Source organism: Oenanthe melanoleuca, chromosome 4 (genome assembly GCF_029582105.1).
Source record: "Oenanthe melanoleuca isolate GR-GAL-2019-014 chromosome 4, OMel1.0, whole genome shotgun sequence".
NCBI lineage: Eukaryota > Metazoa > Chordata > Aves > Passeriformes > Muscicapidae > Oenanthe > Oenanthe melanoleuca.
In genome coordinates, this window is record NC_079337.1 from 3,336,819 (window position 1) to 3,458,714 (window position 121,896).

General features: G+C 40.7%; 3 protein-coding genes and 1 non-coding gene across 7 annotated transcripts; 3 read left to right on the forward strand and 1 right to left on the reverse strand.

The window, feature by feature from the left end:
• Positions 1 to 6,721: 6,721 nt before the first annotated feature.
• LOC130252422 (bifunctional heparan sulfate N-deacetylase/N-sulfotransferase 3) lies at positions 6,722 to 57,257 on the forward strand. Its single transcript, XM_056489953.1, has 14 exons — positions 6,722 to 6,865; positions 13,214 to 14,340; positions 30,035 to 30,122; positions 30,698 to 30,852; positions 32,455 to 32,640; positions 35,098 to 35,226; positions 44,226 to 44,408; positions 45,869 to 45,965; positions 46,796 to 46,919; positions 50,120 to 50,294; positions 50,660 to 50,830; positions 51,871 to 51,980; positions 52,421 to 52,523; positions 53,711 to 57,257. Exons 2-14 carry the CDS (start codon positions 13,360 to 13,362, stop codon positions 53,828 to 53,830), a joined length of 2,622 nt encoding a protein of 873 aa, XP_056345928.1. The 5' UTR covers positions 6,722 to 6,865; positions 13,214 to 13,359; the 3' UTR covers positions 53,831 to 57,257.
• Positions 57,258 to 59,031: 1,774 nt separating this feature from the next.
• METTL14 (methyltransferase 14, N6-adenosine-methyltransferase subunit) lies at positions 59,032 to 120,400 on the forward strand. Of its 4 annotated transcripts, XM_056489955.1 has the most exons (15): positions 59,039 to 59,167; positions 59,571 to 59,627; positions 84,870 to 85,018; positions 88,853 to 88,931; positions 103,336 to 103,735; positions 103,838 to 103,926; positions 104,674 to 104,761; positions 108,944 to 109,024; positions 109,387 to 109,474; positions 111,859 to 111,949; positions 113,430 to 113,571; positions 114,826 to 114,918; positions 115,622 to 115,738; positions 117,941 to 118,151; positions 118,978 to 120,400. In XM_056489955.1, exons 5-15 carry the CDS (start codon positions 103,670 to 103,672, stop codon positions 119,289 to 119,291), a joined length of 1,380 nt encoding a protein of 459 aa, XP_056345930.1. In that variant the 5' UTR covers positions 59,039 to 59,167; positions 59,571 to 59,627; positions 84,870 to 85,018; positions 88,853 to 88,931; positions 103,336 to 103,669; the 3' UTR covers positions 119,292 to 120,400. The 4 variants fall into 4 exon arrangements, with proteins under 4 accessions (XP_056345932.1, XP_056345931.1, XP_056345930.1 ...); XM_056489957.1 differs by lacking the exon at positions 84,870 to 85,018 and having other exon boundaries at positions 59,032 to 59,167; XM_056489956.1 differs by lacking the exons at positions 84,870 to 85,018; positions 88,853 to 88,931 and having other exon boundaries at positions 59,032 to 59,167.
• LOC130252927 (small nucleolar RNA SNORA24) lies at positions 59,299 to 59,429 on the forward strand. The gene has a single exon (XR_008840476.1). It is a non-coding gene; the product is annotated as a small nucleolar RNA SNORA24 (small nucleolar RNA).
• On the reverse strand, positions 62,082 to 95,024 carry PRSS12 (serine protease 12). The gene is made up of 13 exons (XM_056489954.1): positions 94,646 to 95,024; positions 86,826 to 86,964; positions 84,866 to 85,044; positions 83,186 to 83,336; positions 80,335 to 80,513; positions 79,987 to 80,128; positions 78,927 to 79,132; positions 75,851 to 75,992; positions 72,118 to 72,323; positions 71,376 to 71,454; positions 69,355 to 69,477; positions 66,289 to 66,569; positions 62,082 to 64,662 (listed from the first exon to the last, which is right to left on the reverse strand). The coding sequence occupies exons 1-13, from the start codon at positions 94,959 to 94,961 to the stop codon at positions 64,355 to 64,357; spliced, it is 2,451 nt and encodes an 816-aa protein (XP_056345929.1). The 5' UTR covers positions 94,962 to 95,024; the 3' UTR covers positions 62,082 to 64,354.
• Positions 120,401 to 121,896: the final 1,496 nt, after the last annotated feature.

Here is a 121,896-nt window from a genome sequence, read left to right on the forward strand (position 1 = left end):
GGAAAGAGGGAGAGGATTCAGTCTTTTGCTTAAATAACATTATCAGCACATGGCAGAAGTTGGGAAATGACACCTGTCCTAGAACACGAGAGCAGAGTCATTTGGAAGTGATAGGCTGGAGCTGTACCTTGCAGCTATGGCAGTCTGTAGCAAGGGAACCTCCCTCAGTACTGGGCCAGGGCCACTCTGCTGTGTGTGGCATCACCAAGTGGAAAATGGCAATAGCACACTAAAATACATTTGCACGAGGCATGAGATTGAGCACCAGAATCTACAAAGATGGATTTTTCAGGAGAATGTGTCCCTGTCCAGCACAGTAATTCATCTTCATCTAATACGATATAGAGCGCAGTCAAGCGTGCATAAATCATTCCTGTTTGTTCTGTTTGTACTGGACGTGGATGGGATTAGAGTGCTTTGGACACTGTTTATGTCAAAGAGGAGAAATGTTGTAGTGTTGAGATAAAGGAGAATGTTCCTTTGCTACAGGCAAAACATGCACCTCCTTCAGTCTGCAGTCTGCTTCAAACAGCAAATAGTGTTTGGAAGAGCAAACTACTAATTCTAGAAAAGATTAACTAACAGTGTTCAGTACGAATATAGAAGTTCTGATAGTGCCCCTCGGTGAAAAACACCAGCCTCAAAAGTGGACTGAGGGAGGAGTTCCTCAGCAGAAATCCCAGCTCCTTAGTTCTTTGCTGGCTGTGGTGCTCACTCATGGTGAACTCAGGCCTTGTGAACTCAGAGTGGCTCAGCCTTCCCAGAGCCTCCTGTGTCCAGGCCTCTGATCTGTGTGTACAGTGCAGTGGCACCTGAGTTGTTTGCAGAATGGAGATAGTTACAAATCCTGGCGGAAGGCACAGTGAGTTGTTACAGCATCACAGTCGTGGTGCAGTGCCAGAGGTATCGGCTGTGCTCCCCCTGCTGCACTGAAGGATGGCAGGAGCATCCCTTCCTGTTCACACTTCCATTTCATCACAGATGCCTGTGACACCTCAGAAGCAGGTGCAGGTAGTGGGCAGGGGGCTGCATCCAGATTTCCTGAGTCCCCTGAGTTGTTCAGCTGCCTCTGTGCCCTGTCCTGTGGAGTTCGTGGCCCAGGAGCAGGCACGATGTGCAAGGGCTGTGGCACACAATGGGTAAATGAAATTAAGTGGTAAGGCTGACATGCCAAAGCAGCATTTTCTAGGCACAGCTCCTAGGAAACTTCACAGGGAATTACATACAAAATTTGTGGCATTATAAAGCATTATAATTCACTGCTATTATATGACCACCAGCTGCTAGATTAAACCTACTACAATTTCTGCTCTAGAACAACCAAGCTGAAAGGTAGAATTAAACTCCTTGTGATGGGAGTCACCTTTTTCATATATTTGCACAATATCTAGTGCAGCAGGGCACTAATAACAACAGGAAGTTTTAGCTTTTAATTTTAATTTTCAGTCTTTCTAGGTTAGCATTTGCCTTTAAGGTGACTTAACATAGTGTATGTAATTACAGTCTCTGGATCTTTGAAAAGAACTGTTTCTCTTGAGTTTTCTGAGTGGAATAAAATACACTTATTAGCCTGTAACCTTTTTTAAATCCCTCTCCCATATGGTGTTCATGTGGCATCACATATAACAATATAGGATAATACCCTGGATAATATGGGCCATCATGAATATTGATGAGCAGGGTAATTAAGATCTCTGTGCATGGTGCATGATTACATATGGGCAACCTATTGACGTAATTTCTTATGATTAAATCAAAATAATATATGACAAACACAAGAGTTCTACCTGCTTATCTGATATTTCAATCCATTTCATGTTTGGGGAGAACTTAAATATTAATAAGCAGAAAGATCTGGTATTCAAATTAATTCTAGCAGGAAAGAAAACAATTTCACCCTTTTTTTTTTTTACCTGTTGACTTGTGAGACAGATGACAAGCTGATATGTTTCCCTGGAGGCTAACATCTTATGTTCCAGAATACAGGCTTTCATTAAAAAATGATGACTTGTGAGGAGATGTTCATATTCATGTGAACAGAGTGCAGGTGCTCATCTTCTCTGGTGCCTACAGACAGCCTGAAACAATCAGTGTGACAAACAAACCACCACAGCTGAAACTGCTGATAGCAACTTCAACATCAGTGCTGAGGATTTATTCCTGTTCTTGTTGGTTTGATCTCCCAGCACTATAGAAACCCTGGGGTCACTGATCAATAGATGCTCTTAAGCCATCAAGGCCAGTCCAGCACTGTGATGAACAATGTCTGATGGTCACTCAAGCTCCGTCTCAGAGTTAACCACGCTTTTTGCCCTCCCTGCTCACAGAACAGGTCTGCTTCACTCTGGTAATTTAAGAACTTCTAATTTCCATCCTAACTTTCTGCACCAGTTTTACCAATCATTATTACATGAAATATCTCCTTTTTTTTAATACTTGTGAGCTACCACTGCATACTGATGTCTCCCCCTCGAGTGCTGCAGCTATATCACCTCTCAACCTTCTCGACTGTTGTGGGTTGGGTGTGTGAATTCACCTGGTCATGGGAACAGCTCTTCTCCCACACCTTTTCCACTTGGAATCACTTTCCTCAAACTTTAACCAGCCTTCCAAGTGAGGGTGTACCTCAGCCACATGAAATAGCATCAACACTTCCATATATCCACTTCTTCTCTTCCTCTCTGAGCACTGCTTGCAGTATTTTTCAGACACATCACTTTGGCAGCTGACAGACACTCCCTTACTTGGAGTGGTCCCCACGTCCTTCCTCAGCTCAGTGATTCCCAGCTGATGGGCTCTGTTTGGAGCAGACAATCATGTCATTGATCCTGCAGCCTTACCTTGCATGCTGAGTAACCTGCCACTGCTGTGCAAACTCCTCCGGGTATTGCTCTTTGTTTGCTGCCACAGGGAAGCGGGGCTGTGCTTTGGGTGCTGTGTGTCCAGGAGCACAGAAGGCAGGAGGAAGGTTTTATCTAGAATAAAGAGAAGGGTGCGAGGAAGTTGAAGGCAGTGCTAAAGCATGCGGCTTTTCTCCAAAAAATAATCAGCTAAATTACCCATTTTCTCCAGAGTTACTTCTGCTAAGGGAAAGGAAAGATGAAACTGATGGTTTTTCCAGCTGGCTGTGAATGACATTCTGCTTTGGGGAAGTGTTTGGATTATTGCTCAGCTGAAGGGCTGGGTATAGCAGTTTAATGTTTTCCCTCTTTGCAAATTACAAGACTGTTTTGGAACTTTTCTTTTGTTATTGGCGTGGAAAGTGAATTGATTTTAGGGTAATAATACAAATTCTTCTTAGCCCTATTTTATTATATATTCTAAAATTAATCTTTAACAGAAGTTTTAATTATGCATTAATTTCTTTAAAAGGCCAAAGATGCTTCAGATTGCTGATCGTGCTTATAGAGACTTGGCTTCTTTTTAATTTTCTTCCATCCCCATTATCCCTTTCCTGTAACCAATTTCAATATTGCTAAGGAGCTTTCACTCAAATTGACATACATTCAAAACAACTCACTAAAATTAATACATTCTGAACCAATGCTGCATTTGTGTGTGTGTGTGTATTTATTAACTTGGAACCTCTGAACCTGATCTAATGGGGAAGGAAGAGCCTTTTCTCTCTTTTCATAAGAAAATTTCCTGCTAAATTGCAACAGAAAATGCTCAGTCCTGCTCATTAGTGGATCTGTCTTACATTTCACGTGGCGTGACTTAAGCAGTAAAGGGTGGGTTTGCAGCTTACAATGGACACACCTAATGAATTCCTGAGCTTCTCAAATTCCAGAGCTGCCTATTTGATCACTGTACAATGACAATAGTCTCGACAGCCTGATTAACATGGAACAAAACATATTTATAGCAATAGTTTATTCTAAGCCTGGAGGTAAAACTGCTTTTCTGCTGTCAAGCAGTCAGCACCCAGAGCCTGTAATTAGCAACTTCTTTCCACTGGTTTAAAGATGTTACTGCAATGTATGCAGATAGTGAGATTTTTAGGCTAAGGTATTGAAAATTAAATAGAAAATTCTGAAAAAGTGTGGCTGGCTTCCTTTATTGTTTGCTACAGAATAGTCACTACACACTTCACAAGAGAAGGGTATTGTAATAACAATATTGGAAAAATGTAGTTCGTTTATAAACTTAAACATTATTGGGGTTTTTTTTCTTCTCTGAGATAGCCTCTGATTACATTTTTGACCACAAGCATTTCCTAAATTTTAGGCCACATTTTTCTCCTCATTATATACATTAAACTTGTAAAGAAAACTTTTCCTAGTTTAACAAGTTTCTGATTAATCCAAAGAGCATTATAAATCTACAGTAAGTTTGCCTTTTGACTAGCAGCATTTGTAATAGCTTTAAAAAAGTAATCATGAAATGACTAATAGCAGGCAATTGCCTTGATGCTCCTATCTCAATTGAATGGCTTCCTGCAAGAAAATGCCAACAAAAATAAAACATAAAAATGAGTGTTTGGTTAAAAGACGTCTCTAAACTTTGAAATGGCAGGAGTGGATAAAGTATTTATTTATTAATGGAAGTGTTGCTATTACAAGTAACACTGCAAACAATGGCCTTTTTGATGTGCAGTATAATCAGTCTGTCCATTTATGAGCAGTTTGTGCTGGGACTTGTAGTAATGATCACCATACAAAAATAACCAAAAATTGCACAGGTTTCAGCAGGACCAAGAGCTCATTTGCAGATGTAGAACCATGCAATGGTTAGAACTGTTTCTTGCAGTAATTGCCTGAAAGTGGTCAGACTCTGAGACAAGGTGGGATTCAGTTCATTTGAGGAAGAGAGATTGCTGGTGATGCAGAAGGACAGTACAGGTCAAAGTCTTGAGTTGGAAGAAGAACGTGAATGGGAGAGGGAGCATTCATGTGTAGAGGCCAGCAGTAAGAAAGGCAGAAAGTTGAGTCCTTAGTTCATGGTGGGGACTAGCAGTTGTCTAGGTGTGTCTCTGTTTTGCCTGCAGTTCAGTAGGTTTTCCACCTCCCTGATTTCTTGTCTGGATTTACTACTCATTTGCCTATTTTTCCGTGAAGTGCTGTGTGCCAGGCAGAAATCTTGGCCAGAAGCGCAGTCAGCGGTGTCTTCAGATGTACTGCTCAAAGAATGGCTAAGACATCACTCCCAGTTCACGCTGCACTGACAGCTCAAGAGCAAAAAACCTGAAAAGTAGCACCAAGAAAGATGAAAGCTGTTAATATTCCTGCCAGGAGTGCTGGGTGCTGCAGCTGCTGACGTGCAGTGCTGCAGCCCTCAGCTGTGAGTGTCTAGCACATCTCTGGAGCAGCCAAGAGCTTCCGAGGACGAGCGCTCTCCGACACGTTCCTGTCCAGGTTGGCAGCGAGAGCCTGGAAACAGCTGCTCAGAGGGAAGGGAGGAGGCAATCCGTGAGTTTGAACTCACAGCTGAGAATTGCAGTCACTTGTGGCTGACTTCCCCTGGTGTAGGGAAAATCCATCATGATAGGGAGTACCCAAAACAGGAATGTATCGGGATATTCATCCACTGCAGAAGCTTAATCTGGGAGAAAATCCCTTTCCGTAGAATACTGAGAGGGCAACAGAATTTCAGATGGACTCTATTCCTCACACATAGTAAGCCCTTGTGACAAGTTCTCTTTTCTACTCTTTAAGTCGAGCTCATGGACCTTCCACTGTTTTGTAGCTTAAAAGACAGTAAAATTTGGGGTATTTAGTGTGTCATGAGAATAAAAGGGAGAAAAAGAGGAGAAAGTAAATACCAGTGTTCCTGAATTAAGAGCTGTAAATTCTCCTGATGTGTGCAAAAGCAACATTCGGGTGATTGTAGCTTTTCTCCCTTAAGTGTTTGCATTAAGTTTGTCACAAAAAGGAAGGTTTGGACAGACAGGCATCGGTGATGGAGTTAATCCATGTATTGAACTGTCAGCCATTAGGTAAGCTAACAATCATTGGGCAATTGTGAGGTAAATTAGCTAGATCAAGAGGGCACTTGTAAAATTTATTAATTTTATTTCCCATTTGTGAAAGCTAATGCAGTTCAGACAGGGAATCGTAACTCCCTCACCTGCAGTAATGGAGCAGCTCCATCTCCAGAGCGAGGGATGCAGGGTATCGGTGAAACACACACTGGGACTAAATGTGTTTAACACAGGGTTAGAAAATCCAATAAAGAAAAGCAGCGAGGCTGCAAACACATTAACTGGCATTCTCTCAAGATGTTAACCCTACGTTGTCCTGACAAAATGCAGGTGACCTCACGGAATTTCTACCCTTGTGCGCTGCTGCCTTTAGACCGGCTCGGAGCTCGGCCATCCCTGGAGCTGCACCCACAGCGAGGGATTTGGCGGGAGGCTGTGAGTTAAACTTCCCTCAGCGCGTCTGCAGCACGGGCTGCCTCAGTCGGTTTCGGAGGAGCGGAAAAAAAATATTAAATCATACTTTATTTAAGAGGGGGATTGAGAATGCCACAAGTGAGGGAGCGCGGCCCTCGTGTGGGAGGGGGCGCCGCAGGTGCCGTGAGGGGCGGGCGCGCGGGCCGCTGAGGGCGGGAGCGGCCTGAGGGCGCGGGGCCGGGGCCGCCCCCGGCCCGCCGAGCCTCGGAGGAGGGCGGGCGGTGTGGGAGGCGGCGCGGCGGAGCCCCCGCCCGCCCCTCGCCGGCGAGCGCGGCTCCTCCTCCGGGAGGGCGCGGCGAGGCTGCCGGGCGGTGCTGCACCCCCGGCGGCAGCCCCGCCGCACCTCCGCGCCCGGGGCGGCTCCGCGCCCGGCGGGTGCCGGCGGCTCTCCCGGAGGAGCCGCTGCGGAGGGCGGGACGGCAGCGGGATCCGAGGCGCCGGCGGGGACATGTCGGCGGAGCGCGCCCGCAGGTAACGAGCGGGGCGGGCGGGGCCCGGCGCGGCGGGGCCGCACAACTCGGCGCTGCCGCCCCGCGCCCCCGGCAAAGTTGTGCCCGAGCCGCCCGCGGGTCCCGCTGCGCTGGGGCACCGCCCGGGCGGCGGCGCGGCGGGACGGGGCGGCCGCCCCGCACTGAGCATCCCGCTGCGGGATGCGTCTGCGGGGCTGTTCCCCGCTGTTTCTTGGGCTTTGGGTTTGTTTTCCTTGTTTCCCGGCGCACTCAGCATCTGCCTGGCGCGGTCCCCGCACCAGCCCTTCAGTGCCTGGGCTTTTCCCTTTCGCTCTGCTCGCGGAGCTGTTCGGCGCGACGCTGTTGCCCTCTAGTGTTTGCGGGGATTGGTTGTGGCTCTGTCGGGGAGCAAAACAGTCAGCCTAGTGCGGTAATTATTCAAACTTCAGGTGGTTATTGCTGCTTGGATTCCCCGAATCCCTTCAGGAACTGATGTGTGTTGCTGCTCGGTTCAGCTGTCGTGTGCAACCCTCGGGAAGTGGCAGAAAACTTTTCTATTATTCAATTCGCTGCCTAATGTGCTGAATAATTGCTTCAGGTTTCGGTGTGGTGGGGTTTTCTTTTCCTAATAAAATGGTAAGTGGAAGAAACAGGGTTTCTCTCACTGTCAGCGTCCCCAGTCGTATCTCGGAATGAATGATGCTGAACTCTGCCTTAGTAACTCTCTACACTTGGCAATTGTGGGGAAAGGAGAGGGGAAGTAATGGCATGGGCATGGACCAGACAGTGTGCTCGACATTTATCTCAGAGACCTTGAGCAAATCATTTACTCTTTAGATAGTGCTGTCTCTGCAATTGCTGAGAAATAACAGGGTTTATCTCAGAAAAACTGTGTGACATCAAGAGCTTAAAGATCTTTCTGTAGAAAGTATTGTGTGAAGGTAGAGAGTAATTTGAAGACTAAAGCAACTTCTGTGTTCTGTTGAAGTCTTTAAAGCCTTCTTTTAAGCTATTTTTAAATATTGTATATTTTATCTTTATAAATATTTTTTTCTTGACAAACTTTAATGCATAAATCCCTATCCTGTAAGGGTTTCTAGTACTGCATTAGGCAGTGCAGCATGCAGCTAAGGATATCACAGATAGAGTAGAAACTGGGGTCTGCTTACCTCAAGGACTTAAAAGAATTTCTGTCCACAAGAATTGATAGGCTGCCTAAACTGTTCTCTTTTTTTTTTTAACAGCCATGAAAGAATGTAAGCTCTTTAATAATCACACATTCCAGGGTTTGCTATGTGTTACTAAAGGAACCCAAAGATTCCCTTGGCAGCTTATGTCTCATATCACCATTTTTACAAGTTGAAAATTACTTTTTAATATGCAGTTTTAAGGTCTCGTTCTCAGCCTGGATTTACTCATTTGAGCTGTTGCTGCTTAATTTTTGTGAGTAAAATAATGTAAGTAGAGTTGCTCAGTGTTTGGAGGCTACTTTGGTATTTTTGTAACTGATCTAAAAATCTGAGCCCTGCTGTTCACTCCAGGTTTGGTTGTGTTCAGCTGTACTTTGCTGCTTCCTACCATGTCATTTTTATATCCAAAGATTTCCCTTTTTAGAATGACTTCAAAATGACTTCAGAATGCTTCCTTTGAAGTCATGTTTCATAGTGACTGGCCAGAGCAGACCTTTGTGTTTGAAGCAGTTAAGCAGCATTCTGATCAGTGGAGATTTAAATGTCTATGTTAATATGCTAAACAATATGCTCTGTTTTTCTGCTCTTCATTTAAAACTCATCTTTCATGTAATATAACACAGCATGTCACCAGCACTGTGGTGCTGTCCAGGTTGGTAAAGAACAGAATGAGAATATAGTGATGAGGACTGTTAAAAGAAAGTTATTAAAAATATGTCCCCAGACAAACGTAATATACCTGAATAATAGTGATGACTACTCAGTCCAGAACTAGCTCTGTTTTAGTAATTTTTGATGAAAACAATTTTTGTTACCCTTTAAGAATGTTTTTTGCCTATAAGTATGACCTATTGTTTCTAATCAAGGATCACTGTAAACAGTTGCCCTAGCACAGGCCTGAGGTAAGACTAAACCTGAGTTTTCTGACTCAGCTTTGATAAATTTGATTTGAGAACAATTTCTCTCTTATTTATAGATGTTTTAGTTGAGCCCATTGCTTTAATCTTGATACTAACACAGCAGAAGAAAGTTTCTTGTCATTTTTAAAATTGTGTTGATACTTATGGTTCAACTGTAATAGACATTTTTTAATGTTTTTTAAAATTCTGTGCCGTTTTATGTGTTTAGTTTCTTATTTGGCCTTTTGTTTTTACTGGATTGAGAACCCCTGTGAAGGGTTTAGTAGACTGCATTTCCAGCCAGTGCTGTCTCCTGGAAGAGTTTCCATGAGGGTTATCAGGGTGAAATGATTTACAGAAGCCTAGAATTTGGTCGTTTATGCTTATCAATGAAACAGCAAACTAAAGAAAGCTGCAAGTGGTAGGAGCTCGCTTATGGTGTGCCTCAGGTCTTTGGGGCTCCTCACGCTCTTGGTTCTGTCATACTGCTACTTTGTTAGTAAATTTAAAAAAAAAAAACAAAACTGAAACAGAACAAGCAGAACAAATGATAAACCCTGCAAACCAATCCAAATTGAAGATTTCTATTCAAATGCATCTATTTGATGCTGGTTGCCTGCAGATGCCTGTAATTGTGACTGCCCAGCAGTGCCGTTCAGAATGGTAAATCTTCTGCTTAGTAAGGTGGTATTTCTTTCCTGTACCAGCAAGATTCTCACATGAACTAGTTCTGGGCTGCAGAAACCAGTTCTGCAGGAGATGACAAGAACATTGAGCTTTGCTTCTGTGTTCATAACAAAATGCAAAACTTGCTTCCATGACTCAGCTTTCTCTCAGCAACATTTTCTCCATAGTGAGTCTGTAAGTTAAAAACCAAATTCTGAATATTCAAAGATGCTAATTTTCACCTTAAGGGAGCATTTTGATACCTCCTACTTTGAGCAGCAGAAGTAAAAGGTTCTGGTCTGAATTTCAACACAGTGGCATGAAAATGTAAAGTAGGAGATCAAAGGCAGATTGTAGGAGATCAAATGCAGGTTCTTCTAAAGCAATAAAGTTCTAGATTAAAAAAAAAACAAACAAGCAAATTTTATTGCTTCAAACCATGGAAAGATGCCATACAAATTATTTTATTGGTAAAATTTATGGCAACATCAGCTTTACAGAACTTGGGATTCCATGTAATACCTGACACCTGTTTTCAAGTGCTTTGAGGCACAGGTGGGACCATATTCCTCTGTCACTGAACTCCACATGCCTGTAGAAATCAAAAAGAGCTGAAACTGCTTATTTTATCTGTAGGTCTTTTTCCTGTTTTTTCCACTGAAACAATACTTAGAAGCTTGAACTCTTGTGAAGACTTTCTAGACTCCTTAGTTTTTTTCCTTTTAGCCTTTTTCTTATACCTGGGTATTTTTATTGATTTTGAAGCTATTATGACTTCTTGTTTCTTTGGTAAAGTATTGTATTATGTTGTCATGAAAGTAAAACTCCTCAAGTACTGCCCTCTTCTGAAATGCCACTTCTCACAGCTTACTCACTGTAGGTACGTTGAGAATTGCACTTTTTGTCTGGTTTTGCTGTAGGAAGGGATAGCAAGCAAGGACCATCTTCCCTGAAGCCACATCTAGAGATGAGATAAAGTCACTGTCACAATCTCCTCAGGTCCCACAGTGTGTGGTGCATCCCAAGGATGTCACTGTCAAGGGGGAGCATTGTGAGTTGCTTTAGCATGCTGCTGTAATACAGCACTAGAATATCCAGCAAGTCCTATTGCTCAGGGGAAAATGCTGCTGCCCCTTCCCTGTACCTTGTGAAGGCTTTGAGACTGTTGATATTGTAAAATGCATGTACTCTTTGAATTTTTTAGTTTCTTCTTTCTGTATTCTTTTGAACTCCTGCCATGCAAACCAATCCTTAAGCAAGTGAAAATTACATAAGCCTCAAGCTGATACAAGAGAGCATGCATTTAAAACTTGTGCCTTGCACTGTTCCATCCCCCTTCCTGACTGTGTTCATCCAGGAGTGTGCCAAGTCTGGCTGTGTCCTGCTTCCTCAGAGAATTCCTCATTCTTCTCGGTGGAACCTCGCATCTGGCTTGGCAGTTCCAGCCGCTCCTCCTTACAGCTGTACTCTGCAGCCCCAGGGGGTACCTGCAATTAGGAGCTGAGGATACAATGACAGGGCTTTTCTTGAGGAAAACTGGGCTGGCTCCAGATTTTTCTCTCTATGAAATGGTATTAGGAACTGTGTCCTTGCTGCATATGTTTCTTGGGTTGCAAGCCTTGTGTAATACCCAGTTGAAAGAGCTCTGTCTCTTCAGCCCTTCCTTGCTATGATCTTAGGTCAGTGTCAGTTCTTATTTTTTCAGTATCTGGACCAGCCAGGTATGTCATTATCAAAGAGAGGTAGGTGTGCATACAGCTTTTCTACAGAACGCAGTCAGTGTTAATTTTAGGCACAAAATTATGTGTTTCTTGGCATGCAGGCAGCTGAATTGGAAATGCAAAATGAAGAGAGCCCTTCGTGTGTGTAATGAAAAATTGTGTGTCTGGAAACCTCTCTGTGATGTTAACTCAGTCAGGTGGAACTTCTTTGTCACCTGACTTGTTACCACATTAAATATCACTGTTATGCCATCCAGACTGATACTCTTGAAGCTAGTGTGGCAAAGATTGGACGTTTCAATGCTTAAGAATGCTGAGTTCTTCTTAAGGTACTTTCATGATGTTTTTTGGTCTCTATGCATTCTTCAGGTTTTTTTCAGATAGCAGGTGGGTAGCTGGGGTTGTGTTACTTTAGTCTAGCACTGATTATTGAGCCTGGGTGAAAGGCTTAAAAAAAATCCCAAACTTTTGAGCAGGACTTTGTGCAGCTGCAGGTAATGTTCAAGGCTGGGTTTGAGTTATCCCAGAAGAGAAGGGGGTTGATGAAGAGGTATCTGAGAACAGAAGGTGAGGAGAGTGAAATCTATCCAGACAGCAGGAATGTTGCTATGAATCCTGAGTACAAATGAGACCGCTCACACACGCTTGCTCTTCGTGCTGAATTTTTCAGTTTTGATGCATAGAATGCCTTGGAGTTTCTTTTTCCCCTCATCTGAGTTTCTCTTTAATTTTTACTTTATGCTTATCATGGTACTAGGAAGCTCTGTCTTCAGGATTTAATCAAATTTGTGGGTATTTCATAGGTACTGTTAAGTACATCATATTTTTTAGCTTTTTTGAAAATCTGGAGGGAAAGACCAATTTGCTTACAGTGTAGTATTTAAAAAAAAACCAACCAGGAATGGAAGGATTAAGCTCTCAGTTGGGAAATAACCATGTTAATGCCACACCTTATCCTAATCCCATTTCCAAATGGACCTGGGTGCAAACTACACTGAAGTTAAAGTGGCGTGGTCTAGATCTTCACACACTTAATATTTCAATATCTGCTTTGAGCCTTTGTTTATGACTTATGATCATTATTTTATGCTTGTCACACCATCCACTTGTTTTACTAGGCAGTTCTGACAGCAGTTGTACTGCTGGCTTGAAAAATTAATCTTTCCTTAAGTACAAGATAGAGCATAAGTATATCCTTAGGTTATCTGCCTGTTAGGTTTAACTTCTGATTTATTGCTTTCTCTTCTCAAATTTAAGAGCTTGATTATTCTATGGGTTTTTTTTTAATGCAGAGAAATGAAAAGTGCTTCTAACAGTTTGCAAAACTCCACAGTCCAGAAAAATGCTATGTTTTCCTCTAATGCTGCAGGAAGGAGGTTTTGCTTTAAAAATATTTCTATAATAGATACAACATAGAGTGTATCAGTATATGTTTGTACAACAGTTAAGAAGTGCATGTTTTTGATTCTTTAAAAAACCAATACAAGATAGAATTTGTTTAATCATGTTCCCTCAGCTTTGTAGGGGAAGAAGGAAGAAGGTTAGAAGTTTTCTTCAATATTTTGGTTTTTAGCAGTTGTCTGCTTGGAGTTAGCTTTTATCTTTAGGTAACAAGAATTTCTAAACCACAACACATTCTTTGCTTTTATGTCTTGCTTTTCAGTGCCCCTGCCTACTTTATTTGATCCTCTGAGTTGAGGAACCTGTGAGATTTAGAGACCTTCAAATGCACATGGCAAGTAGTGTGAGCAGGAAAAAATATGTTACTGCAAAATTTTGAGCTGTTGTTCTCCAGACCTCTGTCTGGCAGTGATTTCTTTGCTCCCCATTAGTTTAAGTGGATGTTACTTCACAAGCTGATGCCTCAATTAAATCTGATTTTCTTTTTTTCTAGACTATACCTTCGGTAAAGCTCTGTGGAAGATAGATGTGTGTGCTGCAATGGTGACATAAATATTTCAGAGGACTGGAACAAATTGTTGAGAATCTGTATTTGATTTTCATGCTGCTGTTGAGAGCTATCTAAGGCAAGTAAACACCATGAGTTTTATCCTGAAACTTCACAGACATTTTCAAAGAACAGTGATTTTGCTGGCCACTTTTTGTATGGTGAGCATAGTTATTTCTGCATACTACTTGTATAATGGCTACAAACAGGAAAATGAACTTCCTGAAACCTCTTCAGAAGTGGAATGTGGTGATCCTCAACTGTTGCCATACAAGCTGATGGAGATGAAGACCACGAAGCCTGTTGATTCCCTGAGGACAGACCTTGTAGTGCTGGTGTTTGTGGAAAGCCAGTACTCAGCGTTAGGCCAAGACATAATAACCATTCTGGAATCTAGCAGGTTTCAGTTTCACATTGAGATTGCATCTGGGAAAGGTGACCTCCCAGTGCTTATAGACAAAAACAAAGGCAAATATGCTCTCATAGTGTATGAAAATATTCTAAAGTACGTGAATATGGACTCTTGGAACAGAGGCCTTCTAGATAAGTACTGTGTAGAATATGGTGTAGGTGTGATCGGATTTCTCAAAGGCAATGAGAACAGCTTGCAGAGCTTTCAGTTGAAGGGTTTTCCTTTCCATGTCCACAGCAATCTGGGTATTAAGGACTGTTGCATTAACCCTCATTCCCCACTCCTCCATGTGACTAAACCTTCTAAGCTTGAGAAAGGGCCCTTGCTTGGAAATGACTGGGCTGTTTTCCAGATTAATCACACAGCTTATCAACCAGTGATACTTGCAAAAGTAAAGACACCAGAGAACCTTTCTCCAGCTGCTGCTATAAGTGCTCTCTATGCCACGGTAATTCATGACTTGGGGCTCCACGATGGGATTCAACGAGTCCTTTTCGGCAATAACTTGAATTTTTGGCTGCACAAGCTGATTTTCATAGATGCCATCTCTTTCCTCTCTGGAAAGAAGCTCACACTGTCCTTGGATAGGTACATTCTGGTTGACATAGATGATATCTTCGTTGGCAAGGACGGGACAAGGATGAACACCAACGATGTACAGGTAAAGTATGTGCACAAACTCAGCAAAGTGATTTTTTTAATCTGAAAGTGAATAGTTGTTCCTAGTTGAAACTTCAGGGCTCCACCCAGGAGCTGTTCATATTTAATCCACAAGTTGAGAGTCTTACAAGCAGGAGGTAAATGTGGTGAGGAACAGTAAATGTCAGCATAAACCTTGAAGAGTGGCTTGGGTTATTGGCTATTTGAAATAGGTTTGGATATCAGGAGTTGCTTGCAGCATTTCACTGCTCTCCTCTCTATTTTATGGCACTTGCTTGCAAGGAAGTTTCTGTTAATATTGGTCTTAAAAGCTCATTTTGTCACTAAATGACTTGACAATTTTCATTTTAATGTTTAGAGTGTACATTCCTGAAAGTCCTTTTCCACTCTGTGCTGTTCAAGTGAGGGGATAGTTGTTGGTCTGTAGCACTAACGTCCTAACGTTATTTCTTCCTGTAAGTATTTCTTCTGTGCTTTTTGGGAGGAGTGTTGTCCCAAACCAGGTAGTAGGAGGTCACCTTTCTCAACTTGGTCTAGAAGCTAATAATCTTTAACATACTGATTGTTGCCCTGTTTGTGCTAAAAATAAGGGAGAATGTTTTAAGAAACTTTATTAGTGGAATGAGGAGCTGCAGGAAGGAAAGACAAGGACAGCACTGCATGCTGTGGGTTATTTTTGTTTCATTTTTAACCTAGTTTTTTATTTTTTTCAATGTTAATATATGAGTATGCATGGAGAGTCTCCTAAATGCAAACTCAGATGGCAGGAAAAAAGTCAGGTCTGACCAACATCACTGGCAGAAGTTGTGTTGTTCTGCAGAAGCAGCACTGTGAGTAACTAAGTGGGTGAAATAAAGCCTGAATAAATCCATCACTGAGTTGTGCAATATCAGTCAGACAGCATGTTTTGTATTGTTTCTCTTTGCAAGTGACACCTTAGCATTGTCATGTTAAAATAAGGTAGGATGTTTAATTGCCAGAGTTACATACCAGAAACAGGAGACTGTTAAGACAAATTTGAGTACAGCAGACACAGAAGGATAAACCATATTGTTTGGGGAAAATAATTTGCAGTATGTCAGAAAGCAGTCTTCCCAAAATAAAATTGTCATATTAAATAGAAGTAATATCAAAGTGGAAATAACTTTTAAGTAGGATAATTTCATTCACACAGAACTGTGTTCTGAAACAATGGAATCTGAAAAAAGTGCTCCCTTCTGATTCTTCATCTACTTACAGTTAAAATGTTGTATTAAACGTGTTGTTAGGGCTGTCAGATGCAATGCATCTTCATTACTATTAATATCAAAGGAGTTATCCTCTGTGGCACAATGACATGGAAGGAATGAAGCAAAATCAATTTGCAGTAGTTGGAAATATGTTATTGTAAAGTGTATTTACAGATAAATGACATCTCATTATACAGGAGTTTTACTGAGTTCTGCTGCAGTGACTGTGACAAAGAATTGGGGCTGCAAGTGTGAAAAGAAGTTCTAAGTGTAAACTTTGTATAATTTCAGTACTCAAGATTAGTTCATTTCCACTAAGCTTACATTTTAACTGCTGGCAATATAGAATTGGGGAGGATGCTCTCTTGTGATTTGATTTTGTTTGACATATCTCCTTGTTAATATTTTCTGGATATACTTACAGTTGCTAGGGCTGTGAGCTGGAGGAGAGTAACGGGAATGTTTTTACAGTATTCTATTAATTCAAACCCATCTGAAACTTCAGGAATCTCCCAAGAGCCAGAAGACCTCTAGGGTTGGTTCTGACTGTCCTGTGGATAGGACAGAGTTCAGAAACTGGAAGGTTAATGCAGAATCAGTAGCAAAAATCAGGTGATCATCTGCTCCAAACCCCCTGCTCAAGCTGGGCCATGGCCAGGTGCCTTTTGTCTGTCTCCAAGGAGAGAGATCCTGCATGCATATAAGATCATGGTTTCAAAGGAATTTCTTCTTCAGATATCCAGATTAGATTTGCAAAGTGGCCAGCATAGTTAATATTTGTGGGGTTAACCCATAAAGGCTTAACTTCCCTCTCCTTTAAAGTATTTAAAATGGAGTTAAGCACTTAGAAAAATTGCTGTTATAAGATTTAGTGGTAATTCTTTATCAGTGTTACATATTGACCTCAGAAGAAGTCAAATTAAAAGCAGGCTCTCTAAAATGAGTGTGTTCTACACCTCTAAAGAAGAGGCAAAGTGATGGTACTTCAGCTTGAGTACCTATAGTGTCAGGAACATGAGTGTAAAGAACCCTTCTGAAAATCTTCTACGTAGTTTATACTGTTGTAAATGCTTTGTTTTGTTAAACAGCAGATTAAGTTTATTCTGGTTTTACCACAGATTCTTCAGTTAAAAAAAATATCCCAACGACTTGAAAAAGTGGTTCAGAGTTTTAGAGTAAGTACCTGTTAGAGATTTGCCTGTCTCTGTGTAACATCTGGGCTGATAGAACATAGTTCTTCGATGTAAGATTCTGAGTAGGTGTCAGTGTGCATTAACAATAACCATCTATCCTCATATTTATGTACTTCATCTTCCTCTGATATAATAGAAATAATGAAAGAGAATGTTTCCGTGGTCTAATTGCCTCCCACTTCAAAAATAAGCTTGGTAATAATAAACTCAGCATTCATTTTTTAGTAAGTTTTTTTTCTCTCCTGTTGTCTGTCAGGCAGGAGGCACCATTAGGCTGTGACAATGTTATATTTTATTTTCCTTGTTTCTTTTAGGAAGACTTAAGTGCCTGTGCAGTGCAAATAATTCATTTAAATGGACATACAGAGAATAATCTATCTAGATATCCAGAGAATAAGTTTATCTTAATAGACCATGATTGTCCTGGCTGACAGTCTACATATTTCATATCTTTTTTCGTCACAGTTACTCTTTGTGAAATTTTTATTACTATAAAGCACTGAGATTTTTCAAGGGAGAAGCAGATGATGAAAGAGGGGAATTTAAATGTGAGGTTTTTTCCTGATGACAGTTTGTTCCATGTTGGTGGTCTAGGCCTTTTCCTTCATTTCCCCAATATATGCACTTTCTGGAGTTCCTTGAGAGTTAATCACATTCTTCAAATTTAAAAAAAAAAAAAAAAAAATCCTAATAATTAGCTGTCTTAGCTCCTCTTGACTGTCTGGTCCTTTGTGTGCTTTTCACAATAGACTGAATTGAAGTCAGGATGGGGAATCTCTTCAGGTAAGCCTAACCTTTTTTTATACTTGTAGTTATTCTTGATAATTGCCAAGGAAGAATCTTCGTATTAACCATATCCATTATTGCAGGAGGGTGATAGATCCTTATGTGTCATTCTGGTTTTGGAGTTCTTGGGCAGTGCATCTGTTCATGTGTATGTGTATTGCAGTGGGCAGTACAAGATTCAGGCTGCAGTCTTCCAGCATTCATCACTGAAGAGTTGGAGAAAAGAGCTGTGCCAAACGTTGTCCTGGTAATGGAGAGGGTTCAGCCAAAAGGAATCAATTCATAGCCCTTCAGTCTCCATACACAGTCTCTCTCCTTGCCTGGATGTTGAGGTTTGTAAGGTAGACACCTCTAATGGAGCTATTCCTCTAACTTCCCACAGTAGACATAAACATAGAAAATCAGCTCAGCTTCAGGCAGGCTCTGGTTAAGTGAATTGCACCTTAAAAGTGTGTGACTCTTGCTCATAAATTGTTTCCAAAGTGACTAAGATCAAATATAAACATCTGTATTTGGTCAGATCAGTCCTCTTCCATTTTCCATAGCCAGTGCTGACAACTTCTTTGTTACTTTCTTACTAACATTGGTGGCCTACCCTTTTGTTTAATATAGTTCTGTTTAATAGCAGGTTTCCCCACTAAGAGCTAATTGTTTATTCCCTGTATTAAATTGATCAACATTAGTCAGCACTGCTTAAATTATTGCAGTTGTTTAAAACCCATTAAGTGTCTTTCCACCCTGTGCAGCATACATGGAAGGAAACCAGGACTTCCCAAGGCAAAGTGGACCATTTAGCTATAAATTTTGAAAATCCAGTCATGTGGCTGTTCAGTTTTTCTTGAAATGACCTAAATATTTGCCTCAGAGACTCTTCCATATATATTGTGTTAAGGCAGAAGGGCTAAAAGGTGCAGAAAACCTGAGCTGTCAAGACAAAGGATGGTCCCTGTCACAGGAGGAAGTCTGTCTATAAGTTAGTTGCTTCTTTATCCATATGATCAAGTAGAAGGTTATCAGAAAAGAAATGACAGATGTGTCATCAAACATGTTGCCTGCAGAACCACTGAACCATAAATCTTTCCTTTGGGGAGGTTCAAAAAATTATTTTAATCATATCTTTAAGTTCCATAAAGAAATCAGTGATTACAGACTTGTTCTGCTAAATCGTTTTGCATTCCCAGTCTGTTAGCTGTAATGCCTGTATACCATTGTGAAATGTGTCTGAAATGTCATACATTCTTTCCTAATTTGACCTGAAGCTCCTAAGGTATTTCATACTGGCTTGTTGGAAATAGCAGGTAAAAAGTGCATTCAGTTCTTCAGGAGTGTCAAGGAGAAAGAAAATCTCTGACTGGGCTGTCTCTGTAGCTGTCTGATGCCCTAGCAAGCCTGGTTTACTTGAGAATTTTGTGTCAGCTGTAGTAGTGTGGAATATTGCACGCTGTGAGACAGTAGAGAATTAGAACTAGATTTCAGAGCTAAAATACAACTTGTTTTTTAAGTTCTAAAAATTGTCTTGCATATTTTATGGGCTGCTACCAGCATATAGTACACTCTAGCAGTCAGTCACTGTAATATCTAACTTCTAAAAGCAGTTTGGTTTATTTGCCAGCCTCTGAACTTTAATCTAGTGAGATGGATACAACTGCTGCTCAGTAGAGCCCAGTTAAATAAAATCATACTGATGTTTGAAATGGAAAGCAGGATAAAAATCCTCTCCCAGAGTAAGGGGACTGCAGAGGGGCCACAGGGATGCAGAGGAGCTGGCTCTGACACTTCAGGGGCTGCCAGAGCAATGCTGGGAATTCCTCATGGGCCTCTTCTTCCTGTTCTGTCCCAGTGTGAGCTGGACACAACCAAATCCATGGAACAAGCTTGGTGCTGAGTTTAATCTTGCAGCTTATCCATGGTGGATAATGATAAAAAACCGTGCACGCAGTTTTGGTATTGCGGCCTTCATTCCTGTAAATTCCATCATTTACGTTAGTTCTGTTTTTGCTGAAATTCTTGTTTGTGTTGTCAGGTATTTTGTATTTGGTTTTCTTTGAAAAATGGATTTTGGGATCTTTTTTCCCTCTGTTTAGTTTTGCAATACTTGAATAACTGAATCTGATAGGTCTGCCTGAAACATTTTTAGGTTTCCATGTACAGTGTTGGAGCATTAAAATTAAAAACCAAGCGAAAAAAATCTAAGTCTTGGGACAATGATATGTGAAGCATTGCACCATCTCCTACTATTACAGATTCAGTGGCAGGTAGCTAAGAGAAGAAAAATGCATTTCCGTTGCAGTTTTTTATTGTCAGACTGCAGAAACTGCTTCTTGGCGTGGTAGAATCCCATGAGATCTTTGAGGGCAATGAGGCTGATTTGCTCCAAGCTCTTGTACCCCTGCACCTGATCTGACTGTTGGTTATACACTCCTTGGTTGTCTTCAGGATAGAAGCAAAGTAAGGAAATGACACCTTCTGTGGATCTGCTGGTGCTTTCCCAAGTAAGATGATGGGCACTGTGCATCTTTCCAGAAAATCAGAGCATTTTTTTTTCCATTTCTAAATTCCCCATGTTTCTCTGTGGCAGTGAATACTTTGCCATCCTTAGGCTTAATGTGCTAATGGTGTCTTCCTGTTCTCAATAGAGTTTTCTGATTCAAGAGTTCTTTTAAATGAAACTTTAGAAATGACGCTCATCTGAGATCAGGTGGTCTAGCCTGCATTGAGATCATTTTTGGTTCACAGCCACATGGTTAGCAAGCTCTGTCTGGATAAAAGTGTACACTTCAGGAATGTTTGTGAGTATTTTCATGGGTATGATAAAAAATGTATGTGATTCTGCACACTTTGAGTGTTGTCAGCATAACCTAAACTCTGTAGTGTTTGGGTAAATCCATCTGGCCATGGAAACAGAAGCTGCCATCCTGTCAGTACCTCTCTTTCCTTGGGTTGTGAGTTCTCTTGGTCAGAGGCTGTTTTAGTTCAGCAAGCACCACAGTAATGCAAACAACAATAATAATGCAATACAGCTTTCCCCAGAGCTGCACAGATTCATCAGCAGCACACAAGTCGCTGCTGCAGGATTTATTCTGGGCTTTTTCAATGGCAAGTTAGCCATCCACTTCCTGCTGCTAACAGAACTGAATAAAACCTTCACAGCCAACAAATAAAAACCAAACTGCAGACAGATATAGGAATCAAAGCCATTAACTGTAAAATATGATGCCTAAAGTGAGCCTTCCTCCATCCTGCTCTTCAGTCACATCAAGGAGGCACAGTCTGGTGAGAAGAGAAATGAGAGTGGAAGTGGCACTCCTAATTCATTCCTTTCTTTTACACTGCAGCTGCATGGGAAGTGGCCTTCCTTCTCCTGTTCAGCCTGGAATGTCAGTGCAATGACATGACTGATTCTTGGTGACCATACTTGCAAAACCAAGTCAAGGAAAAGCAGTTGGTTACCAGTTTAGGTGTAGCCTCTCATGGAATAACAATTCCATATCTATTTATGAGTCCAGTTTCTTTTTCTGTGCACAGACCATAAAAACCTTACAACCAATTTTTAGAAGTAGTTACTCTTTAGGAGATTCCTTCTTTTACTTTGCAGTCCTGGAGATGAGTTAGTGTTGCTCCTTAAAATGTAGCTTCATATCTGCGATAAGTAATAAATTAAATTTAAAACCACTTTATATTGCAGAAATTATACTGCAATGCATTTGAAAATAGAAACAGTGGAGAGGACAAATAAAAAAGTCTATGACTCTGCAGAGGAATGCTTTCCACGTTCATTCCAGCTCAGGTCAGTAAATCCAGACAACAAAGGCTCTCCAGAGGAGACAGGTTTGTTTTGGGAGCACTGGTTGCATTTTTGTGGACCTAATAAGCCACAGCTCTTCCTCAAGTTCCCATTTACTTGCCTTTTAGTGTTAGCAATCCTGGGAATAAGTCAAGTGTCTCTTCTCCATTTTAAAGTGGGCTTGGACTAAAGATACCTCAGAGCAGTCTTTGATAGAATGCTAATGGCACTCAAAAGGAGGTTGAAAATCAATTTTGCATTTCTATGAAAAAAGTTACTTTATGCTGCAAGATGTTCCTCCTATCACTTGTCTTTTCCCCTGCCATTGTTAAAAGCAATAGCAATGGTGAAAATGGTGATCTTGAGAATATCCTAAGACAAATTGAATACTGAAATGTATCTCAGTTTGTAATGTAAACTGGTTTTAAATTCAGACAAACTATGAAAAACATTTTACATCAGTGAAGTACTTCATCTTACTGACTGAGGAGACTTCTAGATTGTGCTCAGTTCTGTACAGCTTGGTTAGAAATATTTGTAGAGTACTTAGAGACACCAGAATAGTCAGGAAACGTCTGAGCAAAAAAGGAAAAAATCAAGGCTAAAGAAATTCAGTAAGTAAGGATGACCAAAGCAGAAAGCAATAGGCTGCAGATGTCTGCAGGGTATAAACAGTAAGGATGGATAAAATACTTAATGTAAGGCACAGAGATATTTTAGTGTAGGCTGAATAGCCAACAAAAGCAGCAGAATAGAGGCCAATATCCAAAAGGAAGTAGAAGGATTATGTAAGTCTTTAAAAATTAGATTTGGCAAAAAAATATGAAGTATGCTATTGGAAGGAATATAACATTGGCAGGGGATTTGTGTTAAGGTATGTTTTCAGTCTTGTAAAGTAAGTCAAATGCAGAGCTCAGCTGGATTCCTTTGTGTTGGTTTGAGGCTGCAAGTGTAGACTTTGCCAGCTGGGATATTTATCTAGGCACACCTAGCTTTTGTAGTCTTGTCTTTTAGAAACACAAGCACTCATGGAAACAGTTAGGGTGTATATTAACACTTCTAGCAAAATCATCCTCCCCTTTTTTCTCTGAAGTCTTGGGATTTTCTGCATTATGTCCTTTAGACTTGATACCGTGTGGGAGCTAATGAAATGGTCAAAGTTCTTACTAATTTGAAATAAGTTTTTATGTTATTTCTATGTTGGCTACATATAATCATGAAATTATGGCTTGAGGAAAGAAGTTTAGTTGTTATTTTCTGGAAACTTTCTCTTGAGGTTTTTTTTTTTCTGTCATTTCTATGATGCCAATGCTGATGCTGCTGGGGAATTTCATTCAACAACTTTAGAACTACTCATAAAGAGAAGGAGAAACCATAAATTGTGACCCTTAGCTGGTGAGCAAGCTGAAGACTGAATTCCCAGCTGTATCTTACCTAGAGCTTTCAGACAGAGTGAGAAAATGAAATTTTTTTGTTAAAGATTGTTTGTTTTTCTGTCAGTAAAGCTGAAACGTGGAAAAAGAGCTTATGGTTTTCCTCGGCTTACCTGAAACATAGGTACAGAGGTAGATAGCTATTTTTATTCAGATAGAGTATTAGAAGCATAGAGGAATATTTTTGGCTCCATTAGGAAAAAAAGAACATCTAAAAAGTGTTTGTAAATGAACTGTGATATTGATACATTGCCCAGCCCATGGAATAATCTTTATTTAATATGCCAGTGATGGGGTAATTTTGTTGTGCTTTGTTAAGCAGGGAGAGCAAACAGTTTATTTTGTTTTTTATCTAGAATACAGGGCTTAAGTCTTCTGCATACTAGAGAACAAGACTGCAAATGAATGAACTCGGCATTAACACAAATGCTGTGATTTAGTCTCACCTGGGGAGAAAAAGTATCAGCTGAGAAGTGAATCAACCCCAAGGTGTTTCTCTTTGCTTGGTGTCAGCATTTTAGACACAGCTTGTAGTCTCCAGTAGTTCTTCAAAGGTACTTAAATAGCAGCTTGTTATACTTTGGTCTGTGGGGTTGAGTTTTGCTGTAATCATGTAACAGATTTATATTTTATCATGGCCACTGTTGCTCTGTGGGAAAACAGTGTTGAAATTTAAATGCTTGAATTCTGTGTGCATTTGAAAAAGAGATTAATTTCACTCACTTTTGAACCCTGATCATTTAGATAATGATACAAACCAGCCTTTGAAAACTTGTTTATTTAAAATTGTGCTGAGCAGGAAGCACAGCCTGTAGCTTTTTGGGGATGAGTGGGTCTCAGTTTGTCCAGGCTCAGGCTTTGAAGTCCAGAGAATATTGGCACTGAAGATAAAAGTAAGGCTGAGGTTTTTCCAGAAGGCCATATTCACACTCTCTTGGATTTGATATATGTAACACTGACACCACATTTTTACTTTCATTACCTAAAGAAATGGAAATGTTTTTTATTATTTTGCAGTCTGCCCTATCAGTCCAGGAATTAAATTGAAGGAGAGTAGATTTATGTTGGACATAAAGGAGGAGAGTTTTTTACAGTGAGGCACTGGCACAGGCTGTCCAGAAAAGCTGTAGTGACCCAACCCCTTAAACTGTTTCAAAGCCAGGTTGGATGGGGCTTGGAGCAGCCTGGTCTAGTGGAAGGTGTCCCTATCTTTGACAAGGGGTTGGAATGAGGTCACTGCTCCTTCCTTGCCTGGACAGGAGTGTGGGGCAGGGCGGGAAAGGGAAGGAGCTGCTTTGGAAGCCTGGCATGGAGAGCACTCCTAGGCAGCAGCACAAAAGGAGCTGCAGGCTGTTGCACCTTGGGAGTAGCAGTTCGGGAATCAAATTTGTGCTAAAGTAGGTTTTACAGAGCATCACCTTTGTACACGAGGTATGGTGTAAAGGTGCCCCTGAAATGGCACTTGTGAGGCATCAGTGCTTTGGGCAGTGACGTGGCCATGGACAGACTGCTCAGAGCAGAGCTGCTGTGGCTGCCTGCACACCATCTGAGCCCCTGAGCTCTCTGCTGCTCAGAGATAAGGCCTTGACCTTCTTCCAGGGTTGAGCCTCCTTTTCCAGCCAGGGTGAGAGGGCCCAGTCAGGGATTGGGATGTGCTGCAGCTGGAGCTCCTTGGACACCCCCCTTGTCCTGCAGCCAGCTCTGTCTGCTAGGCCTGCTGCCTGCAGCAGGAGCTGCAGCTGGAGCTGGCCTGTGAGGAGGCATTAAATAAGGAGCAAATGTGCTGTTGATAATGAATGTGGAGCTGGGAGCTCAGATCACAACCTCTGTCCTTTCTGAGCTGGGTGACTGTAAAACACGCGTCTGTTAGACAGAGCAGCCGTGGCACTGTTTTATCTGTGACAGAGCACTGTGCACCCTTGCAGACAGGATGTGAAGCTGTACAAGTGTGGGCTGACTAATGAGGGGTGCAGAGGTGTAATGCATAACATTTCCTGGGAGCCAGACAAGTGTCAACACAAATCAATGAGCAACCCTTAGGATTTATCTGCCACTGGTGGGATGCAATGGAGACGAGCCAGACTAAGCAGGCAGAGCAGAGTGGCCCAGAAGTGACCTGGAACAGCGTCTGAGGGATGGCCTGTCCTGCTCAGGGCTGAGGCAGCTGTGGGGCTCTGTGTGACTGCAGCTTGGCTACCAAAGGGCTTCCACTGGGGCTAAAAAACGTCACATTCCCTCTCTACTGGCCATGACCAGATCACATAAACTTAAAAACACCAGGAGATTGTGAGTACATTTTAAAGCCGCTTGGGTTTTACTCTGAGTTCTGTTACCCCCTGAGAACTCACCTCTTAATATGTGGTCTTAGATAAGTAAGTCAAGTATTAGGTAAAAATTCAGCCAGCAGGGTTTCTTTCAAATCCTATCTGACCAAAATCCAGGGGAAAATAGGTAGCAATAGTGTGTTTTATTAGTTCTGTTTCAACTGACCTGGGATTTTTTTGACCTTTAATTAAAAGAAATGCAGGATTTTACTTCTGCTAACTGCAAAATAACGAGATCATTTAGCTGTTTAATAACAGTAACCTCTTTCATCTAAGTACAGTTTGATTAAGAGCTAATAAAGCAGAAGTTCAGACAGAACGCTGAAAACAGCATTCTAATTACTTTGCTTTATTAAATGCTATTGGCACCAAGTATTTATAACCTTCAAGTTACCTTGGCGTAATTAGCTGAGCTCTCATTAGCTGGTACCTCAGCCTCCTTTCCAAGAAGTGAGAAGTCAGTGTAGGAAGTTAGAAATATTTCTGAAGTCTCTTGGTTGTACAAATGATTTACCTAGATGAAAGAGCCTAATTACTTGAAAATACATAATTGCACTATCATCAAGATCATTATTGTATGTGATAAAAAAACAGCTCTAAAAGAAGACCCAGTAACATTTAAAGCAGTGTGTCCTGATGAAAAAACTTTTGATTGAAATCATTTGAGCAACATTTTCCAAAGTGGCCCTTTATATTTTAAGGATCCTTCACTGGACACAAGTTTGGACACCTAAGATGAAGTTGTGGCTCCTGAATTTTTTTCTTCTGTTAGACTGAAAAACATAGGGGCCACATAACTGGACTCCACCTTGATACTTTATTGACACTTAGAGGGAAAACTGGACTACATGTTCTATGCCAGCAAAATACTTTGCAGAAGAAGCTGAAGGTTGTCTTTGTTTTTTCTCTTGCCCTGTCTGTAATGTCAGCTCTGCTAAGAGAGTGCACAAAGACAAGCTAAGCTCTCTTGTCCTTTTGTCTGAAGGACAGGTAAAATGTTTTTCCAAGTACATCCCTATACCCGAAGCAGTTATTCTTTCTCCTGCATAGATTAAATGTTTATAGTAATGGGTGTCATATTGCTAATCTTGGAAATCCAGAAAGAGTGGTCATTGCATTTTAATGATGTTCCAAAATACATAATTCATCATGAAGGAATCATTTTTCCTCAGAAGCAAATTCCCAACACCCCAGGTTTTGCAGGAGGGGGAGGTTGGGGGAGGCAAGTGGTGTGTGAGTACCTGAACAGCAGCTTCTGCTGCAGCACTCCCAGAGCAGGAAAAGGCAAAGTGATGTCCCAAAAAGTGCAGAGTAGAATGGCATCACATCAGCTCCAGTTCATTAAACCTCTCTACACCAAAAACTCTACTCAGAAAACGGCTTTAGTTCTATTTCTTCCCTCTCTTACAGGGTTACAGAAGAAATACAGTGTGGAAAAATTAAAGCTACTTTTGGATAAGAGCTCCCATAGAGGGACTTGCTCTGCTTCACTAAGGTGCTTTCACATTACACTTTCTACTAATTTGTCCTTCCTTTTCAGGAGGTCTTTGCCTGTATTAGAAGAGCCAACAGGACATTAGAAATTTTACTCAAAAGCAAAATAATTCCTTATTTAATAGCTCCTTTGATAGTATTGTCAGACAGTAAAACAGTTAAGCAAGCAAGCACTGAGAGATGAGATCTGCTTCCCAAAAAAATGAGGAGAAAGGCTTTCTGGAAAATGATGAAGCTGCCCTTGCATTTGTTGCTGACATGAAAGCGTGTTCTAATGTGAAGTGTAAGATGTGAATGCTGCAGCACTGTGAGGCTCTGTCTGTCTGCTTGCCAATTTAGTTGAAATGTACGTGATTACAAGTAGAATTACCAGCATATTTCTCTTCTCAAGTGCCTGAGTTCTGTAGCAGCTTTTCAACAGGAAAATAGTCATAAATATGTTGGTGTGACTGCACAAAGAAGGCGTCATTCCTCTTTGGTGAACCAGAGTTCAATAAGGCAATCTTGATTTATTCCTTTGATCAGTCAAGGCATTTGAGCCTGAGTATTTGTGTTGATGTTGAAGAAATTACAGCTGTCTGTTTGCTGAAGACAGGCTGACACTTGTAGCTTCTCTGTGGCAGACTCAAAAGTGAAATCACATTGAGATATTTGAGGGCAGGAGGCAGGATGCCTTCCTGGCTATGGAAGTGGGAAGCAGGTTTGAAGATAGGAGTTTTATCCTTGGCTTTTCAACTGATATACTTGAACAAAAACTTGACAGCCGTGTCATCTGTCCAGGCCTGTTTGAGACAACTTTTGTCTATCCCTTGACTTGTAACAGGGCCTTGTTCTGAGATTTTTGTTTTCACTATTAGTGAAGAAAGGAGTCTTTCATCATGTATTGAACACTTACATTTGATTTCTGGCGCTAGCAATTTCCTAAACCTAGTCTGTGAGCTTAGGAGAAAAGTTCAAGAGAAAGTTCTCCATTGGAGCTGCGTACATGAGTGGGATTATGCAGCCAGCGATTTATTTTCTTTATATTACCAGCAGAAATATAACACGTGCTATATAATTATTTATAAGCATATGAAGACTTGACTAGACGGTTTTAAAATAAAATCTTAAGTACTGGTGTATTTATGTAACATCTCATACAGATACCCAGAGGGGCTGTTCATAAACAATCATAAAATACCCAGAAAATACCAGCAGTTTACCTTCAGCTTATAAAACAGCATGTAGAAATAAAATTTCAGGCTTTTAGTCCCCCTACTTTTCTCTCTTTCTGTCTTTCTGATGGAAACTCACAGTAATAGGCCCTGCCATCTGCTACTATATATTTTTCATGAGTTTTAACATTTTGTTTTTAGAACCTGAAAGATGAGTAAAATGTCAAGTCGCCCAGAAAATAATCATAGGCACGACAACTCAAATGTTAGCTCAGCTTGTCTGTACCCAGAGTGGTTCACAGCAGGTCTGTGGCATCCCTCTTCACAGGCAGAGCAGGTACACCCTTGGAATTAGCTGATACATTCCCAACACCAGGTGAGAAGGTGGGAACCACACTGGCAAAATTAATTCCCAGGGAAGAAGTGAACTCTGTGCTGCATTGTTACAGAAATATCTTGGGCCTCTTGCCACCTTTCTCCTTCTTTTTAAAAGTTTATTTGCCATTCTGGTTTTCCATTCTGCTGAGAGCAGACTGGAGGTGACAAGCTGGGCAGGTGTTAGAAAGGTACAGGATAAAACCTTCAGCTCAAAAAATGCTCACAGCTCTTAATGTGGGCGGAAAGAAGTGAGCAGCCCTTGGTGCCACCTCGCTGCCAGGCTGTGCTCAGGATCCCTTCCCCTCAGTTGTGTGTGCCCCTAGCACTTAGGAAGAGAATAGCTGCATTGCTCATGCAGAGAGAAAATAATTTCATTGAATGGGTTCTGAGCAGCTCAAAGTTGGTTTTCATATAAATCCTGTGCAGATTTGCTGCCTTTCATTAGAATAAGAAGCCTCCTCAGAGATCTCTGCACTCTCAGCCTGTGCAAAAGCCCTCGTTACAGCATTGCAAGATTTTTCACTTAATATTCTGCTTCATAAGTCTGGAGCTTGTTTTCAATTATCTCCATTCTGTGCTTCATTTTGCACATTCCTGTAGAGTGTCTCTTGTTCACAGGACAGTTTTCAGGCTTTGCAGTGAAAGATGATGATCTTTACCAGGTGATCCCTGGGAAAGAGCTGGAGAAGAGCTTGTGTGCTCTAATAAGGTGGATATTGCCTCAATGTGTAAAATGGGTCATATTTTAAAGAACTGTAAGTTGAGTGTATTATGCCTAATACCTAAACTAGACTGGACTTCCTAGTATTTTGTTGTTTGGCATATAATTGTAGGCAAATCACTTAGATAATGAAAATTACTGGCTCATATTTTTCAAGGCACTAAGTTGTCTTTGCATTTCAGGAGTAGGGCACCTGCTGGACCTTTCAACCTTTGAAAATCTCCAGTCATTTTAATCTTTTTTGTGCAGTGAAATACATTCCCCATTCATAGCACAGTTACTCTTCTCTGACAACAGTGATGTTTTCAACCACTTTATTAAAATCGTTGTGCTATACTGTATGTTGACTTGGAAATCTTTTTGATGACCTTTTGTCATTTGTTTTGTTTTTGTTTTGCAAAGTTTGGAAAGCTGGGTTTCTGTGTTACACCTGCAAGATTGAATGAGAGAGCAGCAGGGTATAAGAGTCTGAGAGAGAACTCCTGAATGTAATATGTAAATCTGAGGAGTAACAAATCAAGAAGAGCATATTGAAACCAAAGACTGAAGCTGCATCTGATGAATAATGCTTCCCCCTTCTTCCTACATGCTATTTTTTTGTTTGTACTACTTTAGTGCAAGTACACAGATGCTGGCAGTCAGTGTGCTCACTGTCTGAGAAATGAGTCAGAATTTGGGGGAATCTGCAATCCAGTTCTTTGATGTGGAATAGGGTTGACTTAGCTTCTTGCTGTCTCTAGATTTTTCCTTTTGCGTTGCCCATGATTTTGAACTATGACTGAAATGCTGTGGATGTCCTTGAGCCGGTGCAGAGAAATGTAACCCTTGAGAATGGAGCAGTGCTGGGGGCACAAGAGATCTGAAATTCATTCCTGGCTGTGGCCCAGCTTTACTGAGTGACCAGTGGAAGGTCTTTGTGTGTGCCTTTGTTTCCTAGCTCATGATTCAGGGAGTAACCCAGCATTTAATAGCTGGTCATCTTCATGAGGAAAATGATGGAGTTTTCATGCGGTCTTTAATCTTTATGTGCTAATAAAAATACCTGTACTGCTCTGTCTTACATAAAGGGCTGTTTTTAAATAGAAAAACCAATTGAAAAGGCACATAACTGTAAAAATATTTATATTGGTATATTAAATTTCTGTGCCACGTTGTGTTTTCTACAGGTATGTTTATATTCTGATTTGTTTCTTTTTCAGGCCCTGCTTGATACTCAGAATCTTTTGAGAGCCCAGATTACAAATTTTACTTTCAACCTGGGATTTTCAGGAAAATTCTATCACACAGGTAAGAATGAAACACTGAAATTACTTCGATTTTGATGGTATTCTCTGTAGTGTGAAGACAAGTAGGGAATGATAGAGTGTAAGGGGCTTAGTATGCCATGTTCCTGCATTGGTTGCTGGTGTGGAACAGATTAAATGCCTCCCCCGCTTTTTATTAAAATTTAGTTCCTTTCAGTCTGCTTTTGAGTGGTAAATTCCACCAGTCACATAAAATTTTGTATTGATTTCACTGAGGGATTTGATGAGCTACCACAATTCATCCTTGTGACTGTTTCATCTCTACTGTAGAAATATAGCAATATATATTATCCTGTAAAATAATTTTGTTTTAAACCCACTGTAGAAATAGGAGAGATAAGAGAGAGATTGTTAAATAGGATGTGGGCTGGCAAAGTGGTCCTGACTGTCCCATTTTGTCACCAGTGCCTCAACAGGAAATATTTTAACTGGTTTAACAGTTTATTATGTTATTATCATGCTTAGTGTTTCCAACATTTGTAAAAACATAATAGAAGCAAAAACTTTACTTCAGAAATACTTGGGGTCTTTTGGTTTTTGTTTTCATTTTCTCTGCAGGGACTGAGGAGGAAGATGAGGGTGATGACCTGCTGCTGAGATCTGTGGATGATTTCTGGTGGTTTCCCCACATGTGGAGCCACATGCAGCCACACCTCTTCCACAACGAGTCCTCACTGGTGGAGCAGATGATCCTCAACAAAAAATTTGCTTTAGTGAGTTACATTTTTGATTTTTTAAATTAGTTTAGGTACTCAGAAACAATTACTCTGTTTAGATTAGGGAAAAAAAAATCAAGTTTCTGAAAGAATAAATACTCCATTGAAGGGTATCAAATGTGAAACCACTGGATGTTAGGGTTAGGTAAGAGTGCCACATTTTCCAAGATGAAAATACCCAATAACATCTTATATATTCCCTTTGGATCAACTTTATGTAAACTTGTTTTGAAAAGCATTGCCTTTACTAATTATTTATTCACAGCAAAGCTCTGAATCAAAATGTTTTAGTGAGAATATAAGAAAAAATCAAGGAGGATATTGCAGAAACAGATCATAGTTAATTTCATACAATAAAGCAAAATAAAATTGCTATACATAAATCACATTATTTGTCTGAAGAGGGGGGCTGCTGTTAAGACCTAATTGTATCAAATGATCTCAGCAGACATAACTTGTTTGCTGAACTTCATCTGCTCTTCCAGAAGCCTAATTTTACTTTTTCCTTTTCAAAATCCACTGGTTGCTCTTCAGCTGGCAGGTGAAACAAGAATTTCACCATTCTTTAAACATAGAGAACTCAAGGTTCTCCTCTGTGGTTGAACCAGGGGTGTCTGTTACACACAATAAATGGTTTCACTAACATCACACACCTGTTTTTTTAGAGGTTTTCATGTTCCATAGTTACTAGTTTATTCAAAGGATCCAATGCTTTGCACACACAGTATGATCAGGAAATATGGTGAAGATGACCATGTCAATTCAAGCCATATTAAAAATTCAAAGGCAGTGCAAAGGCAGTCTTCCTGAATCATGGCAAAATGATCTCTTATGGACTGTGCATTCCACTGATCAGACTGTCAAGAAATACTTGCTGTATACTGTTCCATTGACTGCTAACCTGAAGGAAAATGCATTGGATGTGAGGAGAATGTAATGGCAGCAAGGTGAGTATGTGCACACGAGAAACACCAGGAGTCTTCAAAAATAGCAAATGTGCTACAGAAGGGTTCACTCTACAACGTCTGCCTGTAGACTCTACAAGTGGTTATCTTTTTTCCATTTTTAACATGACACTAAAATAGGTAAGCTGGTTTTTGAAAACGGATTTGTGTTTTGAATTGGCTGGAGGGAAAATGCAGTGACTCTTGAAATTCAGCTCCTCGTCCAAGTAATTGTGAAGGGATATGTAGTGGAAATTGTGATTTGGACTTGAAGCTGCCAAATGCTACGTGTTGTGTTGAGGATGTGCCAGTGATTTTCTCTCTGAAATTGGAGTTTGTGAGCAAATTCCTTGCAAGAACTTGAAAGAGTGCAGCTTTCTGTTTAATGTAAATTGAAGAAACCAATGTAAAATGCATTTTATCCTTCTTCCCTGCCTCCTCATAAAAATATTTTCTAAAACGGCTTTGTCTTAAAATCCTGTGTTTCATCTTCACCATGCTGCCCTCCATCTCCTTCCAGATCAGCATATTTTGATATTACTGTTATTTGCATTTCAGACCTTTCTTGGTCTTTCACAAACAAAGCATTTGCGAATTGCTAAAGCATCAAGTTTCTTAACTTTTTGAGTGCAGCCATTGTTCTGTCATGTTTTAGGAACATGGTATTCCAACTGACTTGGGCTATGCAGTGGCTCCACACCACTCAGGAGTCTATCCAGTACATGTTCAACTTTATGATGCCTGGAAAAAGGTCTGGAACATCAGAGTTACCAGCACAGAAGAATACCCACATCTGAAACCTGCAAGGTATAGACGAGGCTTCATCCACAAAAATATCATGGTGAGTTGTATTGCTGATGTTCATTTCGTACTCTGCCATTTCATGAACAGTTTCCTTTTAAGTGAAAAAACAGAGTATCCTGAAAGTTCACATTGTGAGAAGCACATAATTCTGTGCATAAGTAGCAGGATGTATTTGACAGTGTCTTGTTAATTAAAGTCAGTCTGATGCTGGTGATGTTTCTGCTGATGAAGGTGGCATCCAGGCACCCTGCTGACAGCAGTTAACAGGCTGTTAACTGTGCTAGTCCTGTGGGTAATGCTGGTTCAGAGAGTCCAAGGAAAAGTCAATTTTGCATCATTTGACACAATATGCTGGGTTAGATTTCTATCTGGTTTTCAATTTGCGTGGTTCCATTAATTGCAGAAGAGTACTGCCAGGTTATGCCTCCTCAGAATCTGAATCTGGGTGGGTACATGTTTTGTTGAACTGTGCACGGTTGCCCTTGTTTGGCTTCCTGCCATACACAAATTCAGGCTTGGCTTTGCAGCCTGGTTTAACCCAGAGCTGTCAGCCTGGGTGCTGGCAGAACCTCAGGAGCTGCAGGGAAGGAGGACACCCCCCACACCACCTCCAGGCTACCAAAGAGCTCAAATCCCACTGTTTTCCTGAATTACATAGCTCCCAGCATTGTCACTGCCAGCCACATTTGCCAAAGGAAGGGCTCACACACAGCTGACATGGGAGGCGTTGTGCTGTTGCCATCTGGGCACTGGGGTGGAGGCTATTTTGGGTTCACATCTTGTCAGTATTATCTCAGAAGTGTTTCACAACAGCTCTCCAAAATACTTGGTGGCATGTTCCCAAGTAACTTTCTTTTGGAGCCTGTGGGAGAGCTGTCAGTGGGGGCCCTGTGTTGTACCTCTGGCTGCAGCAAGCACTTTTGGGAGCTTGAGAGCCTTGGCACAACACTGCCACTTAGAACAGAATTCTGGTATTGTTCTCAGGTTGCCATGGAGACCACTTTGCTAAGCTAAGTAGTAATATTTTGAAGTTTTGATCTATTTTTGGGTGAAACAAATGAAAATGATCTTCAGAAATTTAGGAACAAAACTGGCCCCAGTATAGGGTTGAGCTGCAGTTTGTTCTCCTCAAAGCAATCACTGCATGTGAAATAATGCGTTTGTGGATGTGCTCAGGGAGCACAAAGCATTTGGGGAAGACAGATTGACTCAGAATCTCCAAAAATCCCTTCCATAAATATTTGTAAAAACACGTCATTTGAAGACACATGATGAGATTTAGCACAAGGACACTGCAGCCAAAAATCTATTTCCAAAACCAGTCATATAAAACCACCTGTTGAGGGAGTCTCAAGCTTTCAGTTCTCCAGGGCAAATGCATCAATATCTGCAGACTAATAGTAATGAATGCACTCAGTAAGAGCATTGTTGTGTAAGATTTGTCAGAGAACCTCCCATCCAGTACAGCTTCATTCCCTCCCTCTGTGAAAAATTGTTCTCATATTTCCTCAATGAAATCCTAAGGTTTTTAAAAAACTTAGGCAAGTTTATGGCAGATGTACAAATTCCATACGTTTTTTGACAAGACAGAATTTACAATCCATGATCACAGTATTCTCTACCTCACAAAAAATTGAGAAATTAAACTGCAAGAAATAGAGAGTATCTACAAAACCACAGCCTGTGTCAAATAAGGGATTTGTATGCTTTAAAAGGTAATCTGTCATAGCAATCCCAGTTAAGCATTGCACATGGATATCCATACTCAACTGTTGATTGTTTCATAAGGAATAGACATGATTTAAATACTCTCCAGTAAATTATTTTCTAAATTCAGGAGAAAATATTTTTAGTTTCTGATAAAAAAAAATAACTGCAGTTCTTCATATTCTAAATATTTATTCTTGGATTGTTTTTAAAAATAATTTTGCTTGTACTATGTATTTCACTTGGTTTTAAAAAATACAACGCAGTTGAATGAAAAGTAAATCTTTCTTATAAGATGAGCATTATTTGCAAAATTCCCCACGTGTCAGAGTAGAATTATTGTGGGTGATACCTAAGCCAAAAAAAACCCAATTTTCCTTTCCAGTTTAAATTTACAACAAAGCCATAATTCAGATAAAAGTGGAACTGATTGATATGATATAGACTGATAATATTTTAGATTATCTTTGCCATTTTAAAACTTTAGACTTCAAATACGTGGGTTTAGGATGAAGTGTTATGGACAGAAGGAGTTTGAGGAGGCTCTGGAATTGTAATTTGGTGATAGACATTAGTCTCCAGTTTCAAACAGAATGTGATAAATTTTTGGATTTTATGATTTTAGTGATAATAATTCATCTAGATCAGTATTGATTTCCAGCAAAGCTGACAGGCCAAATATACCCAGCAATTATCTGTTATATGTTACTTCTCTGGCTTTTATAATCCCATTTAAAGTATAAACTCTTGAATTTTTAATGTTTGGGGTTTTTTTTCATAAATTCAGGTGCTTCCTAGGCAAACTTGTGGCTTATTCACCCACACCATTTTCTATAAAGAGTATCCTGGAGGTCCAAAGGAATTAGACAAAAGTATTCAAGGAGGAGAGTTGTTCTTCACAGTGGTTCTCAATCCAGTAAGTACAGCAGAATTTTGAAATGTTTTTTTTTAAATTAATTGAAGGAAAAGTTACTGAATGTTCCAGCTGGGTCTCCCAAGTGGTAATTGTTACTGACACTGAGTTCTTTTCTTCAATTATTTAAATTAAGAGCTAATATTATATATGCTCTTAGTTGTACAAAGCAGTCTCCACCTTTTTTTGACCACTTTTTTTTTGTTAGTAATGCAGCAGTGCCAGCTTGTCTTGTTCTTTACTTTTTGCATGAAATCAGACCCCTGAGATTTAAGTTTTTGAAGAATTTGAGTGTGAAGAACTGCTGTGAGTATCTCAGGTGAAGTTCATTTCCCTGCTGTGCCAAAGTTATCATGCAAAGTGTTGGGAGCATGTATTCAGGTGAGAAGGCTGCAAGCAGGGAATGCTTGGGCTCCAGTCAGTTTTGAGAAACTTCAGTTGTTCTCTTGTAGCAGCTTCAAAGAAGAGATCCAAGTAAAGAAACCATAGAGTTCAAAGAAAAGATCTAAGTAAATGAACTTCATCTGCTTAACCTTTCATTTATCTTTAATGGAATATAAACAAGAAGTGAGGTGGTGAAACCACAGAGCACTGACAGAAGAGAGCAGTGTAGTACTTCAAAATGGCATGGGGTTAGGTCAGCTGCCTTAAAACTGACCTTTTAGACAAGCTTTAGATGAGGTTTTCATTTGGGTCCAAATCAAGCATATAAATAAAATTCTGCTGTTTTATAGAAATGTAGTTACTGGGAACACTAAAGAGAACAAAACATGTTTCCACTCAAATCTTTTGGAGTAACAGCCTAAATATTTTGCACTCTTTTTTAATCTTCTGCAATGTAATGCAGTCCAAAGGAAAACTCTTTCTGAAAGCTACTTAAGCAATTTATATGCAGGTGTATTTTTCAAGCCTCAGATTCTTTCAGGCTATAGTTTTGGCTCTGTGAGACCAGTTACTGTGCTTTGTTCCCCTTTTTCATGTTCACGTAGCAGAATTAGGAAATAAAAACTTTTCCTTCCTTAGCACACATGTGGTTTCCCTTCTAGAGGGTGGCAGTGGCTGCAGTCCTGGCTTTGATATGTGTATCATTCCAGGCACAGCATAGAATCGGTCACAGGATGGTTTAGCGTGGAAGGGACCTTCTAAACCATCTGCTTCCAATCCCACATTAATAGAGCTGAGACCTGGAAAATTGATTGGGTGGGGAGGGTTTTGGCACCATAGCAGTCCTTTGGCAATATGTGGATTTTGACTAGAAGTTACTAGGTGAGCAAATTGGAGGAAGGCACAGAACAATATTTTGAGTCAGAACAAAATCACATTCCACATTGAAATACAGCCACAATATCCAAAAGCTGTTTTACAATGTAGGGAAACAGCAAAATTTAATATGAGTGCTTGAGGCATAAGCCTTTTAAGTTAAAAGAATTGAGAGAATGGAGGGGAAGACAAGCAGTGAAACATCCATGATTTTTGATTCTCATCATGGAAGTTTGATCATGTCTGCCTGGCATCCTGACATGTGAGTACAGTAATGTCCTTTTATACATTACAGTTAGGTCTTTGATTCATGCATTGCTGTGTAGACTGTGTGATCACCTACTTCTGAAAATTATGGTATCCAATACAATACAGGCTAAAAGAACAGAAATTAAATGCAGTGTTTTCTAAATAAAACTGTAAATGAACAGAAGGCCAAAATTTGCCCAAGACTAAGGAGTGCCTTTGAAAAGATGATGCTTCTGGTTTCTAAATGTCTGCCTGTGAACAGTTCCTAAAATTCTAAGCATTAGTCTGATACATACTCAATTTAAATATTAAGGTTTGTATCTTTGTGGGGTTTATGTCTTGCATGTATTTATGTCATACTTGGCAAGCTCAGAGTTGGGCAAAAATTTAGACATTAAAATGAAGACTAAGTAGCTTTAGGAGTCTGTCTAATGATGGAGTGGCACTTTGGATTTCATAAGCTTTCTTGTGTTTTCATTTAAATTGCTGGTATTTCTTTATGTGAAACACCCAGCTGTTGAGAGGATAAAAAAATTCCATTATGAGGCGTTTTCAAAATGTTGTTTTTCACTGATACAAAACCAAGAAGAGAAAACACTACCCATGAATCATTACAATGTCAGCTAAACAATGTTCTCAATAATGAATACATAAATAGTTAGTTTCCCAAACCTGGAAAATGTGAGTGTAGATTAAATGTTAATCTTTACAAATTTCTTCATTATGTTTAATTTGGAAATGTGAGTTACCAGGCTGAGACTTCAGGAACTCAGTACCCTACTCTGAAGTAAGTGCCCCTAAGAGTGAAGCCCCAAATTCCTCAGTGGTTTGGCTGTGCAGTGGTATAAGAGAGGCTCTGCCTCCTTGCAGTGTGCTCGATCAACCACCATGTGCAGTACAAACCACACAAAACCCCAGGACCATGTGTGCAGCTGTGGATTTTTGTCATGAGAACCAGCACGAGGGCCCTGTTCCCAGAGCACTGTACAAGCAGATGTTGTGCAGGTCTGGAAAGCCCAGGAAATCCTGCTCTGCAGGTGCTGTGTGTGTAACTGGGAGCCAGCAGCTGCTCGTTGGAGTAGCAAATCTCACGGCTGGCAGGTTGTGTTCCTGGGGTTTGCATTGGTGCCTCTGCACTGGTGGCTGGGAAGTGGTCCTGACCACTGTTCCTGTAAGGCATCCCAAATTCTCAAGTGCCACCAAGCTGAAAAAGAGCCCAAGCACTAAGAGAACACTGTTACCCACTCTTCAAGTAATATTTTATGTGTCTGTCCCCTGTTAAAGATCTTGCTGACTGCAGCGGCCCTTGGGCAAGATCGTGCTGTATCAGGATCTTGCACAAAAGGTTTCACAAGAAAAGAGAAAGCAAGCTTCAGCAGCCTGTGTTATTGGTATGCTGGCATTATTTCTCTCACATTATCAGTTACAGGGGAGTTGAGGGACTTGCACTGATTTACTATGGAAATCTGGGGCAAGGCCACAAGGAAAATGTGCACTGTAGAAGTGTGTACTGATGAGTCTCTTATCCTGTCAGACACATCTCTGGTTTGTCTCACATTGTTACTGGCTTTCATACCACTGTACTGATTTCAAAGCATTTTAGCAAGTGTTTTTCCTGATAAATTTGTTAGAATCTTTAGTGATTTCAGATTAATCTCTCTGCAATATCCAGTGAAATTCTTGGATTAGTTAAACAAATTCCTGTTCAATATTTCTAAGAACCAAATTGTGCCAGTTGCCTGAATCTGTCCTTTGAAGGAAGTGAGCCATTAGTTTTTGAGCAGTGTATGATGAAGAGGTCCGTATAGGCACTGCCATCAGTTGTATCATTGCTTCTCAGATCCTTCGATCTGTAGAAGATCCAGATCTGGAGCTTTTCTAGCCTATGAGATCAATGTTTAAGGGTAACCAACAGTTCATGAAAATGTTCTATGCTTTTCTGCCCCCGAGAAAAACAAACAGAATGCAGTAATTGCATTATGTGCACTTATATGCACTTCCTTGCAAAATACTGTGTGTCTGCAGATGGAAAGAAAAGGGAAAATGCCCTGTGGAGAGGAATTGGGTGAGAGCCTTCAGATGGTTGACAGCCCAACAATGAAACTAATGTGTAGCCAGCTGTGTGCTCTTGACATGGTTACAGCAGTGCTGATGAAGAGGAAAGGCTGTTAATGCTTTAGGCACTTTGATTGATCTTAAAATAATTGTAATCTTTGTGTGCGTTCAGTTCTAAGTATTATTTTCTTCTAATTTTTACCTCTCCCCAGTTGCAGTGAGCAGAGCTGTTATTAAGCTAATTGACTTGCAGCTAGGGAGAAATTATCTCCTTTAGCACTGAAAATGAGAGGATTTGTACGAGCATCAGCAAAACCTGCTGTATCTTAATGTGACCCTGTACTGGCACTACAGAAGAAAATCAAAGACATTCTGATCCAGACCTTCCCTTTCTGTCCACCTTGCTTGGCACAACCTCATACTTTACTGAGTGTGAGAAGCAGGAAAGATGGTTCAGTTTGACAGGTTTGCCCCACTTCATGGGTTAGGAAGGCACCAGTTTCTCTGTCCATCTCTTCCCTGTCCTCTCATGCCCGTAACTCCAGCAGTAGTTGCCATCAGTTGGGGCAGAGGGAGAAATCACTTTGGCTGAGTGTTTTGGCTGACTGCAGAACACAAGTATTCTTTGCCTTTCTATCTGCTCTTCAAAACCCACCCTTAAAAGCCAGACAGTCTGGTATTTTGTGGGTGGAATAGGAAAAAAAAAAAAACTAAAAAATTGCTAAGTGAACAGGCAGTGTGGAGAGGCTGTGGAACAGACAGGAATGACTGTCTTTTTAGAGTTGATTCCTTGTAGCAGTGGGCAGGACATGCATTGAAACTATGGCAATCAGAAATCTTTACTCTTGTATGATCCTTAAGATTCTTGAATGAAAAGCTTTGCGCTAGTGGTTTAGAGTGAAGCAAGTCATTTGAATAGTACTGGCACTACTGAGTCACAATGGGAAGCAGCAGAAGATAAACTTGGGGTTCCTGACTGTCAGATCAACAATTCAGAACTACATCAGATACACAAATTTGTTTGAGCTCATAACCCTTGCCTGGCTCCATCGTATTTATGGTGGAGACACCACTGTGTAAATGGAATTCTACTCTGGCAATCTGAGTGGACAGGTCCGTGGCAGCTGTGAAAGCAGCAGGGCGACCTCAGGGCTGAAAAGGGAGTTGCAAGCTGGAATCTCTGTGGTGGAATTGAACACAGCTTTTCTGCAAGCATCCAGGTCTGAAAGGACTGTCTTTCAGCTACTAAAAACATATATTCAATATAGACTCTGCTCTGATTTGCTATTCCATCACTTTGGTAGTGTAATGGAGCAAAACCTGCTGTTACTGAGTCTCTGAAAACCTGAAACAAAACTGTTTGGAGTAACTTGGAAACAATAGCAGAACTGCAAACAGAGTGTGCACAATGCCAAATTAATTGGAATATAGGTGTTCTGAGACTTGGAGGTACTCTCATGGCCTGTAAACATGTGCTCAGTAGCTGAAATTCCAGCTGTATTCCAAACTGGTAATGCATCTGCTGCTAGTGCCTAGCCTAGACCACAGAATTAATTGTCAGTCATAATTTAACTTCATTTTGAAGGGCTGTGCTTAACTTCATTGAGTTGGGAAGCCTCAATGCTGCCTTGTGATGTTGCACAGATGGGAGGGTGACACAGTGCCTGTGACTAAAGTACATTGATGACTGGTTTATTAGGAGGAATTTATTCAAGTTGGAATTTACTAATATATACATATATATATATATATATATTTAATATATATAATATATAAATATATTTTTTATATATATATGTATAGTAAAAAAACAAGTGCCCCAGTATGTAATAAGTGTTTATTACCTGTTTTTTTGGTTTTTTTCTTATACCAGCTCTTGTAGTTCTAGATTTGAAATGCCAGAATAATTAAACCCTTTGAGATCATCAGTCATCCTGCAAGTCTCAGACTTCCCTCCACTTCCCTTGCTGCCATAGTTAATGTCTGAAAAGAGTCTTCTCTTTGCTCTGGGATCTGATCCTAGAGCTTAAAAGAGACCCCTTGACTCCAGGGGAAGAAGCCAGGAGCCCTAGGAAGGCTTAGTCCCTCTTGGGAATGGTGTTCTCATTCCTTTGGGAGACAGGCACTTCTGTTTTGTCAGGAAACAGCAGCTATTACCAAGACTCCAGAAGCTGTGTTTGTGTCCTTGTTGTATAATTTCAATAGGTGCAGCATCCTAAAAATCTTGATTTTGTAGTGATCAGTATTTTTTTAGATACCCAGCCAGTTAACATCCATCACTGGAAGTTGCATTGTTTCACTCTGTGCAAGTTGTTTGTCAAGCATCTCTCTGTTCTTAATACATAAATTAGATCAAGCTGGTTCATCTTTTCCTGATACATGATTTAATAGCAGCAGCTCCTTCTCAGACTCAACTCTGTTTTTTTTTTTGACCTAGAAGTTATTGCCTCTAATTGGGAAATGTTGTAGTAAGGAAATAAGCAGCATAGAATGAGCAGTCAAAAAAATAAAAGCTCTTTCTCTTGAGTGCTTGTTCTCATTTCCCTACATTTCTGCAGTACCAGTCAGAACCCCAAATAAAGCCAGGACTGGGGAAGGAGAGCAGATGTAACTTAGACCTCTGTCCCTTCACTCTGGGGAAGGAGAAAATGCTGAGGAGAAGCTGGAAGGAGAAGGCAGAGCACAGGAGAGAGCACCTTTGCAGCTGTGATCTGAAAATGTGTGAGAGCAGGAAAGGAGCTTCTGCCCAGAGGCCAGATTTAGTCCCAAACCATCATTTTAAAAATTGCCTGCATTCCATTTCAGTTCCCTCAGTATCCTTCAGTGAAGGATATTAAATTCCATGGAGAGTGTGCATTGAAGTGCAACCAAGATGATAGTTTGTTTATGAGGAACAGCTAAAAAAGGGTGATGCTTCTGCACTGAAATAAAGAAAATGCTGAGATGCCTGAAAGAAATTATTTGAGAAGAGTACTGGAAATAATAAAGTCAAATAAGCTCTTTTTATCTGAAAGGGAGGTTAAAATGCTTGTTAGAGTAAATATAACTTCATTCATAACTGCTTCCCTGTTGAAGGAGGAATAAAGAAATATATGAAGCTGTGTTTGTATTTTACAGCATTTCCCAGAGGTGGAAGATTATTGAACAAATAGTGGTATTTACAGAGTCTAGCCTTGGGACATGGCCACAAAGGATTTCTTTCAGAGCTGCTTGATCAGTGGTTCCAAGAGAGTAAATCTTTAGAAGCATAGCATGTTATTAGTTGCGGAGAAAGAATAATGATTCTTGTTAATTAGAACTTGTTTGAATGACTCAGGACGTGGTATCATAGAGCAAATCAAAGCATCATAAACCCAGTATGGAAGGGAAAAAATAATCATTATGTTTTGTCCTGGTGTGAAACCAGGCACCACCTGCAGATGGAAGGGGATTGATGTGTGTTCCCATCCTTCTGCACAGGGAAGTGGGAGTGATCCACCATCCCTTTCAGCCAATCTGTGATATTTATGATGCCATCTAGAAGAGTTTTTTTCTAGAATGTAAAGTCATATATCAGGTCATGTAGCTGCTTGGCTAAATATGGATTTCTTTACAAGACTCAGCCATTTAAGTTTTCAAACAGCATTTGATCATCTTTGTGTTGTAAATAATTAACCATAAAGTATTTGACTTGAAAAATACAACTAAAATGGGAGCTTAGGTCTCTGGTAATTTTTCCCCTTCACTGACACAGTTTTATATGCTGGAAATTATTTATGATGATATGTCCAGTCAATTTCTCAGCCTGTACTGACATTCTTAAAATTACAGGGATATTCTCTTCAGAGAAATAATAATTGTATTTTCCCTGAAGTAGCAATCTTTTCAACATCTCTTGCTTTTTCTTTCATGGCAGTGCAGTAGCTGTTGGCAAGGAGGTGAATTGACATTAAAAATGCCAGAGGTCAGTCCATATGTAAGAAAGAAAGGGGCTGTCAGGAAAGCAAGTTAACCTTTTTAATGGAAACCTGGGTGGTTGTGACTTTAGTGAGAACAACACAGTCCTGTGGCTGCTCTGTTCCTGCTTTGAGAACTGAAATAAAAAAGGAAACTTGAAAAGGTTATACATTTGGTGCCTAAAGGGAAGGGGTTTTCAATCTCCATCCTACCCACAAAGAAAGATCATCTCCTTGTGATTTAGCAGTGTTCATCTTCTGATTTTACTGCAAAAAGCAGCTTTTCATTGATTTCTTTTTCTTTCTTTAGGCTGAGGACTAGAATTCCTTTACAAGAGATTTAACTTCAGCTCCTAAACTAATTTCAGAATTATGACCGTGATAAGCTATTCTTTTTTTAAAGTGGCTTACTTCAGGTCTCACTTTAAATAGAAGTTTCTCATTCATGGCATTAGCAGATTTATTTATAAAAGAGTCATGTTTCTAATTTTTAAATGGAAATTAGTCTGGAGAATTTATCTTGGAAGTTCTACTTTAAAAAGAACTTCAAGAAGGAAATCACTGGTGGAGAGGTGAGAGTTTGCAGATTTCAGTGTAAGAGCAGACTGTGGCATCAGTGTGGAAAGGGATTACTGTAGAAAACACAGGGTTCTGTCTGCAGCCCTTCCTTAGACCTTGAGAGCCCATGCTTGCAGTCTGTGTATTCCTGCACTGCTCATCAGCTCCGTTAGGTCTATCCCAAAATGCCCTTCCTGTGGGAAATCTTCACACGAGCATTGCTTCCACTGGGAGTGCAGAAGTGCAGTTGGAGCAAGGGCTGGAGCAGGAGGGTGGATCTGGGTATCACGTTCATAGTGAAATACTGGGAGAGTAAAATACCAGCAGCCTTAAAACTTTTGGTGTTTCTTGTTTGGGTTTTTTGTTTTTGTTGCATATTCCATGCACAGTTATTTGAAAGTACTCACGTTTCAGATTGGTTCTGTTTGTATTGTGTGTCAGGCCAGTGCTTGCAGAATACCTTTGTAGAGGAGATGAGCTACTTTATAAAACTGCAGCCACAAGATTAAAGTCACAGCAGTAGAGTTCAGCTGCTTCCCTAGTCTGTGGCTTCTTTACTCTTCCACGAAAACAGAAATTATGTTTTTAACTTTGCGTTTGTATTCCTCTTAAAGTCAAGCAGTGGGCATTGTTTTTGCTGTATCCTATGAAGTAAATGCACATAAAGGTGCTGTCAGTGTCACCCAGCCCCAGGATAGCATTGCACATCCTGCAGCTCACGGAGCTCATGGGACCTGTTGCAGGGTTTTCCTCATTGGCTGCATTGAGTTGAGCAGGAGGACGTAATTCGGTGAGGGGCCAGGGCAGTGAGGGCTGTGTGAATGTGATCCAAGGCTTGCTGCTCTGACTGGGAGCTAAATGCAGATGAGATTCACTTACCTGGGGCTGCACTGCCATCTAGTGATGCAAGGACTCGAGGTGTGCTCTTTGTTTTGTCTCCCACAGATCAGCATCTTCATGACTCACTTGTCTAACTACGGGAACGACCGCCTGGGCTTGTACACCTTTGTCAATCTGGCCAACTTCGTTCATACCTGGACAAACCTGAAACTGCAGACCCTTCCTCCACTCCAGCTGGCTCACAAGTATTTTGAGCTATTCCCTGAGCAGAAGGACCCTCTCTGGCAGGTGAAGGCTGAGCAAGAGATCAGAAAAAAATGGTCTTGATGGTTTTGTTTTAAATTCTTTGTTTCAGTTTTTTATACAGAAAAGCAGTTATTTTTTTAAGTTGGTTCCATAAAACAGCCAACTGAAGCTTCAGGATGTGATTGTGTTCCCTGTTGCTTGTAAAAGGCTGTGGAATAAAATTATCTTTAATTTGTTTTATTTGTGACTTTACTTGCCTTTAAAAATGTGGGGAAAGGCAGGCAAGTGCATGTTGTGTTATTTCTCTTCTCCTTTTGGAACAAGCTGGAATAAAGCATTTGACAGGCAGATTTATATGTGTCTTCTAGCAGTTAAAGAAACAAGTTTTTCTGCAAGTGTGTAAGGAGAAGAGGGCATCCAGAAAGAGAAAAGAGCAGTAAGACCATGGATACTCTAATTTGCCAAGAGGAGGTAGATGAGATAGGTCAGAGGTTATTCACTGTAGGCTGGGAGCTGCCCAAGGAAGAAGTTTGCCAAGAAGCTGTGATAATATTAACCCAAATAAAATCTTATTAAGGTGGCTTGGTAGAAATACTCTAAGGAGCAAACTTTACTAAATCAAACATAAAAATGTATTTAAGCTTGCTTACTAAAATGTTTTCCAGCCTTGGATATTGAATTGCCAACTTAAGGTCTGAGATTGCAAATTTTTACTTAAATATGCATCTTGGAATTCATGCTGGTATTGAATAAAACATTGAACTAGAGGGGAAAATGTCAAGGATTTTGCATGATACTAAAAGAGAATCATTTGAAAAATGGAAATTAGCCTGTGGCCAAATTACTTGAAAAATTATAATTACTTAGAAAAGACATTTTTAAGTTACAATGACTAAGACATACTGAATGTGGTGTATTTTGTCCATAATTGATGTGATTTTGAATACAGCCTCAGAGGGGTACATGGAGATAATTCTCTTCATCTCAGTGCAATATTGCCAAACAATAGTGTCAAAAATTGTTTTTGAGTAGCATTTCCAGAACAAATTTAAACTTATTCAGTTGTGAAGCAGCAAAGGTTAAAGATGAATCTTAGGTACTGGTTTGAACTGGAAAATCAGAATATGTATTTCTGAATAGAAAGCTTTAAATCATAATTAACTTACTCCCTTAGTTTTAAAATGCAGCAGATATGGTGTGGTAGCTGTTACCACAATAGGGCAACTATATATGTGTAGGATATTTCTTCAACATTCTTCTCCTTAAAAAATACTCCTGACACTTAGAAGAATCAAGTTTTGACTTGGTTACACTGGAAATGCCATTCTGAATCACTGGAATAATTCTGGAATGCATTGGTTTTCAGTCATAAGGGAAAATAATACTTCTGGTAAGAGTATTTGTACATGGGTGAAAAAGAGGTAGTTTATATATAAAGGTAATTTAAGAACCTTTTCAAATGTGATTGCCAAGGAAATTCTGAGTTTTCTTCTCTGTTTTAGAACCCCTGTGATGACAAACGGCACAGAGATATCTGGTCTAAGGAAAAAACCTGTGATCGATTACCAAAATTCCTGGTTGTAGGACCCCAGAAAACTGGTGAGATTTTCTTTTATTCCAACAACATTTAATCACTATTGACTCAGCTGCTATGTAGAGATCTTGATCATCCAACAGCATTTTTTTATTTTCAGATACCATGCAAATGTAGCTTAATAATGTAAGTTACAGCAGCAGTCAGTACACATTGAAAATGCATGGTTCAGGTGTGTGACAGCTTTTTTGAGGATTTGTGTCAAAATGAGTAAACTTTGATAAAGAGGTGAACAAGACAGACAAGCTCTTGTCAAAATGGGAAAAGGAAAGGACAGGACAGAGACATCTTTCAAATGGGTTGGATTCTGAACTGCAAGTTCTTCTTTTGCATGTCTTGTTGATAGAATCTTGTTATTTCTTGGCATTTTTTTCAAGTCAAGAAATTCCTAATGGACAGTTTTAATTGCAAGATTGCAGTAGTTTATAAATTGACTCAATGGTTATTTTTCTTCTCTGTAATCAGAAAATTGCATGTAAGCTTCCTTTCATCTTCACCAAACCCCAGCAGCTACTGAGTGCAAGATTTTAAAATTATTTTTGTGACAGTCTCATATCTGTAAATCATTATTTTTTTAAACAGCTATTTTAAATAGGAAAAGCAGGTTTCAACACTGGCACACCAGTGTCTGTATTAACTATTTACAATTCTTTAAATGTCCTAATTCTAAAAGCTCAGAAAGCACAGGATCTTAGGTGACATAAATCAACATCCCCTCAGTGAAATGAAATGGAATAAAACTGACATAGTCCCATCTGCAACTATGATCCTCTCAAAAATATGTGTGTGTATGTGTATTTTTGTTTTAAATCTTGGACTTTTATCCTGTTTGCAGGTACTACAGCCTTGTATTTGTTCCTGATCATGCATCCTTCCATCATTAGTAACTCCCCCAGCCCAAAAACCTTTGAGGAGGTACAGTTCTTTAATAGAAATAACTACCACAGGGGGATTGATTGGTAAGATGGGTTATTAGTATAAATATAAAAGTTTATATATTGTGAACAATAGAAACATGACATTACTGTTGGTAATGGTAACTCTGCATGTATAAAGTGAGATAAGGAATAACCTTCAGTGTCCTTCAGAAATGATAAATAAATGCAAGTGAATAATCTTACTACAGAATGTCTTAAATGCAGTAACTTTTGGAGGCTTTCTTGTAAATATCCAGATATGACTATGTGCTGTACAGTAACAAAATATGTATTTCTCATTACATATGCCTTTGCAAGTGGGACAGTAATGGTTGTTAGTTGGAATATATGGACACAAAAGTTATGTTCCTGCTGGAAATTTTATTTCTTAAGAGAAAAAGATACTTACTAGGAAGAGGCATTTCTTCCTTTAAATAGGATATAGCAGTAGCAATAATGTAAATAATAAAAAGTGGGGGCAGGGAAAGCCTCCCAAAATGTTCTTTAAAGATCAGGTAATTAGGAGAATTGTCTGTGTGGGTCAGTAAGTGGTGCTGAGACAGCCTGTGTCCCTGCTGTTCACTGTGGCTCCTTCCAGGCACAGCTGCACCTGAAGGTCACTCCTGATTCCTCTGCTTTCCCAAAGTGCTGCATGTAAAGCACTGCAGCAGAAAGCTGGTGACATGCTCTAATGGCTGGGGAGCACCAGGGAAGGATTATTGATTTCTTGTCTTGTTTCTTTATTTTGCCCCCAGTTTAAGGAAGAATACTTTTATTGCCTTTGACTTTGTATTCATCCATAAAATTAACAGGGTGAGTGCTGTTCTGTGGTCTCAGTGCAGACACATCAGATCCAATTTGTTGGTACGCCACTCGTTTCCAGGAGTTGTAATTGCTGCAGCACTTTCTCACTGGAAGGGTGGTGAGTCAGCCACTTGTGCCAGTGGAGAGGTGCTGGCTGAGTGGCTGGCAGTGGGAAATTGCTGCTGAGGCCTTGCAGTCAGTGGGCAGGACATGCAGGCCAGGCACAGCAGCAGCTCCTCTGATGGAGAAGCCCAAGTTCTTCCACAAAATCAATGTTCCCATGTTGTGGGAAGCTACTGTGCTGCTTCTCTCCTTCCTCCTGCCTCATCCACTTCCCTAAGCTACAGATTGGCTGCCACACATGTCAGGTTATCCTTCATCTTAACGTGGCACCAGGGCACACAGCTCACAGTGGGCAGCCTGTCTAAGCCAGACACGTCCCTTTGACAGGTTCTCACCACAGCACCCACTCTGTGCCCCACCAGCCCTGCCAGGTTCCCACAGTCAAGTTTCAAATCCTCAGAACTCCCTGCTGGTGTAGTTGCCTAGTTCTTAGATTTGCATTCTGTCTGCCAGACACATCTCTCAGACCACCTAGTCCAATAGTGTATTTCAATGCTGGCTTGTAATGAGCTTGCCACTTTGTAATTAGATACAAGGGTCTCCTCATTAGTCCATTAATTGGCTGAGATTCTTGCAAGAATCACGAATTGCAATCAGTTAATTTTGTTTATGGTTGTGGAGATAGAGCTTTATTCCTGAGCTGACTCTTAGTCTTTGTCCAAGCTTGGATTTAGTGCAGGGCCAGCTACAGAAGCAGAAGAGGGTTCTTTTAGCCCTCAGAACCTCAGTATTGCCATTTTGAAGGCAGTGTAGATGTAAATTGTAGGCTTCCAATAGACAAGACAGAAGGTAAGATGAGAACTGATCTTGTTGAAATGGAGAAGTCTAAACAGACCAGTCCCAGATTTCGTTATGTAAGCTTTGTTACAGGTTTCTTGGACAAGTTTCTCTAAAGCCTTCTCAGCTTTGTCCTTACTGAATTTAATAATTGTCTCATGAATGAGGGACTGGGCAAGATTTAGTCCAGCAGAAATGCTGACCCTGAACTTGGAAACCTCTTGATATCACACCTGCTCCAGTCTCTTTCCATTTTTCACTGATAGCACATCAACTTTTTTCAAATTTTCCGTGTTACCTAAAGAATCAATTCACTTTTTTTTGTCCAAAATTCAGTGTAGTGCCATATTTAATGTTAAAGGCTTGTAGTCCTCATTGCCTTGTATTTATCATTTTACTTCCAGGACTTCAGTACAGAAGCATAGTAAGTTCACCCATGATCTAGAGCAAATACGCCCCTTGTGCCTGTTGCCTCTCTCAAGGCTGGCCTTCTTTCCTGGTGAAGCATTCTGAGCCCACACAGTCAGGCCAAGTCATTAGCTTCTAATAATGTTCTGAGTAAAAATGGGTACAGCTTCATCATTCTCATAAAATCAGCCCTAGTGCTTCTGGGAAATAAAAGTCCATTGACTTCAGTGGTTACACTTTCAAAGCCAACAAGAGCTCGTCATTTGTACTGGAAGTAGCTCACTTGTATAAATAGAACAGAGTCTCAGCACTGGAGGAAATCTCAGTCCTTAAGCATGGTCTTCAGAAGAGATTGTTTAAATAACATTTATTTTCTCAATACAGGTTAACTGAAAAGTCAAGTGGGCCAAAATTTCCTATTTGTTTTCCCCAGCAATAACAAGAAGTGGTCTGAGGGCCAGGAATAGAGCAATCCTTATATGACAAAGCAATTGCAGGAATTTAACTACAACTTCATAATGGATGAGAAAAGCTCACAAAAAAACCCTAAAACAACTACAACCCTATTTTCCCCAAAAATGTGACTCAAGTGACTCACAGAAAAATAAGTGAATTCTGTCACTGCTCAGAAACCTTTTACCTGATGAAGCTCTGGGGGATTGTTTCAGTGCATCTTCCCCATATAAACAGCCTCTTCTCAGTGAAAGCAATTCTGATACTAAGAAGCTCTTTCTTACAGGATTGCACTTGAATTGGTGTCAGAAAAAGGCCAAATTTCGAAAACTAAATTTCTGCTTTAGATTTCAGCAGTTTGTTCTGACTGAAGAGTGAGAACTTTGAATTTTAATATATATAAATACTGTAACATTTTTATCCAGTTAAAAAAAAAAAAAAGTAGCTGCAATGTCTAGTTACATGTAGCAAGCTAGTACCAAGTAAAATATTATCAAAGATTTATCAAAGATACAATGTAAACCTTGGTGTTTTTTTTTTTGTTTTTTGTTTTGTTTTTTTTTTTTTTGCAATTAGGCTCTATTTTAATTGAGTATTCTAGAATAAAGTATACTTAACAGATTTATCAGCCTTGGTGTGATTTTTAAGTAGTTCTGAGGATGATCTTGCTTTTCCAGGTACATGGATTTCTTTCCCACTCCTTCTAATGTCACCACTGACTTCCTCTTTGAGAAAAGTGCCAACTATTTCCATTCTGAGGAAGCTCCCAAGAGAGCTGCTTCCCTCATCCCCAAGGCCAAGATCATCACCATCCTCATCGACCCGTCCGACCGCGCCTATTCCTGGTACCAGGTACGGAACTGAGAGAGCACGGGCCAGCACCAGCCAGGTGTGCACCCTGAGTCCTCTCTGTATATCCTCTCAGGGTGTGTCAGTGACCATCTGTCATCACCCATGGGCTGAGATACCTGCCATATTTTAAGGGTTAAAGTACCAGTAACCATTTTTTCAAGTTATCTATAATGAAAGCATGTAAAAATGATTACTTAATTAATGTAATCAGCACACACAGAAATTAGTATATAGACAGTTATCTAGTTCATATTCAAAATACATGCTAGGATAAGAAATTTCTATCAGTAAGAGCACCCAGTTTTGCCTTGTTTCCCCAGCTTTTTGTGGTCTGTGAAGTTGCAGCAATGTCACTTCTTTTACAGCATCAGCGATCCCACGAAGACCCTGCAGCTCTGAAATTCAGCTTCTATCAGGTGATCACAGCTGGTCCTCGAGCCCCCTCTGAGCTCAGAGCTCTCCAGAAGAGATGCCTGGCGCCTGGATGGTATGCTACCCACATTGAAAGATGGCTCACTTACTTCCCACCTTACCAGGTGAATAAGATTCTTGACATCCTATACGAGTATATATATGTATGTATATGTATGTATGTGTGTATATATATATATTTATATATATACTGTCCTAAAAGTTTACCTTTGTAAAAGTCCTGCTCACTGACTGCTGATCTCAGGGATATCCTGGAAATCATTATCATCCTTCTGGCCCCGTGTAAGGTCAAGCCTCAGAAGATGCACATGCTAAGCCCTGAACGTCATGTGGTAACAGCAGACCAGGCAGACAACATCACATGATTGGTATCTCCTTGGGAGATTTATTTCTGGAATGGAATTTTGTGACATTGGCGGCGTGTCTGGCACTGCTCCCCACCCAGCAGTTAGAGGGAGGTTGGCTGCAATCCCAACCTTCTGTTTATCCAGGACTCTTGTAGCTGAGACAAGTTGGCTGGAGCCTGCACCTTCTGTTTTCCCAGAGTGTGCCAAGGAAGCTCTGATGCATCTAGCTGCTGTTACTCTCCACATCCTTTCTGTTCAGCCAGCCTTGTATCTCTCTTCATGAGACTCACAATGCTGTAATATCCTGACTCTCGTATGAAATTCTCCTCGTTATATTTTCATTAGCTTTTCTCCACACGTATCCCGTGAATATTGATTAATGTGCGTTGTCATGCAGATTTTTGCCAGATTTTACATCCCACAGTGATAGTGAAGAGTCAGCCCTGATAGCATTATGCTCTATCTGGAAAAGCAGTAGCCATTAATATAATTTTTTTCTTGGCTGGGCCAGTCTCTCTCAATTTCCTGACAGTATTTCTTATCTGTCTAGATCCTTCAGTGCTGTTTCTCTGTTGTCAGGACAGCTTCCAATGCAATATAATTTCAGATTTAATTAAGATGATATCTACCCTATTCCCAGGTCATTAATGATCACGACAATTAAGACTGGGCCCATTATTGTTTCCTGGGGCAATACTCTCTGTATGATAAAGGAGTTTGACACAGGTGGAAGTTTCAGTTGCAAGCCTGAAATAATGAATTTCAAATTAAACCTCCATTTCTTTTCTCTGTTATAGTTGCTAATTATTGATGGACAGCAGCTGAGGACTGACCCATCTACCGTAATGGATGAAGTACAGAAGTTTCTGGGAGTCTCTCCTCATTATAATTACTCTGAAGCCCTAACGTGAGTTAATTATTTCATCATTTTCACATGTTCTACATTCCTAAAATACCAGCTAGTCTGTAAGTCAGCTCACTGCACAATAAAGCCCTTCATAGCTCTTTGAGCTGTTGGTAGGGTGAATTGTTCAGAGCACAATTCGGGGTTAAATTTTCTGTGAATTATTCACTTGGCTGTTAAAGAAGTAGAGCTATGATTGACAAAGTGCTGCTTTGTGAGAATTGAATTTTAATTCTGAATGGCTCAAAATTAATTTTACTTCCATAAGTGGAACATGGAATGCTGATATGCAGAAACAGAAAGCAAATAGAATTAATTTCTCTTTATTTTTGGCATTAGCTGAAAAACATTTCAGTTATATCAGTCTGTAACATCCACTCCTTGGATTCTGACTCCTAGATTTGGTTACACACAAATTTTACACTGCTCAATGTTTGTTTCAGGTTCGATTCACATAAAGGATTCTGGTGTCAGCTCTTGGAAGAAGGAAAAACCAAGTGTCTTGGAAAGAGCAAAGGCAGAAAATACCCCCCTATGGATTCTGAGGTAAACCATGATTGTTCATTGGCATTGTACAGGGATTCATTTGGCATATATGGGATGTGATACAAGCAAAATCATGAGAAGGGAGAGAAGACAAAATTAAGTAGATGATAATTATTTGGCTACTTTTCTCTAAAAAGGAAATCTTTAGGATGGCTGTGGGCTGCTACATTCAGTTCTTTATTTCAAATGTGAAGATTAAGTTGTTAAAAAGCAACAGCAACAAAAGCCCCTCACAAATTCTAAAACTTGGTGCCCCTTAGAAAACTAGAACTCAGTGCTGCTCCTGAAGTCCTGTCTCCTTTACTTTATGTACTCGAGCAGCAGAAGTTCCACAGTGCAGGGTCCTTCTCAGTCAGGATCAGGTAAGTGTATTTGTGTGGTCCCTTGTCTTTGAGACTAGTTAGACTGTGACATTTAATGCAGGCACTCCTATAATCCAGTTTTCAGAGAGGTTAGGTTCTGTTCCTATGAATTTTATAAATACTTTCCCCCAACAAATGCTCAAATGGGGAAATTTCAATCGGATCAAATGCTGCAGCCTGTACCTGAGGGCAGTTCAGTCTCCTATTCAAAGCTCTAACTTTGTTGATTCTGTCTTGCATTGCTATTTCATTTAGCCTGCCTAAAATGCAAATAAAAACTTACAGTTTGAACAGCAATAAGAATTAATGTACCAGGTAAGCTGGCACTTTTTCTCACAGTACTTAAATTATAAATATCTTCATATCAGAAGAGTCATACTCTTCATACATACATTGGGTGAGAAGGATTTTGGTCAGAGATAAGAAGAGACTGTTTGTGCAAACTCCAGTCTTTTTCAACTGTAAGTAGTTCTGAAAATGGAGGTTGCTAACTGATACAAGTCTACAAATACAAAGATGTTTTAGAAGCTGTTATTTCAATCACACTGCAATAAAATTATCTCCGTCACATTCAGTCTGATTGTAAATGTACAAGACCAAGAGTAGAATGGAATTTTGCTTTGACATTGGTGTTCATTTTGGACAACCTTGTTTCCCTTGAAATTAACTTTCAGAGTTCAGCTCCTTGCATGCAGTAGATAACATAAAACAATATAAATTGCATAAAGGAAGTAAAGTTTTCAAACCAACTTAGAGACCTCAAATTCACAGCGACTGCAGTACAGCATTTTATTAAATAAAAACTTCTCCTTTTGAATCCATCAGTGCAGGGCCTTTCTGTCGAGCTACTACAGAGATCACAATGTGGAACTGTCAAAACTCCTCCACAAACTGGGACAACCCCTGCCATCGTGGCTGAGACAGGAGCTACAGAAAGTGAGATAGCATTGGAAAAGAGCTTTTTGAAATCTCCTTCCTCTTGAGTCGTCATAGCTGGACTTTACAGCAGCTGCCAGAAGGTCTTGTAAGATATACCTCTTCAAAAAAGTGTAAAGGATAGAAATTGTTTCCATGTGCTGGCATGTGGATTGTAAAAATACATGTGTTCCTTAGAGCTCTGGTGGGCCAAATCTTTCTCATAAACATTTCTGGGCCTGTGGACTTGTGGACTACTGTGCACATATGTGGAAGTTACTTACAACTGGTATAAACGTCAGAGATACATGACCTGTCCAATTTCATGGTAAATACTCCCATTTTAATATAACAGTTGTCAAGTATTGTGTCTCATGTAGGTTTTGTAGCCCTTTGTTGGACCACTGGCAGTTTTTCTTAGGATTTGATTCTTGTGTTGCATAGCATAACTTAATGTAGCACAAAATGCCCGGAGTACTTCTGCCTTTGGAATCAGCTTGGTAATGCCCAAAATGTGTGCAAACACAGGGGAGCAATGCAGTTATCATGTATCATTTAGCTGTGCATGGCAACAAATGCACCCAGCAAACTCTGCAATCCACAGGTGTGGAAAGAAAACCAAAAACAAGCCAAACAGAACCTGTGATTATATCTGGTGACAACAAACCCTTACAGTGTGGGAAGGGCTTTTGTCTGTAGTTAATATGTCTGATTTTCTACTGACTGAGATGTGAATTATCTAAGCAGAAATTGGATTGGATATGGGAAGCACACAATTTGCAGTATTAAACTTAAACAATTGTGACCCAGACTGGAGCAGTGCGAGGAAGAGGCTTTCACTCCTGGTTCTGTGAGCAGTCAGATCTGAGCACTGCACCCTGGGCATACATTACTCTGAATCAAGAAGGACTCCACTGAAATGAATGAAAAACTCCTAAAAAGCAGAAACTTTTTTTGCCTTAATTTGCACCACTATTTTTTCCTTAATTTATTTGTCTTTAACCTATGCATTCCCCCCCCTCAACCTCATTAAAATTGTAGCATCTTTCTGCAACCTTCAGATGATGTCAGCTGCAAAAGTTACCAGATTTCCAGATGAAAATACCAGTTCTGTTTCCAGCTACATTAAACATGCTTGGTATTAAACATTAGGAATAAGATTTAGAGGGGACAAAAATTACCATGGTGTGTAGTCATGGTAGAAAATTACACTCAAATCATGGGAAAACAAATATCCGCCCTTGCAGGCAGATATTTGTGATAGTTCTCAACAATACATCTCTCAATGCATCAGTTTAGACATGAGATCAAGTCTAATCAGTAGTGCTTAGAAGTTCAGGGAGATCATTGGAAAATTGAGCTAAGTGTGACCTTAATGCTCCTCACTGAAATTTGGCTCCGAGTGTTTCTAAAGGCATGAAGGGTTAGTGAAAATGAAAAAGAACTACAATGCTATATGCAAGGCTTTATACAGGAGCCTCTGTAATGTTTTCATCATTTGTTTTAGGGTGAATACTTAAAAACATGCATCAGATGGTGGGAAAACTTCCTATGTCTCAGTGCTGTTTTATGACATTTATGTAATCATGCAATTTAACTTCCAAAGTAATGGAATGGAAACCAGTCTGTTATTCCCTATATAGAAAACAGATGTTGAGATCCTTACTGTACATCTAACTGGTAATCTTTATTATTTATTGATTTTGTCTATGTAATACGTGGTTTTGATAGGCCTGTAAAGGAAAAAAATCTAGACAAATTTGCTGTATATAACAATATTCTTTACGCAGCACATTTCTGCTAAAGGAATATGCATGATTAAGGATGAGGACCTACTAGAGTAGACATTTTTAAGATGAACATTTCTATTATTTATTAGAAAGAGAATTTCATTTCACTTTAAATATTCAGTCATATGGATTTGTCTCAAGAGCTGACTTGTCTTAAAGTACTTCTGATTGGATAAAAGAAACACTCTGGATTCGGAACATCTGTAAAAGCAAATACTCTGCATGCTATGGACAGCTCGTGCATCCTGCAAGCATCCATATAGATTTGTTACAGCTAAATTGAATAACTGGAGAAAATACCTGGGGTTTTCATCCTGCCATGATTGATTTTACTCTTGATACAACCTGGTGTACCATCACTCCAGTGTTTTAAAAATGTAGAGATTGCACAAAGCTCCTGTTGTGCATTGCTGCCTCAGTTACTCCCTGTTCTTCAGTGAAACAGCATTATAAAACAGAGGAAAATGGGAGAAACCTTGAGCAGTGTCAAGTGCCTGATGTTTTCAGGGTGAGAACACAAAATGAGTGCCTCCTACATGCAGGAGGAATGGCCTTCAGCCACATTCCTAGTTCATTCTTTGTTTCAAAGAATTCTCTCTCTGTCTTCTTGCCCTGGGAAAGCAAGGCCCTGACAGATAGAGAATGAGTGGGCAGTCAAGGACAGAGTGGTGACATTGGTCACATTGTCCCCTGGGGAATTGTACAGCCCATCTGTGGTCACCATGAGGCACAGGGACAATAAATCCTCCACGTGCATGGCCTTGGCTGGATTATTAGTTGCTTGTAAAAGGATGGTATGAAACCATGGGGGGCTTATTCCAGAACTATTCCATTGAAATATGTTCTTACATTTAACAGGAGCCTTTAAAAAGCACTTTTACCATGCAGCAGCTGGTTGGAGGAGGAGGAGGCTGAGCACAGCATGCAGAGAGCAGCTGGGTGTGTCAGGGGATGCACAGGAGTACAGCTGAGTAACCAAGGCATAGCACACCAGTTACCTGACCAAGTGTAACCTCTTCTATTCACAGCTTACTGCAGTCAGTGTTTGACTCCCAGAAGTACACCATCAGTATTAATACTCATAAAAAACAGATTTGTTACCACAAATCTCTTTGCTAGTGCAAGTCAGATGTTTCATGGTGGCTGGTAACCTAGCCATGGCTTCTGTTCCCCCCTAGGTAACTGCACAAGCCATTTCTTTAGCAGCTGCTTGGTTTGGTGAGTTTCATCTCCATTTCAATAAACATGATTCTGAATTTTGCTTTCTGCAGACATCAGTGCCATCAAAAAGCAATGTGTGGTTCTGAGCAGATACTGACCATTTGGGGGTGTAAACACAGAGCCTGATCTGAAATCACTTAATTATTTGATCTAACATTCCTGAGAATACTGTGACATTTTCCCAGTTCTACTTGTGCAGAAAGAATGAGTATGAATGATTTGCAGACTATCTTGTACAGAATATCCTTTTTCATTGCTTAAAAATGTGAAACTTCCTCAGGAAGAAATTAGATATTTCAATGTTTATAGATGTAATACTCGTCATTCACATTGAATGAAAATTGCTGGAAACATTTTTCTCAGAGTTTTTTTAAATAAAAAATAGATATTATTCTGATAGTGGCATGGTATTTGAAGTGCAACAATAAACTCTGATAAGAAAATGTAGTGCTGTGTGGAAGTGACTTTCGTATTCACAGAAGTTGTCCTTTTCCAGGTTGGTTAGCAGCTACTGCAGCTTGATGCTGAGCTACAACACAATCCAGCAGCACAGGAGCAGCATGAAATGTTTTCAGAAATGAAAAATACTGCTTACTCTTGCTGTGAGTGAATATTGCTGCTTTATGCAGCTGCTTGTTTTACTGCTTTTGCTTCCTGCTTACTTTTTATTTCTTGTGCCAGCACATATTAATGCGCTGGAGAAACATCTCTAGAGTTTGCTATTTTAAAGATAACAAGGAAAATTTATTCAAATCATTTGCCTTGGGGATTCAATAGTTGTGCCAATGCATCAGCCTACACAGACATGAGAAAAGCTTTCTTTGGAGAAACCTCTAAAGATGGTATGAATGTCCAAAGGAAAATTCACTGTTATCAACAAATTCAGAACAGAAGACAAAATTCTACTTATCTAGCTGGGCAAAAGCTGCTTAAGAGTGTGGAAGATAGGAAACCTACATTAACAAAATACTGCATTCACCACCGAGAAGTGATGCAACTTAAAATGAAAATGTCTAAGAGTCTTGTATAATACCCATCTGTGTAATCTCTTAAACAAACACTAAAGTAGTAACAGGTAGTAAGAAAAGGGGAAAGATCCTTGCTGCAAATAATAATAGCTTCTTGGCCTCTGTCTTCGATTTATCTGCTTTCATATGATCTTTTCAGTTCTTCCAGTCCACAAATTCCTAGAGCTCAAAGGCAAAAGGAACTTTTTTTTTTTTTTTTTTTTTTTTCCTGTCTCTCTGGATGACATGGATGGAGAAAGGGAGAAAGCACAATAGTCAGCAAAGGGCAAATCCCAGGAGCAGGAAAGTGATCAACAGCTGAAACGAAGGGCCAGGAAAACCTGAGTGGAGGAGGAATTCAGACAAAGTAAGGGTGATCATCTGAAAAGAATATGTTGAGCTTGAGTCTTTCCTGGACTGAGGATGACTAACGATAGTTCAGTAAGATGCTGTGGTGTGGAAGTTGCAGTATTTAGGGGAGATTTAGACTTGGTGTTAGGAAGCTTTTCTTTATAAGAAGGTGTTCAGATGTGGAAAAGGCTCCCTGGAGAGATGGTTGATGCTCCAGGCCTGTCAGTGTTTAACCATCATTTGGAAAACGCCTTTAACAACAGGCTTTAACTTCTGGTCAGCCCTGAGGTGGTTGGGCATTTGGACTGATGATCCTTGGAGGTGCCTCCCAACTGGAATATTCTGTTCTGTTCCAAAGGTGTGGACATGGACTGGAAAAGGAAAATAACCTGTGTTCACCTAGAGGCATGACTTAATCTTTGTAGCACATCTTTCACGATCTCTGATTATTTTAGTCCCTCGTTTTCAAATAACGAGTAGTATTATTGGAGCATTTAAGGCCCGTCTTATGACTGCACCAAGCATACACACACCCGTGAATCTACACAGACAATCAGCTGAAGGTCTCTGCTTTGTTTTGGAGAAGGCCTTAACGCATTTCCCCCGGGGGATGCTGCTCGGTATCTTGGGGAAGGAGCGGGAATCAAAAGGGGGGAGAGGGATCGATCCCACGTCCCGTCCGCGCCTTCCCCGTGTGGCCGGGCTCAGTGCGCGTGCGCGCCGTGGCCCCGCCCCCAGCCCGGTGTCCCGGCACTGCCCAGTTCCCGCCGCTGGCGCGTGAGGGCTGGTCGGGTGCGGGTGGGGCTCCGCGCGGGCGGGCGCGCGGCGCGGCCGTTGGCGCTGAGGGGGGCGCGCGGCGGGACCGTTGGCGCTGAGGGGAAGGGTGAGGGTGAGGGTGAGGGTGAGGTGGCAGAGGCGGCGGCTCTGCGGCGCTCGCGGATCGGGCGCGTTTTCCTCCACAGCGGCAGAGGAGCGGAGCGGAACGAAACAGACTGAAGGTAGGCTCCATGGAGGGCTGAGCAGCGTAACAGAGAGGACGGGTGGGCGCCGGGGCCGGGCGCACGTGAGGGAGGGAGGGAGGCAAAATGGCGGCCGCCACGTGGCTGCGGCGGGGGGCCGGGAAGCAGAGATCCATGACTCCATGGGAGCTGCCGCATGTGGCTGACTCCCTTCCTAGGCATGGAAGAGCAGGGCCTTGCTAATTGGCATAACTTTTACCCTCTTGTGGGTATGAGTCGTTGACTGTGGCAAGTAACATACCGAGTCTGCTGTGGGGTTAGCTGTCTTCCCCTTTTTGGGGTATTTTTCTTCTGACTGGTTTTTCGTTTTTTATTTTTTCTCCTCCTGTGAGCTATTACAGCCTAGTTCTAAAACTTTTTTATTCTTTTTTTCATTTCACAGGACCGCAGAAGCTGAAAATATGGAGACAAAGTTGTTGGAAGATCCTCTTCCCAAAAAGTATGTGCCTGGCTGTGCCTAATAAGCTCTTCAGAGAGGGGATTTGGGACAGGAGTAATACCGATTTGATAATTTCTGTTTAGCGATTACTCTGCTGTGACTTGTCCTTTGAAATCAAGGTATCAGCTTGGTGTTTTAAAACATGCTTCATTTTTATGTGATTTTGGAACTGAAAAGTATAATCAAATGCATTAATGTGACTAGGAGGAATTGAGTTTGTATGTAGAGACATTAGAAAACGTAATCCACTATTCCTAGCATAAAAAATACATTGCCAGTGCTTTGCCTGCCAAACTATAAGCATCTGAGTGCACAGATTTCTCAGGGATATCCTGTGCAAGGGGAGTGTTGTCTTCAGTGAGCACGTGGGTACTGAGAGAAGTCTGCAGCTACGACAGAGATGGGAAGTTAATGCTAACAGCTTTGTTTCAGATCAGTTTTACAACTCCTGGGAGAGCATCCTGTTGTTTAGTGATGATTGCTGCCTTGTTTGTGCTTCCAGTAGCAATATTAAACTGCCTCAAACTTGTTTTTGCAGGGGAAAATACCCTCTTGAAAGAAGATGGGGCTAAATTCCACGTGTGAATTCTGGGAGTAGCTGTGTCTGAATCTTAGTTTCTGCTTAGGGACGGATGGATGTGTTTAATCATCTGGAATTGATGCCTTTTGGGAGCAGTAATTTTTCTAGTTATCAAGCAGAGCTAGCAAAACGTAATTTTGGGCTAGGTCTTAACCTCGATTTTCAAACAAAGTTAGATTTGGAGCTTTCATAAGAGCTGCAGTCCCATCTAATCTTGATAAAGAGGGGCTGGAACCCAGCTTACCGTGCCTGGAATTAGCCTTGACTGCTCCTGTACAAACACAGTCAGGATCTGGTGATGTGCTGCTCCTCTCGCTCTCTCAGGCTGTCGCTGAGCCTGAAGCTATTGCACTAGTGGTTTTGGTAGTTGAGTGGCTGTACCGTGCCTTCAGGGGCGGATCCTCTGAAAGGTTGTTGCAGTGAGTGTACCTGTGCTGCAGAAGCTGCAGGTAAGTTCTGGAAGTCTGGAAAATGGATGTGGAAACTGCACATTTTGGGGTCTGTATGAATGTAAAGCATTTGAATGTATGAAAAAGTCAATAAAGAGACATGACTGGCTGCAAGTGTGATTTCTTTCTTGAAAAACTGCTGGTAACTAAGAGTAGACCTACACATGCTGGTCAGGATTACTTAGATGTGCCAAATCTGTGTTCTGGGGACACCTTTTGGGCAGCATCTGTGGTTTCAGATGGCTGATGCATTGTCTGGGAACCAGAAGTGGTACGGCTGGAATCGGAGGTAAGTGCTGCAGGGCAGAAATGACAACTTAAGATTGTTGCAGCTGCTGAGGGACCCGTATTTAAGAAAGCTGATGGATATCCAGTACGTGGTGAATCATTGCATATTTGGACAAGATACTTTGTTTAAATGTACTGTCTCAGTGAATACCAGCTGCGCTGGCACAATCTCTTGCAGAGTATCTATCAGATCGCGTTTTTTTGCAAATAGTCGGAAACTGAAAAGTTAGAGGGGAAGGGAGGGTTTGAAAGGTCTGGGAAACAAGATCTGTTTGGCAGCTGAGGTCGGGATTCCTGCTTGAAGTGACTGGAGCAGGGCTGGGCTCTAATTACAGCGAGATCTGAGATCTGAGGAAATGACTTCCGGTGGTTGTGTTTGGTGGGGAGATTAGGGAGCTGTCATAGGAAGCTTCGGTTTTTTAAGCACATGCTTCTGCCCAAGCGGAAGCACGGTTGAATGTGTTTTCTTGTGTGGCGCTGTAACAAGTGATAGCACACCTGTTTAACTCCTGGTGTGTGATTACTATCCTCCTTTAACAGCCCTGCCATGGCTTACTGCTCTGCGTTCCAAGGCAGTGCCTGCCAACCCTGGTAGCCAACAATCAGAAGCGTGTATTGAGTTCCCTTTTCTCCAAAGCACTTCTAGAAATTACCACTTCTGTTCTACAAGGGCAGTTACTTGCCTTAGATGGGCAAATGCCAGGCAGACTGGACCATTTATTTTGGAAAGTTGTTCAGGGTTGAGAAGAGATACACGTTAGGGGGGCTTTGTGTGTCAGTTGCAGTGATGTTTCCGTTTTGTATATTTTCTGGCAAATCTTAATATAAACCTTGGTGGTGCTGGGGAACCTAGAGAGATGGCATTTCTTTAGGATGGCCATCTCGTCTGGTAACAGGTGCCAGGTGTTTTCATGGTTTGCCACCATTAACACACTTTAAAACAGCTTTAAAAGTGTAAGAGGAACTTAAAGCAACCTAACTGGTTAGCGTTAAAACACTGGGAATTAGACAAACTTTTCTCTCAGAAAACAACCCTATGTTTATGTGCTTTGAGGAAGATGCTTTCAAGAGCCCCCTTTCTCAGGTAAACCAAACTGAGGGTTACCCAGCTGATGTATTAATTAATGTACAGAAATTGTAGTCAGTGTGGCAGTTTTTATTGTATACATGTACACCATCAGGCTCACTAAACAAAAATGAGAAAGGCATAAGATGGATACAATTTCATTTTATGTTAGAAACTGAAAAGCATGCTCAGCATGGAAACAGTGCAACATTTTCGAATCTAACAAAGCATTCTATTAAAAAGAGCAAAAATAACAAAGTACTAAATCTAAATGTTTACTACACTTAGTATGCAGGCTTAGTTCTCCCTCCCCCTCAAAGTATCCTGTTTCTGTGGTGCAGCTCTTAAAATTTGCCCTGTATGCAATGCGTATATTGCACTATGTAGCCTACTTCACTACATGGGACTTGTGCAGTAAAGCTTGGGTGTTACATGCAGATACATTTTGACAGACTGGCTTCCCCTGTAATTAAGGGCTGTATAGAAGTAAAAATGTAATGGTTTCGAAGTTCACTGGCACAGTGTTTTGCATTGGTCTAAATAGGTGGTCACAGTACAGTGATTTATGATGTTTTAAAATATTTCACACTATTTCAAATAGTGTGGAATTACAGAGAACCTAAAATATATTAAAGCACCTCATGTACTAGTTTAGCACCAGTTACAATAATTAGTCCTGACCCTTGAAAACTTAAATTTGAGGTTGGAGATATTAAGGGCCAAATGTTCAATCACATGGGCTTCTGCAGCATTGCCACTTCATATGCAAGTGAATTGTCTTGGATATTTGTTACAACACCAGAGAGAGACACAACCGTACAAAAACAAATGATTGCCCACTTAATAGCACAAATGCAAGCACCTCACTTTTTCACAAAACACCACACAACACAGTCATAGCCAGTTTGGGGAATAGGAAACAGGGAAACACTGGTAGTCACAGTTTGCACAATCACTATGTGGTGACACTCATCTGCCACACTTGTCACACCGGAGTGTTTCATGGCCCACAGCTTTCAGTTGTGTTTTTACAAGCATGGTTGTTAATGTGATAGAGCACACTTGGACTCGGCATGGCCTTTGGCAGGGATTGTAGTGCTGAGCTGTCGTGGCTCCTTCTCCACTGAGTCACTGATTTCCAGTGACTGATGCCTTTCAGTGTTGCACTAAGGTGGTGATTACCCCTGTGTTCTAGGTTCGGTGTGGTGGCCCTTTCTCAAAGGACAGTAAGTTGGTTATCACTGCATTTTTATAATAAGTTATTAGGGATTTCATAGCATGGGGAACAGTATTTGGAAAGGGAATTAAATGAAATCAAGGTGTGTCAGTGCTTTAGAAGTCACTGAAATCTAAGCTTTTCTGTGAGATTAGTCTGAACCAATGTTTCAACTGGTAGGAGAGAGTCATCTAAATATTACTTTATGGAAAACATAGTTTAAGACTTTATAGACCTTTTCAGACAAATTTTGGCTCAACAACTCCATTGTATGTATAACTTTGGTAGGATTGACCAGGGTTCTTTGCACTACTTGAGGAAAGCCCAGCAATGAAAGGATAGGGATGCTTGTTAGTCTGACACTGTACTGACAGCTAGTGGTAAATAGAAAAAGTGAATCCTCTCAAAAATGCTATATATATTCAAAATTGCAAATTTCGTAAATATGACAGATACTACTTACATAAAGTGAGTGAATGGTTGCTCTTGCAGCTGTGCAGGATGTTTGTGAGGAAACTGTCAGTGTGCTGCCTGTTTTACTTGGGAATGTACTTTAGGAACACTAGCCTGTGAGGAGATTTAGCAGACTAGCTGGGGATGTGATTATTGACCATTATTTTCTTTCCTGCATTTAATACAATACTCAGAATTACTTAACAGGAATCAGGCTACTAATGGTCTCATAAGCTACTTAAACATAAGTCAGATTTAGGGGACTGAGTGTAGAATCAGGAACAATAGACTGAATAACTAGACTGAAGATTAATTGGGCTCTGTAATTAATTGTATAGAACCTTGGGGCATAAACAGCTTGGAGCTCAGTCTTGTGGGCAGTGAGTCTCGGCAAAGTCTCCAGCTGTCCTGCTCCAGTATTACTCTAGCTGGCTATCAATTTTCCCCTTAGATACATGGTAACTTGTTCATGCAATATTTTAATACTTCTGGAACAGGGAGGACAGAAATCCCTAATTGGAAGGTTGTGTGTATACAGCTTGGATTTAATAAAAACAAAAACACACAAATCAGGAAAATGTCTGTTTCCACCTACTGTGGGCCCCAGCTGTGCACTGCATGTGCTGTTCAAGTTGTCCTGCCTCAAAGTTTGTTTTTCATTATTCATTCATTCATTTATAGTTTGGTCACACTTTTAATCCAGGGTACGAAAGATGATACTTTAGTGTAAACGCCGGGGGAATCTTTGACCCCACAGCCGTAGCCCCAGGAGGTCACACCGTACACGACCCAGCTCTCCCCGGGGCGCTCACACATCAGTGGTCCACCGCTGTCTCCTTGGCAGCTGTCAACACGTTTCTGTTCCTGCACGTTTCCAGCACACAGCATTCTTCCTGTGAATCTCCTTTGGTAGCGCTCTTCACACACCCTCTTGGGAAGTAAGGGGATGGCAGCCTGTTGTAATGTTCTTGAATAAGCCCTTCCTGAAAGGGAGATCCAAATTACTGTCTCATTACAATGGTCTTGGAAACATAGATGTGATTTAATCCAATTTTTGCTCTCAGGTGTTCACACTGCTTTGTCATTACATAAAATTACTGGAAGCAAGACTACTGAAAAAAATCTCTGCGTCTCTGAAAAAAATCTCATAATACTAAAATACTGTAAATATTGTAAATGTAAAACGTAGATGCTTTTTTTAAAAAGTAGTTTTTCTACATGTGTTCTCTCGATCATTCCAAGGCTGGAGTTTGGTTTATTCTGAGCACTTTGTATCTTCTACAGAAGAATATACACTTTAATACCTCTATATGGAAGCAATTCTGGGGAGTCTTGAGCAGCTGAAAGTAAAGCACTAGAAATACTTAGTTTCTATGTCACCAGTTCAAATCTAGTGTAGCTCAGTATGAACAGGTGCTGCATCTTCTGGTGGCTTCCAAGTAGAGCATTCAAATGGATCTTTCTACTTTTTTTCCATAGCTTGCACCTCTTACAGTTGGAAGCATGGGAAATGAAAGCCCATGTTGGTTTTGCCTTTTTTAAAGTAAAATCTTATAACTTGTGAAGTAATTATGATTCATATAGTAAGTGTGAAATGTCAGCTGAGGTACTGCAGTGATGTCATTTCTTACCATAAATTGAAGCCAATTACTGCAGTGGTTAATGTTTCCTGAAATAGATATCCTAAGTTAACAATATTGCAGGGCTTTCAGTGAATTATGTAAAAAGGCTAGACAGAGCGAGGCAATGAATTAACAATTGTTTTTAGCAAAAAGCCAACCCTACACTTGTGTCTCGTTTATTGTAGTACAGTGACCCTGACGTCTGTGCACACAGATGAGTGCATGTAAAGAGGAGGGATGGATACTTGGCCATGCCTTGTCTCCTTGCCAGTTTGAGTGAGTCATTAGAACAAAGGCTCAAGTGTGGTTGCAGCACCACAAAAACAAAAGTAAAACATGGTTATTAATTTATGAAACATCTAAAGGACAAAGAGCTTTGAAGAGGAAGAATCTTGTACTGACCAAAAAAAGCAAGTAGAAATCTGAAGTGCAGATTGCATTGAGGTTCTTGTGAATTTTGGCAAGATGTTCTGTTATTTAAATCAAAGCTGGTTGAAAATGTCAGTGGTAACAAGGAACACTAAAGTGTTATTTGAAATTCTATTATGTGCATATTTTCTGTCCATTTTTTTATTGAAGTATTTGTAATTTAAATAACCTTTCTAAAATTAAAATATTCGTGGTCCTTACCTTTGAAACTTTAAATGTATTAGAGCTGTTAGTTATGTACTGAGGCAGGGGGTGATAAGCTGCTGTGTGGGGTGTGCCTGGCAACAAGCTTTTTATTCCTGCTTGTCAGTCCTAATGAGGCCACTTTACTGACAAGGGTCTGTGACTTAGAGTGACATGGGTAATCACTGCTTTCCAACTACAAGCTATATTCAGTAAACAAAATATTGTCATTTCAGATTATGGATCAGGAGAGAAAATATTCCCCTATGTTAAAAAAGAGTAATGCTCATTTTGAGTATTTTCTTATTTCAGTTCTTCGGGGGGGTTTTTAAAGCAGCCTGAGCTGACCAGATTGGTTCACGGAAATGATTTTACCTGTGTCACCCCATCCAGTGATGAAACAGTTGGGAGCAGTTTTCTGTGGTCGCTCCCTCCTCAGTGGCAGGCAGGCAGGCAGGACGTGGGTGCTGAACCTTGCACACTGTTCCTCGGGGCCCTGCAGCCTCACCAAGGCAATGTCGTAGTCGCTGCTGTCAGGCCTGTACTCCTTGTGCACCACAATCTCCTGCACCGCGATTTCCTCCTCGTACTCCTCCAGCACCAGCGTGTGATAGTCCCCAACCCGCACCACGTAGTTGCGAGTGTTGTTGCCGTACCTGAGATGGAGGTGAAAACAAACAGTGCTGGCTCAGGCAAAGCCACATCCTGAGCATGCAAACAGAGTTCATCGCTTCCTCTATTGTTAACATAAATAATGTTACCAGAAGATTTTTTTGAAAAGCAAAAATGCTTTCCCAAATGTCTATACTGACATTTCAGAGTGTCCCAAAGAATATAAAAACCTTCTTCTGAGGTTTCAGCTTATGCCATGTTCTTTTTGAATATTTTCACAGGCAATTTTCTTATGGCCACTTGCCATGACTGGTACTTCAAATGTATAAGGTGTGCCTTTTGAATTTATTTAGTAAGAGTAACACAAACTGCCAGTAATTGCAATGAAAACCTGAGTACTGACATCACTGTGATGTTCCAGATAATTACTGGAATGGAAACAGTGTTCAGGCCTGCTTTGTAGGTTGTTGAGGAACTTTAGATGCTTAGGTAAGTTTGTAAAAACCCCTTATATCAACTGAATTTACAGTAAGGACAACAAAGCATTTGTGCATCATGAGCACCTATTGTTAAGCTGACAAGGATACCTGTAAATCTCAGGCTTGTTTTGCATCTGATATAATCCCAGTTTCTTTCACATCATGGACTAAATGGTAGATACATTAGAGATGACTACTGTGGCTGAAATCAGAATTTTCTCTGTGTGCCTTTGAAGGTTTTTTTTATTACAGGACACATAGTCTTCCCGGGCAAAATGCAAACATGAGAGTACTGTTGGGTATATGTATTTATTTTAAAATATGGCTAAGCTAACAAATATTTTTCCTTTTATTTCTCCCTTTCCTTAATAGCCTTCAACAGGAAATTTCTAATATGCTTGCAGAAAATACTACCCATGGTGTCTTATCAGCTTTTATAACCTATGCCTGTTCTTTTTATACCATCCAGCAATGTTCTGGTCTCCATAGCTTGCTAAAGCCTGCTTGAGGAGCAGCAAAGTAGGAACATTACGGTTTTCTGCACAATATATAGCTGTACCACTGAATATTTCTTCTAGCTGTGGATTGCATTCCTAGTTGCCTGTAAAGCTTTCTTGTTCTAATCCTTCAGGTCTTCCATGAGCAAAATTTCACTTCTAGGCTTTGTGGGGAGAGAGCTGCAGACTGTGAACAAACATCTCTTCATCCAAAGATCACCTTCTGTATAGGATACATGATGGGATTTTTCCTATGCCTCCTGTTTTTAACGATCCAGTTATTTTTTAAATGTATAGACCTTCCAGTTTCCCTAAAGCTGTCAGAATTAGTCAACACAAGGGTGGGTTATATAACAAAAAATAGCTTCAAACATTTTATCTTAAATTATGTATCTGGAAAGTATAGAAACCAATAATTCCACTGTAGTACTGGTGAACAATTCTAATCATCATGCGTAAAATTATGCTTGATTTTTATCCCTAATATAAATGAGCCCACTTTGGTTACTTAAGCAGTGTTCCAATTTCCAGGATATGAGAAATGGTATACTGGCCTTTCTCTTGTCCATCTGCGGAAAATATGTGAAGAAGGCACTTGATCTATAGATAGCTCTTGGAAACATATCCCTGAAAATCACTCTGAGATCATTTGGGAGTTCAGCCCACCCTGTCCAAAGCCAGCTTAGAGCTAAAGGCTTCCCTCATTCACAGTGAACAGCACTGCATCCACAGGCTGTTGGAGCTGCATGCTTAGGTCTCATTGCAGTTTAAATGTCGCTTCTGGGACAAAACAATACTTTGGTCCCTGAGACCACGGGTAACAGTTTCAGGGTAGCCTGTGAGTGCCCCTTGAGTGGCTGCACCAGTCTGGAAGTATCAGTGTACTTTGCTCCAGCCATGCTGCTGCCCATCCTGTGGGTGCTCAGCAGAGTATCCAAAATTGGCACTCCTTGGCACCACATTCAGTTTTCAAGCCTGTAATCAAAGGCTTTCTCAAGACCCTCAGGCACAGCATCCTTGGTAATCACTACAGAGATAATGAACATGGAAATGGGAAGCTGTTGTCTATGAATTTTGATGAGCGCAACTAAAGAACTTCCATAGTTCTGCAGAAACACCTGGGACATCAGTTGAAACAGCAGGAAATTTTACTAACTTCGGCTATTTCAGCTTGAAGTATTACCAAGGAAAGCCTTTTGTGATTTCAGGAAACTAGAAAAAATGTATCTGGTGCTCAGCAAAGGCAATACACTCTGCATTTGAGTGAGAGTGTATCTGACTCTTCATTTTAGCTACTAGCGAAGGCTCAAAATCAAAATTTGAAACGTTTGCAGCTCACTTGAGCAAATTCTAGCAACTATCCTTGTAGTGCTTCTCTATACCTTTTTTCCCCAACCCATTCCAATGAAATAATCACTAATCACAAGATTAGCTTCCCTATTGTGCAAGGTGTAAAAATGTCTATCACTGCCAAGATTTGCTGTTACCAAATTTTATCTGAAATATTACAGTCCTTAAGTTTGGTGTCTGCTCAGTTGTCTTCACTATAAACTAAAAGCCATAAGCTGCATTTTTGTTGGAACAGAAAGTTAAAATATCAAAAGTGTTGTCTATTTTTTCATAAAAATGCTGAAGTTGTGAATATAAATCACATGAATGATAACACTCAAATAATTTCAATACATTATGATTTTTAGTTTTTTTGAAGGAATGGAGGTTGAGGGGTAGAGTTTTTGAAAACCAAAGGCCAACTCTTGGATCACTTTTCCACAGGCTTGAACTGTAATGGTTTTGCATATGCCCAGAACAACAAAACAGTTTAAAACACAGTGCATTATTGAAGAGAGACCCACCTTTTAAAGCAGTGTGCAGCAGTGAGCACCCAGCAGCTGCTGATGAGAGTAGCACCACACAGGAGTCTTCCATCACCGTGGGAGGATTTGAGCCGCAGTGCCACCTGCCATGGCCAGCCACCCCTGCAGGAGTGACACACGGGGTTCAGGGGGCAGCAGTGGGGAACTCAGGTAGCTGCTCAGGGCCCTGCAATGTGCATCCTCTTGGCTTTCTTTGACTCACACAGCTTACTTAGAAAGTGTGCTGTTTATTGGGAGTGGTGAATATTTTACATCTTGGCAACATTCAGAATTCCATTTAACAATGGTCCACATTACAGAAAATTTGGGCATCCAGCACTCCTAAGTGCTTCCTCCCACAGTCAGCTATCTGAATTTTCTCTTCTCAGATTGCATTCATTGGGCCAAAAGTACATTCTCTGGGTTCCTCACCAAATACCATCCAAGTCAACAAACCAGAAATTTCCTGTCAACTGGAGAGGTGAAAAGGGAATTTCTTGAAAAGCTGAACCTAGCATCCATCCCTGTCTTCATAAGAAAGGAAGCTGGGGAAACGAGGTATAAAGCAACTGTAGAAGTCTCAAGTATAGAGGACCACCTTTTTCAGCCTGTGATTATCTGTTTTTTATAGTAGATCTGGCCATATTTGCATGCCTATGAAGAGAGGATGGATTCTTTTTTGCTGGTTTAATAGATTAGGAGTCAGAGAAGGGAAAGGGAGAGAGATGCACCTGTAAGCAAAGCAGCATCTGATAGTAAGCAACAGGTAGTGTGAGTGTTTTCTGAGTACTGTCAGCTTGAATGGGTGTGCTGGACAAAAAGAGCTGCCAGGGCTCATCTAGTCCAGCATCTCAGAGCTACCAGCGCCAAATGTTTTAAAGTAAGGTGATGGGATTTACTTCCCATAAAGAATAAAACAATTTATTGTTTTACAGCAACTGGTATATATGTAAGTATCTAGTTTTTTTCAAACTTCTTCAAGGTCTTTGTCTTAATGACTTCTCGTGACATTGAATCTTTTTCTGATGCGTAGATATGCTGCCTTTCTTCATTTTGAAGCATTTCTGTGCAGTGTTGGATTTTTCTCACCTTTGTGCTTCATCTGACATGCCTGAACTGATTTATGATGAGACCAGCTTCCTTGCTCTGACTGGATTGTGCAATGCATTATTTGTCACCACTGTGTTTCAGCAAGTGCCCTTGGAACACATATTCTGAGACAAGAGTTCTCAGTGTCTTCCTGTGCAATGCATTATCTATTATCTCATTTGTTTCTTTACTAAGATAAATCATCCCACTTTACTTTATCTGGCTGTGTTAAAATATTTTTTTGGGCTCCCTCTTGTTACTGTTCTTTGAAGCTCCCCCAGTTGGGCAGTGTCTTTGAAATGGATTGATCAGTCCTGTGCATGTACTTTGAAATAGGTTGCACAGTGACATGTAATGATGCTGGTAGTGTATTTTTTACAATGTCTTCTGTAAGACTGTGTGAATATATATCTTTTGTGTTTAGTAACAGCTGTTAGAAAAGTCAATCCACTGCCTCCCAGACTTTTAGCTGTGTCATCATCAAAGCTTATTTTGTGAAGGAAAACAAGGTCTCAGGCAATGAATCATACCCAGGCCTTTTTTTTTTTTTTTTTTTTTTTTGGTGTAGGTGGCATTTAAAACCTTGTACTACAATCATAGCTCTGTTTTTATAGCTCACATCCTGATATCGAGATATCCTCTGATAAAAGTAAAAATAGCTGTTTTGTAATTTAAAAATTTAGCCCATTCAAGGACCTTACCCACAAACCTCTACAGATTTTCAACTAATGCTGCAAGTACTTATCAATTAATACTTTTTAATTTCCTGACGAATTTGCTTTGAGTATCTTTCTACTCCTACATCATGACAAGTCAAAAGAAAAACAAAACACAAGCCCACAATAACACTGTAAATTTGGCAGACCATTTGTGGCAAATACATGTCTTAGAAGCTTTATATTCAAAATTATTTGTCTTCACCAGTTATTTACCGTAAAGAATTTTTCCCACCAATTATTCGCTTTTGTCGACGATGGAGTAACCTCAGCCCACAAACAGAAGCAAGAGAATCTAAACCAGAAAGAGAGATGCAGAGAACATTAAACTTAACATGAGAAGTAGCCAATATTTAATGGGAGTTAACTTAAAAAAATCTAAAGGTTGAAGTATTCTGTGTTTCATTGTAGTTTTTAACAGGCAAATTTTGATTGGGGAAGATAGACTTAGAAATTCTTTATAGCTGAGATCGTTTGGGGAAAATACACTGAAATCTTTGAAGACTTAGAAATTCTTTGTAGCTGGGTTCTTTTGACTGTGGTCAGAGTCATTTACACATTTGCTTCTCACATGTAGGATTTTATAGGGCTCTTCCTTACTTCCTGCAAGTGGAAGCAGACCGTGGCCAACCACAGAGGTCTCAGTCCGTATCTGAGGATAACCTAGACCTTGAAAAGCTGAAAGGATCTGTTTGGGTTTTGCATCATGTCTCCCAAGCAGCTTAATGAGCACAGCTGTTGTAAACCATGGTCACTGATATCCTGTATCAGTTAAGTAGCCTTGGTGCTCCCTTTGTGCAGCTGCAAAGAATAAGCTCACAGTGTAAGCAGAGAGGATTCCCACCCCTTCTGTTCTATAATAGTTTTTTATAAAACTGTTTCCTCTGTGAGGTGGAAATGGTAAGTCTCTCTCCCCACCATGACAGATGCTCAGCTGCCCCTCACAGCAGGGCCTCACCTTTATTGCTGTTGCCAGGGACTTTCTTGCTGAGGTGGTCGCAGATGACCCCCGCGTCCTCGCTGTGCCGGCAGTTGTGCGTCCCAATGTCCTGCTTAATGCAGTCTGCCAAGGATCTCTCATGTCCCGTACACTTCACATTATCCACGTGTATCGGGCCTTTGCCCTCACCAAAATAGGCCATTGTCCTTGCTCTAGCTGGACCTCTGCAGACAGAGTATATTTTTTTTTATTATTAAACATTTTAAGGCATTATTCTACATGATACTCAAATTTCCAAGTGAGTAGTCAAAGACATTGAGGTTCTGTTCCAAACCTTGTCGTTATTTCACTTGTTAATAACCACCTGTTCACCATATCTTGTATTCTGGTACGTAGAAAAAACAAACTGTGACAAAATTGCTACATTTCATTAATATTTAAAAACTACTCTGTATCTGGTTAGAAGGAAATGTGCAAAGTACTTTACATTGTATCAGCACTACATTTTGCCATAAAACAAAATATGTGAAAGCTGCTTTTTCATAATCTCTTTAATCCTCATATAAAGTCAGCATCTGTGAAAGCTAAAAATAATTTATACAGGTCTGATTCCCTCAGAAAGATGGGCCAGTTAGGTACAGTATACTTGCAGTGCAGTAGGAGCTATGATGTACAGACTTATCAGTTGTTAGTAGTTATTAAAATATTTTGTTATCATGTCATTTTTTACAGGGCACCCTATATTTGAGGTCTGAAAATGTCATGTGACTGGAGACCAGTTCAGTGTCTGCACCCCCTGTTCTTGGGAGGGACCCAGTATTTGGTGCTTGTGTAGCATTTAAGCATCTCATTTGGCAACTCTTGTGATAGATAATTACTGTTAATTAGTTAAGGTAATCTTAATTTATAAATAGATGTTTAGATGTTTTGTTGTATATATTTTAAGAGTCAGAAAGAGTTATGAATGAGACACCATCCAACTGGCTATACAGAGAAGTGGGGCAGGAAGCCACAAACACCTCTGAGTGTGCCTGAACTACAGGTTTACCTATTGATTAAGAGCAATCTACTGACATTTCACTAAGATAAGGATATATGGAAATCCAGCTAACTAAAATACAGGTTTCCATTTTAAAGGATATTTTATAATTGAGTATTGCAAAGTACTGCTTCTATATATACAGAACTGTGACTGCAGATGTGATGAAATGCTGGAGCAGAGAAAGAGAATTTGACTGAAAATGCATTAGGCAAGAAAGTATTTCTGTTCCTTCACAGCTTTTTTTGTACCTCTTTAAAACCTGCAGTGTTGGGGAAAGTAGGTGAGAATGGCATGAAGAGTTTACATCCCTTTTTGAGCTGGGTTTGGTCTCTTGGGGAGGAATCCTGATTTGTCAAACCATCTTCAAAGCTTTGTCACAGTAGAAGTGTGGCTGGCTCAAACTGAACCAGATCTCAGTTGCCACATCTATATAACTGAAGCATGAAAGTAACACAGGAGCTTCCTCCGCTTTGAAACTTGCATGTGGATAGTGTTGCCTTTGTGGATTTTTTTACTATGTACTGAAGGGTAGGTGGGCAGGATTTCCAAGTAGGGAACATTGGTTAGAATGCAGAAATTGTAAAAAGCTAGGGAAGAGAAGATCATGAAACAGTTGGTGAGAGACGATAACACAAGGTCATCTGTCCTTACACATTTTCAATTTCCATGGTTAGGTATTTGCCAGATAATCCAAAGCCTTAACTGCCTTTGGAACCAGTATAGGACAGTCTCTACCTAATGAGTTTACTATGATTTGACTTGTCAGTCCCAAATAGTGTGACTCTTGCTCCAAATGTTTTTCTTCTGTGAGGGATATTCTGATTACAGATAACCACAAAAAAAATAAGTCCAACTCTGATACCTGTGGGTAGCTCATGTGTTCATGTTTGCAGTTACAACACAGCGACGCAGTACAGGCACTCATTCTAAATTCTTACCTGGTTTTGGTATCTCTGTCAAATAACAAAGTTTCTGCTTTCGGGCATTGTTCTAAAGTTCCCCAGGATATTGAAAACTACTTTGCTGGGAATCACCACAGTATCCTTCCCCAGAGAAGTATTTATTGCAGTTTAGTACAGTATTCTCTCTCCAGAATCTTATCAGTTACTTAATAGAGGCACTACCTCCTTCTTCCTACCTTTGCATGAAAGCAATCTATCTCTTAGTGTGCATCAGTAATCTCTCTGTTTGCTGATAATGGGAATGAAAGCTGTTCAGACCCAACTAACAGCACCACAGGGAACCTAAACCACCCCCCCACTGAAGAACATCTGTCAGGAAATGTAAAAAATCATGGTGTTCTTGGGCAAGGAGTGCAGCTTAATAGATAAAATTATTTCATATAATTGGGAAATCTCTGAAGGTACAAATGTTACATCTGTGTGTTTGTTACATGCTGGAATGTGCTCTTACAACTGGCTTTAGTGCACCCCTAACAAGCACATGCCCCTTAATTGCTGCTTTCCAAGCCAGCTATTTATGCACTGATGACCCTCAGAGAAACATCCTTTTTGCCTGCTCAGATCTGTCCCTGGAGCAAAGTGGCTTCAGGTCTTTTCCTCTCACACCAAGGACCATGCACAATAACAATGCTGAGTTTTTCAGGTGCAGTATTATTATTCATGATGTTGTTAATGAGGAAATCCAGTGGACAACTACACTAGAATTTATAACTTCGGTAACTTGTGAGAGTGATACCTTGACTTGTAAGTTGAGTTTTGCCATTTTGAAGCCATAATGCAGTACCAGTTTTTAAAAGGCATATATTGTCTGCTGAGACATAAAGTGATGATACTTGGTTCGACAAACTACACATTGTTAGATACAACAGTTAATGTGATTTGTATTTCTTCAGCTCAAATTTCTTTATAGATACATTTGGAGAAGACATTTCACTAATTTCCTGTTGCATTTCACTAGTGTTCTGGATATTTTTCAAGTCTTACTAGTACTGCTATTTATATATCTGCCCTATAGTTGTTTTATTTTTGCTGCTCTTGGGTATCCAGAAGACAAATACTGATAAGTGATGTAAGCCTGATTAAGTGATTTCTTTCACAAGTGACACATATGGTTTTAATTAGAGGTTAGGTTTGTTCTCTCAGGTCTATTCCTGTATTAAATGAAGTATATTTAAATTACTGTCATGCAGACTGGAGCCATAATCCCTTGTGTAACAGCTTCATCAGATCTTCAAGCTACATCAGATCTAGCCAGATCAGTAAATGAAGGAAAAAACTCCATTAAATTAGGAATTCAGTAGCTGGTGTGCCTGCCTCTGAATCTGCAGTCATCATAGCCACACCTCATGACAGTAGACATTGACCTCTTTTTGAAACTAATACGACAATTACAATTTTGTATTTAATTAATAGATTAATCATTTGGAATGTTTAACTTCTAATGAAAAATATTTAATAACTTGCATTAACTTGCATTTCTGTTGCCAGTTAGCCTGACACACTTTTGAATACTAACATTCCCATTCTCAGTTATGCTATTTAGTGAATATTGCTTTTGAAGACACACAGCCTTACTACTCTTCATACAATTAGTAGGAATAAATTTTTCTAAAAGAATGCCAAACAGATAAGTTTTAAAAGACATACATTATCCTATTAGACATGTTTGTGGTATTTGGTTCCAGAGACATAAGATTTTTAGATACAGAAAACATAACTTGAGAAACAGCTTAATGAGTTTTCTTACTTGTAGCCAAGCTGTCGGCATACTACAGCTGCATCCTTATCAGACCATCCATCATCACAAATTGTGCCCCACTGGCCATTGATAAAAATCTCCACACGTCCTTCCTTCTTATTCTCACCATCCATCAGCCTGATGGGAGGACCTGGGAATAAATTACTGCTGTCAGCTCACAGCAACAGAAGCACAAATTGGTACTTTTAGTTATTTTCATTTTATTCAGTACAACCAATATTTATGTTCAATGAGCCTAAAATCCGTGATTAAAGTAGTCGTGTTCTTCCTGGCTGACAAAAGGAAGCAGTTTGTACAAATTACAAGAGAAATACTAAATACTACTGTACTTCACTCTTCAGAGTTCAGCTGATGCCTTCATTCCATGCAAATATGTGACAGGTCAGAAACTGACCACAATTCTATACAAAAAGATAGAAAATGCCTGTGATAGCTTTGATACGACACTCATACAAGCTGGACAGGTTTTTCTTACAGAAACTTTATGGTTTTACTTTAAGAAACTTTAAGAATTTAACTCGGTCCATATATATATATATCTCAGTCCATAAACCCATTCTCAAACTGGTTGCTGCTGCTCCACCTAACCACTGTGTCAGCAAAAATAGTGCAGCATTGTGTTGAGCTTCAGGTATTCCTTACCACTATGCACATTGTTCTTCAGCATGTTATTCTAGATTATTTTTTGAGCAATTTAAATTGATTGTTTATTGAGGTACATTCATAAAATGGAATTTTCACTTATGTGCATTAGTTAGACTTAGTTGATCATGGTTTCTGCAGAGCTTGGCCTGTGGTTAAGTTTTGACTCTTTAGGCAGAGTACATACTTTATTCTTACTTACTCTAAAATTCCTCTATAGCCTGCAAGCAAATGCAAATACCCTTGAGATAGTTACAAATTCCTCTGTGACCTCTTTATAATGCTCAAGGAAGAATCACCTTCTAAATCTTTTTGTATGGCATACTTTGTAATCTTGATTACCCATTACAGATGCTTTTTGGAATAATGGAAAACCTATTCCTAATCTTTTCTAAATGCGTGAGAATGAAGAATTACTTAATTGCACTCTTAAAGCAGTATTTTGAATATATGTGTTTGATATTTAATTCAGGGTATGGATAACTTTTGTACACCAAACACAAATCTGGTCAGTGCTAGTTAAATCTGGCCTAAGTCAAAATGAATAGGGAAATATTTGAAAATAGCATCCAAGTCTGCTTGCTTCTGATGTAATTTAAAGCATATTGTTTGTGTTGGAGTTCATATTGTCTGGACAATTGCATGAATTAACTTCACCAACATTCTATTTACCTACACTATCATGATCTTACTGAACTAATGTCATTATTGTAGTGTATCCTATCTCTTTTTTAGTGTTCCTTAAGTCCTATCATCTACTAATTTCACTTTCTTTTTTCCACTGAATTTATCCTTATGGGAAAAAAATACTTTTTCAAATGATGGGAATTAATGGTAACAACACTTTGTCCACTTTCCAATCAGAAATCTAGGAAATTTCAGATAAACTATCTTATTTTCTTGTTGAACTGATGTGTTCTGGAAGAATATAACTTAGGTGAGAATTACACTTCTATTAACCAGATAGAGGCATGGAATACTAATAATATTTTATTGTTATCTTCTTGTGGTTTAGAAAATATATATATATATATATATATATATATTTATGAGCACAAAATTAATATTGCATTCTGGTAGGGAGGATGTGAGAATGTTACCATATGGATGTATTTAACTGAACCAGGCTCCTTCAGCAGAGATATTTTATAGGAATTTGAGCAAAGTGGCACAGATGGTTTGCATCTGTAAAGACAGCAGTCATGGTTTGAATTCCTGTTATTTTTGGTTTGAGAAAATTCTTTCTAACAAATAGGATTTGATATATGTACTGCAACATAAAACATTCATTGGATGGTGAGAGGGCTATATAGAATAAGCCTGTAAAGAGGGAGAGACTCAAAAAGTACATGTGGAAGTGCTGAATGTTATTAGAACAAGTAGCAACATTGTGCACTAAATCCATGTTGTAGTTTGTGGGATAAACCTTCAGTCTGTGATTTCCAGGAAACAGGCATATAATACCAATTTCAAGTTCAACTGAAATATTCTTGGGTATGCTAAATGGCCTTGGCAGCAGTTTTCTAAAGGGCTACATACTGACAAGCTACATACTTTGTGTAGCAAATTGTAAAAATGAAACTTTTTCAGAATTTCTGTGCAACCCATTGTTCCCCTGTAGTTTCTACTGTGCATATCTCATAGCCAGAATTATGGTTTAATTATCTACATGTGTATTTAGGAATATTTGGAATTTGTTTGTTTATATTTGGTTCTACAATTTCACTGTGTAATTGGTATTTTTCTATAATTTCTTATCAGTATTTTTATTCTCTTTATTTTCATACAAGTTTGTAGCTTTTGGCATTGGAACGGACTCTTTTATCTGGCTGTGGAGTATCATTCTGTCATGGTCAGCAAGTGGGGCCCATTCACCCAGACACAATATAAATGATAGGCAATAGTAATACAGAAAAAATTTCATGCTTCTCACCCTTCCTTTTTGCTATCTCTGAACTTCCCATCCTCTCCATATCCCTTGTTTTGGATTGTCTGAATGCAAAGCCATAGGAGGATGTACTGTTGATTTGTATTCCTCAGTGCTCAGGTATGTCTCCAGAATTGGATACCAAGCACAACTTGGAGGTTGAGAAGTGCCAAGTAAAATCAGGTACACCATCATTAAGTGCTGAATAGGTCCCAAATCGGGTGGAGACTGAGAGAACGGCATTCCTGGAATCTGACTTTGTTACCTTGCAAATCTGGCTTGAGCTTTAATGTTCTGGATGCTTACGTTCTAAACAAAACTCGATTACTTCCTGTGATCTTCAGGAGAAAAGTAAGGTTTTTCCCCTTCCTGTTCTTTCCTTGCACCCATCTGACAAACACTAGGGTTTTGAGAATCCTTAAGTATCCTGTACTTTGGTTGGATCTGTATCTTCAGCAATACTCATACTGTGAGTTTAGCAAAGAGCTTCCTTACCAAGTGAACGCCTCTGGCTGTCGTTTTCTGGGTGGCAGATGAGTCTGACATCCTCCTCATGGCTGCAGTCGTGCTTCCCCCACTCCCTCCGGGAGCACTGCAGAAGGCTGGTCTCCTTCCCGGAGCAGATCACATCATCCAGCCAGATGGGCCCGGAGCTCCCCTCTGAGTAGCTCTCTTTTTCCATACCTGCGCTTTTCCCATACCTGCACAACACACAGGTAGCTTTGGTCCACAGTGATCAGAGTTCACATGATGCTTGAGCATGAGAAAGGAGAGTAATATTCCTGAAGAAACAGGTTTCTCAAGTATTCTCAGTAAGCAGGTTCAGTTAGCATTAAATTCAGTGAGAGCACCATATGCTGCCTCTTCAGTAATGGGGTTTTTTTAAGGAATTACTGTTACATTAATACAAACTTAAGAATGTAATACCTTTGATTAAGGCTTCTCTTCAACCAAGCATATGGCTGGCTCTATGACTCTGAGGCTTTAAGCATTTTCTTAGTATTCTATAGACATTTAAATATCACAGTCTGAGACAAAATCCTTTTCTGAATGTCAGCTGTTACAGTTTAACAGTCACCTACTGAGAGTGTATCTTTGTAGCCACAGGTCAGTAGGAGAAGTAGGGAAGAGTGAATGCATGCAACTAATGGGTTTTTTCTAAAATGCTTTTCAATACGTAACTGTTCCAGGGCCAGGCTGTGGGATTCTCTGAGGTAGTGCAGAAAGACTTAGACCTTGAAAATGTCTGTGATTAATAATGACTGTACAACAAGCAAAGATTTAGAAGAATCAAAAGAGAGGATTGGAAGGAGCTCAATTAATAAAGGCTGCTAAATCACATTTGTTGAAGGTTATTCTATCTAAACTAAGACTTAAATACCTCTGTGAGACTGAGGGAAGCAGGCTTTAATGTATTTTAACTTGGTAGTTTCTATGAAGCACTCAGCTAATTTAAAAAAGCAGATTCTTAAAATAGGATTCATGTAGGGTTCATATAACCATTTGTCATGATGGTCAAGTCATAGAGTCAGATATCCAGTATCTGTAATCTTACTTAAATCCCAGCTGCCAGCAAACCACCTGCGTGTTGAGCTCTGTCCAGCCATCGTCACAGACTGTGCCCCACTGGCCTGTGTGATAGACCTCCAGGCGGCCCTGGTGACCGCCCTTCCCGCCTGTGAGCCGCAGTGCGCCATCTGTGCAGGTGACAGGGGAAAACAGAAACAAGATCAGTGTTCCTTACATCTCATTACTGTTCTCTAGCAGAACCAGAAACATTGCCTTCACTGCATCCGCTCCGGCTTTTGTGCCTCTGCAAACTTTAAAAGTTCTTTTTCCAGAACTCTGTGTGAACTCTGCCTTTGTCCCATTTTTTCTGTGTGATGATGGATGACTGAGGTACCTGTGAGAGGTGTGCAGGAAACTCCAGCATCTTCTTTGTGGCCGCAGTTGTGTTCTCGCCAGGAGCTTTTTGGGCACTGTTCTATCGAGAGTTCATTTCCCGTGCACCGCACCTCATCCAGCAGCACGGGGCCAGAGCCTTCTCCAAAGTAAGCCTGGCTCCACGCCTTGGCAACACCCCTGTGGAAATGCAAGGAACACCCAGTCAGGAGGAAGCTGGACATTTGCCTTTCCTGTGCCTTTGACTTTTGACTTTCCTAGGAGAGACTACAGATGGACACCTTGGCTATGAGGATTCTAATTTTATTATTCATTTAATATCTATATATAGTAAAAATAATCCAGTATATATTTCTAAAGTGATTTTCACCTGTTGTCCTCAAAGCACATTAATCGAATACACAGATGAGGCAGATAAATGTGATTGTTTCCCATTTAGTCATGTGAAAACCACAGCAAAGAGATCTTAAGTGACTTGAAAAGTGTCATATCATCCATCAGCAATAGAAATAAGAACAAGAAGCAGACCAGTGACTAGCTTTATATGGGGTATATTCTCCATCAGCAGGAAGGATTTTGAGCACAAAAAAATATGCTGATTGAAAACACTCCATTGTTTTAGAATTACAGAAATTATGCAGTGTTTAATCCTTTATCATCTGTGAGGATTTTCCTAATTATATTTAAAATACCATGTCTTTCATATATGAATTTTTGCCATCATTTGGTTTCTTTCCACACAATGTTTTCTCTGTTCCTATATTCACTCTGGCTTGAAATGGCAAGATTGAAATATCTAAATTTTGGACTGTAAGGATATACCTGTCTAAAGCATTAGTTTAACTAAAAAAGCATCTTGTTTTTCCAGTGTATCTGATAAAAATGCTGGCAGAAATGTATAGAAAATATTAAGGAAAATATCTTTATTCATTAAGCAGCTGACTGAAATCAAAGTGATAATGATGGACTGCTCTGAATGCTTTTACAATTTATATCATATTCCAGTAAGACTCTCTGGAGTTAGGCAGAGACAACATATCCCATCATTATAACCAGGAGAATTTGTCAAGCAAAAATTATTTAGGAAACCGAATAATAAAAGAAGTTATTATTTTCCACCTGTTAATAGTAGATTCATATTCTGGAGTTTTATTGGAGTGCTACAGAAAAGTTGAAGAGGTGTGGGAAGCTATTTACTGAGCAGCTTTACTTTAACAGTTTCTGGCATGTTTCCAGATGGATTAACAGTATGCAAATTTAGATTATTTTTAGTACTTCAGAACTGGTCTACTGCCACTGTTGGTAAGATTTCACTTCATATTAATTAGCATGTTTGTTGTAACATCTTGCTTACTTGTAAATCTCTAGACATATTTCAAAAAGTCTTAGCAGGTTTAGCACCATCTTAATACAATTTATTTACTCAGAAAAACGAATCAAATTAGAAGCATCACAGAACAGCAGTTTCAATAATTAAATATAAGTAATAAAAAGTTTTAGTGTCATCAGTAAGGAGGCAGGCTAAGAGCATTAAACTTGTCATTAGTATACAGACATGCAAAGCAGAGCTTAGTAACTCCCCAAATCTATTAACAGCAGCCCAATTCAAAAGCAGGAAAAGCCTGCAAGAAGATAGACTTTCCATTAGGTATTGCCAATTGAAAATGTGCAGGAATATGGAAATACAACATAAAATAAACAGGGAAAAAGTAATCTGATGTCATAGAAACATGTTAGTTCCTATGTTGGCTCAGCAGGAGATATACAGTATTTTTAATTAGTCCACAGTTCTCATCCTTCTGAGCTAATTTGGGTAGCGGGGCAGCCCAAGGCCTCTGTTACCAAACAAGTACAGTCTGGGGACCACCCATTAATGCCACAGAACTTTTTACCTTCAATACCACTTCTTTCAATTCATTATAGTCCCAGCAGGCTTGAACAGGAGAGTTCTGTTCCAGTCTCCTCTGCATTTACCTTAGTTCTCATCCAGTCTGTCTCAGACATAATCCCCTTCTCCTGCATGGGATACAGCCCAGCATCTTCTCTGCTTCTTGCTCCTAGTTCTTTCCCTCTTCAACCCCTCTGGCCTTCCATCCTAATTGTCCTAATCTCCTTTCTCTCTGGTCCAGCAGTTTTCCTCTTAGTCTCCCACCTCTGCAGCATTTTTCTGCAAATACCAATACTTATCTTCTGTGGGGTATCAAAATCCCCCCTGGCTGTTAAGAAAGTGAAGCAAGAAAATCCTGTTCTGCTGCTGTAGCTGTATTTCGGACCATGCTTAGTTCAGACAGGATCACTGACAAGCTTAACTGTCAAAACTTCAAACAAACAGATCTCTAGCTCAGTATATGCAAACTGACAGTCTTCAGAGACTCGTGATTTAAACAGATCTAGAGAGATCCTCACAAGCATGCCAAAAAACATATCCTTCCTGACAAAGCACAGTCCTTGTGCCAAAGCCAGAAGGCTGTCAGACTCCACAGTAAAATGGATTGTAAGGATTTGAACAGTCAAAAAATTTATTTTCTTCATCTACAGGTTTTGATTGACACTTTACAGGAATTGTAGTGAGTTTTCACTATAAAGTCAACATTTATTCTGAGACATTCTTTATCTGTCCAGTCAAACAGACAAAATTGGCCCTATCAAATGACACTGAAAACTGGTTCCAGGGAACTGAAAGTAATGTCACTGTACCTGAATCTTCTATAAATAAACTTAGTTACTGCTCCAAAGTGTCAGTATGATTTTAAAGGAGCATTTTTTTGACAATAGCGATACTTCTAGCTTCAGCTGTGGGTCTGATAACTCTCCTGCTTTGCTGCTGGAATAACAAACATAGAAAAACAAACCCAAGGCCAAGCTGCCGACAGACAACTTCAGCATCTGCATCATCCCACTGGTCATCACAGACTGTGCCCCACTGGCCACCGTGGTAGACTTCCACCCTTCCTTCGTGGGCATTGCTCCCACCAGCCAGCCGGATCGGAGTGAAGACAGGCCCTGGGAGCAAACACAGGATATAGAGCAGGTCATTCACATCCTAAAAGATTATTCTGATAGGAAAAAAAGAGGCAGATGGCTTAATGGTTTCTCTGACATCACTCAAGAACCAAGTTTTCTTTTTTCTACTTAGATGGAAAACCTGAATGTGAGTTCCCTTATGCTCCATTCTCACTAGCTGAAAAATCCTAGGCATATGAGTAACCATATTGATCTTGAATTATCTAAAAGTCATAGCATTCAAAGACAGTGCTGCAAGGCCAAACACTGAATCAGTCAGTAGAGCTACCTTTCTACAAGTAAGAGCAAAAATGGACACAGAAATACAAATTCATCCTTGGGTTTTCTCATTCCATTAGAAAATCCTGTCAGAGCAGTGAAATCTCTTTGACTTGAATTGTGCAAATATTGTTTCCTTCTTTTTTCCAGTCTTTTAAAATCAGTAGTTCTCTTCTGGTGTACCAAGAAACTGTCTTGAAAGCATCACTGCTGAATAAATCTATAATATTTGAAACAGTTTAAAGCCACATTGCGGTAATGTGAACATAAAAAATAAAAGGTTATTTTAAAGTTTCAGCATATCTAATATCTGAATTATTTAAATTTGAGTTATTTTTTATCTAGCTTTCCAACCAATTAATGCTACTATTTAATATAATTCTTAATTATAAAAAAAACCAAAACAACAATACTGAGGGAATTTCTCCAATTTCATATTAGTGTGACACTGATATGAAATATGGGGGAGATGTGTCTGTGTAAATATTTTAAAAGGCTAGTTGCGATAGAATCTGCAAAATGTAAAAACATTTATAGTTTTCAGCTTCTTTAGCCAAAGCTTTCTTGCTTTCATTCTTTAATTTGTCTCCTAGTTTGAAAAGATTCTCCCTTCCCTGCATTAAATAGTTTTCTAAGACTAAAATGTTCTTTTAAAAGCCATTTATCAAAATACTGCTCATTATTAATACAGCTTTAAGACAAAAATGCACCCACCATCTTTGGATAAACATGTAAGTAGGAGAAGCACAGCACAGAACTGGCTGCAGCCACGTTTTGGTTTCAGCTGCATAGATCAGCATTGCCAGCTCCCCAGCACTGCCAGCCCAGCCCTTCTCGAGGCAGCCCTAGCTTAAATCTGATGGCATGCCTGCCCATTTAGTTAGCATATTGATTTAAAACATATCAAATACCTTAAAAACATTAATGGTATTTCTTTTCCTAATAATATAATTTTGACATTTAAAAAAAAAGTGGGCAAACAATTTTCATTTTACAGCTATAGATTCTTGCTACTTTACTCTTTCTCACAACCTACATCTGAAAGAAACAATTTCTTGTTGATTATGGAAAGGTAAAAAATTGTTAAGCTAGGTGCTGCTTGAGGTGTTTGAAGGAGTTAATGATGCAGATTCAATCTGTATAATCTGTTCCAAGAAATCTTAACACTTTTTCTAATTTAATAACTAGTAATTATTACAACTTCTGCTTAAATAAAATAAGGACTTGAGAAAACCATATGCTTTTTTTACCCAGGGTGGAGCTACATGTGACAGCAGCTGCCATTTTTTGAGGACATGTCCCATCTTTCCAGGTGTCTTTTTCACATAATAGTATATTTTCTTCATCGCCACGACAACGCACTTCACTCCAAAAAACAGGAATAAGGCCAAATCCAGAAAAGGGTATGTGTTTTGCTGTACCCTTTTCCCTGTAAAAATAATCAGGATAGGGCATCAGAGTGGGAGGAAGGGAAGTGGAAACATTTTCTCATATATGAGCCTTGGAGTAGAAAAGAAAGGGCTTTCTTCAGTAGTGTAAATTCATCACATTTTCATACAGTTCAGCATTGTTTTCTGCACAAAGAAAAGTAACAGATGTGACCCAGTTCTCACCATTTTGTTGTGGGATATTTTAGTACAATGACTGTTTTGCTGCAGAGTCTGCTACATTCCTGCTCTCCCAGTTCTTAACTGCGAAAATCAACACAGAGACCACAGTCCATAGGTGAATCTACAGTACCAGCCCACTGCAATTACAATTGCAGGAGGGGTAATGCCACCAGATCTCTCTCCCTCATTCTGTCCTTTACTCCAAGACATACCATGCTTTGCCCATAAATGCCATGTATTGTGGCTGTGATGATGGGGCAGTGCAACCACCTCACACTGCACTAGATCAGGCCCCCATCCATTTTTCTCTATTCAGCCATTCCCATCCACTCAGAACATTTTATAAACAGATTTCTTTCCTCCTCATATAGTTATCTTCTCTTCCTTGTGAAGCACAATGAATTTAAAACAAAGCCCAAATATGGTGATATCCAAGAAACAGATAGATGGAGCACCTGAAAAGTACCAGTAATAACTTATGAGTTCACCTGGTGGCACGGAGATCCAAATTGCTGCCAAACATTCAAGATAGCTTAGACTTTCAGCTACTGTTTGCCTGGGGCTTTTTTGGCCTGGGTTCAGCTTTGAGCCATTTCTGTTGAAAAGACGAAACCATTCACCCGTATCGCTGAACTACTTTTGCTAACAGCAGCCTCGTTCTGCTGAAATGTTCAGGGTATGGAAAGCAGAGAAGACTTACATGACAATGAGGGAAGGAGCCACTGCACGTAGACAGCTGAAGTCATAAGCAAAATCACAGCCTCCAGATGGCTGAACTTTTATCTCATCTAATCCTCATATTTTTATAAGTTGGCATGGTGTGTCCAGATTAGCACTGAACGTTATCAACCAGCTTAGATTTAGTTCTGGCTAGTCTTAAAAAGTGAAATAATCGTTAGGAATGTCACAGTGCAAGTCTGCTATAAAAGCCGTTTACTGCTTGTAGCATACTTCTTTGGTATGTGAGTGAAAGAAATGTTAGGCAATAAAGGCAGCCAAATTATGCTAAAGGATGCTGTTGATTCTTGCAGCAGTGGGAATTGGTGATCAGTGAGGACAGTGCAGGGACTTTCAACCTGTCCAGTATCGCTATAGCTCTAAGTGCTGCCATTACTAGGATAACCCCTTGTCCCTTAAAATTAAGAATTTTCCTGTGATTAGGAGCCCATGTAGAGTCTAATCCTGGCCACATTTACAATGTTGTAGATTCAATAACCTTGACACTTAGATACGTGAGATCAGACCACATAATTCTGTCCTTGTGGATATCTCCCAGATGTCCAGTAGAGCAGTTTGTGTTTGCCTTGGGCAAGCTTGTTGACCTGTTCACACATGTCACTTTGAAAACAAAGCATTTGCCATGGTCTGCTCCTGTCCAGATCCTATCTTCAGCTTTCTGAGGAAATACTGATTTCCTCTTTGAAGCGTAATGCGGCTGAAGTAAGTAAAGTATTCTAGGAAGAACAGCATTCAAACACTTTCAAACAGAAAAAGCAATTATCAAACATGAAAAGCCCTCAGTATTTACAAAGTAGATTGTTCTTTATACTGAAACATCATGAAAATGAGTTGACTGGTTTTTACTCAAACTAAAACTTACCCAAGTGCAAGCTGTCGACATACAACTGTCGCGTCATTATTGTCCCAATGGCTCCCGCAGATTGTTCCCCAGATTCCATTCAAATAAACCTCCACTGTACCTTCAAATTCATTCTTGCCTCCCCGGAGTCTCACTGACCCTAGTTACCAAAAATTAAAAATAAAACAATTATACTTCCAAGATACTTTATTGCTCGGTTAATGCATCCCACACAAAAGACTCTGAACCTCACTTTCCCTGAGTTCTTGTTTCATGGATGCTGAGCTGTTTCCAAGAAAACATTCTGGCACACCTAACATTCTCAAACAGTGATACACAAATTGAGACAACCCTATTTTTACACGAGGAAAGCATTTTGCTCCTCGTACTGAAACTGCATCATATTTCTGATCCTTCTGGTGCTACCACTTAGTTAAAGATCTAACAAAGAGAAAGTATTTATAGGCACATAATTATTGAAATGTAATTTCCTCTACTCAAATGAGCAAAACATATATATGTATCTGTGTGTGTGTATGTGTGTATTTTTGCATAAAATATGCTATACTTTCATCTTTCACAAAATTCCATTGACCTTAAGGGAATCAGAAAATAACCACATGGACTGCATAACTTCTGCTCTGACCCAAGTTACATTATGCATGTTGTAGATGACAGCTGTTTATTTTAGCCAAAAAATGCATTTGTTCATACTTTTCTCAGACAGAAAAACACTGCATGTAGTTCTGTTAATTTATGAGAGATCTTTACCAAATTCTCAGACAATGCAAGCTAAAAACCATAAGGAATTGTCTAGAAGAAGTGGGGAGGAAAAAAAAAAGTGCTTCTTGAGAGCTACAGAGCACAGAAATCCACTAAAATTAGCAGACTGCATTTTTTTAAAAACTATTGCAGTAGTTTTGCTTGAGATGTCAGATGCATCTACTGTTGAAGTACTCCTGGCAAAGGTGGGGAAAAGCTGGTCATAGGGATAAGTACAGATAAACAGGAAAGAATCATGATAGCAGTAATTCAACAAGAAATATTTCTGTTAAATTATCAAACACAGCCCAGCTGTATGAATTCGTATTGCCTGAAATCCCAGTTAGTCCATCTGCCTCTGTTCTGTGATCTACTTAGAAGATGCATAATCATCCAGTTTGCAGGAGTTTAGCAAAGAGAGGAGGATAGTCAGTGTTTGTGCCTGCATTTCATTGTGTCTGTGTTCATCTTTGTGTAAATATTAATATTAATAATAATAGCAATAATAATAATAATTATTATTGTAGTATATTATTATATTATATTATATTATATTATATTATATTATATTATATTATATTATATTATATTATATTATATTATATTATTTATTATTATTATTATTATTATTATTATTATTATCCACTTTCTCTTCTCAGCTTGTCCTGGGTTTAGTTCAGTATATTTCATAAAACCACAAAGCCAAACAACTACCAAATAACTTGAGGAACTAATTAACCTCATGTTTGGCCTGGCATGTTCCTTTCTGTCTCCTATTTACTTTCTCAGCAGTAACTTACTGTTCAGTAAATTACAAACGACATTTATTCAACTCATGTTACAGAGTGAGCTATCATTCCTGAGAGAGGATCATTACTGAGTCAAATATAACTATAATGTAGACATGTTGCACATCATTTATCTGTCTTTACGATTTTTCTCTTTGTGTTTTTCTGAATGTGTCACAGACAGTCTGGAATTCTGCTCTTCAGACTTTAGCATAGACTATTATTTTCACTTGAAACGTCAACTCCACTCATAGCAAAGTGATTCCTGACATACCAGAAAGCAAGTTTGAAGATGTCATCTCCAAAAATAAGTTTATTTTAGTGCATGATTGCTTACAGTGCTGCATGACACCTACTGAAATCAATACAGTGCTTCCTGAGTACACATTACACAATGTTTCTATTCAAATATTTGAATAAGGGAGTACTTGAAGAATAAAACTATTTTATAAGGTCTCCATGGCAGAATTTGGCTCACTCTTCTTTCTGTATTTACAGATTTAGAGATTTCCTAATGACAGTGGTGGAAGAACTTAGTCATGTACACACAGCAAAACACACAAGAGGATTGTTAAAGGTAATTTTGTAACCAATTTTAAATATTCTTGATTTTCACCTGATAAGTTAATCTAAAAATAAATAAAAAGAAAGCCTATTTTTACATATAGGTAATATTAAACCTGCCATTTAATAGAGGTAACCAAATATATGGTACATGCACTTTGAAGTATGTATCAACCTCTGTCATATGACCAAGTCATAATTATGTAGCAAACAAATCAAAGAGCACTAATGAGAAAATTATTTCTCTGTTGTTTACTCAAAATGTTGTGGTATTCAGACACCTGGTAGTTATATTCCCAGATCAAGAGATACATTAGTTAACAGTAGTGGCATTTCATAAAACAGAACTTCAACATCAAGACTTTTATTACAAGTAGCTTAGTTTTTCTTTCCAGTATATAAAGCTCTCTCTTCATTATGAAACACAGCTCTGTGTTTCCTGTGTAAATTGATCCTAGGGAATTGCAGGATAACAGGATGATCTGCCATTGTGTGTGTTTATGCTGTATTACCAACTATCTGTTTCTGTGTTAATATTTTAATTGCAAGATAGTCAGTGTTTGCATTGCAAAATTACCAGGAAACACTTTTTCACTTCATAGGCAGCAAGAAATTTAATATTTAGCATGACTGAAAGGATACAGCAGTAAGTATCCACTGTAAAACCTCAAGCACCCCAGCACGTGTCTCAGAGGCTTTCTCTGTGCTGCCCCTGGAGTACAACAACTCTGCATTCCCTCTTAGGAAACATGTCTGGCTTAAGTGCATGCACTGGAGGCTCTAGGTTTCTGGAGTCAAATGTATAGTAGCATCTCAAATTTTTAAGTTACAATTTTTCAGCTCTTTTAGTTGCTGAAGTAAACTAAATCTGTTGGGAGTAAGGCTAATGCAGTAGTATCTACTCTTTCTGCTCTCCACCAGTACAGTATGATGTCAGACCTCTGCTTAAAGTGCTTATCAAACCTACCCTCCCTCAACACACAGCTCAACAACAGGGAACAGCAGCACCAGGACCCTGCCATGGCTCTGCCCTCCTCAGCACTGGTCAGGAAGAGAGAGGGTGAGGAGAGGTGAACTTACTCCACAATAGTTTAAAAAACAGGCACAGGACACAAAGCAGGCCTATGAGACAGCTCTAAATACATACTGTGGTCCTAGGACAGACTTAATTCAGCCCTTTATAAAAAATACAATCTGCTGTCTTGACAGAAACCTTCATTTATAAACACTCAGAAAGTATGTATGCATTTACTGTAATTGTGTTCTAGCTGAGGTTACTGAGAGTCAATTCCTGTTGTTTACATACAGTCTGGTAATTTTAGTTGTACTGGTATCTGCCCAAGTCAGAGTCTTTCCTATCTGCTATCACTGTTGAAAGGAGATTAAGTTATACTTGCAAATGCAAGGAAGTAAGGGTATCCAGTGGGTGCTGCTGAGACTTGCTCCACAACACCTGCCATATAGGCTGAAGATGAGACACTCGGGAAAACAGGGAGAGGAAAACCACCCAGCCAACTTTTAATTAACTCCAAAAAGCAGAATAGCTTCAAAGGAATTGCACTGTTGTGCTTGGCCTCTTTTCCCATACATTCTCATGTGCAGAGATGCTGGGTGACTTCAAACCCTGTTTTATTTTTTACATTTCACTGGGAACGAGCTTAGTTACTGTGTGGCTGAACTGCAAATAGAATGGGAATCACTTCCACTTCTGCTGTAAGTGTTAGCACTGCAACAGTGGCATTTACGGTGTTGGCTTAAGGTGTGCCATAGTTCCTTGGCTAACACCTGTCCAAAGGTTTGCAATTTGGCTGTAAATGCAGGCTGGGAAAATAGGAATCAGAAGTAGAAATTGCCTGTGCCTTTCAGCCTGGTGCAGTGTGCTCTGAAATGGCAGATTTAAAGCAAAGCAAAAGAAGTCATTTCAATTTTGGAAATCTGTAAAAACAGCAAGTATTTTTATTTCTGCCCTAACGTCCGAGGTGTTCCAATGTGGGATTGTGCTACAGAAAGGCCCTGCACTGACAATTCATCTCTGATGTCTTGGAATCAATTAGGTCAGTCCAAATTGACATCAAGTGTGAGGGTTTTCCATTGATACATGATGCTCTATATCCCATGGGACCACACTGTAACTTGTAGTATTTAGAATACACAGGGATGACCCACAATACATACAAAAGGGACTATCCCAATTCCAGAATGAAACTAATTCCATGGTTTGTATAAGGTACTTGTAAAAAGCTACATGTAGCACAGGTAAAACCTAACATTGGTTCAAATCAGTGGAAACTTCCCTTCCATGATCAGACCTGACTGAAATCAAAGAAATGAATCCTTTTCACTTCAGCAAAATTATGCATGGTGCTCACTGTGATCAATGAATGCTGCTATCGCTTCGCTGAGCACTGCTCTTAGTCTAAAGTTACAATTATTTTCCCCATGCATTTTAACCTTGAAAAAAGGGTGCCTCCAGCAGAACTACTTTTTAAGAACAATCTTGAGGACCGGAAGCAGTATTGCATACTCAAGGATCCTTATATTAGAACTTTCATAAATATTGTATATGCTCAGTTTGTAATGTGCTGTGTTGGTTCCTCTGCAGCACTGAGATCCATCATGTCAGCAGTCAGTGGTTTAAGGCTCTGAGAAACTAAACTGAAACTGAGCAATGTAACGGGCTCTGAAGGACTGCAGTTGTCTTATGTGGACAGAGCCGGAGAAAATGAGGGTTCTCACACTGTGCAGCACTGGTGAGAATAGTTCCAGAAGAGCTGCTTCTTGGAAGGAAAATATAGACATTTATGTTTCAGTTCGTAACCTATTAAAAAAAAAAAAATTTCAAAAGTCATTCCACAAACTGCTTGGGCTACAGTATAACAGGCAGGGAGAGAGAATAATCTAGTGTTTTATGAGCCTGAGGCTTGATTCTTCTCTCACAACAGTTTAGTGAAGCTTTATTTGACTGACATTAGTGTGATAAAAGCAATTTTAATGGAAAGGTTCTAAAGTTCCTGGACATTTATTTCGAGTACTTTATTTCCAGTTCTGCCACTGACTTCTGACAAAGACACTTGTCTTAAAGTAATTAGTGTCTTAAACTAATGTGTAACAACACAGCATGAACAACATGTGCAAAAAAATGTAACTATGTGCCACACAAACATTGTGTGGCAGGAGCTGCTCCCAGGTACTGTGTTAGGCCTTGTTCTTGGAGCCTGAGTACACCACAGGTAATGTTATTAGCAGCAACCAAAATACTAAATTCTGGTGGACTTATACTGGCTCTGTGTAGAGTATGCTCATATTCATTTATTGCCCTCTGTGATGCCCTTGGCTAATCATTGATAATTTATATGTATTTGTATTTGGTTTACTTACTTTCAAGGCATGAATAAGTAATGTTACCCAGACCTTTTTGAAGGAAGGAAATGAAACACCAAAACCTATTATTTTAAACTGTAAAACTGATTTTAGACTGGTACTGTACTGTATAATTGCAAAGGCACTTTTTAAAAAAACTTTCATTGTTACTATTTAAATAAAACAGTTTAATATATACACATGCACAAAGTTTAGCCAGTTAACTTTGCAGATAAGTCATAATATTTAAGCAAGAAAAACCCAGAGATTTATAGGTGAGCCTTTGAATATGGTATTGTATTTAGTTATGGCAGGTGCCTGACACTGAGTATGGGCTTCTTTAGCCCAGGCCCAGGTGCAGTGAGTTTCTCTCTCAGCGGTCTGTCCCTCTCTAGCAGTAACCACATCGTGACATTGCCTCACTGCCATTTTGCTTCTTGTAAGAAAGGAACGTATTTCAGGGAGAATGTTACAGTAATTTTTATTTCTGGGCAAATGGCTTGATTTGTGTCCATGTTTCACCTTCAGCCATCTCACAAACTCTGTAATTCTTTCCTATTGCCCCCATGGAGGCTTTTGGACAGACATTGGCCCTGATGATGCCACTAGAGTTTACCACCCAGTCCAACAGGAATAGCTGATCTGTCCATTACAGAGTATTGGCTGTTGTTCGGTAGCTGTGTCTTCCCCCTTAGGGGGAAATCCAGGGCCAACCTGGATTTCCTTTTTCTGGGGGAACAAAGCAGCCTTCTGAAAAGACTGGAGAAACACAAGCTAAACCCAAATCATTCAGAATTTTTGGGTGTTTTTTTTGCTTAAATCCCCTTTGTGCTGAACTTGCAAGGGATTCTGAAACTTATTTTACTATGTGCAAGATTGGGTTCTTAGGAATGAACTGCCATGCTCTTCACTATTATATTAGACCAAGTTCTCATAAAGTTTTTTGGGAACCAGACTGAAAAATTCTAAAAAAACCTATTAATACACTGGGCTAAATTAGAGAAGCAACTGTGGTACCCTTTCTGAAAGTGAGATCAGTTAAAGGCCATGAAGTCTTTTGGGGTTTTTTTCATCTGTATCCAGGTATCTTTTTTGTCCTCCATGCTGCCTGGTATTCTTTCCAGGGAAACATCTGTACTGCATAACATCGTTCTGTCTTCTTGAAGGAGTACATTTGACTTGGAACACAGCTTTGGAAGCCACATTTTTTTAATGTGTAAATGATCAATAGGGACATTGGTGCCTCCATATCCTCTTCATGTGGTATTTTATAGCAATATGTATAATTATCATGTTGTTCAAATTAGCTTTTTTTTTTTTTTCCATACACCTTCTATGGCTACTGTGGGAAGGGAAGAATAACAATCCTTTTCAGTCATCTGAAAGTAAACTAATTTTAAAAAAACCCTCACAACCCAAAGTCAGATTTCACAACAAACAAAATAGTAATATTAATGATCAGCTTCCTTGCTGACTTTGTGCTGTTACAAAAGATGTAAAAGGAAGGACAGCGAAGCAGAAATTTTAATTTTCATTTCAACAATTACGCTTGATGATGCTTAGTATAGCTATAGATAGGACACCATTCTTATTTAGGTAGGAGATAATACCAGAGCAATGCAGGAGAAAAGATGCAGTAATTCAAAACCAGACTGTACATCAATATATTTAATGCTAACACCGATGAAATGCAAAGCTGATCAAGAGCTCAATGCTGAAATTGCTGTTTAGTCCTTTTACTCTGAAAACTTCCACTGAAGTCAGCAGAGTTAGTCTGGAATGTGTGAGGGGAGCACAGGTCTCTGGGCTCAGCTCATGGATGTTGCTGAGCACCAGCACTAACTTGCGAACCGCATTATCCCAAGACGTGAGGGGAAAATAGAAAGTCACATTGTGTAAACAGTTTGTTTTGGAGCCAGGCATCCTTCTATTTCTCTTTCTGCCACTTCACTTCTGTAGACCAAGTGCTTCCCGGACAAGTGAACCCGGTTACAAAAAAGGGATACCAGCCAGCCCTGGCAAACTGAGCCTCCTGAACGCTTACGGCATAGCTTTGAAACGCGGTTCACCTACCCAGTACTAGAATAGCGGCAGAATAAAGCCAGCCGGGACCTTCGTCTTTACGCTGCATCCTCTGATGCACGCGTTTAACTCTCCTCTGCGAACAGCTTTGGCTGTCACTTAGGCAGACGGTGTCCGTCCCCTCGTTCCCCGTTCCCTCCAGCGACAGGGAACCGGGTACGGGATGGGAGAACGCCGCCGCCCGGCCAAGGCTCTCAGTGTCCGTCTGCCCCCGCGTCCCGCAGCCCCGCGCTCTCCTCCTCTCCGCCGCCACCCGCGCCCCGGGCTCCCCCCCTCCCCGCTCACCTCGCTCGCAGTCAGCGCGGCCGCGCTCCGCCGGGCCCCGGCCGGCCCCGGGGTCGCAGCCGGGCCGTGCTCCACCGCCGGGCAGGGCGCAGGAGCTGCGGCGGCCCCGCGGCGGCCGGCCCGCCGCCCCCCGGCGAGGCAGAGCGGGCGCCGCCGGTGCCCAGGGGCGCTGGACCGCGGGGAAGGCCCCGGCGGGGCAGCCGGCGGGGGGCTGCGGGGGGCGGGCGGCCGGGAGGCTGGCGGAGACCTGCCCTGGCCCGCGGGCTCCGGGGATCGCCCCTATCACCAGCGCCACCACGAAGCCGGCGAATGTCATGGTGCCAGTCCCGCCGGCTCGGGTCCATCTCCCCCTCTCATCGCGCCCGGGATGCGAGGGGGGAAGGCGGGGCCGCGGCGTCCCGCTAATCCCCCTCGCCGCACACCCCTGCCTCCCGCCCCCGGCTGCCCGGCCCGCGGGGGCAGGGCGAGCGGGGCGCGGAGAGGCACAGCCCCGGCGGTGCCGGCTCCCTACCTGCCGCAGCCTGCCCAGCGCGGCGGGGAGCGGAGCGGAGCGGAGCGGCCGCCCGGCCGCGGGCACGGCCCCTCGGGCAGCCCCGGAGGGGTTTACAGCCCGGCCCCGGGGCTCCCTCCCGCTCCCCCACCAGCCTCGGAGCTACCGCCCCCGTACCATCCCTCGCCCTCGCCGGCGGTCCCGCCGCAGCTCCGCATCTCGCATTGGGGCTCTGCAAAAAGCAGAAGGAGCCGGAGCAGAGCCTGGCATGGGGCGCGCACCTTCGGGGCGAGAAGGACAAAACGAGCCCTCAGGGCCGTCTGGGGCGGCACAGGGATGGAGAGATCCCCAGACGTGTTAGCGAGGAACAAAGGGGCTGGAAACAAACGCCGTGAACGTCTTCGAGGGTTTAGCATTATCCCAGTCCCGTGTGCTCTGAATAGTAATCTGCGTATTTCCTAGCGAGCACTGCATGACCTGATCATCTCTGAGTTCCTTGTCCCACCGGGATGGCTGTCAGTTATTTCTACTTCTTTGTCTCATATTGTTCAGTTGTTAGTTTGGGTTAGTTACTATATTTTATTTACTGCTGGTTTTAATCTATGCCGTTCATTCTTGAGGTCCAATTCTGCCTCATGGAGCACATACCCTTTATTTGGCAATTTGTAATGTGAGTCTATTGATTCACCTCTCCATAAGATCCTTTTTCCTCTCTAATTTGTTTTGTTGGCAAGTGTTAATCTGGTTCCTGAGTGAGCACATCAGTATTTCCATTATCTTTTGTTGAGACAAAAGTCTAAAATAAAGAGGGTGCTTTCTGCTTTCCATCCAGAATACTGCATATAGCCAGTGAACAGTGCCCTTCTTTTAGCAGCCTCCAAACTGTTGAAAAGGTGCAGAATGCAACTTTACCAGTTTAAACTTTTGTTTATAAGAACAAAAGAGCTTCAATGCTAAGGAAAGCAGGTACCCTAGTGGTTGGGATTGCCTGTGTTCATCTTAGTTCTGCTCATCTGTAGTTAATTCTTTCTTGCAGCATTACAGTTTGTATTTTAATCACTCACAAAGTTAAAGCATACTCTGCTGGGGTTTCTACAGCAACGTGATAACTATGCTATCACAGTGTCTGTTGCACTCCTTTGTGGACAGAAACGCACAGATTGTTCTTTCTTGCTGAGATTTCTTCTGGGGATATGGATATGCTTTATTTTAAAAAGCATCAGGACTGGCAAGAATTTAATTTGATTTCAAAGTATTTGATTATATATAAGACATTAGCCTGAAAGCAACTCATTATGGCCGTTTTTAAATTGTCTGAAATTCTGTTTCTGTCGTGACAAGTTGCTTGCTTTTATCCTTTGGGAAAGACCAGTTAAAAGCATGCTCAGCCTAGCTGGTTAAGGTTTCCTTCATTGCCTAGTAAACACTTTTTGGCATCAAGTAACAAAAATATTTTGTTTTCCCCTGACCTAAGCTCTTTTTCCAACCTTCTGTGCCTGGAAGACAAAGGGTTCTCCTGATCAGCAGAGGGGGAAGAGAACAAATGAGTATGATGAGTCTTGCAAAGTGCTTCAGGCAAAGCTCTGAGCCTGGCACTTATTCATGCATTCTGATTGCATTCCCCTCCCCAAGGTGTGTGGGCTGTGCAGTGAACCTTCTTTACCTACTTGGGTAGAGGTATTTGTGCTTGAGCTTGCAAAGTGGTACTCAGCAGGAGGGGCAGGCTACTCAGGGAAAAAGGTTTGGAAGTGACCACAATTCCAAAAAAGCATCCAGAAAAAAAGCAGCATCATAATGATTCACTCCCAAGACAGGATTCAGGATTCAGGTATAATGGAAGGATCCACATATACAGATTGACTCTTGAACATTTTAATTTTTATTATGATTGTTCTTTTAGATGTGATCTTATAAGGAGAAGGAGCCTTCGTTTTAGTAACTATAAATGAGCTTTCCCTATGATATGAAGTCTGTTAATGCTACAGGAAATAAAGCTTTTGTTGCAATTTACAAATTAGGGACTCAGTCTGATGTCCATTCCAGACATTGATAGTAAACTCAGTGTAAAGAGGAGGAGCACTCTTTGAAGGAATCCTGGAGCTAATGGAGGTTTTTTTGCAGGCTGTATGCTTTGCACTTTGCTCGCAGCTTCTGTCTTATCTTGAGCATTTCCGAGTGTCTCCCCCATATGGGTTCTCTGGTGTCTGAGCAGTGTGAGCACATGCAAGTTTGTCCTGCGGCTCTGGCACTTACAGGTGCCACGCAGAGAATCACTCTGATCTGCTTGACTGCTTTTATCACACTTGTAGGAAGCTCATTATCTCTGTGACTGCTGCCTCTCTCACATGTAGTCACAATCATTCAAAAGTTATTGCAAAGAGCAAAGACAAAGCAAGAGTTACATTTACAGATTGTGGTTTTGAGAACCTTGATTCTTTGACTTAAAATGGACTCTCAGACTTAAAATAACAATTAAAAACTGCACTGTGCTTTAAGAGTGGACTTTCTTTTCACATATTTAGAAACAAGAAACAGAGGATTATTACACTGATATAGCTTTAGAAAGATGCCAAATATGAAATACTCTTAATGCATTTGGCTGCCATAAAAAGTGTTCTCTCTGCTGTACAAAACTGTTGAAAACTCATTCAAAAATTGAATTGCAAATGAAAAGGAAAGAAAAAAATATGTTTTCTTAGTTGGGAAAATAGGCAAGGATTTCTTTGGAAACCTCAAAATCAATCTGGGTGTTTACCATAACTTGGATTCTGAGATTATAGCATCTAGCTTTTCAGGGAAAAAAGGCAAAAATTGCTGAATAATCATAAATCTTTGGAAACTGTGCTAGTTAAACTCCTGCTGCAGCACTGGGGGATTTAAAGTCAGTAATCTGTGTTTAACAAGGCCTGTATTTTTATAGGAAAGCAAAGGCTTGTTTTGGTCTTTTGGGATTGGTGCAGAAAATAATCCATTAAGATGACATTACAGTGGGTGAACTGGCTCCAGGTGAAGCCCAGTCCTCCTTTTGCAAAACGCTCCAATACTTAGTCTCAGTATTTAGGTTGTTTTGACAGCAGTCCCATAGACCAACACTCATGACCAAAGCTGGGAAATCTGTCCTGTGCACTGGCAACTTCCATGACAGCAGCTGGAATCATCTGCCAGAATACGCTGCTCCCTTAATATTTCCATGCACAGATTCCTTAGGTTACCCAAGAAATTGAAATATTCACATAATACAGAGCAGTGTGATTTATTCATAATATGCAAGGCTTTAAAGGAAACTTACTCAAGAGTTTCCTTCATCCTAATAGCTTTCTAAAAGCACTTGATAGTTCTTCCCTGTGGCTGGCTCTGATTTCGCATTGTGTGAGGATACAGGTTATTAGAGGACTAATTTTCAATGAGTGGTTCATGTGAATAGGTGAAAATATCTGATGTGTGGGTTAACCATGCAAAAATAGTAGTCCTGCATTTCAAAACATTTAATACCAAGCATTTAAAATTCAGCTGGAGAATCAGTCTAATTCTGCTGCCATTTGAATCAATAGGAAAATTCCCTGATTAGCCTCTTCCTATGTTCAGTAAAGCTGCTTACCTTTATTTTTGAGTCACTCATGCAGTGTGCTGTCAGCAGAGATTTTAGAAAAGCTGAGCACTTCCAGCTGTTGGTGGAATTCAGTTAAAATACTGGTGACAAGTAAATGCCTGACTCAGTTCTGTCTCACTGCCACTTACAGCCTTATCCAAGGTATTCTCTCCTGCCCAGGTTAGCATCAAGCAGCAGAGCAGATGGGACAGTTCAGAGCAAGTGCTGACTTCAGGCAATTAGCTATGTGAGAAATTCCCCCAGGAAAGAAGTACAATGCAGAGAAAATGTAGTCAAACAGCCAGGCACAACAATGAATTTTTTTTCATACTGTCAAGCCAACAATTTTGTGCCTTTTCTTTTTTTTTTTTTTTTTTTTTTTTTTTTCATATAATCAACTACACTGGGGCGAATAGATCAAGTGCTGGAATAAATGGAAAAACTTGTACACATGACCTAGTGGGCACTGGGTGAGATCAAACGCCAGGCTGAAGTCAGGACTAGGAGAGGAAGCAAGGCTTCACACAAAGGAGACTTCCATGTGCAAAATGAGCCACGGAATGGGTGCCGAAATGAGTCAACATTTTTAGGATGTAAGTCAGTGCTCTTATAAAATAATTTTATTCATTAGTGTCATTCTTTTTAACTACATGGGCAGCAGAAATTTGAAATGCTGCCAAGTCTGACTCAAAATTAATTTGGGTTTGTGCTTATGTGGAAGAGAATAGGCCTTTTGTCCATAATTCCATATAAGCTCCATAGGGTGACACTGCATCGCACAGGATGTAGCTGAACAGCCGGTAATTGATGAGGTTTCCATTAACACATAACACAGTGTGCACAGTAATGAGATCACAGGAAAAGCTTTTTTAAAGTGTGAAGTACTTTCTTGTACAAGGAGCCGACTTCGTATTATAAGGAAATAAGGAGCCCATTTTCCTGGAACAAGGCAATAAGAAACTTGATTTTCTGGAGGGGTTCAATACATAGGTGTATATGTGCTCAACACTGGGTTTCACAGACATGATGAAGTAACTGCAGTTAAAACTGAAGGGTTTAAAACTGGGAACCAGTTTCTGTGGCGTGTGTAAAGCAGGTTACAGGAGTACCCGGTGTAACACTTTGGAGCACTGCAGACTGGATGATTCCATGGAGTTGCTACTATTTCAGCAACACCCAGGAAGGTGCAACTGGCACAGCATACGGGCCTGTTCATGCACTCCCAGTGCCTTGGGGTTTGAGCTGGTTTGATATTTCTTCCCTGAGCAACCTGCAAGCACTCCTTATGCTCCTCTCACAGAAGGAGCGTTCAGCAGATCCCAAGTGTGCAGTGCCATGTGGCAGAGTGGGGAGTGAGGCTGGTGTGTGAGAGCAGGAGAGCCCCAGCCTCCTGTGGAGATACAGCAGAGGTGCTGCTTTATCTCCTGATGCTCACAAGGGGAAGTAAAGGCAGCATCCCATATGCTGCAGTCTCTTAACTGGGGGAAAGGGGAGGCTGCGTAGCCAGCCTATAAATAAGTATATTTAAAGAGGCAAGAATATGCCAAGGAGGATATTTTGAAGAAATGGTATAGAAAATCACATTTGTTAACAAACAAGCTTAATGGAGTTTTGCTAAGAAATGGAACTTCAGTTCCAAACCTGACTACCCTGAGGCTGTATGAGATTTGGTAAGTGAGTCAGTCCTTTAAGCGACAAAAAATGTGAAAAAAAAATTGTTGCCTGGGGCATTGATCCTATCTCCAGGGAGCCTGCTCAATGTTTGACCACCCTCTCATTAAAAATATGCTTCCTAATGTCAAGTCTGAATAGCTGTAAATAGGGTATCTTGAATTAAGAATATGGACTATAATTTTGGTAGTTTGTGATATTTCTAGAACAAAACAAATTGATCAGAGGAATTTTTAAAAGCAGAAATTATTTTTTTTCCCAGCAATTAAACAAATCCAGTGCAAGGTCTTAAAACCCTCTCTTGACCATCCACATTTTTCATCAAAACAAAGTTCTGTTCAAAAAGCTTCTCTAATTCTGCTCGAATGCTGCTGGTTTTCTTCCAGCAATGTTGGATACTGTTTGTGAGGAAACCAGAAAAATACTTAGTTCAGGCCATTTAAGAAACTAAATAAGTTTCTTCCATGTAGGAGAATTAGAAATATTTTATAATTTTTAAAACTTTTGAGTGCAAGTCACTTATTCTTGCTGACAAAGTAGAATGAAATATGATGCCATTCAAAAGTGAAGGAGTTACAGAATCTCTTTGAAAATTCCTGTCAATGGTCACATCCAGCTATGATCAGTTGGCGCAGGGGCAGCAGCTCCAACATCAAGGTTCCATGTCCACCACAAAGGACATGTCCGAGTGGATCAAGTGGCAATGCAACTTGATCTAGATGGAGTGTGAAATCGCAGCACATGCCGGGCAAATTATCCACAGCCTGTGGCAGGGTGTTTATGAAGGCTCTGTTTTGGCTGGATGCTTGAGGGCTTACTAAGGACAGGCAATACTCACCAGATAGACACTCTGCTGCCACTTGGTTACTTCCAATGCATTTTTAAACAAAATTGGAGCTGCTGCAGTGAGTTTGTACAGATTCGTGGCTGTGGAGTTTTTGCAATAGGCCCATTAAGTCAGCTTTGCCTTCTGGTGCAAACACAGCCTAAGACAAGGGTAGAAAAGCAAGTGCAGGTGTTGGGATACTGTCACTTGTTCAAAATAGGCTCCAAAATCAAGGTAACAATTTATGAAGATATTTCTGAAGAAGTAGATCTAGGTACTTCACTGAAAGTATGGGGAAAAGGAATATGAAATAAGAAGAGTGTGATGTTAGGCCATGCTAACATCTGTTTTTCTATTATAAAACATTCTTATAGTTTCTGTTTTTCTAATCATCTGTTTTGATTTAAGAGATAAACTTTCTCATTTCACCTGTTTGGTCCTTTTGGTTCTTTTAGTTTATGAATTTATTTAGCATCCAACAGGGCAAAATGTAGTTTTAGTTTTGTGATGTGAAGAGCAATTAATGTGAGAGAACAGTGCTAAATTAAGCAGCTTGGGTCTAAATCTGTGTAACTTTTACAATAATTTCTACTGACACAAAATAAGTAGCAGTTTTTTGCTAAATGGAGTAGTCTAGACTTTAATATATGTCAGTGCAACACAAATCCCGAATGGGTGTAGAATTGTGTCATTATTTGTGTTTTATAAATACTTTATAATGCCATTAATGGCTAAACAAAGTGGCAGAGAATGTCTGCTTATTGCACAATCACCTGATGTTGGAAGTAGATACCAGTAGGCTGGAGGGCAGGATTTGAATTCAAAATCACCGCAGCAATAGAAATAATTAAAAAGATTGAATGTATGTCAGTAAAGGGAAGTGAAAGGTAATGTACTCAGGGATCATCAGCTAAATGGAAACAGGATGAGGAAACAATTGGCTTCATAAATATGAAGGAAAAAGTCTGGATAATGGATCAGAGTTGATGGCAGTTGCATAAACTCCTTAGTCACCATTAGACCAGTGAGACTTTGGTCTGATACTTACCTTAACAGAAACACAGGCTGGATATAAGGCTCCGGGAGCTGAAACCACAATATGCACAGAGAAGAAGAAAGGCATGGAGCATTCTGCAAAAATACAACTGTTTTGTTTTGAAAGAGTACATGTATGCAGCAGAACATCTTCATAGCCATTAATGTTTGTAAAGATCAGCTCATCTTAGCAACCAGTTCTAAAAATGGAGTGCAGGCTCCCACAAACCTCATCAGATCACCTCCAGGAGGAAGTGATTTTGTTACTGTGCAGAGACCTCCACTGTATTCATTACAGCCAACAATATCAAAACAGTGTACAGTAGCATGAGACAGCTACTGAGCATTTATCTTCCCATAATATTTCCATAGATAGGACAGTATAACTAGTAATGTATTCCCTAAGGAGATAAAAAACTCAACTTTTGGTATGGTAGGGTTTTAACATTTCAAAAACTCCATCATATTTCTAGGATATTCTGTCACTGAGAAATGGGAGTAGCTGGAAATAGTTTCTTTCTGTATTAATCGGCACGTCTTTCATTCCCTTTTCTTCACGCATCTTCCTTAGTTTTCAGTGTGACTGTGTGACCTGCATAAAGTCATTGTCATGTACACAATTCAAAAAAAGGAGAACAACATCTTGTGTCACTGAAGTGTGTCATTGTGTGGCACTCAGAAACCGGCAGAGGAACAGCACGCGGTGTGTAGCAGGGAGCCGAGTGTCACTTCTCAGCTCTTGCTGCCACATCGCTGGGTCTGGCAATTACGGGAAGAGTTGGTCCGTGTGAGGAGAGCAAACAGCAGCATTAATTACAACTGCGGGATCATTTGTAATGTTTCTGTAGTCTTTTGTTAAGTTTCCATTTGTGAGACAGTAGGCAACTGATGTTTATTGCAGCCCTTTATTTCCATCTTCATTGTTCACGGCATTCTGAGTCGTTCTCAGAAAGTCAGCATGAAATCTGGATTAGATGGATTCCCAGACAGATAGTACAGAGGAGAGGGGAGACAGGAGGAAGTGGGAGAGACACCAAAAATCAGATGAAAAGAGTTTCAAAGATTCTCTTCTCTCACAGCGGAAGTTTCTAAAGGATCGGAAGATGAAAGCAAAACATGAAGGTGAACCTAAGAATAACCAGAGTGGATACTGGAATTGGATACAAAGGATGTACTTTAGAAAAACCGAGCAGGTGCTTAAGTGGTCACAGCTGTGATACGGCCTGAGCCGGGTGTCGCCTCAGGGGCGGCCCTGCAGCGGCGGAGGGAGCGCGAACTTCACTCGTACCCGGAACAGCGCCCGCATCCCCGGGAGCGCGCGGCACAGGGATTTCCCTGTGGGAATTGCGCGGTACGGAAGTGACGCGCGGGCGGGAAGTGACGGCGGCGGCGGGAGCGGGGCCGGAGCGGGCCATGAACAGCCGCCTGCAGGAGATCCGCGAGCGGCAGAAGCTCCGCCGGCAGCTCCTGGCGCAGCAGGTACGGCCGGGAGCAGCGGGAGCAGCCGGGGCACCGGGGCGGGGCGTGCGGCGGCCTGCGGGCCGGGCCGGGCCGGCGTGACTTTGTGTTTCCGCTCTGCAGCTGGGCGCCGAGAACGCGGACAGCATCGGCGCCGTGCTCAACAGCAAGGATGAGCAGCGGGAGATCGCGGAAACCAGGGAGACCTGCAGGTCTGTATCGGGGGGCGCTGCCTGTGCAAAACTGGGGGCTCCGTAGGAGTGCAGGCCCGGGAAGTGCGGTGGGATTGCACTCGGTGAAAGAAAACTCCGTAGTTAGTCAAGGCAGAGCCGTGACTAAGGCGAGTAGGGTCTAGTTATTCCCTTCTAAGAGCAGCTTGGAAATACAAGCTAACTTTTGTTTCCGGTGTTAAAAAAAAAAGCTACTGTGTGGGAAACCCGAGATCTGAATTTAGAAGGGGCCGTCTGCTTGCGTCCCAGAGCCTTTATGCTTCTGCAGAGCACAGTTCAGGGCAGTTCAGTTCGAAAGTTCTTATGGAACTATGGATATGTCTAGGACAGCACAAGCTACTGCATATTAGTTCTCACGTGTGTGTGAACAGGCTTAATTTTTTAGACAAACTGCTTTGGGGTAAAACAAGCTGTGCCTTTTAGAAGATAAATGAAAAATGGAAGGGAAGGGAATGAGCTTAATTCTGTAGATATATTGCATTCGTTAAAATAAACTATACTTTTGAGAGTAGAAAAATGAGAAAGGCAAGAGAATTACTCTTTTCAAGAGTTCTATCCATAATACGTTGTGCTGAACTCAAATATACTGAAAGAGGAGTAGCTTTTCATGTATGATGTTTTGAAATCGTTTCAGCTTTGTAACATGCAGTCAAGGCATATTATCTAAGATTCCTGAACACTTTTCTTGGAGACACAAACTTTCTTATGAGGATTTTTGGCTCTTCATAGGGCTGCTTATGATACTTCTGCACCAAATGCAAAACGTAAATATCCAGATGAGGGAGAAGCGGATGAGGAAGAGATTGAAGAATATAAGGTAAGAAAAAGAGGAGAAAGTTACTTTCCTCTGGTGTTATGTCCCAGAGGTACTTAGAACATGTATGTGTATATTAAAATAAATGGGATATATGTCCTTTAGTATGTATGTCCCACAGTGGCATCTCCCTGATGCCTCCCACTGCAGAAGTGTAAGAGAGAGGACACAGATGCTGCATGATTCACCTCAGGTGTGACATTGAGCTGTACACTCACCAAACCCCAGTGTGTGAAGGCTTAGTTAGTGCTGCGCCTAGGAGGAAGCAGGCCTTGGTGTAAGTGCTCACAGGGAACAGCACTGAGCCATGGCTGGCTGTGGGAAGAAGTGGTAAAATGTGTGTTCTTGGGTACACAGGGGAAGAATCTTGACCAGAATTTCATCGTGTTAGAAGGAAAGGCTGCAGTTAGCAGCAGGCACAGCCCATGGGATGAGACAAGGGAGGCTGGGAGTGTCTTCTGACCCAGCTGTGCAGTGCCAAGGAATGCACTTTTGCATTAGTGGAAGGAATAAGAGATTCTAAGGGAATTGGAAGTAAGAGGCCTGGTTCAGGTTGTTCTTTTTAAGTGTCCAAAATGTCCAGAAATAGTTAGGTTGAAAAAAACAAACCAGAATGCCTCCATGGACATTGAAGTGTCAAACTCTCATGCCCTTCAGTTTTCAAATGCTCATTCAAAGCTATTTGACAGCTTTCTCCTAATGTGATGTTTTGGTCAAGATGAGAGATAGAAAGAGCTTAAACAAAGGCATGATTATGATACAGCTGTCTTTATGATTTGCTTTGGGATCTGGTTGCAATGTATGTCCTCCTCCCTTTTTTCCATGGCCTAATAACCTTGTTTCTGTGGTATAATCGAATCAATGTCAGTGTCTTTATGAAATAGTGCAGTATCTGCTATTCTCTTGGATGCCTGAAATAGTAATTTTTTAAATACAGAGCCTTTGTGACATTACATTTATGTTCAGGTTTGTAAATCTTGCTGTAATAATGTCTATCTTTTATCTTACTAAACCAAAAAGTTAATGTATGACAGGATGGTTTTTGATGATTGATTTTAAAAGTCTCCCTGTAAAGGGACAGACATTATTTTTAATATGGTGTTAGTCTGTACATCGTGTTTAGTAAAGAAATTGTCACCATGAGGGAGAAGGTGCTTGTAAAGCAGGGTTTTTATACTTGCATTAATGATCCTTTAATGTCAATTAATTTTACTTCTTCACCAAGTACATGGTTAAAGAACTAGATTTTAATTACCTATAAAGTATGTATGGATAAATCACTTGGGTTGGCAAAGTACATGAATCTTATAATTAAGATTTTTCTTAATCATCGTGGAAAAGACTTACCCTAAGGTGGGCTGTAACCATTTACAAGCGGCCAGACTTTTTCTATATTGTTGAAATGGAAGAATATTTTAATAACAGTAGCTGAGACAAAATTCAGTTGAGCAGATGAACAGACTTAAGAAACTTGAAACCCCAGAGTAGAACATCTATAGAGGAGTCATCAGCTGTTTCCTGCAGGCATTGCTAATTCCCTATTGGCAAGGAGATAAGAACAGTAAAATTCCATCTGCATTTATGTAACTTTTTCCTGAGCTCGCTGAGCCTGCTTAAATTTAGCCTTGTAATATGAACTTGCACAAAAATCTGGATCTTTAAGGTATCAAGCCCTGTTGTATTGTGTATAATGCAATTTAGAGAAAAGCAGTAATAGACTTAACTAGTTGTGTGGTGGACAAGTTTTGCAAGTTTGCCAGTTTTGTTCAGAAAATCAGAGGTATTTCTGGTGTGAAGAGACTTGTGTCTATATCCCTGACTTGCAGTGTTGGCTTCTATATGATGGGATCAGGTAAGTCTTCTGAAATGATTTAAAGTTTTTGTGCCTGGGTTCAAATTTGGTGGAAATGAACGTGCCCTCAAACCTGTGTGAGGGCAGTTTTTGAGATAAAAGGTGAAGTATTTTACTTTTTTCAGCCATGTAGGAACATCTGATTAAAAAAGAAAAAAAAGCAATGTGTTTTAATTTTGGTAGGGTTTTTTTATTATTATTATTTGTGTGTCTGTTTTTGGTTTTTTCCATAGAATAAGTGTGAATTTATAGTGGTGGTTCTTCATAAACCTCAGGCTGGTGAGAGAGCAAAGGGCAGCCCTGACTCCAGTGTGGCAGCTTGACTCCAGCCTTGGAGCCTGGCTCTGCCTTGCCAGCCTTGGGGGTGGGTGATAGGGAGGAGATGCACTATTGGAAACATGGGTAATGGATATGTTAAAGCCAGAAAGTTGAGTTGAGGTTTTGGAGAACTCCTGAAATGCTCTTTTCCTGTGGAACTGTAACAGTTGTCCCAGGGTTAGTTGAGCTCCATGCTCCGTGTTTGGAAGTGCCATATAATGGGATTAAAGTCTCTGCTGCCACTGTGAGGCTTTTCACCATCCTCTGGGAGCTGGGTGTGCTGTTCCACCTGTTGCCTTCCCCAGGTGATTTGACTCCATTGTCCCAACCTGTATGAGTGTCTGGTTTGTGGAGTTTTCACTCTGTGTGGAGTACAAAACCACTTGTGGTTTTATTTTACTGTCTGCCAGCCTAATTTGAGACTGTCCTGTTTACTTCATTTGTGCAAGCAGAAGCCTGTAGGCTTGGGATGCTTCCATACCATTGTTGTGAAGGGTGAAGAAAGCTTACTTGGTTGAATCATGTACCTCCAGTCATTTGAAACAAACTATGTTTGGATATTGTGGAGAGTTTCTGTTTCCCAAAGTCAGCAGCTCTGTTAGCAAATGCTCTGGAAAACACGGATAATTAATGTACAAGAACCTAGTATCTAGTTGGTGCTGATGTCATTCTGTGTCTGCTGTGACTGTGTCCTTTCCCTGTGAAAGTTGGTGGTGTGGGCTTTTGTTTGTGGCTACAAGACTTCTGAAATCACTTATGAAGGCAGAAAGAGAACTGGGATGACTCGGGTGTCTTACTGGTGCTTATCATCAGAAGGACAAGATTTAGAGAAAGATGGAGGAGGGAAACAGGTGTAACTTATGATGGCATAAGCAGTTTTTAGTAAAACTCAAGCTTTCAGCTTTTTTTTTTGGCCTGAATAACACTTACTGCTGCTCGTCTGTACATTCCTTTTCCTTGCAAACACTCCTGCTGTTTCTGATAGTAATGCCTTTTTTTTTTTTTTTTTTTTTTTTTTTTTTAAATCTGGTTAAAACAGACAAGCAGAAGGACTGTCTATCTCTAAGCTCATCACCTGGATAGGGACGGGGAAGCTGTGAGCTGTTTATCACATCAGGCATTTTAGAAGTTGGTTCAGATCTCCACTGTGGAAATAACAGAAGTTTACTCAAAGATTTTGACATCTAGAGGGATCAAAATTGGGAGAGACAACACTTAATTTTTTTATTCTGCATTCAGACAACTTACGTAGCATAGGGTAAATACAGTTGTAATAATATGGCAGATTATATCAATGAGTAGTTGTTCAGTTGTACTTCTGTGTTTTATAAATCTGTATACTGGGTTGATCCAGGATTGGTGGGAAGGCAGAAAGTGATGTGAAGTGAGTCTCTCATGAGTTTCTGTTCTCTCTGAGTTCTGTGTTGGATGCTCAGAGTACATCAGTGTCACATATCTCTGAATCCCAGAAACCTGTTGAATGAACAAATGGTGACTCTCTGCATAGTTTTAATGTAAATTTTGGGGCTATAGAATAGGAATGTTAAAGTTACATTGAAGGACAGTTCAGTGAAATACTGATTTGTACCACAAGCTGTTTCTGCAAAGTGTGGACTTTGCTAAGGCTGAAAAATAAGATATGATTATGTGGATATAAATGCTCAGAAGTCCTGCTGCAGAAGAACCTCAACAAAATATATACTTTCAGTCCAAAGAATGAAGGTTTTGTGGGACAAAAATGTAAGGTTCTGCACCTTGTAAAGCACTATCGGGCTCGAAGTGAAGAGGTTATTATTTTTTTTCTTCTTTCAGAGGCCTTTCCCAGTAACACTCTCCTTGTTATTCAGAGGGGCGCAGACGTTTTGGGGAATAGGTAATTTTTTTCCCCTCCAACACTGGAGCTGAGTCTGCTGTTTGTAGACAGTCCACTTCTCATTATGATTCTGCTTCTTAAGGAAAGGACAGAAACAGCTCGACCTTGTATGCACACTTGTAATACCTGCTTTATTTCCAAGGACGAAGTAGAGCTGCAGCAAGATGAAGAAAACCTGCCCTATGAAGAGGAGATTTACAAAGATTCCAGTACCTTTCTTAAGGTGAGCTGCTTTTGCAATTGGAAGTGTAGTCGAAGCAGGCCTAGTTGTGTTACACTGTTTCTGCAGCTGGTGGGATCTGAAATACAGCTTCAAAGGCTGAAGTAGTGGCTTGGAACTCACAGGTACAGAAGCTGCCTGTGACAGATCTGCCTGTAAGTGGTGTTTGCATTGTTCTGAAGCAGCTCACAATGAGCTGCAGCAGTGGGCCTGATTTGGAACTGAAAGATGGTCTTGACCAGTGGAACTTATAAAGGCATGTTGGAAAGATAACCTTTCTCATTTATCAGAGTAACATGTACAGTGTGTCTGTGTATGTCCAGTTATCTCCTGTTGCTCTCACTGAACTTCTTCCTGTTCTCCAGGGCACTCAGAGCCTAAATCCACACAACGATTACTGCCAGCACTTTGTGGATACAGGACACAGACCCCAGAACTTCATCAGAGATGTTGGTATGTCAGTGTCACAGCCAGAAACCGTTTGAAGATGACTCATTTGACTATTTCAATAGCACTTCTTTTTCTTCCCCTTTTTAAATTCCTTACAGTTTCTGGAAAGTGCAGATACACAAACTCTTTCTAGATTTGGTCTCCATGTGCATACATATCAGTATAGACATCTAGATAAATGGCTTTATTTTCAGTTAGTTACTTAGGAGGTCATTATGACCAAGGCTGTTCTTACCTTGGTTCTACCTGAAAGTATTTCACCAGGAAGGTTTTTTTTTTCAACCTAAGCTCTTTTGATTCCAGAAAGTGGATGAGTTTAATGAGGAGATCTTGAAAGCTCTGGAAGTTTACAGTTCACCTGTGTACTGGGCCGTATTGCCTCTTAAGCATGTAAAGTATGGGCAATACTGACATTTAAGTCAGGAAGCAATATGGATCGTGTTTCCCAGCTAAGTTAGGTAGCTGCTGACAGCTCATTAGAATGCCCAGGTTTAGAGGATGTTGCTTTTCAAGTTTACATGTATCCAGACATAACTTACTTCTGAAATGATGCTACACTGAGCCTGAATTTAAACTTGCTAAAACTAAGGCATGATTTGATCCTGTTTCCCAGAATAGGTGCCTAGCATTTGATTTCTAAAAGGAGCAGGACATCTCCCTCTGCAGTTTTATGCAACAATTTTCTATATTTTATCAAGAGTAAGATTGCAAGGGCAAAGGGGTTGTGTTTTTAGATGGCAGCCCAAAGAGGTTTGGTTTGCCTCCAGAGGCTTTTAATTTATTTTTCTCTATATTTTGTGAATGGTTCTGTGAAACACATCTGGGTGGTTTTTAAGAAAAATGAGTTAAATTGGATCTTTATCTCAAAAGCACTTGGGTTTCACAGTTGTGTACTTGAGGCAGTTTTACACTCTTCTTGGAAGGGAGTACGGAGAAGCAGCAGCCCCTGTAGTGTGCCATGACTTCTCTGCTGTGTAAGGATTTTGGGGAAGGGACAGGATGAACACTTATGCAGGGGTTGGTGTGGAGATGAACACAGCAGCAGTAGCTGGGCCAGAGCCTTTAACAGAGCTGTGCTGTGTCAGCTGCACGTTGGTGGGCACAGGTTTTCTGCACCACAATCACAACTCTGCTGAGGTGCTACCTGTTGGTGCACGTGGCCCAAAGAAAAACAAGTGGTTCTAGAACACTCAGCTGTATCTTTTTGATGTTGCTGTTGGAAAAGAGGGAGAGACAGGTGGGACACATTTGGTTACTTTGAGGGTTTTTGATTGGAAATTCATTTGCATCTATTGCCTAGCCTGCTGCTGCCCAGGGGTATTGGACTCACAATGGCTGGAAGCAGCACAGTGGTGGAAATCAGGAGAACACAGCTTTAAGCTGTTATATATGTAAGGAAAAGGATGAAAATAACTTGTGGGTGTTTTATGCACGAGTAGCAAGAGATAATAAAGGTTAGGTACTGAGAACTTCGCTTTTATCATTGTGTTCCTAGGACTGGGACTTAAGAAGTTTGAATTAAAATAAGGAGAGAGATGAAGTGTTTGTGGGTATGGGCGAGGTTTTTTCCCCCAGTTTATTAGTACCATTCCAAGTTGTACTTTTAAATGAACATGAAGCCTTTTAAATAACTCCCTCTGAAGTTGAAGTGATACTGCTTGGGAAGCAGGAATGGTACCTTCTTGGTTTATGCTGAACCTGCTGCTGGCAGTAGCAAACCCATTGTCTCTAAGGGAGAATGAAATATACTTCAAAGTATATTTTCCTTTTTACAACATTTGCTGCAAAAGATCTAATGAGGGCTCTGTCATTTGCATTCCGTACACATAAAAGGTTGGAAAATTGACATCATAAAGCTACTTGTAGGAACATGTGCTCAGATCTTCATGACTGCCACCACAGCACCAAATCTCAGCATAAGGGTTGCCTCAGGGAACCAGGCATGCCCCAGGTGCCACCTTGGAAACAGTCATCAAAGGTTACACAGACCATGCTGTGAATTAATTAATGTTAATTAGATCTTAATAGAAGTTTATGGATGGGGTAAAATCCAAATAACTTCTTTCATCATCGTGGCACTTTGAGTTTAAATGAAAGGTTGTTTCTTTCTGGTAACTGGATGTGAATTCCTGATCCACTGTAGTGCTCTGGAGAAGGTCGGAGCATAGACACTGCATCAGTAACAGCCCTGATTGGCTGGGTGAGGGCAGGAGGCTTTTGTCAAGTACTGAACAAAAAACTGCTTTAAAGGGTTTGCTTTGTTCTAACAAAAATTAAAATAAGGCTAACTATTAACATTTGGACCTATTCAGAATACTGGACAATGCTTAATTGATAGAGATTTACTCTGTTAAGTAGTTGTTAACTTCATGTTTTCTTCTTCTTAGGCTTAGCAGATAGGTTTGAAGAATATCCAAAACTTAGAGAGCTCATCAGATTGAAGGATGAGCTGATATCTAAATCTAACACTCCTCCCATGTAAGTGTTCTTGTGGAAAATGCCTTTCTTCTCCAGACCTGTTTGAAGTTAGCTGTCTGCTTTGCAAACCTCTATCTTCAGCACCTGCTTAGAATTTACATTTTCTCTTTCTGTTTGTGTATACAAATGAATCAATTGAAGCATAGAAGAATAAGATCACTCTGGTTTTGTTAGTTTAATCTAGATGTTTAATACAGTGTATAAACTAGATTTTCTTTCCAGTGTGTGATTATTTATAGTCTCTAACGCTTTGATTTTTTTTTTTAAGACCAAATTGTAAACTGATTTGGCTGTGGGCTTTAATTTGGGAACTAAACGAATATCATGTGGTTTATGATGATTCTTTAAGAAGAGCTTTAAAAAATTGGCCTCTTAATACAACCTTAGCTTTTCTTGTAGCAGCTGGCTTTTGTATAGTTCAGCTGTTATCTCAGTATCCATCGATCACGTTACGTTGGAGTTGAAGACAAAAATGTTTAGGCTGACTGGAAGTCGTTTGTCCTTTTTGGCTTGGAATTACCTTGGAGTTTTTGCTGAATGTCAGACACAGCTTCAGTGTGCAGCGTGTTGCTCCAGGGATTCAGACCTCTCTGAACTTAAACTTATGCTTGTCATGTGCAGTAGTCTTAATCTGTACCACAGAAATCCACCTTATTTAATGATAGTAACATAAAACCCCATGAAATAGTTGTCTGAACAGCTGAGTGCAAACTGCAGAACTCAGCCTGCTCTTTTAAGCTAGGCATGTTTTGGTCTCAGAGTACAATGGGAAAAAAACCACGAATCAAATGCTGCCTTCTGACACCAAGCACACGTATGGATCTCTTCAACACACTTTTTGAAGGGGAAGGTGGTGGTCTACTGATCAGCTTTACTAAGGTTAAAGGAATTTAGGGGAGGGCAGTGTAATTTTTGGATAGTGATAGAGCAGTGAGTGGTGTGCAGGTGTGAAGGAGAGTCATAAGAGTGTGTGTGAGCATGTATTTAATAGAATCAGTGTGAGGTGGAATTTTGCTTAGTACAGGAGTAGAGAAATACACGTGTACTATATAAAATGTAACAATGTTTCCAATATTTAGAACCTTTGGAATAATTGTAGAAATATGCCAGTTTCCCAGTTGGCCAGGCAGTGAGTGCTTCCTAAATGTTTGTTTCCTCCTTTTGTAGCCCAGGGGTGTACAGAAAATGCAGTGAGTCTGCACTAGATATTGTTGCACAGTCTGTGTGGGCATCTGTTTCCTGCTTGCTAGAATCCTAAGATCTGTTTATTAAGATAGTTAAAAACCACAATGCAATAGCATCCAGCCTCGATTAAGTGAGGTTGTGTGCTGGTTCTCCTCTGGATTTAGAGCATTTGAGATGTACAGCCCACCCAGGAGACCCTGCTCTTAGCTGGCTGCACAGAAGTGCTGCGTGGAGTATAGTTCTCAGGCCACTGTTGCACCTTGTCCAAACAGTCTGGCATCTTCTGTTCAAACAGGTATTTGCAAGCAGACTTGGAAGCCTTTGATATTAGGGAGCTGAAGTCCAAATTTGATGTGATTCTGCTGGAGCCACCACTGGAAGAATATTACCGAGAGACTGGCATTACTGCCAATGAAAAATGCTGGACCTGGGATGATGTAAGTACCTTTTTTGCTGTGAAAAACATTTCATAAATTTGTTTCAGCAAATAGGGTTTAATTTAGTAAATACAACTTTTTGTTCTCTCTGAGCCTGGCTGAAAACTTGAACCTGGTAGTAGTGGGTTTTCTCTCTGCCCTTACCTTCACTGAGCTTTCTGTTTGATTTTTGGCCATTGAAATACCAAATGTCCATTGAAAATATTCCCTTGTTTCTTGAAATTCTTGAGATTCCTAAGGCATGCTTTTTAATATGCTAGTCTTCCAGTAAAAAGTGCAGGTAAGTTTGTTTTACTGACATTGCTCCATTCTCCAAGTATTGATTGGGTAGGAAATGTTAATGTTCAAACCAGTAATAATCCCTAGAAACTTAACAAAATAGATAAACCTCATTTGTTGAAGTCTTTCTTCAAAAATGGTGCCTGGCAGTGCTGCCCGGGGCAAGAACATTTCATCCTAGCAGAACAACTGGAGTGTTGGAGGCAGGACTCATCCTCCTAGTGTGGAGTTATATCCTCCTAGAATGGCTCCTACTGCATTCTTTTTCCTTGGAGTGGCACTGAATGAAGCTTGATTTGATGTGTTAGCAAGTTAGAGATGAATCCTTTCAACTTGTGATAACTAGCAGATGCTTTGCATCCGAAATTATTTCATCTTGAATGTTACTCATTTGCCATTGTTGAACCACTGTCCTCATGAATTCTGCCTGCTTTTCTCAAAAGTGAAAATGGAGAGAATGCCTTTGCTGTTTGGTGGTAGGAATTAAACTGGGCTGGTTAGAATGTCTTCACAACCTTCATTTAAGTACTTATAGAGGAAAAAGAAGCAGAGTGCTGTTGCTTCTGTATTAAATCGTTTTGCTGCCAGTGGAATGATACAACGAAGCAGAGATTTGAGGAGGAGATCATGTGGGTTGTATTGGTCTTTTAAGTCTAGAATGTTTTATAAAGGTAGAATTTCTGTTTGTGATGGTTTCATCCCAGCCAGCAGCCCAGCCCCAGGCAGCCACTTGCTCACTCCCTCACCAGTGTGATCAGGGAGAGAATTGGAAGGGTAAAAGCTGGAAAACTCATGGCTGGAGACAAAGACAATTTAACGGGGAAAGCAAGAGCCATGCACACAAACAAATCAGAACAAGGAATTAGTTCTTTGCTTCCTGGTGGTTTCAGTGACAATGCTTCAAGACTCAGTATTCTTGCTGATAGAGCTGGTGATTTGTATGTAATTCAGGAACACATCTCTTATTATTACTAGATAATGAAACTGGAAATTGAAGAAATTGCAGCCCCAAGGTCATTTGTGTTTCTGTGGTGTGGCTCAGGCGAGGGTCTGGATCTCGGCCGAGTGGTAAGATGTTGTTTTAATTCAATTTATCAGGGACAGGCTTAAGAGTTTATTTTTATCTTTGACTTTTCCCTGTATAGAATTGTCAGCCCTAACTACTGAGGGATGTTTTGTTACTGTGTTAGAGGATATATGATTTTAAATGGCATTAACTGTTTAGATACTGTAAATGTCCAGATGAGTCATGGACTATGTGAGGAAGCATAATTCCTTGGGGTCTTGGTTTTGATGTGCATATGTTGACAGAGGAGCAGGTTGCCAAGTTACAACTTTTTTAACAGAAGTCTCAGTAGTTTTCTGCCAGAAATGTTCGGGCTGAGAGAAAGGTCCTACTGTTTCATAAATTGAGATACAATTGTCATTTTTCTGCATGCCAGGGAAATGCTGCTTGGGTTGGGCATGCTGCACTAAGAATTCCCAATTGTCTTCCTGCTGTGCTGAAACATTCTTTATTTAGTTTGAGCAGTGCTTTCCATGAAACAAAAATCACAGACAACTGTGTAAGGGCAGCGTGTGGTTACTGATCTGTTTGCTTTGGCTGTTTTTCAGTCTGAAGTTGGCCAGATAGACTGGTTTGGTCATGGACAGGTTTGTAGTAGCTGGATAGCCCTAGAATTAGAAAAGTCAAGGCCTAAGTGAGTGTTCAGTTCAGGTCACTCGATGTTTTTGTGCAGTGTGAACTGTTTTATTTGTTTCTAATATTTAGTGTCTGCGTAAATGGGGTTACAGAAGATGTGAGGACATTTGCTGGATTAAAACAAATAAGAACAACCCAGGCAAGACCAAGACTCTAGACCCTAAGGCTGTCTTCCAAAGAACCAAGGTAAAGAATTGGCTGCATTCCTCCTCTGTTTCCATTCTGTCTGTCTCTTGTGCTAATGACACACCCGGTGTTGGTGACAGGCTTGTGAGAAAGCCAACAGGAGGACTTCCAAGTTCTGTTCTGCAAAGCACATTTTATGGAACTAAACTTAGCACTAGAAGTTGACTAAATTCAGTATCAAAAGAAGACTTTAAATCTGCAGATTTTTAAATGAATCAATAAAAAATAACTAGAGAAGAACTATTTAGAACTAGGTTCTAAATGCACATGAGCAAGTGTGTGCCCAGAGCTTGGACCAGAGAGAGGTGTGGGGGAACCAGAGCTCAGACAGCATCTCCTGCCTTCCTGGAGGTGATTGTGTAGCACAAGTGATAGAATGGGTCAGCTTGGTTTAAATGAAATGTATTTTTTTTAAATGCTTTGTGGAGGATGTGTATTGAAGGAGATGCAAACCAGAACACTTTTTTTCCTCTGCAACTCAAATATCTGTTGTTCAGAAACTTGGAGAAATGTAAATGGGACTCATAAATAATTGGTTTGGGTATATGTGAGTGTAACTGGCAGTTTTACTGTGTACAGAGTGCTGTTGGCAATTTATTCATTTCAAATGTCAGTGAACCTCAGGACTCCTTCATTGATTAATCATTCATTAGCATTAAATGTCCTCAAGTCCGTCTCAAATTGGCCATTGTTAGGAGTATAAACTTCCCTTTAGGATATCTGGAATCTTTCTTTGACTTACATTTACATTAATCTGAAGTTTGTTTTGAAGTGTGTTGTATTAGTTATAAATATTTGTAGGTATAAATATTGTGTGTTTATTGCATGTAGTATTACAAATATGTGCAGTTTGCTCTTGAGGGCAAGGTTAAAGCTAACACAGGAGGATTTGAGGGGACTTTATGTCTTTGTTTAGCATTCTGGTATGGGGGAATTCCTGTGTTTATGGAGCAAGAGTTGAGCTGAGGTCACTGTTTGTGATAAACACTGAAAATGGAGTTTGCTCTGAAACAAACACTGTTGGCAAGCTGAGTTTGCCAGTGCTTAGAGCAGCAAACGTGTTCTGTTCTGTTCTGTGTGGCTGGGGCATCTCTCCATGGGTGCTCAGTGCTGTGGCACCTGTTAGAGGATCCCTGGTGTTTGTGAGTGACAAGGTCTGGAAGTAAAATGTTTGGGATAGTTCTCCTAAGGACTAGACTGAGGAGGCTTGGCTTGGTGGGTGATTTGCTCGGCAGTATTCTGCCTTTCACTTTGGTAAATTGCAGGTCCAAACCCGTGTTGCATGAGTGCAGTACCATCTGCATAGATTTGACAGGTCTGATGTTGTGCCTTTCTTGTTTATCCACTAACTCTGTAAGCCCTTTCCAAAATTTGGGAATGATTACATGCCCTTGTCTGCAACTGTTTCCTGAGCCATCTGGTGGCGCTTAGTGAGTCAGAGTAGCTGATCCTGGGAAACATCTCTCATCCAAGATTGATATTCCCAGAAACAGAGCTCTGAAATGAGTACGTAGGAGCCTCTTTTCATCCTGGAACAATCGTGGTGATTCCTCATTCATGGGTGCTACATATCACTCCTTAAATTGGTCTGCAGTGCTGGGGAAGGAAGGAAAGCAATGCATGTCACAGCTCACAAACACTTCTAATGCTGATGAGCTGCCTGAAGTGCAATAGTGGTTGTGGGGTTTTATGCAGTAATACCTTCTAGAAAGGAATCTGAGGGGAATTCTGAGGGCTGCTTTATTAACAGAGGTACAATAGGAAAATCTATGTCTTATTTCCACTGTCTGTTTTATGACTGAAAACTTAAAAAACCATGATATGAATAAATTTAGGATCAAAATGCTAAGACAGGTATTAATCATAATTAATAACCATTCCTTGCTCCTGCCGTCACGTTTTTCTCTTTTGCGTTGTGATTTCTCAGCCTTTCCAGCTAAGGTTCTGTAATTGAAGAAGTCCCAATATTTGACTTCAGCCTTGATTTGTGTTTCACCACCTCATTGTGTAGTTTATCAAGCTTCATCTAAAGGTTGTTGTCAAATGGTTCCTTTGGTGGCTCCAGCTGTTCTGCTCTAGTTGATGTTGAGCCTTTTCTCCGCTGTGAGAGCGGGGTGTCTGTGCTAGAGCTGCCCTTGCCGTCCCTTGCTCCCCTGGCACAGCAGTGGGTGTGCAGTGCCAGCTCTGTGTGTGTGTCTGCAGGAGCACTGCCTCATGGGCATCAAGGGCACCGTGCGCCGCAGCACCGACGGCGACTTCATCCACGCCAACGTGGACATCGACCTCATCATCACCGAGGAGCCGGAGATCGGCAACATCGAGAAACCCGTGGAGATCTTCCACATCATCGAGCATTTCTGCCTCGGGCGGCGGCGGCTGCACCTCTTCGGCAGGGACAGCACCATCCGACCAGGTACCTGCGGCCGTGCTTGGGCAAACACCAGCATTCCTGTGGGGCTCCTCGAGAGCCCAGATCTATGGCACAGGGCAGACAGCACATCTCAGGGAGATACAGTTTTGGGGCGTGCAAAGATCTGTAACTCACAGAACTGTTGTTCAGAAAGTTTATGACAACTGTCATTTCTATAATTTTTCCAGAAGAGATTTTTGTTAATCAATATTTTTGCCCATCCATGTGTTTAATTCATCAGTGAGCATAACAAAATCCAGCTGAGATTGCTTTTTCTCCCGTATGTTTACACTTCTCAGAAAAGGGATTTCTTTCTCCGGGTCATTTTTAACCCCTACAAGCTTAGTGCTGTTGCCAGTGTCTGAAGATGCGGTGTGTCACAGCTGCGCTGCTGCTGGCATGATGCAGAGTGCAAGGAATACATGGATCAGGACACATTGTTCAGGTGTTCGGTCCTGACTGAACTGCCAGTGCATTCACAGAGTCAGGCTACTCTGGTTGAACTTCTGTATTTTTAAAAGCATTGTTTAAACATTGTGGTTAAGAGCAAGTAGGAAGAGGGGGTAGGGGCTTGTGAAAGCATAGCACGAACGTTGCCACAGCCATGTGTAATAAAAAAAAAATTTAAAAAGAAAATAAGCCCTTAGAAATACCCAACTAAAATCTTAACGTTGCATCAACTCTAGAGGTGCCTTCTGTTCAGTGCCACTGATATGTAGCTGAGTGTTTCTCCCTGTCACTTGAGTGTTCATTTACTGGGAGAAGTTCAGCATGGCCTTGAAGCCTGAAGTTTGTTGCTGCTTCTGATGACTGTGGTTTTGTTCCCGAGGTTGGCTGACCGTGGGACCCACCCTCACAAACAGCAACTTCAACGCGGAAACGTATTCCTCGTATTTCACGGCTCCCAATTCCCACCTGACTGGCTGCACCGAGGAGATCGAGAGGCTGCGGCCCAAGTCCCCGCCCCCCAAGTCCAAGTCCGACCGGGGCGGGGGTGCCCCGAGGGGAGGAGGAAGAGGAGGGACCTCGGCGGGCCGGGGAGAAAGGGGCAGGGAAAGGAACAGAACCAACTTCCGCGGTGAGCGGGGTGGCTTCAGAGGGGGCCGAGGAGGGACCCACCGAGGGGGCTTCCCCACCCGCTGAGGAGTGACTGAGGTCTGCTGCCCCCGGCCTGGGAGTCTTTTCTGTAGTCTGTTTTTCCTGCAGTGGATTCCTCCGGGGACTCAAGCCAGATGACTTTTACAGTTGTTTTTGGAGCACGCCATTCCAGTCAGCCAGCCTTGCAGCCTGGCACAGCCCCTCACCTGGCTGTGTCCTGCACGGGCTGCACTGAACTCAGAGCAGAGACACCACGGGTAGGATGGAAATGACCCCCTTGCTCTCCCCTTAGGAACCTTGCAAGGTGGAGACTTAGGTTTCAACTTCATTTTCTCCAAAACATGGATTCCTCTCCGTCTTTGGAGGTTTGGGTTTGGACTGACTTGCATTAATATCCTGGAGCAGGCATGAAATGCATGGCCACAGCAGACTTGCTGTCCTATGGAAGAAAAGGTGCTGTGTCTGTATTGACACCTATTTTAACTTCTCTGAAACCAAGGAGCAGATGAAATAAATAGAATTATATTTTTTCATATTTGGTTTAAACTTCCCAAATTATTCCTGGGAATAGGAAAAGGTTAATTTTTAATTTGTGGTATACTGTCATGTCAGTAGTTGGGGGAGTGGTAATTCTGTGCAGTTGTGTGTTGTGCTTCCTGGAAAGCACCAAGCTGTGTATTTGTGTGCATCCCAGAAGTCGTGCACAGGTCTGGGTTGCTCCTTGAGAGGGGATTTTCCCCCAGTGTGTGTCTGTAACACCTTGTTCCGTGGGAGGGAAGAGCAGTGTCCCTCTCTGTCTGGAGGGAGGATTGCACAGGAGGGGGTGGGAGTGTGCGATGGGCTGTGCCAGGGAACACTGATGGACCTGGGTGCTGCCTTTGCCTTCGGGTGTTGCACACATTTGGGAATGGTGTGGAGACAGTGACCCCCTCCCCTATGAACAGTGTCCATTTTTAGCAAAACAACAACTCTGAGCTTCTTGTGCAGTTCTTGGCAGACTGAACAAACCCGGCTTTTGATGTCTCAAGGTCTTAGGTATGGGTTTTGGAAAACTGGCATTTAAGTGTCAATGTTTCTCTTGAAGCCTGGCTTTTAAATAACTGTCCTGTAAAGTAGCAAATTATTAAACATGTTTATCAAAGCTGATGTTGAAATATCTTTGTTAATGTTTTGTGGGTTTGTTCTCCTTGAGGTTTGGAATTGCTAAGTGGTTTCCTTGTGCTGTTGTAGACAGGAACTGTTATTCTGATTTTGAAGATTTTGACCGGCTGGGAAACTCCCTGGTAGTGTTTAGTAGGGGATTGCCATAGTGCAAATGGAAAATGCCTGTTGTTTACAGCTTGTTTCTTCCTCTGTCATATCTGCACATCTGGAGAGTGACTGGATTTGGGGGAGTTTTAAGAGTAATGCTCAGCTGGTCACTGGTGAAGTCTGCCATAGGCTATATGGAACAGCATCTGAGAGAAGGTAAATGCCCTTTTTTTGGTTATTTTTGCCCTAATTGTGCTGTTAATCAAAAAGTAAAGACACTTTACCTTAGGACCACTGCTTTTGTGCCAGGACAAATATTTTCTTGTTTTTCAAGGAGTGGAAAATGTTAATTTCCATTTCCCCCGTGATTACATGCCCAATGCTGGTAGTGCAGTGAATGGGCTGCTCTTAACATAGACTTAGGCTAAATGGAAGAGAAGGATCAAGAACAACTGGATCTGATGTGCTTCTGTGACAGTTTGCAGAAGCTGCAGTGCTGCTCAAGACTTGACTGTGGAAAGTAGTGGCAGGCAGGTGATGGAGGTTTCTTGGTTCTTCCCTTCGAAACAGAAATAGCTCAATTACTGTAAGGAAAAAAAAGAATAGTGCTGCAGAGAGTGAGATTAGAGCAGCCTGGATGGGCCACCTTTGCCAGCAAACTGATGTCCATGTTAATGAGCAACTGATGGAATGTTTTAATAGAGGTTAATGGACAAGGAACTCCACCTCTGCACTTGTCCTCCATGAAGGACAGCGCTGCCCCTGCTCATCTGAAGGTGGCATTTCAGCACTGACAGACTGACAAAGGCAGTACAGCAGTACAGGGCTGTCCGCTCCCAAATCTTGGTCCATGTCCTTGTTGGGGTGCAGACTTAGGAAGAACTGGAATGAGACACAGATACTCTGAGCTCAGAGCAGCAAATACCTTTTCCTTATCTGTGTTGAGCAGTTTTTTGTCATCTCTGTTTTTCAGCTTCCCTGGTGCTTCTGCAGTTGGCAGAGAAGAGTGGAAGATGAACAACTTCCCAGCACACTCTGCAGCCTGTTCCAAAGACACACATTGGTACAGTTACCACTGCTGGGTTAACGAGCCCATACTCACACTCTGGGGGCTCAGACAACAGTGGGCACTTTGTGCAAGCTCCTCAGAGCCAGGAATTCATTCCCAGGCTCAGCACCTGATGGAATAAGCCCCCAGACAAACTCTCCTCTCAGGGAGCAGCAATCCAGCACACAGGTTTGCTGGCCAAGGCATTTTGACTGCACTTTCTCCTGAGGCAAGAGGAGTTCCTCTCTTGGAGACTTCCCAATTGGACACAGGCATTATGCAGCAGGCATCAAAATACAAATACTTAAATTGGATCAGATTAAAAGGAAATGCAGTTGAACAGAAAAATTC

Bases quoted from the DNA above. Each gene is read 5' to 3' on its own strand.
- METTL14 (XM_056489957.1), top strand. From the start codon at position 103,670: ATGAACAGCCGCCTGCAGGAGATCCGCGAGCGGCAGAAGCTCCGCCGG. The intron at 114,919-115,621 runs GTAAGATGTTGT...TCTAATATTTAG, and splicing joins GTCTGGATCTCGGCCGAGTG to TGTCTGCGTAAATGGGGTTA. The intron at 118,152-118,977 runs GTACCTGCGGCC...TTTGTTCCCGAG, and splicing joins GGACAGCACCATCCGACCAG to GTTGGCTGACCGTGGGACCC.
- PRSS12 (XM_056489954.1), bottom strand. From the start codon at position 94,961: ATGACATTCGCCGGCTTCGTGGTGGCGCTGGTGATAGGGGCGATCCCC. The intron at 79,133-79,986 runs GTAAGATTACAG...TGTGTTGTGCAG, and splicing joins TGCTGGCAGCTGGGATTTAA to GTATGGGAAAAGCGCAGGTA. The intron at 75,993-78,926 runs GTAAGGAAGCTC...ATTTATTCCCAG, and splicing joins CAGCCAGAGGCGTTCACTTG to GTCCTCCCATCAGGCTGATG.
- LOC130252422 (XM_056489953.1), top strand. From the start codon at position 13,360: ATGAGTTTTATCCTGAAACTTCACAGACATTTTCAAAGAACAGTGATT. The intron at 30,853-32,454 runs GTGAGTTACATT...GTCATGTTTTAG, and splicing joins TCAACAAAAAATTTGCTTTA to GAACATGGTATTCCAACTGA. The intron at 35,227-44,225 runs GTAAGTACAGCA...TGTCTCCCACAG, and splicing joins TCACAGTGGTTCTCAATCCA to ATCAGCATCTTCATGACTCA.